At 36.0% G+C, this 120,998-nt stretch overlaps 7 protein-coding genes, 1 non-coding gene and 1 pseudogene across 10 annotated transcripts; 3 read left to right on the top strand and 6 right to left on the bottom strand.

The window, feature by feature from the left end:
* The first annotated feature begins 4,627 nt into the window (after positions 1–4,627).
* Positions 4,628–18,537, top strand: LOC109162606 (flavonol 3-sulfotransferase-like). Of its 2 annotated transcripts, none has more exons than XM_019311288.1 (3): positions 4,628–5,322; positions 8,281–8,689; positions 18,434–18,537. In XM_019311288.1, exons 1-3 carry the CDS (start codon positions 4,693–4,695, stop codon positions 18,442–18,444), a joined length of 1,050 nt encoding a protein of 349 aa, XP_019166833.1. In that variant the 5' UTR covers positions 4,628–4,692; the 3' UTR covers positions 18,445–18,537. The 2 variants fall into 2 exon arrangements, with proteins under 2 accessions (XP_019166833.1, XP_019166832.1); XM_019311287.1 differs by having other exon boundaries at positions 4,628–5,316; positions 8,275–8,689.
* A 2,131-nt stretch (positions 18,538–20,668) lies between these two features.
* LOC109162609 lies at positions 20,669–21,346 on the bottom strand (annotated as a pseudogene).
* Positions 21,347–37,590: 16,244 nt separating this feature from the next.
* Positions 37,591–37,663, bottom strand: TRNAE-CUC. The gene has a single exon. It is a non-coding gene; the product is annotated as a tRNA-Glu (tRNA).
* A 1,216-nt stretch (positions 37,664–38,879) lies between these two features.
* Positions 38,880–44,242, bottom strand: LOC109162833 (isoaspartyl peptidase/L-asparaginase 1). 2 transcript variants are annotated; one of them, XM_019311533.1, is made up of 5 exons: positions 44,191–44,242; positions 40,950–41,122; positions 40,123–40,356; positions 39,881–39,967; positions 38,880–39,544 (listed from the first exon to the last, which is right to left on the bottom strand). In XM_019311533.1, exons 2-5 carry the CDS (start codon positions 41,109–41,111, stop codon positions 39,080–39,082), a joined length of 948 nt encoding a protein of 315 aa, XP_019167078.1. In that variant the 5' UTR covers positions 41,112–41,122; positions 44,191–44,242; the 3' UTR covers positions 38,880–39,079. The 2 variants fall into 2 exon arrangements, with proteins under 2 accessions (XP_019167078.1, XP_019167077.1); XM_019311532.1 differs by lacking the exon at positions 44,191–44,242 and adding an exon at positions 41,181–41,272.
* Positions 44,243–53,248: 9,006 nt separating this feature from the next.
* Positions 53,249–53,971, top strand: LOC109162736. The gene has a single exon (XM_019311420.1). It carries the CDS (start codon positions 53,249–53,251, stop codon positions 53,969–53,971), a length of 723 nt encoding a protein of 240 aa, XP_019166965.1.
* Positions 53,972–58,568: 4,597 nt separating this feature from the next.
* Positions 58,569–73,681, bottom strand: LOC109162832 (uncharacterized ATP-dependent helicase YprA). Its single transcript, XM_019311531.1, has 27 exons — positions 73,396–73,681; positions 71,859–72,587; positions 71,547–71,643; positions 71,350–71,450; positions 69,908–70,039; positions 69,057–69,125; positions 68,737–68,859; positions 68,417–68,566; positions 68,205–68,336; positions 68,009–68,088; positions 67,716–67,810; positions 67,551–67,618; positions 67,124–67,225; positions 66,963–67,036; positions 66,122–66,229; positions 65,959–66,034; positions 62,774–62,910; positions 62,527–62,686; positions 62,237–62,416; positions 62,023–62,139; positions 61,483–61,638; positions 60,251–60,418; positions 60,033–60,145; positions 59,779–59,902; positions 59,164–59,259; positions 58,983–59,045; positions 58,569–58,904 (listed from the first exon to the last, which is right to left on the bottom strand). Exons 1-27 carry the CDS (start codon positions 73,555–73,557, stop codon positions 58,872–58,874), a joined length of 3,645 nt encoding a protein of 1,214 aa, XP_019167076.1. The 5' UTR covers positions 73,558–73,681; the 3' UTR covers positions 58,569–58,871.
* Positions 73,682–80,633: 6,952 nt separating this feature from the next.
* Positions 80,634–85,678, top strand: LOC109162829 (D-aminoacyl-tRNA deacylase-like). The gene is made up of 10 exons (XM_019311528.1): positions 80,634–80,901; positions 81,510–81,690; positions 81,807–81,949; positions 82,419–82,482; positions 82,719–82,771; positions 83,749–83,804; positions 84,222–84,296; positions 84,777–84,962; positions 85,294–85,416; positions 85,559–85,678. Exons 1-9 carry the CDS (start codon positions 80,665–80,667, stop codon positions 85,379–85,381), a joined length of 1,083 nt encoding a protein of 360 aa, XP_019167073.1. The 5' UTR covers positions 80,634–80,664; the 3' UTR covers positions 85,382–85,416; positions 85,559–85,678.
* An 11,800-nt stretch (positions 85,679–97,478) lies between these two features.
* On the bottom strand, positions 97,479–115,173 carry LOC109162830 (heavy metal-associated isoprenylated plant protein 7-like). Its single transcript, XM_019311529.1, has 6 exons — positions 115,022–115,173; positions 114,714–114,918; positions 114,377–114,591; positions 114,197–114,284; positions 113,123–113,611; positions 97,479–97,489 (listed from the first exon to the last, which is right to left on the bottom strand). Exons 1-5 carry the CDS (start codon positions 115,028–115,030, stop codon positions 113,151–113,153), a joined length of 978 nt encoding a protein of 325 aa, XP_019167074.1. The 5' UTR covers positions 115,031–115,173; the 3' UTR covers positions 97,479–97,489; positions 113,123–113,150.
* Positions 100,458–103,853, bottom strand: LOC109162831 (peptidyl-prolyl cis-trans isomerase CYP21-1). The gene is made up of 7 exons (XM_019311530.1): positions 103,541–103,853; positions 102,491–102,569; positions 101,995–102,042; positions 101,862–101,885; positions 101,579–101,761; positions 101,419–101,494; positions 100,458–100,905 (listed from the first exon to the last, which is right to left on the bottom strand). Exons 1-7 carry the CDS (start codon positions 103,664–103,666, stop codon positions 100,728–100,730), a joined length of 714 nt encoding a protein of 237 aa, XP_019167075.1. The 5' UTR covers positions 103,667–103,853; the 3' UTR covers positions 100,458–100,727.
* Positions 115,174–120,998: the final 5,825 nt, after the last annotated feature.

Raw genomic sequence — 120,998 nt, forward strand, 5'->3', positions numbered from 1 at the left:
GTAAATACTTCTTATAAAATTATTTATTTATCATAGCAAATAATTATTAAATAAAAAATTTTTATAAACAAACAAAAGCTCATATTTCTTTTTTATATGTGAAAAAAATATTTAGTCTATCGCACAGGTGGAATACTAGTTAATATATTATATACCACCACTTGACCACTATGTTTTAATTGGGACTTGGGAGCAGCGAAACACATGTTGTATCTGCTTAATAGCGACGGTTTTCCTGAACCGTGACAAATAAAACACTACAAATATTATTTAATTAAGTTTTAATTATTATACCGCGCGGGTTCGCGGCAGTCAAAGAAACCTTCGCTAAACATCGTTAAATAATTTTTATTTATTATTATTATTTTTTTGTAATGGAAGTGGATAGATTTGATTATGTTATGTGTTATGATTGTCTTCTACAACATTCTTGTTAATGGAGCCAGGGGAGGAAAGGTAACACCAACTCATGGCCAAAGACATGGAGATCCCCTCTCTCCATATTTGTTCATCTGTGCAGAAGGTTTGTCCCGTTTACTAAAGAATGCTCATGCTCAGGGATCTATTCATGGTTGTAGAGGGGCTAGAGGAGCCCCAGCTATTTCTCACCTTTTCTTTGCTGGTGATAGTCTACTGTTCTTTAAGGCGAATTTGCAGGAGGCAGGAGTTGTTAAGCAGTGCCTACAAACCTATGAACTTCTGTCTGGATAGACTGTTAATTATCATAAACCAAGTGTGTGTTTTACTAAGAATACTGTGTAGATGATAGTGAGGCTGTGATTGCTTTGTTGGGTGTTACATACCCAAGCTCCTAATTTTGGAAATTACTTGGGTCTACCCTCTTTTGTTGGGAGGAATAAAAGGTTAGTTTTCTCTTACATTGAGGGAAAAGTCAAGCAGAGGATTGGTTCATGGAATAAGAAATTGTTGACTCAGCCTAGCAGGGAGGTTCACCTTAAGAGTGTGGCACAAGCAATGCCTACGTTCTGAGTGTTTTTTAGCTAACTGATTCTTATTGTGTTGCTATAGAAAGGACCATGAATCGATGCTGGTGGAGATCGGGAGGAGATAATGGAAGAGGTATTCATTGGATGTCTTGTGACAGGTTATGTAAGCCTAAATCTGTTGGTAGTTTGGATTTTAAGGACCTTCGTGCTTTTAATTTGGCCATGTTAGGCAAACAGGCATGACCGCTTTCTCACGAAACCGCAGTCCTTGGGTGCCCCGTGTCTATAAAGCAAGGTATTTCCATAAATCATCTTTTACTGATGCAACTATAGGAAATAACCCTAGTTATTGTTTGAGGATCATTATGGCTGCACAAGATCTAATTTGTAATGGTGTGAGACGGAGAGTTGGTAATGGGAATTCAACCTTAATTTTGGGACACCCCTAGCTTTTGGATGATTGTAACCCTATGATTCATACTACTATGCCCCAACACTTGCAAGGTTCCAAAGTGGTTGACTTGATTGACCAGGACTCTCATTCTTGCCTAGTGATGTGAACCGTATCATCAGAGTCCCTATATGCCCATCCTATGAGGATTCGTGGTATTGGTATGGGGATCCGAGTGGTTGTTATTATGTGAAGAGTGACTATAGATCATTATGGGTGAAGTCAATGCCATCTCTAATGGCTTCAACAATTGGACCTCATTATGGAAAATAAAAGACACCCCCCCTCTCCCTCCCTCCATCCAAAAAAAAAAAAAAATGGAAGACTATCTTGTTGAGAGCTATCAGTGGTATTCTCCCCACCACTACTAATCTACTTATAAGGACAGTAGATGTGAGCCCATCATGTCCTTTGTGTACTTCGTTTCATGAGGATACCATGCACTCCCTCATTGAGTGTGAGTTTGCAAAACTAGTTTGGCATGAGTCCCTACTCACCATTTCTTGTGTGAATGGGAACTCTTTCCCAGCTTGGTTCCAAAATTCTATGAGTGTGTTAACAGGAGATATTCTCGTCAAGTTTGTTGTAGTCCTGTATCATATTTGGATCGCAAGGAACAGCGCAGTTTGGGAAGCTTGCATGCAACAGCCGAGACGTGTCTGGAGGAGTGCATCTGCTGCCATCACTGCATGGGAATCTGCTGTTGGAAGAGCTGTTGCGGCGCCAACTCCACCGTCGTTACCAAAACAGCAGTTGCAGACAGCAGGCGACTTTCCACATTGCTTCTTCGACGCTGGATTTTCCTCAATGGAGGCTACAACGACGTATGGTGCGGTGCTGTTTCGACCGAAGGGGATTTCATCACAGTAACAAACGAGAGCCTATCCTTTTGCTCCAATGCTCTAATGGCGGAATCTTATGCTTACAAAGAGGGCCCTCTCGTTGTTAAAAGATCGTGGAGTTGCTACAGTTGCCATACACACTGATTGCTTGGTTCTACATCGCTATATTACTACCTCTACAGTCAGGCCTAGATCTCACGTTGGAATTGTGATAGATGATTGCTCACCTTATGTCTTTGTCTTCTTATTGTTCTTTATTTTTACTCACTAGACAGTTAAATTTGATAGTTCATACTTTAGCTTTAAAGCCTCTCATCAGGCTAGCTTGATGTACTGGGACTCTGTCTCCCCCGACAACTTTGTTTCAGCTCTTTTGCAATAACCTACTTAGTTGTTTTTGCTTTAAAAAAAATTATTAATCATATTTAATTATGATAAAAAATTATCGTATTGGTCAAATTATTTAATTATGCTTATAAAATATTGTGTAATATATTATTGTATAGATTATGTAATAAATAGGAATACTGTGTAAACGACTCAGTTTTGCTTAAGAATCGACGTTGTTAATTATAAAAAATAAAAATTAAAAAAAAAAATTAAAAAAAACAAATACAATATACGCCGGTTCTACTTTAAAGTCAACGTCTATTGTATAGATTTTTTTTTTTAAAACAAAAAAAAGGAATATACATCGATTATGTGCAACAACTAATGTCTAATTCCTTTTTATTATAAAAAGTGTTAAATATTACATTTAAAAAAAAAAATAGCATGTCCAAAAATATTCTATTAAAACAATATAATTGTCAACAACAATTCATTCAAAAAGTACCTAAACAATTTCAAACAATAATACATCTCAAGCAAATAATAGATTCAAAATATGCCAAACAATTAACTAAACTAAATATAATATTATTACGAGTACTAAAACATCATCATCTAAATGTAATAATATTACCATCACCACCAAACTTTATGAAGATAATAACTGCACTATAAATCTCTTACAGAGCGTTTGGTTGGAGAGAGGGAATTACGTGATAAAGGAATTGTAATTTCATGGGAGATTAATTACTCGGAATAAAGTGATAATTTAAATTCCAGTATTTGATTTACAGGAATAGAATTATCGGGAATTTCAACTCCAATGTTTGGTATACATGGGAATTGAAAGGGAATAAGTGGTATAAAGTCAAAAATGTCTATTGTTGTTGATAGGCATTAATTTTAGGTTAAAAAGAGAAGGAGTAATTTTGACTCATCACTATCTATTTTTCTTCTTAAAACCCAGGAATTAAAATCCCAGAGGAGGGACATGAAATTTTAATTCCATGAAAATAGGGGAATTGCAATTCCTTTCAACCAAACAAGCAAATTTTGTGGCATTTGAAATTAGGTGAGAATTAAGTGAGAAGGAAATTTAAATTCCCTTCAACCAAACGCCATGTAGTGAATTTGATCTTGCATTCTTGTGTGTAGCAAGTGCCAACTGGTTCTATCACTCCCTCCAAAGAGCTGAAGAGTTATCCAATAATAATATAAAATATTAATTTAAAATTGTATTCTCTCTGTCCCATTTTATCTGTCCCTACTTACTATTCAGGGGTCAAAACCAACTCTTTCTTCTTCTTTTTTAAGTAGCTTTTTAATTATTTTTAATTTGTGTTTAATAGTACTTTTAGTGTAATTTCTAAATATATAAATTTTGTATACTAATAGTAAACTTAATATTATGAAAAATTAGATAAAAAATAACTTCAGTCAAGCCTTATTAACCAAACCAGCCACATAAAATGGGACGGAGAGAGTATTAAACATACTCATAATTGCCAACTATCATGTAGCTAGTGTGATGACTTTCCGATTACCATTTCAAATGGATGGTCATAGGTTTGAACACCGGTGGTGGAGGCTTAAATTCTTTAGGCTGAACATGTTTGAGAAAGTATAGAACAGAAACTATACTCATAATTATTACATTACTTTGTAAAGAATCATGAATATTTAATAAAAAATAAATAAATAAATAAAAAACTTACTCATAATTATTACATTACTTTGTATTTACTTATTTACATTTCCCATATCACTTTGTGCTCCTACTTCAATAATCTCTAAGATACATGAAATTAATTGGTGGTCCTCATCCATGAATTCTAGCTTGCCAGCATAGTGTCGGCAAATTATAACCTTGCAAGAGGGTGAAGTTCCCATGTGGATAGTACAGCATAGCGTTGGCAAATTATAATCTTGCAAGAGGGTGAGAGTGAAGTTTCCATGTGTATAGTTCTTATACGTATAAATGCACTGTCTGATGCATTTATGCATACTTGATAGCACTATTTGCATTTGAACCAATATTGTATCCCAGATATTCTTATATATCTCTTGTTAACATGCTTAATTTCTTCATCACTCATCATTATCTCTTTCAATTCCCATCCACATGGCAACGCCAACCCCAACCCAATCCTCCTCTACTGAAGCAAAAACAATTTCAGACGACGACATACTTATTGCTGATGATTTGCCAAGAGAAAAAAGATGGGTAGATGATAATCAAGCCATGTATTTGTACAATGGGTTTTGGCAGCTAACATGGAGCCTCCTCCATGGGCTCCTAGCCCTCCAACAACACTTCAAACCACACCCCAATGATGTTCTCTTAGCCAGCTACCCCAAATCTGGAACCACTTGGCTCAAGGCTCTTGTGTTCACCATTGTGAACCGCCCAAAGTATCCGTACAATGGAATTAACCACCCTTTGCTCACCTCAAATCCTCATCATTTGGTTCCCCATTTGGAGATGTACGCCACTGAAAACCCCACCAACCCCAGGCCTATTACAGAACCCCCCTTGTTTCACACCCACATTTCCTACCAATCATTTCCTCATCAACACATCCATAGCTCCTCTTCTTCTTCTTCTTCTTCTTCGTGTCGGATTGTTTACGTGTTTCGTGACCCAAAGGACGTTTTGGTTTCTCTCTGGCACTTCACGCGCAAGCTGACCGCCAAACACCTCACCCCCATTTCTCTCCAGGAGGCTTTCCACCGGTTCTCGCGCGGCGTCTCTGTCAACAGATAACAACAACTCATCTGCCATCTCATCATTCCTAACTGCCAATTCTGTTATGTTTAGTAGAAATTAGTTATGGTAGTTAGAAGAGAATTGTTTTCTCTAATCTTCCAAGTAGAATGTATATAGTGTTCTCTAACCCTCTGTAATAAAATGATGGTCAATGTAATAGTACTCTTTCTTCCCTGCTTGTTACTTCTCTGCTTGGCCAATTTCTTCTTTCTGCTCTCTTTCTTGATATGGTATCAGAGCCACAATGGCTTGGCGACCACCAGCCGTAAACATGAATCAGCAAGGAGCTTCTCTACCACCAACTCCCGTCCCAGCTTCAAATCAAAACCCTAACACCAGCTCAAATCAGAATCAGTCTAGCAGAAACTTCGATCCAAACGATCAGACAGATCCTCTCCATCTTCATGCCAATGAGAGTCCTACCCTGCAGTTAGTGACGGCACAGTTAGAGGGGAGGTCGAATTATCACTCTTGGGCAAGGGCCATGGAAATGGCATTGAGATCCAAGAACAAGATGATGTTTGTTGAAGGACTGGTGCCTGCACCAAGCAAACTGGATCCCAAATTTTACTATTGGGATCGTTGTAATACAATGCTGCTCTCCTGGATATTGAGAGCATTGTCTCCTACCATAGCTGGGAGTGTTCTTTAGATCAACACAGCTGAAGGAGTATGGAAAGATCTGAGGAAGAGATTCATTCAGCATGATGTGTTCAGAGTCGCTGAAATTCAATCTCAAATTCATCATGTTAGACAAGGTAATTCCACAATAACTGAATACTTTACACAATTGAAGTTATTGTGGGATGAAATGCTGGTTTTAAGACCTATTCCCAGCTGTGAATGCTCCCCTAATTGTGCATGTGGAACTCATTTGTCTGAGAAAGTGCTGGTTCACCTACAAAATGACATGCTATCTGCTTTTCTGACTGGCTTGAATGATAATTACACAAGTGCAAAAAGGCAGATCATGTTAATGAAACCCCTCCCTGATGTGAATGAGGCTTTTTCCATGGTTTCACAACAAGAAAGACAACTGGATATTGAATCCACCACTCTAGGAGACAACATGACAAGTGCAAATGCCTTTTTCACAAAAGCAGACAACAATGGCAGAAAGCCCTTTCCTAATCAGAAACAAAGACCTGTATGCAGTTATTGTGGATATACAGGACACACAATTGATAAGTGTTACAAGAAGCATGGCTACCCACCCGGTTGGAAATCAAGAAACAAAGGGTTGGGCTCAGCCAATCAAGTGCAAGGACCTGTTCAAGAAAACAGCAACTCAGAAGCAACTTCTTCTTTCACTCAGGAAGATTACAGGAGGTTTCTTGAATTCATGCAAAATGAGAAGATGAAGGCTGATATGAAGATCAACACTCCCTTTGATCTTAATCCCCAGGTGAATACCATGGCCTCCAACTATATGAAGGTCAACACTCCTCTTGATCCTAAGCCTCAGACCATGGCTGCCAACTTCATTCCAAATGCTCATCATGAAGGTAAGACTGCTAAGTCTGAATCAGAATGGATTATTGATAGTGGTGCCACACACCACATTGTATGCAATGTACATTTACTTCACACATCTAAGAAGGCACAAGGGATTCATGTGGATCTACCAAATGGACACTATGCAGAGGTGTCTCACACAGGAACTGTCCATCTATCCACTGATTTGATATTGAAGAATGTATTGTGTGTTCCCATATTTCAGTATAATCTTATATCTTTGGGAGAGCTTGTAAAGGGATCAAATTGTAGTACTCTATTCCATTCTGACCAGTGCATTATACAGGATCAACTCCATGGGAAGATGATTGGTCTAGCTAAGCTGGAGAAGGGCCTCTATCACCTCACATTTCCTGTTTTTATTCAGAATATATCTGCTGTTTTTCCAACTGTGAATTCTTGTAGTTTTTGGCATCCTAGGTTAGGGCATGTTTCTGAAGGAAAGATAAAAGCTCTTCATGCTTTAGATGATAGCATTTGTAATGATAAGCCTACTGTCTGTGAATATTGCCATATGGCTAAACAAAGAAGGTTACCTTTCCAATCTAATCCATCTGTTGCAAGTCAGTGTTTTGATCTTATTCACCTTGATATATGGGGTCCCTTTCATGTCCCTACTATCTATGGACATAAATACTTCTTAACCATAGTTGATGATCACAGCAGAGCCACTTGGACCTATCTGATGAGAAACAAAAATGAAACAAGGCAAATTATTCAAAACTTCTGTGAATTAATCAAAACACAGTTTGGAAAGGGAATTAAGTGCATGAGATCTGACAATGGAAAAGAGTTCTTCATGGAAGAATATTATCAGAAGAAAGAGTACTGTTACATTGACCATCATTTTATTACAGAGGGTTAGAGAACACTATATACATTCTACTTGGAAGATTAGAGAAGACAATTCCCTTCTAACTACCATAACTAATTTCTACTAAACATAACAGAATTGGCAGTTAGGAATGATGAGATGGCAGATGAGTTGTTGTTATCTGTTGACATAGATTGCCATCTTGTAAGGGAAAAGTTGCAGAAACAAGTGTTAAGGTTACTGCATGTTACCACCTCCAACCAGCTAGCAGATGTGTTCACAAAACCCCTTCCTGTTGGCATGTTTTGCTGTCTCATCTCCAAGCTAGGACTACAATCCTTGTACACTCCAGCTTGCGGGGGGGTGTCAACAGATAACAACAACTCATCTGCCATCTCATCATTCCTAACTGCCAATTCTGTTATGTTTAGTAGAAATTAGTTATGGTAGTTAGAAGAGAATTGTCTTCTCTAATCTTCCAAGTAGAATGTATATAGTGTTCTCTAACCCTCTGTAATAAAATGATGGTCAATGTAACAGTACTCTTTCTTCCCTGCTTGTTACTTCTCTGCTTGGCCAATTTCTTCTTTCTGCTCTCTTTCTTGATAGTCTCACCTTACGGCCCCTACTGGGATCACGTCGCTGGCTACTACAAAGCCAGTGTGCAATTCCCCGACAAAGTGTTGTTCCTGAGGTACGAGGATTTGAAGAAGACAGACAGTGTCGTCGACCACGTCAAGAAGCTGGCGGCGTTCCTGGGCCAAACTTTCTCTGAGGAGGAAGATAATGAAGGGGCGGTCCAGAAAATCATAGATTTGTGCAGCTTTCAGAAACTGAGCAATTTGGAAGTGAACAAAGATGGGTCACAGCACGTAACTATGTCGGCGGAGACGTATGTGATTAAACACAGCGCTTATTTTAGAAGAGGTGAGGTTGGGGATTGGAAGACCCATCTTACACAGGAAATGGTGGAGGTTCTAGACCAAATCACTCACGAAAAATTCAAGGAATTTGGGTTGGATGGTGAAATTGTTCCGTGATACTTGAAATATAAAAGATATGTGTTTTTATACGTTAATTGAATTAAGCCCCAATTTAGTTGATTAATTAGACTTGTTTAAGCAAGTATAAATAATAACTGCACAAAGCATAAATAAAAATAAAAAACACAAGGAAATTGTTACGTAGTTCGGAGCTCCTTCTCCTACGTCTGCGGGGCAACCCACGTCTGCCCAATCCACTATAGATGTTCACCAAAGGAGTATTACAAGAGGTAATTGAATACGGCCTCCAGCCTTTACCACTACCACTCTTTCTAACACCTATCCAGGATTGACACACGAATACCCGAACAATCTTCACAAGATGCTTCAGCAGTACCACGTACTGATCATGTAGTACAATATAAATATTCTACGAATTAAATCAAAAATTACATTGAAAATATAAATTGCTTTGCAAAATCAAGAGAACTCTGGCAGTGTATAATTATCAAAAATGGCAGATGCTTCCTTCGAACCGTGTGAATTTATAGCCCTTTCATATGTCTTGTTTGTCTTGATCCACCAATGTAGCCTTTCCCTTAGCAATTCACTGTTCGAACAAGCCTCATCCACTCAATTTGTAATTTGAAAGCTTCTTCGTGGATTTTAAGAATACAAAGCATGCTGTCCACTAATTATTTTGTTTAACCACTAATTATGTTCTCACATGGTCCATAAAGCATTAAAACTTAACAACTCTAATTTAATTTAAAACTAACACTAGTAAGACAAAAATAAAATCGCCAATATTGTGTAAAAAATATTTTACACTTACAATCTCCCCCTTTGGCATTTTATTTGGGAAAACTTGAGTATCACATACTTTGGGCAAGAATCAATTTAATTTTATTTATGGCCCTTAGTATAGACACTTAACAAGACATATAAAAAAAAAAAAGAATAAAAACAACAATTCACAATTTAATTCTTTTGGACCACATGTGAGTTGAAAACCTAATTGAATTACTCCAAACCTTGAATCATACATAGACATAAAAACCGTAGCATACCAATTCAATCAAATTTAGTTAGGAGCACCAACACTTCTATTACTCCCCCTAACTAATGTCAATCCATTATAATCACGTCCAACCATAATCAAACCAAAACCAATATTTGTAGCAGTCAAATAAACCAATATTGTAGCAGTCAACTTACTTCCAAAATAAACAACCTTCCAAAACAAAAACATTCGTAATACTCCCCCTTACTCCTAACTCCCCCTTTTGCCAAAGAAAATGACAAAGGCAGGTGAACATCAAAATAGTGGATCAGAATTACCGTGCAGACGGGGTGCCCGAGTCAGAATCATCGTCTCCCTCTTCAGAGTCAGTACCCGAGTTAGCAGCACCAGAGTGTGCAAGAATCTGAGCGTGAATAGCTTCCATACGGGTGATTTCCTTGAGCTGCACATCCCTAAGATTTTCCAGGCCAGCGATGGTGGCTTGTTGAGAGGCAACGGACTGCTGAACCTGCGCAATAGAGGCTTCAAGAGTGAGTAGAATCTGCTGACGATCAACCAAAGTAGTGAGTTCTTTGGGAATCCGTTTAGCGCCCGGACGAGAAGCCGAAGCAGTGTCAGCTGAAGAGGCCGGGGCAGAATGCAGTGGTGCCGGAGGTGGAATGTCCGGAAGGTGAGCCAGAGACGCCCGATCATCATAATGACCCCGTTGAGTGAGTCGATCATAAAAAATATAGGCATTGTCGGGAGTTGTAAGGACTTCCTCCTTATATGGTTGAAAACCGTGATCTTGAAGGACTCCGAAGATCAAACATGGAAACGGGAGATGTATTTTGGCCTCCTTTTTTCTGCAAAAAAGACATTAAATGAGAGAAAATAACCATGCCAAGGTTGAACGGAAGGCGGTTTCGGATTTTGTATAGGAGTCCAGCAAGTTGTTCAGAAATTTGGTGACGACGCACGGCCGGGACCCAATTCGCGGAAGCTAGGCGCAAAAGCACAGAATAGACCGTGGTTAGCTTCAAGCTAGAAAGACCATCCTTCGGCCATGAAACTGCCTTATTATGAGTGAGAGCAGTAGCTAACAATTGAGGGCTCGGATCCGGTGAGGCAGGATTATTCGGGGTGCCCAAATAAGCATTAATCTCCGTAGGGCCAAAGGGGTACCATTTGCCCCGAATGTAGACTTGATGAAACCTTGCGGAGCCTTCAGTAAATGTATCCAAAGTCAGATTTGTATAGAATTCGGCCGTCAACCAAGTAGAATACGGACCAACATGCCGGAGGGAAGCAAGTAGATTTTGATCTCGCAGCAATGGGATAATGTTACACTTGGCAGTCAAATCTACTTCATTGATGGTCTTTTCAATGATGAAATCTCGGTGAATATGAGTCTGCCAAACTGTCAATAACTCGGGTGAAAGCAGCTTGGGTTTGTAGACCTTGCCCGAACTTCTTGATTTGGAACCTGATGAAGGAGGAATAATTGGAGTATCAACATTTGCTCGGGAATGAGTGATCCTTGGTGGAAGAGTGGACCCCCGTCTTTGATGTTTTCGGTCAGTGGGACCATCTATAGCATCCACATCAGTAATCTTTCTCTTTTCAGTGGGACCTGCATCACACAATTTCTCATTTCCCTTACGGGAAGGCTTAGATAGAGGCACAGTAATAAGGGGAACAGAGTCTTTCATTGGTGACATACGTATAGGGACGGTCTCTGTTTTTGCAGTAGAGGTAGGTATGTGAATGGGAATGGAGAAGGCAGAACACGGCATAGGCATATTTGGAGAGGATAAATTTTGTGCTATATTTCGAATAGAGAAATTGGAGGATAAAGAGCTCACATAATCAGAATAAGAAATTAAGGGAGCAGTAAAGCGGGATACGGGATGAGAAGCCGGATCATAGGGGTCATTTGGCAATGGTAGAGAATGTACATTTATGGAACAAGTGGGCACAGAGGACACAAACTGCTCAGGTAAAGAAACATTGAAATCAATTTTACGAGAAGTGGATAAATTTCGACCAAGAGGGGAAAGGGAAGAGGGTGATACCACTGGATTGACCGGAGAGAGGAGAGCAGACACTGGTATTGGCTCCAGTATGGCAGGCATGGACAGTGTCTCAGTTGGGATGGGAAAGGGCACGGCGGAGACATGGCGGGCAAGGGTAAGCAGCTGGCGGCGTTCCTTGTCCGTGAGACCATCTAGAAGAGAAGATTGTTGCTTGATGGTGGCTAGAATCCGATCAGTAATTTCGGGAGGAAAAGGGGAATCAGCGTCTATAATTTGATGAAGCATTGTGATTCTTGCAGAGGAGGAAACATGTACGAAAAAGGGATTGTCCATTTTTGTGTCTTGGTTCTAGGATTAACAATGGTGGACTTAGATGGAGAAAACTAGATGAAGAAGAAGAAGGTCTCGGCTTTAGGTGAAGGGAATGCAAGGAAAGAGACAAAGCATTTAATGTGATGTGATGTCTTCTCAAAAGGCGTGGGATGAGATGATGGGTAGAAGACCTAGGGTATGATGAGAACTAATTAGAGGGTTTAGGATAAAAAATAGGTTTTGACTTGAATAAGTCTTCTAGTTGTTTAAGAAGACACGAATAAACAAAAAAAAATAATAATAAAAATTAGGCTCATTTAATATAATAGTATTAGATAAGGAGAAGACAACTTTGATGTGTACAAAAAAAAAAAAAAAAAAAAAAAAAAAAAAAAAAAAAAAAAACAGCACGTGATATTGCTTTTATTCCTGAAAAATTCGAAGAAAAAAAAATAATTAGATTACTAAGAGAAGTAGAATACATAAACTAATAAAAGAGTAACTTATTTACCTGTTGGAGCAATTAAACATTAATCGTACAAACTCCGAGAGCGGCACGAAGTAATTCAAACCTGGATTTATCTAACGGTTTTGTGAATAAGTCTGCAAGATTTTTTTCAGTCGGAATATATTCTAATTTGATCTCTTTTTCTTCGACTAGTTCTCGGATGAAATGATGACGGATGTCTATGTGTTTTGTCCGAGAGTGTTGAACCAGATTTTTAGATATATTGATCGCGCTCGTGTTGTCGCAGAAGAGTATCATATTTTTCTGGTCAAACCCATAGTCAGTCAGCATTTGTCGCATCCATAATAATTGAGTACAGCAACTGCCTGCAGCTATGTACTCAGCTTCTGCAGTGCTGAGTGATATTGAATTTTGCTTTTTACTCAGCCAGGCAACCAGATTTTTCCCAATAAAGAAACATCCTCCGGACGTGCTTTTCCTATCGTCGGCGTTACCCGCCCAGTCAGCATCACTGAAACCTGTAAGGCTAAGATTTGTATCAGTAGAATACCAAATACCGTAATTAATTGTACCTTTCACATATTTGATGATACGCTTGACAGCCTTCAAATGTGATTCCTTTGGATCTGCTTGATATCGTGCACACATACCAACACTTACCATGATGTCTGGTCTGCTAGCCGTTAGGTATAGCAGACTACCAATCATACTTCTGTATAAGGTGGAGTCAACTGAAGTTCCTTGATTGTCTTTAGATAATTTTGTAGTTGTAGAGACGGGTGTTCGGGCATCTTTTGCAGATTCCAGACCGAATTTGGATATGAGATTTTTCGCATATTTCATTTGAGAAATAAATATTCCTTCTTTTGACTGATTTACCTGTAATCATAGGAAATAAGTTAACTCTCCGATCATGCTCATTTCAAACTCTTGTTTTATAACTTTGACCAGTTTGTCCGTTTCACCTGTCTGTGTGGACCCAAACACAATATCATCAACGTAAACTTGTGCAATGGTTATGTGTTTACCTGATCGTTTTATGAACAAGGTTTTGTCCGAACCACCTCGTTTGTAGTTGTTTTGAAGTAAATATTGGGCGAGTCTTTCATACCAGGCTCGTGGAGCTTGTTTTAGCCTGTATAGTGCTTTTTGAAGCTTGTATACATATTCTGGATGTTGTGGATCTTCAAACCCTTTCGGTTGTGCTACATATATATCTTCTGTAAGATAGCCATTTAGAAAGGCTGTTTTAACATCCATCTGAAAGAGCTTGATCTTTAGTGCGCAAGCAATGGAGAGTAGCAACCGGATGGATTCCAGGCGAGCCACTGGAGCAAACGTTTCGTCGTAGTCGATTCCCTCAATTTGGGAATACCCTTGAGCAACTAACCTTGCTTTATTTCGTGCAATATTTCCGGTTGCGTCCGTTTTGTTTCGGAAAATCCACTTTGTACCTACAACATTTACGTTATTCGGTTTAGGAATTAGAGTTTATACCTTGTTCCTTTCGAACTGCCCCAATTCTTCTTGCATGGCCTTGATCCAGTGCTCGTCAGTTAGGGCTTCTTTGATGTTCTTTGGTTCAAATTGTGATGTATAGCACGAGTATCCTGCTAGTTCAAGATAGTCACGTTTTGGTTTGCCTCTAGTTTTCACACCTGAACTTGGATCTCCAATTACATTTTGAATTGGATGATTTTTTTGGATCCGAGTTGGAATGTCAATATCTTCATGCTCATTTTCTGATTCTGTCTCGGGTTCATATTCAGGTTGATTGCATATAGGTGATGAAGAAGGTGACTCAAAGTTTGGTTCTGGAGTATCAGCGGTAGGAGTTTTAGGTCGTTCAGTTTCAGGTTCTGTCATTGGATCAGTCTGGATAACTTCAGTAATTTCACTGGGTTGATCATCAATGACGACATTTGTGGACTCCATTATGGTTTTGGTCACTTTATTATATACCCGATAGGCTCTGCTGTTGGTGGAATATCCTAGAAACACTCCTTCGTCGCTTTTTGGTTCAAATTTAGAAGTAGGATTCCTATCTTTCAAAATAAAACAACGTGAGCCGAAAATATGAAAATAAGTAATGTTTGGTTTCTTACCTTTCCAGAGCTCGTACGGAGTTTGCGTTATACCCGGACGTAGATAAACTCTGTTGATGATGTGACACGCAGTGTTTACAGCTTCTGCCCAAAATTTTTGAGGTAGTCCTTTGGCGTTGAGCAAAACTCTACCCATCTCCTGGATAGTGCGATTTTTCCTTTCCACAACTCCGTTTTGTTGTGGAGTTTTTGGTGCTGAATACTCATGTGTAATCCCTGATTTGTTACAGAAGTCATCGAATACTTTGTTCTCGAATTCTCTGCCGTGATCGCTTCGGATTCTCCTGATGAATTCGTTTCTTTCTTTTTGAATTTTTAATCCCAGTGTTTTGAATGCCTCAAGTGCCTCGGATTTTTCCTTGAGAAACATAACCCAAGAGAAACGAGAAAAGTCATCTACACATACTAGTATATATTTCTTACCTCCAACACTTTCTGTCTGAGTTGGTCCAACGAGGTCCATGTGTATCAATTCCAGGCACCGACTTGTGTTTATGGTGTGTTGAGCTGGATGAGCTGATCTGGTTTGTTTCCCAGCTTGGCAGACACCACATATAGTTGACTCTATTTTTATCTTTGGTAGCCCACGAACACTTTCGATTTTTACAAGTTTATCGAGAAGTCTATAACTAAGATGCCCCATTTTTTGATGCCATAACTCAGCTTCATTCATACTGGACCTGCAACATAACACATTATCGGTTAGAATATAGCAATTATCAGTTGATCTTTTACCTTCCATGACACATTGATTTGTGTTGTCCATCACACTGCAGCTGTTTTTGGTGAAGCACACGTTCCAGTTTTGGTCGCACAATTGACTTATGCTAATAAGATTAGCGTGAAGTCCTCGGACAAGTAGCACTTTGTCCAATTTTGGCAGACCGGCAACATTTAAAGTGCCTACGCCAGTTACTTGACCTTTGACACCGTCACCAAAAGTAACTTCACCATTACTGGTGTTGACGTTGGTCAGGAATTTTGCATTCCCTGTCATGTGTCGGGAACACCCGCTGTCAAAATACCATTTTTCTTCTCGTCCTGCACTTTTAGTATGAAATGAAACAAAAGATACATAATCAGCCTTTTTGACCCAAATCTGTTTTGTGAACAGTTGAATGTTCTTGTGCCTGAACTTCTCAATCCTTTGATCTTTGTAGAAGTAGTAACATTCAGGTCTGGTATGTCCACGTAACCTGCAATAGTGGCAAACAGGATTATATAGCTTATATCTCATCTTATGAACGTTCACTTTACCATACGATCGTTTCACAGTGCTGCATTCGGGAATGTCGTCTGGAACAGTTCCAGATGCTTTGACAAACACAGTCTTATCTTTGGAGTTATTGCCAGTGAAGCCCAAGCCATATTTTGCAGAGGTTTGCCTGCCGGAATCAAGAATCTTATCGAGTGTTGAAGTGGTATCCATCATTTGGATTTGTCGTTTGTATGTGCTGAGCTCCTGTTTCAAATTCTGAACTTCTTGTTGGAGTTTTGCTTCTCGGGTAGCTGCTTCTTGTTGGAGTTTTGCTTCTCGGGTAGCTGCTTCTTTAAGAAGTACCTTTCCGGTTTGTACTTCGTGTTGTAGTTTTTCTTCTTGTACTGCTGCTTCTTTAAGCAAAGCATTCCTATCAGCTACTTGATTTTGATATACTTTATTTGCATTCGTTACAATCTCTATTTCACTAGACAGTTTGCAGTTCATTTTTCTTAATGCTTCTCATTTGGGATACAACTTATTGAACTCAGCTTCAAAAGATAAAGCACTTTGTTCCACATCTTCTGCAGAGACGTAGTCACCACCTTCTGAGTCTTCAACAAGTTCTGAACTGTCAGTAAATCGTGCTGTGAATGCAACAAAATTACCAGAAATTTCTTCGACATCTGACCCAGTTGGTTCAACATCGGGCTCATCATCGCTCCAGGTAATGGCTGACATAGACTTTTTGCGTCGAAGATAGGTGGCGCATTCAGCTTGTACATGTCCAAATCCTTCACACTCGTAACACTTGATGCCTTTGTTGTTGGACCTTTCTTTGGACTGTCCTGGACGTGAGACAGACTGCTTGGCGTTTGTTGTTCCTGTCCTGGGTGTAGTTTTGAACGACGTTCCTCCCTTTTGAGAATTTCTGTTGCGAGTGTTTTTGGATACCTGTTTCAAAATTTTAGAAAACTGTTTAGTTAAGAATGCAACCGTATCTTCACTAGCTTCATCTGTATCGGATACTACATTATTTTCTTCAGCGGCAAAAGCAATATTTTTTTGTTTTTTCGTATGATCAGTTAAAATCTCCATTTCATATGTTTTAAGATTTCCCATTAGCTGAGTAACAGATTTTTTTCTCCCAGCCATCATGTTCTTGGATGGCTGTGACTTTCATTCGGAACCTGGGCGGTAAAGATCTCAGTATCTTTTTAACAAGTTTTTCCTGCGGGAATGGTTCACCAAGGACCATTGCGCGATTTGCCAACTCCTGTATGCGTGTATGAAAGTCGATGACAGTCTCATCCTCGTTCATGCGCAGTTCTTCGAATTCTGACTGGACCAGTTGCAACTTTGACTGTTTTACCGAAGTAGTTCCTTCGTATGTAGACTCAAGGGCCTCCCAAGCCCCTTTAGCTGAAGGAATACCTGCAACAATTGAAAACTGGCTTTCATGCATAAGAGAATAGATTGTGTCTAAGGCTTTATCATTGTTTCCTGCATTGGTTATTTCTGTTTGAGTCCACTCAGTTTCTGGTTTAGTGACCTCTGTTCCATCTGCGCTGGAACTGGGTTTAATGGGATGTGTCCATCCTGACACCACAGATCACCATACAGCTTCACCCTGGGCTTTTAAATGTGTACGGGTGCGAGCCTTCCAATATGCGTAGTTGTCGCCAGTCAATTGGGGAAGGACTTTAGTTCGGTCCATTCTGCAAAACTCAATACCCCGTGAGATCACACAAATAAGCAATAAACAGAGAAAGAAAAAGAGCCGCTGAAGAGATGAATTCAAGATGCACGGATTCGCCAGATCGATAGACTAATAGGTTAAGTCTACAGGCTTTGATACTAATTGAAATTGTTCCGTGATACTTGAAATATAAAAGATATGTGTTTTTATACGTTAATTGAATTAAGCCCCAATTTAGTTGATTAATTAGACTTGTTTAAGCAAGTATAAATAATAACTGTAGAAAGCATAAATAAAAATAAAAAACACAAGGAAATTGTTACGCAGTTCGGAGCTCCTTCTCCTACGTCTGCGGGGCAACCCACGTCTGCCCAATCCACTATAGATGTTCACCAAAGGAGTATTACAAGAGGTAATTGAATACGGCCTCCAGCCTTTACCACTACCACTCTTTCTAACACCTATCCAGGATTGACACACGAATACCCGAATAATCTTCACAAGATGCTTCAGCAGTACCACGTACTGATCATGTAGTACAATATAAATATTCTACGAATTAAATCAGAAATTACATTCAAAATATAAATTGCTTTGCAAAATCAAGAGAACTCTGGCAGTGTATAATTCTCAAAAATGGCAGATACTTCCTTCGAACCGTGTGAATTTATAGCCCTTTCATATGTCTTGTTTGTCTTGATCCACCAATGTAGCCTTTCCCTTAGCAATTCACTGTTCGAACAAGCCTCATCCACTCAATTTGTAATTTGAAAGCTTCTTCGTGGATTTTAAGAATACAAAGCATGCTGTCCACTAATTATTTTGTTTAACCACTAATTATGTTCTCACATGGTCCATAAAGCATTAAAACTTAACAACTCTAATTTAATTTAAAACTAACACTAATAAGACAAAAATAAAATCGCCAATATTGTGTAAAAAATATTTTACACTTACAATTGGGTTAAATTGAAGGCATTTCTGCATCCCATCCGGACAAATAAAACTGCATAATAATATAATATAATGTTCAAAATAATATAATGCTATTTTCTCTTAAATGCCACTTTGAAGTAGCCCTATTGAATATGTTTCTTGATCAGTGAACAAGTGTGCTCATGAATTGGCTGGAGCAGCTAGTTTGCATCCTGATCATGTTACTTAGTTTTCGTCTATTCCGTTTTGTATTGAACATTTGATTCCTTCCGTCTTGGTGGTGAAATGGTAGACACGCGAGACTCAAAATCTCGTGCTAAAGAGCGTGGAGGTTCGAGTCCTCTTCAAGGCATAATATCGATTCTCATTGAATGAGCAATTCAATAAGAGAGCTCGGATCGATTCGGCAGGGGATCCCGGGGATCGCGAAATCTCCTCTATCTAATGTATGGGGACACAATAAGAGAGTATCTATCTCCTCTATCTAATGTGTGGGGACACAATAAGAGAGTATCTATCTCCTCTATCTAATGTATGGGGACACAATAAGAGAGTATCTATCTCCTCTATCTAATGTATGGGGACACAATAAGAGAGTATCTATCTCCTCTATCTAATGTATGGGGACACAATAAGAGAGTATCTTATCTCCATCTCCTCTATCTAATGTATGGGGACACAATAAGAGAGTATCTTATCTCCTCTACACAATAAGAGAGTATCTTATTTCCTCTATCTAATGTATGGGGACACAATAAGAGAGTATCGATCCGAGCTCTCCTCAATCTAATGTATGGGGACACAATAAGAGAGTATCGATCCGAGCTCTTGGAAGAAAATTCGGCACACAAAGAGAGTATCGATCCGAGCTCTTGGAAGAAAATTCGGCACACAATGAGTAGAGTATCGATCCGAGCTCTCCTCTATCTAATGTATGGGGACACAATAAGAGAGTATCGATCCGAGCTCTTGGAAGAAAATTCGGCACACAAAGAGAGTATCGATCCGAGCTCTTGGAAGAAAATTCGGCACACAATGAGTATCGATCCGAGCTCTTGGAAGAAAATTCGGCAGGGGATCGCGAAATCTCCTCTATCTAATGTATGGGGAGTCTACGGTAAAATGCCCGCCCGTAACCCAGTCAATTCTGTTCCACTTAATCCCTCTTTCATGGCCCCACATCTTTGCGGCTAAGGAAATAATATTGCTTGCTTTGGTTTAAAAAAAAAATCAATTACTAAGTTCATAAAAGTCATGATTGACTACATCCTAATTATCGACAATAGTTATTGTAAGACTTTCCTATACGGGCCTTAATTATGTGGTGCAAGTGGACTAGACCTATTAAGTAATTGGTTGGACTGGACATTAGGTTAAGTATGTATTCCACCAATATGCGTATATAAAGCCTGTATTGATGGGATACATGACACATTCATTATATAGCACTTAAGTTATGGTACTCATCACTACAAGAAAAATTGCGATTCGCGACAGAAAAATTCCGTCGCGAAAACGCGAAATTCCGTCGCAAATCGTGTTTTGCGACGGAATCCATTCCGTAGTGTCAAGGCTTGTCGTATTTCATTTCGTGACGGAAATAATCTGTTGCGAGCGGTGGCGACGGAAAATGGTGACGGAATTTTCCGTCGTGAAATATGCGACGGAAGTCATTCCGTTGCGAGTCCGTCGCGATTTTGGCAACGGAAATGTTTCTTTCTGTCGCCATTGCGTGAAAAAATATTTCATCGCAAAGCTCATATTCCGTTGCATATTTCTGTCATGAAATATAACGACGGAAATAATTATTGTCGCGATTCCGTTGCTAATTTTTTCATTACAAATTTCATCTTTTGTCGCACAAATTCGTCGTAAGAAAACGACAGAACAAATTTCCGTAGTAATTCCATCGCCAGATATTCTATCGTAAAAAAATTTTCCGTTACAAAATTTCGTTGTAAAAAAATAACATAACTAATCACTGTCATGATTCCGTCGCGTTTTGGGTGACAAAAATTTTTCCGTCACCAATTTTGTCGCCATAATTACAATGAATATTCCATTGCTAAAATTGTATTTCGACTCAATTCTGCTAAATTATTATTTTTAAGATTTTCGTATTTATTATTATTTTGTTAAAATTATAATATTTGTATATAAAATGTTAATATGCAAACTAAAATACAATATAATTTGTACTATAAAGTGATACGATTTTGTTTCAATCAAAATTCATATATATTCAGACATCGAACCCATCATATAGCCCCATTGTTCATCAATTTCTTATCTAGTGCTAATGATAACAAGTTCTGCTGCATCGAGTGACAGCTTTTCTACCTCTATCCTCCGCATGAATGCATAATCTTATAGGTTGAATTAATATCCTCCTTCGATTGCCTCCATTGTTTCAAGAGCTTTTCAAGCTTGTTTCTACCTAGTGAGTATCCAATTAGAACCATCGGAACATTTAAAGCACCCGAAAGAAGAGCAGGCATCAACATAATGACAATGGATCACATATGGCCAAACGGGTTGCCCATCACCGATTTTTTCACTTAAAGTCTTGGACATATTCAAGATGTGTGCTAGAGCTCCATCTACAAACTCCTGAATGTGAGGCCACAATATCTCTTTCCTTTTGTACTTATCCTGATGACGAAAGGGTATTCTAATGATATATGCCCCGCTAGTTTCACCCAAAAAAACACCATCACCATGTGTAATTTAGGACACGTATTCAACATTTCTGCAGGCTCACCATAACTCCAGTCCACTTCTGGTGAGGAAACTTGACGAGTGAAAAGATCCACCCTGTATACACCGAGCATCTTAGCAAGTGCCTTGGCAAGTTCCACAACATATTTAATATGAGAAGTTGAACAAATTAGTTGCATTGTCAGGAGATAAAGAACGACTTAGAAGAAGTTATAATTCCCTAAAGGCGTGAGTTATAGTTACCTGATCACCAGCATCAGAATCTCGGCCAAGTTCCATATTTTCACCACGAACCAAGCCATGCAATAAGCTTATTAAGGAGATAATTTCTAGTTCAATTAAGAATTTTAAATTAATATAGATCATATCTTTATATACAAACATATGGTAATACTTCCACAGATTAGCAATTCAGTAATTGAAAAATCACTGTTCATTCATTTCAGTGCAACTATTTACGTACCTAATAAGAACAATATAAAGCTTTCTTTCCTTGTTACTCTCTGACAACCATACTTTCAAATTGGATGAGTTTCTCTGGAACTTCTTCCTCAGAGCGTCAAGCGATATCGTCTCCCCCAACACATCACCCTTCTCTCCTTCGGACAAGTCTTCAAACATGCCCTCTGTCACATCTTTGCGCCCTTGCTCCCGTTCCCATCTCCTATTCGCTAACCTTTGTAAACCCTCCAATTCCAACTACAAAAGAAGAAGTATAATTGCATTATATATATATATATATATATATATATATATATATATAACAACTAATTTTTGCATAAACATTCATATGTGACTAAAACCTTAAATTTCCCCATAATATAAGTAGTTCTTAGTCTACTGTTGAAAACAAAGAATGAAACATAAGTTCAAAGAATAACAAATAAAGTTGCATTACATAGAGAGTTCCACCTAAATTTCAAAAATTAATTTCCAGAAAATCAAATAAAAGTATAAAACTCCATTTCACATTAGAATAACAGCAGCAGTAGCAGCAAATTCACTAGAAATAGAGTATCTGTGTGAAAATCATATGAAAAATTCATGTACAAATCAAAACTTTGCATTCAAATGAAAAATTCATCAAACTCTTAAAATAAATAAATAAAGCCATGAAAGAAGTCTGGAAAGTCTCTAACAGCAACTTCATAACATTTCAACTAGTTTTATAAAGAAAACACAATTTATGAAAAAAAGAATAATTGGGTAAAAACAAAAACACATACTTGTATTCCTCTACGTGTGTATTATGGGAACCTCAAAACATAGGCACGAAACGAAGAGATTTACAACTAAATACCACTATAAAATGTAAATAAACATGCTTTTATTACATCGGAAACAACGGTCACTGCCTCCTCGCGGGTCAATTGCCGCCTCGCCGCAGCCCGTCACGGTCTCGCAATTCGCAAAGTCACAACTCGCCTCGCAGTCGCAGAGTCGCATTCGCAAACCATAATTGCACAGCACAAAGCAGCCGAGAAAAATGGCGAATAAAAACAAGAAAACAGACACGGAAACGTGAAAAGGAAAAAAAAAAAAAAAAAACAAGCATACCCGTCATCATCAGAGAGAGCAGTTGCACGCGGGAAATTGGACAAAGAGTAGCCGGCGACGACAGCGTGCAAACCGTGAATGTCGGTAACGAAAGGGAATATGGAGAGGAGGAATTACACGGTTACACGCTAAAAAAACGGAAACTTACTATTGTAAAGCACTATTAACAAAGAAGTAATGAACAGAATAACCAAAATGCTCCAACATTAAAAATCTGCCAAAAAAAAATACTACAAAATAAATATCAATCATTAGATCTCATGAAATCAAATGCTTCTCAAATAAATAAATAAATAAGTATATATATATATATATATATATATATATATATATATATATATATATATATATATTGGGATTATATTATAAATATAAAAATATATTAGTTATAAAATGTAATATATAAGAATTTAATAATAAATATAGTTCCTAAATAATTAAGAAAATTATTTTTTTTTCAAAAAAAAAAAAGAAAATTAATTATTTAATTATTTTTTACATTTGTGTATGATCAAAATCTTATTATATTTAAATAGTCTCACAAATTTTAATTATTATTATTAGGAGTGTGTACAATTTGATGAAAATTTGTTAAATAATCGAACCAACAATTCAGTTAAAAAATTTGTAAAATAAATATTTCAGTTCGGTCTATAGTAAAAGATTTTTAAAAAATTTATTTATCGATAGTTTGGTTATAAAGTATTGGTTAACTAAATTAATAGATCGATTAAGTTAAAATAGGTAAATGTTTATTTTCGATATAATCAAAATGGGTATTTTAAACTTCTAGTAAATGTAATAGTAAACATCAATATTGTTGTAGACAGTTATAATTGACAATAAAAATGATGTCCTGACAATTTTTATATTAAAATAAATTAAATTAATAAGTCAATATTGATTAAACAGTAAAACTTAACTCAATTTTGTTAAAAGCGAAATTTATTATGCCCTTCACAAGTAGGCCTCATTTGTACAAAGTACAATTTTACTTATCTCATTACTTGCCTAGAAATTTGAACAAGTTAAATGGTAAATTGGAAAATGTAAAATGATAGTTATGTTCAATTTTAGAAAGAAGACACTATTTCGGGACTAACTAAAAAGGAAAGTAAGATAAGTAAAATAGGACGGGTGGAGTACTGATTAAAAAAGTTATGCAAATTAGATATAGCATATGAATTCATATGCAATTTCAATTTTACATTAAGGAGTCGACGTCGTATGTTTATTATTTTAAATTTTTTAAATAATAATAATAATACGTCAGGTTACAAAACCCGGCATATTATATGTATTTTATTTAAAATAATTTAAAAACCTCTACAACGTCGGTTCTCTTTGCACAATTATGTAGATAGTTATAATGCGTATATTGTGCGTTAAAATTAATATCCAACACACAAGTCAAAATAGGTAAATGTTTAGTATAATTTTTAAATATTAAATAATTAATATAAAATAAAAATGATTAGTTTCGATATAATCAAAATGTGTTTTTTAAACTTGTAATAAAACTAGTAGTAAAGATGAATATTATTGTACATAATTATAATCAATAATAAAAATGACGTCCTAACAATTTTTCATATTAAAATAATTTAAATCTTTTTAATGCAATATTGATTAGACAGTAAAACTTAACTTTTTTTTGAAAATCAGTAAAACTTAACTTAATTTTTATTAAAAGTGAAATTATTGTAATAAGTTTACTGATGTTGTGAAATACTACACATCTCCCTAATTCCTTGTCACAATTGCTTTTTTGCATGGTTTTTAATGCAACAAAACAAATTTTTCTAATTTTTTAATTATGTCGTTCAAAAGTATGTGTCATTTGTACAAAGTACAATTATACTTACCTCATTAATTTTCTAGAAATTTGAACAAGTCAAAAGGGCAAATTTTGGAAATAATAGTTATGCTCAATTTAGATTTGTAAAAATAATTGCATTGTAATAATGTGTGCTTAATCATATTAAACATGGTTAAATTTTAATTAAATTATGAAAAAAAATATTGTGTCATGCATGATGCATTGCTCGAGTATAATTATTTTGCGAGATCAAATTCAATTTTAGTTATATTATTATTCTATAAATTTTGACAAAAAAAGTGTCAAATTTTTAATTTGTGATGATTATACAAATTGTAATTCAAATACTAATGTTATTTACTAAGAAATTCTTAAAATTTTGTAATTTTAAACACTTTGTATTAATCATTTAATATATTTTATTATTTTTAGTAATTACCCACTTTAAATATCAATTCTTATTGTAATTTCAATCAAATATTTATGTTCATAACTTTATCTTAACAAATCAACATAATTATTAAATAAAAAATTCAATAACATTAATAATTTTTAATAATTCATATGCAATATCAATTTTACATTAATTTTTTTTAACAAAATATTCTCACTTGTAATACCAAACATAGTGCAAAATTCGACCATTAAAACGTTATAAATTTTACTTAAAATATTAAATATTCTGGTGACGGAAAAGAACGACCGTCGCAAGTTCCGTCACCAAACTCAAACGTGAAATTTATCTTTGCGCCAAATATCACAACAAAATTAATTTTCGTTGTTGATTCCATCGGCGTAGTGCAACGAACATGTGGGGCGTCACATGTTATTTCGCCAATGTGTTTACATATTTCGCGACGGAATTGATTCCGTCGTTTCATTCTGTAGCGAAAATAAACTTTACTTAAAAAATTAAATAATTTTGTGATGGAAATAACGATTGTCGTACGTTCCGTCGTCAACCTCAAACGACAAATCTAACTTTGCGCCAAACATCGCAACATTATTAATTTTCGTTGTTGATTCCATCGCCGTAGCACGACGAACATGTGAGGTGTCGCATTTTTTGTCGCAAATATGTAAACGTATTGGCGACATAATGGATTTCGTCGTCTCATTCTGTAGCGAAAAAAAACTTTACTTTAAAAAATAAATATTTTAGTGACAGAAAGAACGATCGTTGCAAGTTCCGTCGCTAACCTCAAATATCAAATCTATCTTTGCTCCAAACATCGCAACATAATTAATTTCCGTTGCAGATTCCATCGCCATAGCGCGACGGACATGTAGGGTGTCGCATTCTCTATCGCCAATGTGTTAACATATTGGCGAAAAAATTGATTTCTTCATTTCATTCTGTCCGTAAAAAAATTAAATATTTTAGTGACGGAAAGAACGATCGTCGCAAGTTCCGTCAACAACCTTAAACGTCAAATCTATCTTTGCGCCAAGCATCGCAACAGAACATTTCTGTTGCCGATTCCATCGCCATAGTACGACAAATATGTAGGGCGTAGCGTTTTCTATCGCCAATGTGTCAACATATTGGCGACGAAATTGATTCTGTCGTCCTTTTCTGTAGCAAAAATTAACTTTACTTCAAATGTTAAATATTTTCGCGACGGGAAAATACCCGTCGCAATGTCAACTTCTGTCGTTAAATCCTTGGTGCAAAGTTTACATTGAGAATATTTTCCACTTTGCGCCAAATATCACGACGGAATTTATTATCATCGTCGATTTTGTCGCAAAACCACGATGGAACTGTTAGTCGTTGCCTTTTCCGTCGCTGTTGTAGTGACAGAACTTAATTCCGTCGCAAAATCCGTCACCAAAATGTGGGCGCCAAAATTTCCCAGGTTTTTTATCACTTTGCGCCAAAAATCGCTACAGAATTGAATTCCATAACCATTTCCGACGCAAAATCGTGACGGAACACATTCCGTAGAAAAAACCATCGCTAATCGACAACGGATTACGTTCCGTCGCGATGTTTCCGTCACTATTCGTGATTTTTCTTGTAGTGCATACTGCTCAGAAAATACCAGTACACCAGGGTTCTGAGTCAAATGTGAGACAAAACGGCTAATCCTATTCTACAGATCTACCACTCAAGAGACAACACAACAAGATCAACTATGGTTGGAGATCTACAAGCTTTCGTTTCCACTAATACGAGGTTAAGTTTCTTGTAGATTATATTCTCTATAGTTAGATTAAATTTAGATGTAACTTATATCGTAAATCAAGGTACATGTTATATACATCCATAGTACAACCCTTTTTTTATTATTATTAAACCAGTACATGTACATCCCTATTGTTTCTCCTTATGAATTAAAATATCAAAGAGCGAGGTGAAGCCCAACTGTGAAGATTTCAATACGGCATTGTTTGAAGGAGGTTGTTAGTATTGTCTTCTATCTCACCCATTTATTCTTCTTCTTCTTTCAAATACTGTCTATTGAACTAAGTAAAATCCGTGCGGACATCTCACTCATTTATTCTTCGGCAAGTAGCTAGCAGAGTGACAAAAGCCTTATTTTAAGAGTTAGTTATTAATATAATTATTCTCTTAATTACTTTGTCCATGTTTGGTAAATGGCTGTTAGCTGATAACCGATAAATGTTTTAGCTGATTGAGTTAATTAGAAGGTATAACTAGTTGATAACATTAGCTAATTATATAAAAGTGTTTGGTAAATTAACTGTTAGCTAATAGCTATTTGGTCTAATTTCTTTTCTCAAAAGTTTAATTGAAAAAAACTACTTTGAGCAGCTTTTTGAATTTTAACATTTTGGAGTTACAAAAAGCTAATTAACCAAACATTTATATTGATTTTTTAACCAAGTCAAACAATTAATAGTAGTCAAATAAATTAAAATTGTCTAATAGGCTAACTATTTTATCAAACATGGCCTTTATGTTTTGTACTAGTTTTACACGCGCATTGCGCGAATGAGTTAATGCCCAATATTTATAATTAAATAAATATTTGAAAGTATATCAATGCAAAATTATATATGAGAAGTTCATACATAAGTAATTTAATGTCAAATTTGTTTATTTAAATATGAAACTTATAGTATATGAATACAATGTAATATAGGAAATTCATTATAATTGTTACTAAACTTTTTTTAAAATAGTAATCAAGTATTTTTGTTGCAAATGGTTTTAATATATTTAATGATTTAATGAATGCACATATATACAAGATCAATGAATGAATCAACAGTAACAGCCATTTAGGTGTTTTGCTCAGTGTTCATTTAGTTCAACCATTATTGTTGAATAAATTATTATGGATAAAGAAATTCCTAATTTAAGGAATTTAGATGAAGTAATAAAAATTTAAAATTTTTAATTGTAATGTAACCCAAAGATATTGGACGATTGGTAATATGATGTAACCCAAAGATCAAAATGCTAAAGAAAGTGCTTGGTTATTCAACAGTTTGAAGCAACACTTTGTTCCAAGCCACTGAAAATACAAACATTGCAATTTACAATATTTTCACTTAGCGTTTTTTAGAATGATTTCCCCAAAACACCTCTATATTAAAAAAATAATAATAATAATAATAAAACTGTGGAGTCATTTCGACTCCTTGAATAACAAGATCCAGTTTCGTAGTTCACTGCTTGACCATCAACGGAGGAGCGTTATGCTGTGGACCCGTGTTGTGCATGGTGAACACGTTGTACATTCATAATTTGTATACTGTAAATTCATAATTTGTATACTGTAAATTCATAATTTATATATTATAGATTCATAAAATTTATAATGTAGATTCATAATTTTTATACTGCACATTCATAATTTCTATACTGTATATTCATAATTTCTATATTGCACATTCATAATTTCTGTACTGTAGATTCATAATTTCTATTACTGTAAATTCATAATTTCTATACTGTATATTCATAAAATTTATAATGTAGATTCATACAGTACAGAAATTATGAATGTGTAGTATAGAAATTATGAATCTACGGTATAGATATTATAAATCTACAGTATAGAAATTATGGATTTACAATTTAGAAATTATAAATCTACAGTATACAAATTATAAATGTACAGCGTGTCCACCATGCACATGGCAGACACGGGTCCTTTTATAGGAGCCTCAAGACTCCCATGCCACTTTTCCCACATCTCTTTGGGAAAAGTGGCAAAACTAAAAGTATTTTTTTTTAATTTATATTTCTTTTATTAAATTACTATTACTTTATTTTTATTTTTTAAAAACAATTATTATTATTATCGTAGTGGATATTATCATAGTGGATATCCAGAGGGTCGGAGGTGAAGCTCTTCTTTATCGAGCAGGACAAGAACCTGCGCTCAACCGGCCCGGAGACGAAGCCCGATATGCCCAGAACCAGGCCAGACCAGACGTAGGAAATGGAACTCCGGGGAATCGGCTGCAAAGGGATGGAGGAGAAGAACGGGGAGCTCTCGAAAGCCGCAGCCTTTTTCCAAGTACGTGCCGAGGTCGACGAGGGCGGTGGAGAGCGGGGTGGAAGTATTGGCGGAGATGGAGGTGCCGGAAATGCTGAGAAACGCCGTCGTAATAGAAGAACTAGTGGTGGAAGAGCAGGAGTAATCGGACGAGAAAGGATGAGTTTTCGATGAGGGGTCGAACCTTACATAGCAGAAAGAATGGCCCAGCCCTTCATCAATAGGATAATATATATACACAGCGATCTCATGGCGTCATCGGGAAATCTCTCCGCCGTCGCTAAGAAATCCCAATGTTTTTTCCCCCTTTTTCAAACATAAATTGACAAATTTACCACCCTAATATTTAATAAACAATGGATTGCGTTTTTCCGGCCTAATTCCACCAGTGATTTGGCCGGAGGACCAAATCGGTCAAAAAAAGCATAGTTAAAGGACTAAATTGTTAATTTTAAAAGTCACGAACTGAAATTAACACGCCCCCTATAGTCATAGGACCAAAAATGTAATTTTCTCTAAATATAATCAATTGATGAATTTGAATGTAAAGAATTTTTACATTGGAGAAAAATAAAGACAATATAACTAATGAAATTATTTCTCTTAATTAATTTATTGATAATGAATAATTTTTTTTTGAATAAAGACATTGTAGGGACAATGTAGCGAATATAACCAATTGATAAATTTGAATGTAAAGAATTTTTATATTGGAGAAAAATAAAGACAATATGATGAAACAATAGAATTCAAAGTCTAATCTGTTACTGAGAGTCCTAAAGGAAAGCTACCACCTAACTCTCCTAAACTATAGACTAGGGCTGTCAAAGTGGGTCAAAATCCGCGGGCTGGCCCGCACCCGCCCCACAGTGGGGCGGGTTAGGGCCACCAAAAAATAGGCCCGTGAAAACGCGGGCCTAACGGGCTTAGCCCGCGGAGGGCCATAGCCCGCGCGGGTTGCGGGCCTACCCGCGGGCCAAGCCCTTTAAAAAAAATATCTGTATATATTATATTATATAATATATAAATTATAAAATATAATATAACAGTAAAGAAACTGCTTAAGACTAAAGAAAAGAGGTAAAACCTAAATTTCTAATCCTAATCCTAATTGACTACTGTTTACTGTCTCTCTCTATATATAATATAATATAATTGTTTAAGACTAAAGAAAAAAATCTCTAATCCACTAGGCAACTTTTATTTTTGTTTTTATTTTGTCTTAAACTTATAAAGTTTATTTATAATTAATGAAATGCATTTTGGCATGCAGGAATATGTTCCGCAATACGATGAAATAGTGTCCAAGTTGATCTGGGAGGAGGTTGGGATTGAAGACTAAATTAGGGGCCTCAATATGTTGTCCTTTCAGTCACAGAAGAACAAATCCTAGAAGAAGAAGAAGAAAAGATGCTTATTAGACATTTTTTATTTTTTTTTTAAATTTTAACACCAGCCCGCGGGGCCCGCAAGCCCGCATGGGGCGGGCTTGGGTTGTATATCTCCTAGCCCGCGGGCTTCGCGGGCCGGCCCGCAAAAATCCGCAAAAAGAAAAGCCCGCGGTGGGGCGGGCCGGCCCGTTTTGACAGCCCTACTATAGACTAGAACAACACACTACAAGAATAAAGACATTTAGTGACGAATCAGTTGTGACAATTCGTAATTTAGTCAAAAATAATACCCTTTTTGTGACCAAAAAACTAATTTGACACTATTGTGTAGTGTAATTATTATAACTTTTTTTTTTGTCACAGATAATATGGTAATTGTGACGAGTAAATATTTGTTATGAATAAGTTGTCACTATTACTAGAATAATAGTGACGTAACATGTGTTGTCGCTATATATTGTCACTACATGTATGTATATTTTGGCGGCATTATAATTATGGCGGGAACGAATGTAATTGGTGACGAAATATAATGTCGACACAAATTTTTGTACTTTTTGTGACAAATAGTTGTTGTTCACTCTTTTTTATAATATTTGTGACAATTTTTTTTGTCAATAAAAATATAATTAGTCATTACCATTAGAAATGAGATACGATTGTGACAAAAAATATTATTGTCACTTATATTGTCATTTTTGTGATGAAATTGTTATAAATATTTGTGAAGTTCTATAATTCAGTAACACATAGTACTAAATTGTAACAATAATTGTGTTGATTTCAAGTTTTGTCACTAATGCTATGATAATTGTGACGAGTAATTATTTGTTGTAATGAATTCAAGTTTTGTTTATTATTTGTTACCATACACATGCATGCACAATATCTTTTATTATATTTTTTTAATGGTAATAATGTGTGTAGAAATTATATATTGAAGTAATATAAGAAATAAGTTTTTTTTTTTTGAATACTAATATAAGAAATAAGTTTGATTTCATTTAGATTTTAATTAAATGTTACCATAATTAAATTTAGTAATTTATTATATTTAAAATTCTGACTTTAATAATATTAATCATACCATAATTATTACTCAAATTATCAACTATACTTTTAATATAATATAAATTCTACAACTATTAATTAAAAAAATCATATACTATGATTTAAAAATACTTTAATATAGTTAAGATTTTAACATGAGTATTAATATTTGACATATATTTTTTCACATAACGTATATAAAATACTAGTATGTTTTTATAAGAATCTTGTTGAATTAACTTAATATTAAACCTGATTAAATTTATTTTGTGATACAATAGGGGAATAAAAAGAACTAAAGAAATAAAAAGATAAGTAAAGAAAAGGGTAATAAGAATTAATAATCTAAAAACATAATAAGTGTCAATACAAGTTATGTCCTTGATTTTTGTCCCTTTTTATATGCTAATAAATATATACATCTTGCTTTAATTGTTGTACATTTGATTTGTATTGGACAAAATTACCCTTACACCGTTATAACACCGTTAGTATTTAATATGTCCACCAATCTTACCATACACCTACATCTATCATATCTTTTTCCTATTTTTAGTTATCATTTTATTAAAATTATCATATAACAATTAATTTAATTATAAATTATATTTTAATTAAATATTTATATAAATATTAAATTTTAATTATAAATAATATGTATATATATTATTTGTGTATACATATCAATATATCATATATGTGGGTGTTAGCTTAGTATTATTTGTAAATTATAATATATATATATATATATATATATATATATATATATATATATATATTGTTTTGATCACTTTAAGGAATTGTGAAACATAATTTTAACTAATTTTTTAAATTTTGTTACTTAACAATATTTTAATATTGGGCATAAGTTTTCGTGGATCGGGCGCGTATAAAATGCTAGTAATGAAATAAAAGGAAACATGTGGTAGGATGTTAAGGAAAGAAAGGTAATGGCGCTAGCAGAAAGATTAAAAGAGGAAAAATATAAAGGCAGAGGGGATACGGCAGAAAAAAGAATTAAGGGAAGCATATGAGCGGCAGAGATGAAGAAAAGAGGGGTGGTGGCTGCGGAAGAATGATAGGAGCGGACGACGCAACGGTTGAAATCTCTGGTATTGATCGGTTCTTTTAATTTATATTCAATTTTTGTAATCCTCATTTATTTTGCTGTCAATTTCCAAATTATAAGTAGCTAGGGTTTTAGATTTTCAACTTGAAGTTAGAACTCTACGATTTAATTTATGAGATTTTGGGTTTAATTTATATTACTTTTTGTTGTCTTTATCCTCCATTCTACAGAAAGAAAAAGATTCGAATGAATGACCAGATGCCTTGAAGTTTGGAAGGTATCAAGAAAAAAAATCTAATGGAACAAGGTCCATTTCAAATAGAGATGAAATCATCGTATGAAATTATAATCATCATATAAATGTTGTGACATTCTTAAATTAATTTACTCAATTATTAATAGGATTAATATCTATCTTAATTGCAGAATAAACTTCAAAAAGATGGAGAGAAGAATAAAGAAAAGATTTCAGTTGCATCTCTACCACTTGTTGAAAATTTTGATTTGGTATTAAAAAGAAAATCAAGCTATGCACGTGATTTAGATCTTAAAGGGATAGCTTCAAAGACCCAAGAGAAGATTCATCTTCAAACAAAAATAGAATATTCAAAGAAACGTGAAAAGAATTTAGAAGAAGATCGAAGTCGCAAAATTTAAAGTTACAAAATTTTGTCACTAATTTTCAGTATTTTAATGACAAATATGCTACTACAATTCTTAAGGATTTTTAAAGATATTAGAGATGAAGATGATTGCTATAAGAATTTCAATTGTTCCGACTTTATTTAATATTAATGATTATTTCAGAGTTAACTTTTTTTGTCACAAATAAATACAACATTTGTTACCATGATTATTGTTACAACAAAGTGACTATCTGTTACCAATTTTTAGGTCACTGATAACCATTTTTTAGTCAACAACAATTCTCACAAATAAGTACAATTATTGTGACTAAAGTGTTGTCACAAAAAAAATAATTAATTGCCACAATTTTAGTTGTCGCTAGAACAATTTTTTGTAATAACATATTTGGTCACAAATTATACATTTATTGTGACAACTATCGTTATCACTCAAATACTACTTTTAGTGTAAGTAAATATTGTCACAAAAGTAGTAGTAATTGTGACAACTTTTCAAAAGTCGTCACTATTACAATAGTGACGGAGGATATAGTGACGACAGGTGACGACTTCAAAAAATGGTCACTAATTTTAATAGTGACCAAAATTGATAATTTCGATGAAAACTTCTGTTGTCACTAAATGTGAAATTTCTTGTAGTGACAGACTTAATCTATGACCACAAATATAAACTATATGTTACAAAGGAATTATATTATTACTAACACACTCCATCGAGCACAAGGTTGGAGGGGAACAACATTGAGCTTGTCTCGCAGAGTTTGAAAGCGCGGTGCTGGTAGAGGTTTGGTGAAGATGTCTGCCAGATGATCCTTTGTAGAGACAAAGTTGACAATGAAGTCCCCGGAAGCGACCTTGTCCCGGACGAAGTGATAATCGATCTCAACATGTTTAGTGTGGGCGTGAAAAACCGGATTGGCAGCCAAGTATGTTGCCCCTAGATTAACGCACCATAGTTAGCCGGTGTGCTAGAGTGAAGGCCCAGTTCCTGAAGTAATGAAACAATCCATGTTACCTCGACAGAGACATCAGCAAGCCCTTTATACTCAGCTTTTGTTGAGGACCTGACGACTGTGCATTGCTTGCGAGAGAACCATGAGATAAGATTATCTCCAAGAAACACCGCATAGCCACTGGAGGATTTGCGGTCAACCGGACATCCGGCCCAGTCAGAATCAGCACTAATGTCGGAGGTCAGTGACGCCCTCAATCGTAACCCGTAGTCCTGTGTACCTTTCACATACCGAAGAACCCGCTTGAGTAACGCCCAATGATCTTCAGTGGGAGAGTGCATGAACTGACACAACCTCTTAACGGAGTAAGAGAGATCGGGGCGAGTGATAGTAAGATACTGAAGAGCCCATACGATGCGTCGATATTGTGTTGGGTTATCAAATGGGTCAAGTGACGATGTGGCTGGTTGTGTGACCGCAGCTGGTGTTGCCAGGCTTTGCAGTTGTTCATGCCAGCTCGAGTCAAGATATCCTTTTATTTAAATTCTTTGAAAATCCCAAAACATTAGACACACAAATTTATATGCTTTTATTTTAAAAAATAATAATAAATTTATAGGTGCATATATATCATATTTTAGTATAATATTTATGTACATTAAATTTTGTTTTCATTAACATATACAAGAAGCATTATTATGAACATACTATAGAGTAAACGAAAGTACATATGATTTTTATTTAGTTTAATGTTTATGGACATATAAAATAAATATTATGAACATAATACATGGTGAATGTTATAAAACATGATGCATCTATAGTACAATAATGCTTATATACATCAAGCTTTGTTTTTATGAACATTATAAACCTACTATAGAGTGATACATATGGGCCCTGTTTGATAAATAGTTGTTAGCTGATAGCTATTAGTTGTTAGCTAATTGGGTTAATTAGAGGGTATAACTAGTTGATAACATTAGCTCATTGTAGAAAGGTGTTTGGTAAATTAGTTGTTAGCTGATAGTTGTTTTGTATAATTTCTTTTGTCAAAAAGCTAATTGAAAAAGTTGGTTTGAACAGCTCGCTTTTTGAATTTTAGCATCTTGGAGTTACAAAAAGCTCATTAACCAAATACTTATATTGATTTTTTTAAGTCAAACAATTAATAGTGTGATCAAATAAGACAAAATTGATTGATGAGCTAACTATTTTACCAAACAGGGATGTACATGAGTTTAGTGTTTATTCACATTAAGTTTTAATCTTATGGACATGTAAAATAAAATAAATACTATAAAACACATGATGAATGTTATTAAACATGGTAATATAATGTTTATGTACATTCAGGATTATTTTTATGAGGATACAGAAAGAATATTATAAACTACCATAGAGTGAACGAAAGATACATATTATGTACATTTACCTTAGTATTTATGTACATTAAAGTTTAAATTTGTGTACATAATTAAAGAACAAATATTATAAACATAATACTAACAATCTAACATCGTTTTTGACCAAGATTCACCATGATGCACGATATAATTTGCCTCTCCCTCAAAAGATAATTATTCACAACCCGAATCTATTCTAAGCTTCTAGCATCAAGTGAATCGGACCTACTGGGTACGAATTACTGTACACTATGGTGTTCATTCAACTGCATAAAATAAGATTCCGTTGCCGGGAATCAAACCCGGGTCTTTCGGGTGAGAGCCGAATATCCTAACCAACTAGACTACAATATGTTCTTCCTACATCAAGTGAATCGGACCTACGAATTACTGTACACTATGGTGTTAGCATCAAGTGAATCGGACCTATTACTGTACACTATGGTGTTAGCATCAAGTGAATCGGACCTACGAATTACTGTACACTGTGGTGTTCATTCAACTGCACAAAATAAGATTTCATTGCCAGGAATCGAACCCAAGTCTTTCAGGTGAGAGCTAAATATCCTAACCAACTAGACTACAACGGATTTATGTTTTTTCTTCCTGCAAAGTTATATAGACTTAACATAGCTCTCGCCATGGAAAACTATCCTCACAAGATTTCAGTTGCTGTTTTCATAGCAGCATTCATGCCTGATTATGTTCATGCACCCTCCTATGTCAAACTTTCCTTTTCTTGGATGAAAATGACACTACTGTCAACTCCTTTTCAATACCCTCGTAGGCTTTAAGATCACTAAAGAGCTTGTTCGTGAAGAGTGTTCTAAGATCTCTCATTGCAGTCACTTTCATATCCCAACTTGAAGGTTGTCTCAGGGACGCTCCGACCGCGTCGGGCACGCCCACCAACGACCCCTTTGGCTGGCCAACCACCGCCATTTAAATATTGCGTAATTTAGTCACAGACTTTGTAAATTACCCAATTTAGTCATCTAAATTGTAAATTTCACTCAATTTGGCCCTCCGTTACAAAAGCAATCCAATTACCATTAGGGCATCACCAATAGGGGGTTCATCACCAACTTTTGGAATAGTAAAATCTAAGGAAGCTTTTGACAAAATTTATCTCATGCAAATGAGAAGTTCATGTGAGAATTTTAAACCCCCAAGCTTGGCAGTGTGGTCCCACTTTACACCTTCCCTTATGTTCCCTTTCCCTAGTTTTTGTGATTGAGTGAGATAGTGGATGATGAGGTAGATGTTGGGGCCCATAAAAATTTGAGAAAAAATCTCCAACTATTGAGGATGCCCTTGATGAAAGGGCAAAAATGTCATTTGACTGATCCAAAGTAATAATGAATCCTACCAAAAATGATCAGTCACATGTCAATTTTTCAACATCTCCATAAAAGATTATGAAGGTTGGAGTTGGTTAGAAGAATATACCTATTAAATCATGGTAAAAACCTGTGTGAGGCCAAAAGTCCGTGAGACGGGTCGAGTTGTAGACAACTGAGTGAAATGTTCAATGAAGGTACACTTTGTAAGTATCACAATTTCAGTTACAAGTATTACAATATCTATCATAATTAATGTTTTATTTTTAATTACTTTCTACAATAAGTATTACAATTTCTTTCAGAAGTAACATTTCGTATATAAATATTACAATACTTACATTAAAATTACATTTTACAAGTATCACAATTTCAGTAATAAGTATTATAATATTTACCATTAGTAACAATTATTTTACTCTAAATAGTATCACAATTTTATAAAATACCATAGATTGAATGAAAAATGCATATGATGTATATTTATCTTAGTGTTTATGTACATTAAAGTTTAGATTTGTGTACACAATTAAAAAACAAATATTATAAACATAGTACACACGATAATATTGTTAAATGTGATACACTAATTAATTCACACTTAATATAAACATATTAATAAAAGGGGGATTCAAGTTGAAAGATTATTATTCACAACTCGAATCTATTCTAGCATCTAGTGAATTGGACCTGTGTATTAGTGTATAATTATGGTATTCCTTCAATAGCGTAAAATAAGTGTATAGCATAAAATAAATTTCCGTTGCAGGGAATCGAACCCGGGTCTTTCGGGTGAGAGCCGAATATCCTAACCAACTAGACTACAACGGATTTGTGTTTTATTTTCCTGTAAAGTAATATTTATATATAGTATTAACATATTTCATTTTCCAAGTAATATTTACATGTAGTATTAACATAGCCCTCGCCATGGAAAACTATCCTCGCAAGATTTCAGTTGCTGTTTTCATAGCAGCATTCATGCCTGATTCTGTTCATGCACCCTCCTATAGTCCTATGTCAATCTTTCCTTTTCTTGGATGAAAATGACACTACTGTCAACTCCTTTTCAATACCCTCGTAGGCTTTAAGATCACTAAAGATCGAACTTGTCCGTGAAAAGCGTTCTAAGATATCTATGACCTCTCATTACAATCACCTTCATATCTCAACTTGAAGGTTGTCCCGGGGATGCTCCGACTGTGTCAGGCACGCAGTGGTCAGCACGCCCACCAACGACCCCTTTGGCCGGCCAACCACACCATTTAAATATTGCGTAATTTAGTCACAAACTTTGTAAATTATCCAATTTAGTCCTCTAAATTGTAAAATCGACTCAATTTGATCCTCCGTTACAAAAGCAATCCAATTACCATTAACGAAAGGGGCAAAAATGTCATTTGACTGATCCAAAGTAATAATGAATCCTACCAAAAATGACCCCTCACATGTCAATTTTTCAACATCTCCATAAAAGATTACGAAGGTTGGAGTTGGTTAAAAGAATATACCTATTAAATCATGGTAAAAACCTATGTATCGAGTTATAGACAACTGGGTGAGATGTTCAATGAAGATACACTTTTTAAGTATCACAATTTCAATTACAAGTATTACAATATCTACCATAAATAATGTTTTATTTTTAATTCAAATTGGTAGTAAACTTTCTACAATAAGTATTACAATTTCTTTCAGTAGTAACATTTCACATATAAATATTACAATACTTACATTAAAATTACATTTTGCAAGTATCACAATTTCAGTAATAAGTATTATAATATTTACCATTAGTAACAATTATTTTACTCTAAATAGTATCACAATTTTACCTATAAATATTACAATATCTATTATAAATAACCTTTTATTTATTTCAAATTTGTATTAAATTTTCTGTAATAAGTATTATGATTTTTATCATAAGTAATAAGCAACTATTTTAGATTTCACCCGTCACACGAATTAACATCCTTTTGGCATTGCCTAAAAGGAAAAAGATTACAAAATGTATAATATTTTAGTAACTGAAAGTAAAGGAAGATGACCAACAAAGATGCCTCAAATTTTGACTATCTTAACTTCTGAACTAGACTAATATCTTCTGAGCATAGAGTAAAAATGAAAATTATGAGTTATGACTCCCAGCCAAGAATAAAAGATAATGCAGAACAGATATCACAAGATGTCCCGGGGATCTAAACATAAATGAAGAAACAAAGTTCTACTAGGAATAATGCATGATTACCAAATTTCAACTTCGCGATGACCATCCTCGGTTGCACAAGCTCTAAACATTCCGGTTGTGTTAAATGGCATCGTGACCTCTCCAGTGGCAGAAACCGCGACCAGACCTGCAGTGCCCTTCGGAGCGCACTCCTGTATGACGTAATCGGCTGCCTCCTCGAGAGAAATCCCTTTGTACTCCATCAGAGCGGCTACATCTCTCGCTACAGTAGCACGGATAATTGCTTCCCCTTTACCGGTTGCAGAAACTGCACAGAATCGATTGGCATATGTCCCAGCACCGATAACGGGTGTGTCACCTATCCTTCCCACCATCTTGTTCACTAATCCACCAGTAGAAGTCGCAGTAGCCAAATTACCATTACCATCAACGGCTACACATCCAACTGTTCCAATTTGGCTATCCCCATTAGGAATCGTTTCTTCTTTCTCAACTTTAGGCATGGGTTGTGTATAATCGATCTGTTGGTTAGAAATAGAGCATTAGTATAGGAGTCGGGGTAGTTTCCTATGGATGAACTGATTTTTGGATATGGAACAGATCGAATTATCTACTTGCCCAAGAAAACAAAAAGTTTGGTATATTGTTTTTTTTAGTACTACTGACTCTGTTACAGTGTAGTATCTGTTCATAGCTACTAGCACAAAGAGTCAATATCGCCCATAATTTATAACCAAACATCTTAGATTCAAAGTGCAAGAGAAAAAGTAGAGTAAACGAAAACAACATACAAAAGAAAGTATGAATGTTAGATATTCGAAGCTAAACGAGGATAAGAAGAAGGGAAAGCAGCAGACCTGAACTCGGTTTGCTTCTTTTGCTTGCTTTAGCCTCTCAATATTCTCGGGAGTGATGAAATGGCTAGTATCCACAGTTTCAACACCCTAGACAGTGCATAAAAGTACAAAAGTAGATTTTTTAAAAGAAACCAACAAAACGATTTCAGGAATTACACTCTGAGCTAATTATTCTAAGAATATAAGTCACTAAGATTTATAGTTTCTACAACTTAAATCCAACATTACAGGATTTCACGGACCTGTTCCCTTGCAAATGCCTCGGCCCCCTCGAAAGCAAGATATATATGCGGAGTCTTCTCCATGACCAGCCTTGCTAGAGACACGGCATTGACAACTGTAGTGAGACCGGAAACAGCACCGCACCTCTTCGTATTGCCATCCATGATGGAAGCTTCCATTTCAACGGTCCCGCTGTTTGTCAAAACAGAACCTCTACCGGCATTAAAGCATGGAATATTTTCCAGTTCGCGAACCTGAAACTCAACAGTTCAATATAATTACTGCACAACCAATATTGTTCTCTTTGATATGTCTAATTTCCAATCCAATCTACCATTATATGTTCAGTTGAACTTCATTTTCACTGCATTGGATGTTCATTTCAACTGAATTGTGTGCTTAATTTAGATGAGCCTAATTCATCATCAGAGTGAAATAAACACGAATGTCAATTCAAATGATCATGAGAATAGAATATATTGCACCATAATCAGAGAGTATTGAAATGGAATCATCATAACATAACCAATAATCATTCAAAATACACAATTTATATACAAATGTTCTCAATTCGAACATTCAGTATGTAAATTGTGAAGAGTATATAAAAATTTGTGAAGATTCAGAATGTAAATTGTTAACATTCAGTATATAAATTGTGTATTTTTTTGAATTTGACATAGAATACACAGTGATTTTTTTAAAAAAAATTTCTGGAAGATGATATTTATGTATGTATAACTTGAGTTGAAATTTGGGCAAAATAAGTAAGAAAACATTGAAAAGAAAAGTGGCAATAGGAAGGAGAAGGAATAAGTTAGTATGTATGTATGTGCATAGTGCATACCACGAGTTCAACGACATCCAAGGGGGATTTGTTGGCCTTGATGGCGGCGACGCCGATCTCTAAGCAGTGGCGGAGGGCGGCCTCTCTGGGCTGGCGGCGTTGTTGAGGGAGATCCCGGGGAATGTCACCGGCGCCACCGTGCAAAGCGATAGCCCAACCCATAGTAGACACCTCTAAGGCTAGCTCCTCTGCTTTGTTGATTTATAGGAGGGAGGGAAAATGAGGGCATCAACGCCACGACTGTTGACCGCAGTTTTGGATGGTCGCCACTCGCCACACGTGAAGTTACTGCTGACTCGTTTGCCAATGTTACTCCACAATCCACATAAGATACCACTATTAAATTTAGGGAAAAGGTGCAATTACACTCATCAATAATTTATTTAAGTGTAATGAAGTCCAAAAACAAATTAATGACCTGCTATCACATGTCATTAGGGTTCAGGTCACTTACCGGCGAATTTTTTGGGCAAAAATAAAAATAAAAAAATATAGTGACCGGTGAAATTTTCGACAAAAGAAGTGATCAATGAAATTTTCGGCAAATCTGGGTCGGTTGCTGGTCACCTTTTTTATGTTGAAAAATTCGCCGGAAGGTGGCCTGAACCCTAATGACCTGTAATAGTAGGTCATTAACTTGTTTTTGGGCTTCATTGCACCTAAATGAATTGTTGATGGGTATAATTAAACCTTTAAAAAATTTAGCGGCTTAATTGACTTTTAAGTTAAAATTTGAGGGTCTATTTGACCCTTTTCCCTTAAATTTATTTTGAAGATACTATTAAATTTATTAGCTACCGCTCTATACGTGTGTGGGTATTACATGCTTTTTTTTTCCAAAAAAAAAAAAACTATGAATTAATGATTATTTTGGTCCTTTGACTATAGTGAAAGTATTAAATTGGTCATTAATTATCAATTTTGAGCAATCAAGTCCTTAAGTATTGACTTTGTGTCAGATTTGGTGTTGATTGTGTACATGCCGTCCTTTTGAGAGTAAAATGGAACTTTTACTATTTTCTCACATTCCTACACTTCACCAGCTGCGCATTGAGTAAAAAATTCTCAACCTCTTTATTCTCCCAAAATTTCCAATCTTGGTAAAACTAATTTTCTTTCACAACTTAAATTATTCCGGCAACAATCTGTGGGTGGTGGATTGTACGAAGGACTGAGCAGCACATAAGAAGGTGGGAGTCATGTATGGGACAACAGACGTAAGTTAGTTTCTTGTTATAAATTTGTGCGAAATGTGTGAGAATAGATAAGGATGAACAAAGTGAGGAGGATAAGTAACTTTTAATGATAACCATGAAGGTTGTCCTTGGATACATGATAACAAGTTTAAACTCAATTCTTTAATTATAATAGTGATCCTATTTAATCCCTTATTTGAAAAGTTGTTATGAAATTGCACAGGACATTCTACTCTCATCAATTCAAATGGTAAAAACACATGGATTCATCTTTCAATCCTTCTCTATTTCCCAGATTATCTTACCTTTAAGAATTTTCAACACAAAATTTTTTGACCAATTCGGCTATGGCCAGCTCAACAAATTCCTGAATTCGATCATTCAAAAACATCATTTTTTTTCATCCTCTTCCTTTTTCTTGTACTAAACCTTTTGAGTAGAAAAAGTTAAGAATATTTGCACCGCTCATGAAAAAAATTTATGTTAAATATTTCACATGTTGTTCTTGTGTGGATTCTCGCGTAGCTTTATTTTGGAAGAAGCAAATGTAGTGTTTCTTTTGAAAGGAGCACTTCCGACAATAATTGGTCGGAAAATTAGCCGACAGGACCGAATGTGATACAAACTACATAGTTATGCACCTAGTTAAAAAATTTTAATAGTCAAGAACCAAATGGGATTCATGTATAATAAACAAAGTACCAAAAGTGAAATTTTCTCTTTAATTTGCATTTTGCTACATAAGTAAAAATAAATAAATACATAAATATAATTATACTTTTCTCCTGATAAAATAGATAAAATATTTTAATGATTCTGAGATAATTTATTAAAATTACAAATACATATATGACACTAATGTTTAAAAAAATGATAAGTGTACTTTTACCACTAGTTCAAATTTTGTTGACAAAAAAAAATGAATAAAAACAGTACTCTGTTATATTTATTTATTTTTTTAATCAATCAAATCACGTGAGGTTAGTTAATTTCAAAAAAAAATGAAAACACAAAATTTGAATACATACAATTAATTTGCCAACTTTTAGATAGAGTAAGACAAAAAAAGATGTAGGCGTCAACATTCATGGGGAATATTCTTAGTAGCAATTTCACCAAACAACGAGATTGAGTTTGTTGGAAATGGGTTCCACCCTCACTCAAAAATGACTTGATGTTAAGATAGCTCCACCACTCTATATGTTATTCTCTTATTTATTTATTTATTTTTTTTTGGGGAGGGGGAATTATAGAACCCCTCCCATCACACTTGGGGATGAGCGGAGGGCGGCTTCTCTGGGCTGGCGGCGCTCTTGAGGGAGATCCCGCGGAATGTCACCGGCGCCACCGTGCAAAGCGATAGCCCAATCATAGTAGAACGCAAATTATGTCATGAAATCGTGTTCACCGAGAATGGTGAACACAAGGCAAAACGACGTTGTTTTTAGGTAAAAAAAAAAAAATTTCGTAGATGTGGAGTTAGCGGCGCGCGTTTGATCAAATTATGGATTTTCTGTTATGCGCGTTTGATCATAATCTCATAACAGAAAATTCATAATCGCATAACAGAAAATTCATAATCTCACAACTGAAAATTCATAATCTCATAACAGAAAATTCATAATCTTATAACAAAAAATTCATAATCTCATGGTTCCAAAGTGAATGTGTAGGCATGGTTCCAAAGTGAATGTGCAGGCATGGATTCATAATTTATGAATGTCCGTGATTTCGGACGGGAATGTGTAGGCATGGTTCCAAAGTGAATGTACAGGCATATGAATTCATAATTTATGAATGTCCGAAATCTTTGTTCACCTCAAATTAAAGTGAAACCGCAAAATGTGAAAATAAAGAAGAAAAATCACGCAATTAATTAAGGAAAAAAAAAAAGATAACGGTGTATTAACACCGTTGGAACCGTGTTCACCATGAATGGTGAATACGGTTCCATGGCATAACGTCCCTAGTAGACACCTCTAAGGCTAGCTTCTCTTCTTTGTTGATTTATAGGAGGGAGGGAAAATGACTAAATGAGGGCATCAACGCCACGACTGTTGACCGCAGTTTTGGATGGTCACCACTCGCCACACGTGAAGTTAGTGCGGACTCGTTTGCCAAGGTCTACTCCACATAAGATACCACTATTAGTATTTGTCCCGTGCGATGCACGGACTAAATATTAAAGATTTATTTGTAATGTTAGAATAAGTAAAAAAATATTTTTAATAATGGTATTTGAAGTACAGAAGAAGAAAACATGAACCACAATTTAATTGTTTAAAATTACATTTTTATTAAGTATATGACAAAATAATTATGATATTGTATTTATAATATTTAATTTAATAATGAGAAAATTACACTTTTGGTCCTATGACTATAGGTCGTGACTTTTAAAATTAACAATTTAGTCCTTTAACTATACTTTTTTTTCACACTTTTGGTCCTTCCGGCCAAATGTCGCCGGAAAAACGTAAATCTTTTTAAATTATTTATTCATGGGGGCAAAATGGTCATTTCTTCTTCTTCCTTCACTTGTTTTGACGAAAGTGGTTACATGTTGAAAGTGAAGGGATGAATGGAAGACTTCATTGATGAACACAGTGCGTACAGAATGGATGGATAACAAAACGTAAAAACTTGATAGAAGAAGGAAAATAACAAACTCTTATACTGGAAGCAAAACAGAGAAGAAAGATGCGGTTATGGGGTTATAGGAAAATGGCAACAATGCCCTTCTAGTTATACTAGCTACTAGACGTACTGTTGTCTTCTTGGAGATGGTTCCTTCATCACCCCCCCGTAAGCTGGAGCATGAAGATCTTGAAGGCCCAGCTTAGTATGACATTGATGACATTGGCTCCATAGACTACAAGCAACCGAAAGGTATCAACATGGCCTTCCCTTACAACAACGCCAAACGAAGAAGAAGAACTTTAGGAGCAATTCCCGTGGCAATGTTGAAGAGAAGATGCCCACTTGAAGCACTCCCTGGAGAAATACTTTCACTATATGAAGCTTCAGGGTCCACACACATAGGTATTCCACAGACCAAACTTGAATTAACCTTCCTCTGTGGCTTAACATTGAGAATTTCAACTTTCGATTTGGCCTGAATTTTAACTTGATTACTCTCATGAAATAGTGGAACTCCACCTCTGGATCTAAATAGTGGAACTCCACCTCTGGATCTAAATTCGGCTCGATCATTACCTAAATCCAAGCTTCGAGTTAAAAAGGTTGAACTAGGCTTTAACCTTCCAGGCCGCCACTGCTGATCACTAGGCTTGGCATTACCAATTCGATCCTTAGCAGGAGAAGACTGTACCAGCAGCCTCCTTTCCGGTGTGCCTCTCCTCACACTGCTCAGATTATTCACAGGCTTAGTATTACTAACTGGCAGCGAAAAGGATTCTCTCTGAAACGAAACTGACAAACTTTTTGTAGACGTCGTTAGCATCAGCTTCGTCGCTGAAGACATATCCACCCTCACCGGCGTGGCATCTCCTTGAATGAAACCTATATGGTCACTAACTCCGTAGATGGCTGCATTATGTTCTACATAGTCAATTTTCTTCAGATCAATATCGATGGCAATTACATGCCTACACCTTTGTGTAAATTGGACTGCATTTCCACCAACTCCAGTGAAGAAATCAACTAAAGTACCATTTGCACAACGATGTGCATGATGCTTCGCTATGGACTCAGGGGTAACAGAGAACCATCCTTCTTCATCCATTTGAATGCCTTCATACCTTTGACACCAGTATTTACTCAAACCAGAATAAAATCATTCAATTATCGACGGGAATTGAAACTCTCCCCTTCCTACGGAGAGAATCTCACTCACTAGACCTGAGATTCGGTGTGGATTTTCTACATCTTCTGGATTATATTTTCTCTGCGTGAACAGGTTCCGATGCGGAACAGCTATGGATTTCGCCATAATTGGAGATCGAGCGATCGGATGAGCTCCTTCCTTCCCCTGCAGAACGGTTGTGGAGGTCGCCTGAACAGAAGATCGACTCAGAATGAGAGACACAGCCTCTGCGGCTGAATCGGAGGACTACTCCATCTGCTTCAACCGGTGTGAGCTACGAACTCCTTCCTTCCGCTGCGGAAAGGCTGTGGAGGTTACTTGTACTGGAGATCGACTCAAAATCAACGGCGCTGTGGAGGTTACTTGTACTGAAGATCGACTCAAAATCAACGGACGCACTCCTTCCTTCCGCTGCGGAACGGCTACGGAATTTTGCTTCTCCGAACTTAGATTCCTCTGCGGAATCATTGACGATGCTGATCTAACTGGTGATCGAGCATAGGCTTTGTTGCTACACATCCTCTGCGGATGGATTGGAATTATCCTCTGCGGATTAACTAGGATTTGGATGAACTGGCTATTCAGGTGTCGGCGTTGCTTCTCTTCATTGACATCTCCGGCACCGGAAAATGCAGCAACGCGGGTGAGCTTCCGCCGCTCTGATACCATGACGAAAGTGGTTACAAGTTGAAAGTGAAGGGATGAATGGAAGACTTCATTGATGAACACAGTGCGTACAGAATGAATGGATAACAAAACGTAAAAACTTGATAGAAGAAGGAAAATAACAAACTCTTATACTGGAAGCAAAACAGAGAAGAAAGATGCGGTTATGGGGTTATAGGAAAATGGCAACAATGCCCTTCTAGTTATACTAGCTACTAGACGTACTGCTGTCTTCTTGGAGATGGTTCCTTCATCATGTTTCTGAACTGAAAGTTCCGCCACCTACAAAAATGACGATTATTTCTGAACTGAAAGCTCTGGCACCTACAAAAATGGCCATTATGGGCGAAGAAACAAACCTTCAGCTCTGAACTGAAGGGTAGCACAATCGACTTTGAAATCAGCTATGTGTTCTTCTTCCTGCTCTGTTTTCTCTTTCGGTACACGCAAATCGAGGCCGCCATTACAACCATGATAACCAGGCCGATGCTACCGCCGATACACGTAAATTTTAACTTAATTAAACCTGAAATTTGGAGTGGATAATTAGGAAAATGCTGCATCCAATTTGGAGTGGATAATTAGAAAAATCTTAGCACAGAATTCAAGAAATGCCCCCACGGGAAGATTACTTATTTCCTCCTCTTCCTATGGCTCCTGGTGGTAGTATTGAAAAGTCCGAGTGTCATGGTTTACCTATGAACACTATGGTTGCACATCTCCGTCAAGAAAACAAAAAATCTACAAATATTACTAGTTCTGCTCTTGGCAAGCCGGCAGGACATCTACACAACATGCAATTACCCAGTCAATTGTTAAGGGACCTACATCGTCTAGCAATCAAAGTTCCAGTGAGAGTAGATCTGTGTATGTTCAAGAAATAACTTCTATTGATTCTTTCAGTTCAAACATAAATTGACAATTTTACCCCCCAAATATTTAATAAACAAGGGATTGTGTTTTTCCGGCCAAAATCTACCGGTAATTTGGCCGGGAGGACCAAATGTGTGAAAAAAAGCATACTTAAATGACTAAATTGTTAGTTTTAAAAGTCAGGAACTAAAATTACCACTCCCCCTATAGTCATAGGACCAAAAGTGTAATTTTCTCTTTAATAATTGAAAATAGTATGATACAAAAAGTTACAATTATTAATCGCAGCTAGCGGTATACATATTTGATCTTAAGTATGCTACCCATCCGATGCACGGAATGAATATTGGACAATATTATAATAATATTATTTATTAAAAAATACATAACATAATATCAACATAGTTGCAATTCATATTCATATATATATATATATATATATATATATATATATATATATATATATATATATATATATATATATATATATATATATATATATATATATATATATATGGTCTTGTGAAAATTAAATGTTGTTAATACCAACATTTAACCATTAATATCGACATTTAATTTTCACAAGACCATATGACTTTATTATAATTAAGATTAGTCACCACTGTAGGGGAATATTCATCTGTCCATTTCAATTGAATCTTCTGAGCTCTACCGGCTTAATAAATTGATACTCCGTATATCTCTAGGGCTGTTAACGAATTCAATATCAACAAATGGAGATTGTTTGTGTTTGTTTATTTAGATTTTTGAAGTGTTTGTGTTCGTGTTTGTTTGTTAAGATTTTTAAAAATTATGTTGGTGTTCGTTTGTTTAATAACCAAACACATTCTCATGTTCATGATCACAATTCGTTCGTGAACAATAACATTTCACTTATTTGAGTGTATCTAAACTGACACGGCCTCACGTATTATTTTATATATTATCGAATGAAACTGCAGTTATATCAAAATGATACTGTAGTTGTGGTGAAATGAAACTGCAGTGTATATAAAATGAAACTTATGACATTTATTTAGTTTCTTAATTAGTCGTGTAGTGACCATTTTAGTTCTTACCTCAAGTATATGTTTAAATACAATGGTGATGTAAATACAAATCTGAAAATTCATTTGCAGAATAAGAGTCAAATAAGTCATCTAACTACACACAAAACTGCAATTAGGTCACTGAACTTAAAAATAATAAAAAAAATTAAATAAAAAACTACAAACAATTGGGTCCCTGACAATTGGGTAGCCATGGAGACTGTCCCCTTCGTCTCAATGGCCAGCTGGAGACGAAGGGCTCCATGGCTGGCTGCCCGGAGGCGAAGGGGACTCTTTGTCTCTTGCTGGAGTTTTTTTTTGAAAAAAAAATAAAAATTAAAACAATTATTTTATTTAAAATTATTAAAATACAATTTTAAAAATTGGTTTTAAATAAAGGAATCGTCACTTAAGAGGTGAACATGTCATTTTAGATTAAATTGTATGAATTTGTGTTGTTTAGGGACCCAATTGACCAACTGTAGTTTTTTTTTTTTTTTTTAGCTTAGTGACCTAATTACAATTACAATTTGGTGTGTAGTTGGATGACCTATTTGACACTTATTCCTTCATTTGCTCATCCCAAAATACAAGTTAAATAAATATATAATTCAATATGAAATATGTTGTGAGTATTTGTGACTTGCGCTACACAAAAATGTCAAAGGAAAATATTAAAATACTAAAGTTGGATTCTCCAATATTTAAAAAGTTCTTGTAGTAATTGCACGGGACATTCTATTCTCATCAATCCAAATGGTACACATGAATTCATCCTCCAATACTTCCTTCTCTACTATTTCCCAGATAATCTTACTTTTAAAATTTTCAACACAATTTTTCAACAAATTCAGCTATGGCCAACTCAACAAATCCCAACCTTAATCCGATCATTCAAAAACATCATTCTTTCATCCTCTTCCTTTTTCTTATCATAAATTAAGAAATGTCATAAATATTTTGAGTAGAAAAAGTAAAGAATATTTGTACTGCTCATGAAAATTTCTATTCTATTGTTAAATATTGCGCATTTTGTTCTTGTGTGGATTCTCGCATAACTTTAATTTGGAATGAATTATATTTGATCTTTGACTATTAATAATTTATAATTAAGTACATGACTATGTAATTTGTATCGCATTTGATCCTATCGTCCAGATTAATTGTATTAAGGTTGTATGTATTCAAATTTTGTGTTTTCATTTTTTTTTTTTTTAAAAAAAATTAACTAACCTCACGTGATTTGATTGACTAATAAATAAATAAATAAATAAAACAGAGTACAGTTTTTATTCATTTTTTTTTTCTCAACAAAATTTGAACTAGTGGTAAAGGTACACTTATCATTTAAAAAAAAAAAAAAAGAAGTTAGAGATTAGTGTCATAAATGTATTTATAATTTTAATAAATTATCTCAGAATCATTAAAATATTTTATCTATTTTATCAGGAGAAAAGTATAATTATATTTATGTTTTTTTTTTTTTTTTTTATGTAGCAAAATGCAAATTAAGGAGAAAATTTTACTTTTGGTCACTTGTCTATTCTACACGAATTACATTTGGTCTTTGACTATTAAAATTTTCTAATTAAGTACATGACTATAATTTGTATCGCATTTGGTCCTGTCGTCCAATTTTTCGGCCAACTATTGTCAGAAGTGCTCATTTCAGAATAAGTAAATGCATGCAGTGCTCCTTCCGAAAGAAGCGAATACAGTGCTCCTTCTGGAAGGAGCACTTCCGGCAATAGTTGGTCGGAAAATTAGACGGCAGGACCGAATGTGATACAAATTACATAGTCATACATCTAATTAAAAATTTTTAATAATCAATGATCAAATGTGATTCATGTATAATAGGCAAATGATCAAAAGTGAGAATTTCTCTTTAATTTGCATTGTGCTACATAAATAAAAAAAATACATAAATATAATTATACTTTTCTCCTGATAAAATAGATAAAATATTGTAATGATTCTGAGATAAATTTATTAAAATTATAAATACATTTATGACATGTCTATTGTCTAACTTATTTTAAAAAATTAAAATTGATAAGTGTACTTTTACCACTAGTTCAAATTTTGTTGAGAAAAAAAAAAAAAAGAATTAAAAAGATGTGTGTGTCAACATTAATGGGGAATATTCTTAGAATCTTAGTAGCAATTTCGACAAACGACGAGATTTATGGCCCGTTTGGTTCACGGAATAGGTCGAGAATGACATAGCATTCCCAGTAATAGGCCTATTCCTTTGTTTGGTAACCATTTCTATTACCAGGAATAATATTCCTGGTAATAGCCTATTACCTCAAATAAGGTAATAGCTATTACTAGGCCCCCCTGGTATTAGCCTATTACTGAACGCTCAGGAATAGATTTTAGAATCTATTTTCTTTTTTACCCCTTTCTTTAACCTAATTTTTTTATCCTATATATAAATTTATCCTATTTCACCACCGTCGTCGCCACCACCACCATCACCGCAGCCCCCCCCCCCCCACCACCGCCGCCGCCACCGCCACCGCCACCAGAACCACCACCCAGCAGCACCACCGCCCCCACCACCACCACCATCGCCACAACCGTTGCTGCCCCCACCACCACCACTGCCACAACCGTCACCGTCACCACCACCACCGTCGCCCCCACCACTGCCACCGCCACCACCACCACTACCACCCCAGCACCACCACCGCCACCACCACCATCACCACCACCGCCACCGCCACCACCATCGCCGCCACCACCACCACCGCCACCAGAACCACCACCCAGCAGCACCACCGCCACCACCACCACCACCACCACCACCGCTACAACCGTCGCCGCCCCCACTACCATTGCCACAACCATCACCGTCACCACCACCACCGTCGCCCCCACCACCACCATTACCACCCCAACACCACCACCACCATCACCACCACCGCCACCACTATCGTCACCACCACCATCACCACCGCCACCACCGCCACCGCCGCCACCATCGCCACCATCACGTATTTTTATAAGGGTACTTATGTCTTTTAAAACATATTTCATTTCTATTCCTTAAATAACCAAACACTGTAACATAATTCCTAAAGTCTATTCCTTCCGCGAACCAAACAATAGAATACAATTCCTATTTTATTCCTTCCATATTCCATTCCTTATGGAATAGCATTCCTATTATCTCAAAATTCATTCCGTGAACCAAACGTGCTGTTAGTTTGTTGGCAATGGATTCCACCCTCACTCAGAGATGACTTGACGTTAGGATAGCCCCACCACTCTTTATAGTAGATTCTCTTTTCCTTTTTTTCTTTTTTTTTTTTTTTTGGGAGGGGGAATTATAGAACACATCCATTACATTATAGCATATTAGCATCTTGAATAGTAGTAGGTTTTTGATTAGTTTTTGCAAGCACAATTAGAAAAGAGAAAATGGGAGGAAGAGAGAAAAAGAAAAAGAAAAAAAAAATAGGAAAAATATATAAATAGGCCATTGAACTATTTGGAGATAACAATTAAGTTATCTGATGGATTATACATTAGGCCTGGGCCATATGGATCGACCCAAGAAAGCAACTGGATCAAGGAAGCCCAAGAAGGATACTCAGTACGGAATAACTCAAGAGTTCGCTAAGGATTGAGCTTATTAATCCAATATAATTAGAATTGGACTCATTATTTCTTATATAATAGAATTTGGTTTTATTATTCCCAATGTAACTAAGACTCCCAATATGAGGCAGTCTAGAATTCTTTTTCCTTACAGGGTTCTAGGCCCAAAATATGTATAAATAGACCCATCAAATAGAGGAGAGGGGGGGAGGGGGGGACTTTCAGTATTCATTAGCAATACTCTTCAGTACAATATTCCTATATTTTCGCCATATATTTCTCCTATATTTTCCTATTTTCTCGTTATTCTAAACGGTAGTGTTGGCCTGCCGTTGACTGCCCAAAAAGTCATAAAACCAACATTGGCGCCGTCTGTGGGGATCGATACGAAAAGTTTTCGTTCGTTCCTCAAACCCCTGAAAGCATGGTAACCACACGACGAAATACGGGAACTGGCCGACCGGTCACTGGCAACGTCAGAAATTCGAGAGAAACCCTCAGTCGACCCCCCTCGCATATACCATTCGGTCGGCAGATTCCCCTTGAGAGGGAGGCCGAACTGGGAGATCCCCGAGAAGAGGAGGAAGTCCACTCGAACGCACGCCCACCGGCTATCGGCGTCCCACGGACCCAACTAGTGGAGCTCCCACCCGAGATAGTGGAGGCCGTTGCACGCTTCCTAGTGGCCCTACATCACGGCCAAAACACGAGGGCAGAATCCCCAGAACCATCCCGGATAAATAACACCACCCAGGTTGTCAGCGCGAATCAATCACCTAAAAGAGTACAGAGATCGGCTCCACCCCAGGGACACCATCGCGCAGTCTCCGTCCTCGACCATATAGGGCCCCTAAATCAGTGGACAACCGTCCCACAGCCTGACCTGGGAGACACCCCGATAGAAAGCCCGCAGCAAAGAGCCAAACACAACCCCCAACGACGAGTTGAGGCCACCCAGGCCACTGGTCCTCGCACAGAAAGGACGAGGGTAAGAGATCGCGACAGGGAAAGAATTGTACAAGACATGATGGAGGGTAGCGGAAAGACTCCAGAACTTAGCCTGGGGAACCGAGACAAGAGATGGCGAAACTTGCCAAGGAAGTAAGAGACCTCCAAAGGAAGGTTGAAGGTGGAAGAGACCGGCTAACCGCTGCATCTCTGTTATCTGCCAGTCCATTCTCTATGAGGATCCAAGAATATCATGCACCAAGAGACTTCAAATGCCCGACGATGCCTACTTACGATGGAATGGAGGACCCCAGCGATCACCTGGTAAGGTTCCAGGCAAAGATGATGGTAATAGGGGCAGAAGACCCCATGTACTGTCGTGCCTTCTTGTCAACCCTGGGAGGGGCAGCGCAGCGATGGTTCCTATCTCTAGCACCGCGGTCTATCGACCGCTTCGAAACCCTGGCCGAAAAATTCCTAACCTACTTTGTGAGAAGCATGAAAACAAAGAAGCACTTCATGGATTTGACCACCATTCAACAAGGAGAAACTGAGACACTAAAGGAATTCTTAAAAAGATGGCAGAAAGAGGTACAAACAGTAGAAGACTTGAACGACCGAACGACTCTCACTTTGTTCGTGGAGGCCCTAAGATCAGGTGATCTGTTCACCAGCCTACGGAGGGAGACCCCAGAAACGTATGCGCAGGCCATCCAGCGGGCCAACAAATACGCAGAAACAGAAGAGGCTTTGCGACAAAAACGAAGGCGAGAGGCAAAACGCCACCGCGATGAGGCAAAAACGCGTCCAACGGACCGATCGTCCAAATGGGAAGACAGACCCAACATCGACTGAGGGCTACCCCCCTCGACACAGAGCAGTCCCCGCCTTCGGACCCAAACCAGTGCATGAGGTTCGATCGGCCCTTCCAATGGAAAAAAAATCGAGAAGACGCATTCAAGGTAGCTCTATCAATTATTGGCAAATAATCTCGTGCAGTTAGTTACTATGTACAATAGACTATTATAGTATCGTAATAAAGACATCACTTCAATTTAAAAGGGTATCACGCTTAGTTACCTCCTCGAATGTCCTCAGAATTTTGGCAGTTAAGACTGTAGAGGTGGATTGGTCGCCCCGACTAGTCACCCAAACTGGTCACCCCGACTGATCATCCAGGCGGACTAGTCATCTAGGTTGGTCATCCCAACACTCAGTGGTCTACAGACCTTCCCACCGCTTAGCGGTCGACCCGTCTTCCCACCACATGGTGGTCGATGGAACTTCGCACCTCTTAGTTGTCAACTCGTCTTCTCACCCCTCGATGGACAGTTCACAACCAGATCACGAAGCAGTAATCAAATAATGGTAAAACAAGCAAAGATGACCATCGGAAGGATGAACCTGACAATATCAGGTGAAGGAAAGTCTAATAGATGACAGGGTGTTAGGGGTAAGGGGTCTAGTGTAGGGCCTAGGGGTTATAGGAAAGAAGTCTAGTCAGTATAAAGTTTAGTGTAGAGTCTAGGAGTCATCAGGGTACAAAGCATGATCGACAAAAAGTGGTTAAAAGGAGTATGAGATATCATAAATCTGAGAACGAGAGACGTTCTCAGATAATATTTGGCGGATGGGCATACCAGCTGCGAACGGGAGACGTTCTCAGAAAAGCCATTGGCGGAGTGGCATACTGGCAGAGAACGGGCGACGTTCTCAAAAAATCATTCGGTAGTCGAGCATACTAGCTGGGAACGGGAGACGTTCTCAAGAAAGCCATTGGTGGAGTGGCATACTGACAGAGAACGGGAGACGTTCTCAAAAGTCTTTGGTGGATGAGCACACTGACAGAGAACGGGAGACGTTCTTAAAAGTCTTTGGCGGATGAGCATACTGCTGAGAACGGGAGACGTTCTCAGAAATACTTGGGGGATGCGCACACTGAAAAAGAACGGGCGACGTTCTCAAAAGCCATTGGCGGATGGTATACTGGCAGAGAACAGGCGACGTTATCAAAAATAGCCATTGGCGGATGGGTATACTGGCAGAGAACGGGCAACGTTCTCAAAAGCCGTTGGCGAATGGGTATACTGGCAGAGAACGGGTGTCGTTCTCCATAGCCATTGGCAGATGGGCATACTAGCAGAGAATGGGTGACGTTCTCAAAAGCCATTGGCGGATGGGCATACTAACTGAGAACGGTTGACATTCTCAATAGCCATTGACGGATGGGTATACTGGCAGAGAACGGGTGACGTTCTCAAAAGCCATTGGCAGATGGGTATACTGGCGGAGAAAGAGTGACGTTCTCAAAAGCAGTTGGCGAATGGGTATACTGGCAGAGAACGGGTGACGTTCTCAAAAGACATTGGCGGATAGGTATACTGGCAGAGAACGGGTGTCGTTCTCCATAGCCAGGAAATGCTAAAAAAAACACGCAACTAGGAAATGCTAAAAAACAAGGCACAAAACGCAAAAAAGGAGTAAACACCGAACAGGAAAGCAGAATGAGCGGATCAAGAATCATCATTACAGCACCCAAGTGGTCCAAAAAAAAAAAAAAAACTGCTACATATCATCGAGAAAGAACGATCGCGGTTGGAAACATCCCCTTCCTCGGCCTCGTTCTAGTAACCAAAATCATCATCTCTTGCCTCTTGGACCTACATTGTCCAACCACCTAAAAGACATGTCAGCAGTAGAAAGATCAGCCAGCACCTGAAGGTCGACGATCGAGTCCAGAGGAATCTCCCATCACTCACTCGAACCTTACAATAGTCTAAAACCGGGGAACGAAGAGTCAAGAGCAAATTGCAATCCAAAAGACAAACAATGTATCTTGGTCGTGGCATTGACCTGAAAAAAACAACAAATAAATAGCTTGAAAAAAAAAAAAAAAAAAAAGATTTTATATATATACGTGTGTGTGTATATGTATGTACATATATATATATATTCTGGATGTATATTTGTATAACAAGCGCAAAAAAAAAAAAAAACAAAAAAAAAAAGGAAGAAAAGAAAAAAGGGTGTGGTTACGGCTGGCCAAAATGGCCAGCCGCAAAAAGCACGGTCGGTCACTGCGACCGACCGGCGTTGTTACTGTAAAACAAAGCTGGTCGGTCTCAGCGACCGACCGACACTGTTACGTCTGGCCAAATTGGCCAGCGGCAACATGAAGCCGGTCGGTCGGTGCGACCGACCGGCGTTGTTACGTAAAGTTTGGAGAAGACGAGAACGCACCGCACAATTTGGAGGAGATGACACACACCGGAAGCCTTTGCCGTCGCCGCTATCTTGAAAGCTAATGCTATGGTTTGAGATGGTCTGAGATATACAAAGAAGGCATGGCTTTGCCTTAACAGCAACTCGGAAGAGGAAGAGAAATGGCTGCAGAGAGGATGCATTTGTCTTATGAGATGAACTCAGAGAATGAGGAAATGGAAATGACTTTGATTATCTGATGAGTACAAGAGGTACAACTTCTGGTTTTTATACAAAGGATAAAGGAGAGAAAAACTGTTTTGAACTAGGCTATGACCAGCATATAAGAGATTCTAACTGTAGGGTTACATGAAAGTCAGGAGGCTGCCAAGTATTCAAGCTTTTGATGGTCTTAATCTAATAGACAAGCAAGACTTGACTATGGAGGGATCTTCTTTGCTTAGCTGTGACTTCCGTGGACACACATGAGAATAAAACAGTATATAGAGTTATAGACGCACTAATATATATGCATAACCTGCACATGCGTACATGGATAAACAACAGCTATTGACACTGGAGCCTTTTAATTGTTTCCTGTACATAATGGTGTTCTCATCATTCTATTATTATTATTATTATTATTATTATTATTATTATTATTATTATTATTAATGGATCGTAAAGTGAGATACTTTTCCGAGACATCGACTCCACGAAATCTCACGAAAGAGGGGGACTGGATGATGGATTATACACTAGGCCTGGGCCATATGGACCGGCCCAAGAAAGCAACTGGATCAAGGAAGCCCAAGAAGGATACTCAGTACGGAACAACTCAAGAGTTCGCTAAGGATTGAGCTTATTAATCCAATATAATTAGAACTGGACTCATTATTTCTTATATAATAGAATTTGGTTTTATTATTCCCAATGTAACTAAGACTCCCAATATGAGGCAGTCTAGAATTCTTATTCCTTACAGGGCTCTAGGCCCAAAATATGTATAAATAGACCCATCAAATAGATGAGAGGGGGAGGACTTTCAGTATTCATTAGCAATACTCTTCAGTACAATATTCCTATATTTTCGCCATATATTTCTCTTATATTTTCCTATTTTCTCGTTATTCTAAACGGTAGTGTTGGCCTGCCGTTGACTGCCCAAAAAGTCATAAAACCAACATTATCGAACTCGAATATACTCCAAATTGATTCATGAACTTGGAAAAAAAGTACAATTAGCATTTTTAGCAGGTTACCAACAAATTTTTACTGATTAGGATGTCATGTGTATTTTAATTTTAATTTTTTTTTATTATTACTATCCTACTAAGCATTGTTTTTAAAAAAAAAAATACTGCTTAACACGTAAGTTCTACGCAATTGCGCAGAAACAGCACTGATCAAAAAGCTGATGAGACCCACATTTCCGACCAAAAATTCCATTCCTAAATCCCCTAATGGGAGGCTCTTAAAGCATTCTCAATAATTATGATTTTTAAGTCTGGTAGCTCAACTGGTCATAGAAATAAAAAGTTAGAAGAATAACCAGGGATCGAGTCTCACCAACAAGCATAAGGTTGGGATTCAACCTCTTGAAAGAATAATTACGATTTTTAGCGCAAGTTGCGTTGAACACAAGAGTGTTGTGCAGCTTTTTTTCCATGCAGGCCCTACATTTTTAACCAAAAACTCATTCTCATGCATCTCATTTCTTCTCTCTCCTCTATATCATCCTTGTTTTCTAAAAAATCACCCCAAAAACCATTATAGGGATGGCTTTATATCAATTATAAAAATAAAACAAGTTAATTTTAATTATTATTTTTTCATTATTGCATTTTTTTCACTTTTTGTCATTGAGTTTAACATTAACCAGATTTGATCTAATTTTATGTCTAATCTCCCTGATTTCATTGTGAAAGCTATGATAGACAAACATCCTTGATTGAAATGAAATTCGAACTTATAACCTTCTGTTGGAATGATAATGCTAACTTAAAATTTTTGTCAAAACTGTTGGCAAAAAAGAATTTCAGTCCAAGTCAAAAAGGAGAGCAAGTGAAAAGTAGAAGGATAAGTCAAAATCCCAAACAAATTAGGAATCACACTCCTAGTGCTTATAGTGGATTTAGGCATTTTCTCAGCGTGAGAAGGTGCCTAACAAATTAGGTTTTCCGAATTGCGTTAACAAACTTCTTGTGTTATAACTGTTATTTTAATATTTCTGTGTGCTGCGTTTTACAAATTTCAGATAATAGTATCTCTATATTTTACAATAACATCTCTGTGATCAAACCACAAGGTATTTGACAATTTTCTCTTTAATCACCAAAATATGTATGAGAAACGTTATAACCTAGTATTTTCATTGTATGGAATAACCATGGAGAAATCATCGAAAACGGTAACTAGAATAACGATTAAGATTCGAACATACTTGGGGAATGGGGATGAGCTAACTGCATTTCAACCGCATCCAGCAAATTTGATTAGGCAGATAAACAAACTCTTTTTTGTTGATGCAGCAAAACACTTGTACAGTATATAACTAATCGCGGAGTTTTTCTGCTTCAATAACACCCTGCATAAACACAATGCCAAGCACAAACAGTTTGCAGAGACTTCAGGAAAATGTGAATGTATCGATTATCAGTCCTACCTCGATTATCATTATGGCTGCGTCCTTGTGGAGAACCTCGTTATATTCTTGACAAGCAAGATTCTGAAACACGCCATAAACACAAAAAGTTAAACAAATGTTGGACTGGGATGAAGAAATCATGCCATGGAATATGGAAGGATAGAAATTCATTCGATCTGAACTGTTGGTTAAAACTGACTTGTATACAATTAGGACAACCGGCATCACTGGAGCAATGGCATGATGTGAGAAGTTCTAAGGCAGCAGTTAAAAGCTCGGTGAATAAGGGTTGAACCTGTGTAAGACGAAAAATGTTTTTGCACAACATGTCAACAATTTACTATAAGATCACTGTACTTTTTGCAATTTAATACCACTAGTACTTCTTGCATAGTTGCATCGCACAAAATAATTTAAAACGGATGCAAGAACAGCAGTGTATTTAAAACATGTGGTTTTCTAACTTAACATGGTCGGAAGAATATGAGATGATTTGGATGTAAACTAGGCCGGGTGTTAACTCTCAAGATATCATATTTTCATACATGGTGAGCCCAACGCACAATTCCAGTATAAATTTTTGTGCCTCAGTGTTTATACCGCCATAAGGAAACCATTATAAGAACAAGTACCATAGTCATATTCATCAGTGAACCCCATGTATGAGGAATCACTGAATGTTATATTTTATTTTATTTTATTTTTTCTTGTTTCTAAACTTCCAAATTCCTTTTAACAAAGTGTTGAGTTGAAAAAGGAACAAATATGAGTGAACAGAAATATAGAATATTCATAATCTAAAAGTTTAACTGACCTGGGCCGCAATCCCAGTTCCACCAGGACGTGGATCATAAAGTAAAATTCTTTCTGGAGCATAACGTGCATCATAAGGGTTTACACACTCTGAAGCTATGTCAGATGTATTGCAAATTATATACCTACACGAGAAAAGGTCATGAAGTAATGAGAGAAATGAACCACTAAGTTATATTTGTATTAAACATCTTTAATCTCTTTACTGAACTCTATAGATTTCATCCTCGGAAATTTCAACTGTCAGAAACTCACAAAGGAACTACATTAAGAATGGCATGACACGCAGCATGTAAACCTCCTCGAAATGAGTAATTTAAGGCCTCGACTGTTTTCTTTATTGTCTCAGAGACTGGAACCCAGACAGCCTGTTTTGTGCATGAAAATGAGAATATCTATAAAAATTAACCAGAGAGTGATAACAAGGATAACACACAAAAACTAGAGCAGACCATCTGTCTATTAGCATTCACCTGGGATTCATAAGAGTAGTTTGGAAGTGACAGTTCAATGGTGTCAAAAACTTGGTTGCTTTTTTTCCATATTCGTCGAAAACCAAACCAAGTAGTGGTTACTCTGCAAAATTGTGCTTGGGCAGTTGTTCTTGCAAACTGGATATTAGAATTCCTTGCTGGATAAGCCTAATAGCAGTAAAAGAGCCAATAGGTTAGCTTCACTTCACTGACATCAGGTAATATATTGTTCAGTAGTCATCAAAGGAAAGAACAATATAAACCCCATAGTGAATTTAACAGCATAACTGAAATTCTAAAAATTCCAGTAAATAAAAGCATATTTAGCAGAAAGCAAGCACAAATAATTAGCATGAATAATTGTAAAGAATATTTCAATCAGATCTTGGAATGGGGATATGTATGTATGCATTTTTAATTTTAGTTTTTAACAAAGAAATGGTTTAACGAAACATGGAATAGTTTGAAGATATAAAACAAAGTAGAAATGGGATGATATTTTGTTTGAGGCTGTGCATAGTGCTTAAGGTTAAAGTCCACCCGTTTTTAATTTGATATTGAGTGATGAACTGACTAGATTTTGTAAGAAGAAAGTATCTATTGGACAATTTAAACCTCCAACCTAAACCTCAAAATGAAGTTCCTACCACTATCCTGTTCCCAATCTTTTCAAAGCTACAAAGAGCTTGCAAGGATCCATCATCTTGCAAGGTTTAGGGAAGGAAGGCATACACAACCTTAACTCTGTTTCAAAGCGGCTGTCATTGTAGCTTGAACCCACAGCCTCATGTTTAATGGGTGACATTTGCCCAAGACCAACACCTAACCTCTAAATCTTCCACATAGTAAACTCAAAATAATGGACCAGATCAAGAAATTATGAAATTATGCATTGATGGCAGTGGCTATTGTGATGGCAAGAATGGTGAAAATAGCTGTAAAGTTTGGTGGATATTTGCAAACAGTTGTGTCAATCTGCAATTTTCATTTTCTTTGTACTGTGATTGCAAAAAATTGAGCTGTTCAGTTTGATTTTGGTGCTAAGCATGCATTTATTTTAATGAAAGGTAATTCTCCATCTTAGAGTCTAGCACATGGAAACCAACACCAATATACACCAAATGTAGAATGAGATGAGAATTGAACTTTGCAAAAAAATAAAAATAAAAAACTTCCAAGACATATGACTAAAAAAGTAGTGCAAACGCAATTATGCCTTGATTTTTGCTTACAATGTTACCCCCAGTGATATGAATATCAGTGTAGTCACGAGTTTTTGTGTAATATTTCAAGTCTGCTTGCTGGCACCAAGCAATTTTACTTGATAAATCCAAGTCCTTTACAAGATAGGTCCTTCCTTGATTCATATAAACGGCCCCTTCATAAACCTATAAAAAACAAATACAGTGGAAATGATAATGTGAAAATAAGGGAAAGGACAAAGACCAATATTTGATGGCATTAGGTTGGAGGAATATTAACCAACTTCCTCCATATTACTAAAGAAACCATACAATTATTTCTTTCTTTTATCTTAAAAAAATTGTATGAAGTTGTCTTTAATGGGGATATATTACATATTGCATATATTTGAAGTCTTAAATGAGCTTGAACTCTTGAAAGTAGTAAATGGTCCATAAATTATCAATGGTCCAGGGCAGTTTATTAAGCATATTAGCCTGTTCAAGAGGACAAAATAATATGTCAAGGAAACAAGGGAAAAAATGTCACCACTGAAGTAAGCCCTAACTAAAAGTTTGCAACTCTTTTACCTGGAAGAATGCCCTACTCTCTTCAATTTCTTCTAGAAGTTCATTCTTTTGCTTGTCAATGACTTTGTATCGCTCAGTTTCAATTGCTCGAACACTTACAGCATTTGAAGGCATTTTCTGAAAAGAAAAATGAGAACAATAAAATGAAATAGCTTGAAATTGCGCAATAGTATCAATAATTCAACTGAGTAGCAAAAGGAGATTAAAACTATACCTCATGCCCAATATAGCTCCAAATTCTAGCACTAGAATCACGTGACACATCAGTATTCAGATATCCTTTATTTTTTAGTGTCATTACTGCAGCTTCAAATCCAGGACCAAAATACTTCTTGTCATGTTGCAAGCTCAGTGGGTGTTCAAAAGCAGCACATGTCAGATGCTGTTCAAGCACCTGTAGAGATTAAGGCATTCAAGAAATTATGTCATTTCCTAATAAGAGTATTAATCAAGTAAGGCATGAGATAAATAGAAAAGAAAACAGTAAGACCTAAGGAGAAAAACCTGTTGGTTATTAGCATCAACATGACAACACTCAATTGGACTCCTGAACAGTTTGTTTGGGAACTTCATGAAATATTGATCCAAAGGCCCTTCAAAAGCAACATATATAGCAATTGAAGGCTTCCCCCTTCTCCCTGATCTTCCAGCTTGTTGCCATAGACTAAATGCAAAAGGCAGAGAGGTAACAAGTACACTAAGATAATACAGTAATATGGACCAGAGCAAAAAAAAGAAACTGAGCTTTTACCTAGATATACTACCCGGAAAGCCTAGATGTAGAGTCACATCAATGTGTCCAACATCAATTCCCAATTCAAGAGCATTTGTGGCAGCAATACCACATATATTACCGCTAAAAAAGTCACGCTCAATCCTTCTCCTATCCTGCTCCATCAGGTAACTGATGTCAAACCATCCATTTTAAATGAAAAACTAATATGGGCATAGTAAATGTAATCAATGTTGACACAGTAGATAACTGGATATAATCAGTACACATACAAGATCTATTTTATTTATTTTTTAAATAAAATGTATAGGGGTTAAATAAGGAAAGTTTGGATTAAGTAGCGTGATTAGAATTCAAACCCCTCTTGTCTATTTTTTTAATATATGAATACGACAAACAAAAGAGTCCAAATAGTTCTTTGAACACAGGCTTGACTTTTAGGAGAAGAAAGGGGAAAAATTGTGCTCCCTCCATTACAAAAAGGTTGTCTACATTTCCTTTATGATACCTCCCAAAAAAATTCAAAAGTCATCTACTTTTTATGGGCAAAGGGGGGGAAATATGTACCTACCCCCCCCCCCCCCCCCTTTATATGTCTAAACTAAACAGGAAAACCATTTTCGCTTGGAAGGAGTAATAAATATGCCGGACAAATAAAATTGGTACTCTATAAACACTGGTTCACACAATCACACAGCTATGTGAGCCTTTGTGAATATTATTCACAAGTAATCATCAAGAAATGAACATTCACTTTTAATGCAATTAATATTCACTTAAAAGGCAATGAATATTATACTGATGAAGATGCAATCGTTATACCCTGCACCACGGCGCACATAGCACTGTGCGCCCCGCGCCTCCCAAAACGACGTCGTTTTGGTAAGTTATGTAGGGAGTTGACACGATTATGTACATTATGGTATACAATTATGTACATTTTTTTTTTACAATTATGTACATCCGAAACAGGAAATTTATGTGTATTATGTTAAGAGTTTATGTGTATTATGTATTATGTTAGATTATGTGTATTATCTTTTCAAAAAAAAATATGTGTATTTTGTTATACAATTATGTACATTCTTTTATACAATTATGTACATTCTAGTATACAATTATGTACATTTTTTAACATGAGATTTTTTTTAAAGAAAATTAAAATCCGACACAGGATAGCAAAATTTCCAAAAAAAAAAAAAAAAATTCAGAAACGACGTCGTTTTGCACCAGGGCGCACAATGCAATGCGTGCCCTGGTGCACGATATAAATTGCCATGAAGATGCATCCTAGTTATGCTAAACATTCACTGGCAAACATGAACATACACTCTGGGGGGCTCAAGCTTTTGGGTCCCCATATCATTGGAAGATCGTTCCTTAGGTTATTTATGTACATAAACATATATATGTGCACGATTCATTAATTGGGTGAAAATGATGACGCTTTTCTTATGAAATTTGCCAACAATGCAACTTTCTGAACAATAATAATACAGCAGATGAAAGGACAAAACAAAGGGCGGGGGGAGGGGACATTTCAAATTTAATTTATTGAAAGCTACTATGGTAGCTATTAGCTAATAAGAAGTGTGGAATAGAAAATGAAGCTGATAATAGAAAGTTTAATCATAATCTATTAAGGGTAAATGGCATTTTTGGTCCCTGAGATATACCCGTTGTACACACTTAATCCCTGAGTTATAGCCGTGTACATCTTTGATCCCTCAGTTATGACCGAAGTGACGTTTTTAGTCCCTAACGTTAGGTTTCCAATAAAAATGGATGCCAACTCTTAGAAACCCTAAACAAGCAAGGTTAAAAGTGTCATTTCAGCTCCTTCTTCATCTTCTAACCACCTGGACTCCAGGAATGAGCTTTCTTATTTCCTGTATCTTCTCCGTGATTAATAGCTGCGCTTATTCATCCATTAGAACACAATTAATCTACCTTCATCTAACAACCCTTCCAAGGTCGAAGAGATGAATATTAAATCCCTCTTTATGAGGGATAACAGTTCAAAAAAGGCCAACAATGGCAAGGCAGCGCAGAAGACAAGAATTCGAGCTCAAGTTCACTTGCAAAAGAGAAGAAATTTTCGAAAGAAATGATGCAAAAATACTTGAAAATGGTGAAGCCATTCTACATCCGTGTCTCGAAGTGGTATGGCGAGAAATTGAGGTTTTCGGGACAGCTGAGCTTATACGGAACTGGAACTAAGGCAGCTCTAGTAGCCTCTCTTCTGCCGCAGTTGGTGGCAGAGAAAGGAGAAGCAGAACCGGCAGAGATAGCTGAGAAAGCGGCGCTTTTGAGTAATGTCAAGAGTCTGAAGCAGGGGAACCTACTGGCGGGACTTTGAGTTGTCCAGAAACATTTAAGGAAAAGGTGATCGGCACCGTCACCGTTGGTCTTGTCTGGTCAGTTGTCATCTCGGTGGTGCGACAACTCGCTGTTACAACAACAGGATGGAATTCAAAGCGCCATTTTACACAGCAAGAGATCTTTCAATTCCACCAGAGGTAACCCACTTTAATTTAATTTAATTTAGTTCCCTAAAATTTCAATATATCCAAAAACCAAAACCTATCTGACCATTTTAATTATTAAGCCAATTATAATTACTGCTTCCGGTAAATGGTGTGCTGTTGCAGACCTGCTCATTTCTGGTCACTGCTTTCTCTGGCAGTCAACAGATGCTGCTCCACACTCCCCTGACCCTGGCTTCACTAACGACAACTTGCGCTCAGCTTCTACAGCTGCAAACTTCTTCTGCAATTTATGGGCAGATTAGAATGCTACCTCCCAACAGCTTCATGGTCAAACCTTGGGCTCAGATGAACGGGCAGAAATGGACTGGGCCCTTGTGGTGGTGGGTGTGGAACTTGAAAATTGATTTGACACCCTTATATTGAGCTTTGATGATTGGCCAACATTGACTGCAACGTTTTAGATTAATGCCCTCTAGGTTTAACATTGTTAGATGATTCAATCAATGAGGGACTAAAACTGCCACTTCGGTCATAACTGGGGAATCAAAGATGCACACGGCTATAACTCAAGATTAAGTACTGCTGGTATATCTTAGGGACCAAAAATGCCATTTTCTCATCTATTAATTAAAGACTTATTAAGTAGTTTTGATGCTTATGGTGACAAGTTTACTTTAAAAGAAAGATTAAATCATAGTAGTTAACAGTGCAAACCTCAGCTACATAGCCTGCTCGATAGGCACAGATAGCATCAACTAAGTGAGGTGCTGCTTCCTGAAGTATCTCACGTCTTATGATAGCCAGGCATCCAAAAATATGTTATGTTCCTTATATAAAAACCAAGTGAATGTAATGAATTTAAGATTATTTCACCTACGTGTAGCTTAAGACAAGCTCACAAAGTTTGCGTGTTTTGCAAAATGCAATACAACGAAGACTGTGCTGCACCATTTCAGCAAAAATGTATGATACCTCCATGATAGGACTGCACAATGACTATAAATTGTTAGAGATAAAGGGTTTCTTTAGAAGAGAAAAACAATTTAGAAGTATTTATGCATCTACCAAAGGGTTATTCATCACCAATTGCATGAGTAGACTAATGGCATGATATCATTCCAGGACTTGAAAAATATACACACACTTCTATAATTCCATGTTCTGGTATTATATTCTAATGTGACTTAAAATCACAATTTTTCCAACTGTAAAGAAATCTACCAACTACAGTGTCAAAGACTTAAAATATTTTTAAAAACAAGGTTTTTGTTAAGAACAAATTTATCTGACTTTAGTTACAAAGAGTAAAGATACTTGGTTCACTTCTAAAACAAGTTCCCTCAACTATAACATGGTTGGTCATAACTTTACTTTCCAGAAGTTGAAAACATAACAGCAACACTAATGTTTTCAGTATAGTTCTAAACTTCCACTTATACAAATTTTATATGCCAAACTACCTTATTCAAAATGAAAAACTCCAGTTACTTCATTTCCAAATTCCTTGCTCGTACTCCAACTCTTTTGATTATGATCATTAAGCATATCATCAATTCTTTTAGAAAGTTCATATTCATATACCATCTTTATTTGCATGTGGATTTTGCCTAAGCTAACATGATTTTCTTGGTCTTTTTTTTTTTTAGTATGGAAATTTAAAATGTAAAGCCATTTAAAGAAGTGTACAACAAAAGGAATTTAGTCAAGAAAGAAATTACCTCGATCTTCCTGCAACCTTACTTCTATCAGTAGATTTGTTAGCATCTGTGCCCTTCCTACTTCTCTTTGAAATCTATTAATGGGCAAGTGCCAAAAGTGAGACTACTCAATAAAATTACCAATGGAAAGTGGATTAACAGAACATTTGTAAGGGCTGCACCGTTCTCAGACACAAAGGAGGATTCCAAAGCACAAAATGTTTAGGACCAGAAGGGCTGCCATCATTCTGAATCAACTCTAGTGCCGGCAAATTTGCAAGTTCCTATACATAAATAACATTTTAAATGCTTAACAATATGAACAGTCAGCGGGAGAGTATAAAATTGTTTGCACAAATGCAACTGCCCCTGTTACAAGTTTATTTTATTCAAATACAAAAATGTAATTCACCCGTAAACACAAGTATTAGATGTATCTTCCCGTAAAATTGATTTTCCTACTTCTGGATGAATCACCCCAAAAAGTTGAAAATTCAAGATTAGAATATGAAACTGACCACTGTACCAATGAACTATGAAAATCCTAGCAATCAGTGACAATACTGAGACATTAACAAATTTATAATGAACAGTTAAATGAATTAGTACCTTAGCATGATCAACAGGGTTTGCAGAAGTGGCAGTAGAAAATACAAAAGAAGGATTGCTACCATAAACTGCATGAGAATTCATCAATGGATGGGTTTCAAATTAATTGGAAACCCATAGAATAAAAGGAACTGAAAAATTATGTAAACTAAAATGGATGATTACCATGAGAGCAGATTCGTTGAAGCCTTCTCAAAATAAGAGCAGTATGACATCCAAAAGCACCCTTATAAGCATGAGCTTCATCTATAATAATAAACCTAAATTAAAAGAGGACAAATTAAATATTAATTATTATAATAAAATAATAAGTAATTAATAATAGAAACAACTATACTTCAAAGTCTTAAACTGACCAAATATTTTTTGAAGAGTTAAAGAAGCATTCCAGGAGGAAAGGAGTCAAAACTTCATTTGCATGGAAAAGTATTAAGAGATAAATGTGCATAAAATTTCACCTTAGATTAGACAAAATCCGCCTAAACTGTCCATGAAATGGCAAGATAGACACATGTAACATATCTGGATTTGTAATCAACTGCACGTAAATGGAGGAAGAGATTTGGATGATTAGACCTAGAGACTTAAAAGAAGATGGTGAGAATAAAGAACAAAAATGTTCTGCTACCTAAAAATTAAAACTTACTGAAATACCAGTCTAGCATTTTCACGTAGCCACATCCTATCTGTCTGAGAAGTGTCTCCATCATATACACCAATGTTTAGGTTATGATCAAACTCATTCGTCATAGTTAATAAAGCTCTCAGCTGATCTTGTGCAAGAGCCTGCAACCACAAAAGTCTCAACCTTCTAATAAAGTCATGATCAGTTAACCACTTAAGAAAGACACTGCAAAGGCAATAACCTTAGTTGGAAAGAGGTAAAGTGCACATGCTGACAAATTCTGAGATAATGCTTCAAGAACAGGAAGGTTGTAGCAAAGAGATTTTCCGCTGGATGTCATGGTCGCCACAACTACATCTTTGCCAGCTAGAGATGCCTGAACTGACTCAGCCTATAAATAAATAAATAAATATATATATATATATATATATATATATATATATATATATATATATATATATATATATATTGCAGTAATTAAAAGATGCATGAAAAATAAAAATAAAAATAAAAACTATCTCTGCTGTAGGGAAAATTTATACTTTAAGGATAGTGACTTACCTGGTGACTATATAACCTGGTTACTCCAATATTTTCTAGTGCAGACTTAGTACATTCTGAAAGCACGTTTGGAATCTCAACATACTTAGCATTCCGAGCATTTATCTCTTCAACATGAACAACCTGCAATAGGAATGTATAGCACTCAGGACCATCATCCATATAAAGTAGATACTAGCTACTGATTACAAGGTCCAGAGAGATCTATAAACTATCACCCAAAGAGAAGAAAAGAAAAAAGAAATACTCTCGTCAAATAGATAATACAACATAATGCAAATAGGAAAAAGAAACAGGAAAAAGTGGAGAACAAGTAAAACCTGTCCTTTAGATCCAATGCCTCTTCTAAGATGTTCCAACATTTCGATAGGAAGCAAGGGGTTTGTGTCCTTCATGTCAAAGCAGTCATTGGCAAAATTATTATTCAGGGAATCAGAATTAGGTTAGTGACGGATCATAAAAGATCAGAATGATTATGTAACAATAGCACCAGAAATAATTCAACAAAGTGCACATAGTCAAAAGTGTTAGAGAAATAGGGTGTTAGTTGAGAGGATCTCTCTTAGCCTTAATTTTAGGTATTTGAAACCTATGGCTAGGATTAGTTCTTGTCTAATATAAATAGCTCTATACTTCCTTGTACATTGATACACAGAACATATAGAAATATACAGTTGAGTTTATTGTTTAACAAAAAGATTACTACAACTTTAAAACACAACAATAAAAAAAATATTAATAAATAAATAAAAAGTAGGTAGTAATCATTACACTCTTCACACAGATGCATCCCCAAGATCTTGGAAGGAGAAAACACATTACATAAAAGATGTGGATATGGTGTGCTAGCTTTTACTACCATCACAAGTTAAGAAAAAGGCCCTATCAGGAAGGTCAAATTTTAGAGGGAGAAAAGGTATGAGCAAGCATAATTGATACTAAGCATTTAAATCCTGTTAAACGGTAATTTAATATCCATGTGAATCTCTGAAATGCATAGAAAGTAATAGGAAAAGAAAAATCAATAGCATTGATATTTAAAATAGAACCTTTACCCAACACCAGATGCTGGAATGATGTAGGTAATAGTAATGCAGTAACAAATATGTTTTTTCCTGCACCCAGAGTCTGAGAAAGTAAAGCAAAGAAGAGAGTACAGAATGAGCCCTACATGACAAAGCGCTTCAAAGGAATGAGACCTCTCTGTTTTCAGTTTGCTCCCACTTGCAACATCATTGCACTGCTTTACATATTGAAGGAAATCTTCCAAGGAGAACTTGGAAAACTTGTTGCCATCTTCAAACTGCATGATGATAGTTTTGTTATTTATGAGGACTGAAATGTTACTAAAACTGTGGATACAAAAAGAAGATTTTTCTGCTAAGATCAAAGGCTATATCGAATAGGGCAAAGTACATCCAAAACAAACCATAAATCAGATTTCAAAAGAGTAAAATCAAAATACAGATGCCTCTTAGTAGAGAGGAAAAGCTTTTTAGTTTTTGCAGTTTTAACATGTCAAAGATGTTGTTTATCTATCGACTATGTAGAGCACCTGCAAGAGTTCCCTCTCAAAGTTCTGGAAGATTGCTTCAAATAATTTGGAAGGTTTTATGTTCCATTTGTTGCACAATAAGGGTGTGTTTGGTTGGCACATGGGAATCGGAATTGGAATGGGAATCAAATACTTGGTAATGGTAATGGGTTTTGGTGAAAGTATTTTGCATGTTTGGTAGTAGGGTGAAATTGGAATGATTACCAATATTGATGTATGGTTATGTATGACCCTATAATGGGAATAAAGGTTTTAAAAATACAAAAACAAAAAATCAAGGCAATTGATCCTAATATAATGACATCCAAAGCACCAATATGAACAAAAAAAATCAAAACAAAAATCTAAAAGCACTAATCCAAACTTAAAAACCAGATTACCAATAAGATGGAATGATACCCGTTTTTAATTAAGGAATGGGGTTTTTAATTGAAGGGGTAATCAAATCCTGTAGTTTTGTTCTAAAAAGTTGTCAATCAAACACTAACTATGATATTATTCACATTCCTAGTGTGTAGACCCATGAACCAAACACACCCTAAATTTATTTTAATACCTTTATATTTCTTTCTAAAGCATTGGCAACAATATGAGATGATAGAGAATTGGGTCTCAGAAGCCAAATAAGGAAGTGTTATAATCTAAGATTGGGTCAAGGTCACTAAACTAGGCTATAATGCACATGGCCAAACCACACTAAAAGGTTAAATCCAATCAATTAGCTAGTCTAACTCATGACCTTATAAACCCATATGTTCTCTCTTATATTTTCAATGTAGGACTCTTAATAGGAAGAAATCAGAATAAAGGAGGCAAATAAACACAAGGAAAAAGAACCCCAAAATCAACAACTAGAGACAGGAATGTTATAATGTAAGTCATGTGATAGAAAAGCCAAGAACATTACTTTCCAAGTCATTCTACAAGGAAATGCAGACAAGAAAAGACAACAGATTTTAGCAGATTATTGAGCTTCATGGTAACTGTAAATTAATAAGTAATATCCAAGGACACCAATAGTTACTTCAAATAAAAGGTTCCAGAATAAACAGACATACCATTAATGATCTTATGACCTTCAAAAGACTTGTTTTGAAGCACTCTTGCCTTTTCTTCATTGAATTGACAATCTTTGAGGGCAGGATACGTTTTTTAGCAACTGAGAAAACCAATTGGTTCATTGCCAAAGGAATCACTCAATATTGAAGCAATTTATATGGAGGTAAGATCTACATGAGGGGAGCAATAAGCTTACTCTCATGCTGATCTTTCTGTTCAGTTGAAGTTTTGACAATCATAATAGCATTGGTAGAAGTTATTGCCCCTTTAGAATTATCTACAATACATAAAACCTGTAAAGCAAATAAGAAAGTATGTACTGGAGCAATGTGAAGTTATTTTAATGAACCTACGTTGTATCTCATAGCATAACAGAAGATTAACCTAATGCTTTAAAATAACTTTTGAAATAAATAGTGAACTTAGATATATATCTACTTAAAGTAGTATAACAGCAACCAAATTGTCAAAACTCAAAATAGCCACCATAACCCAACAAAACAAGTACCTGAGGACAGAGGTCAGAGAGATGCTCAACATCTGTTATACTGGCTCGAAATCCAAATTTACCAAGTTGATCAAGTGCTTGCTTCAGAGAACACAAGGTAACTTTTCCATGCTGAAGTTGAATAACAGCAGAATATATATTTATGAAAGAAAATAATTTCATTTTACTTTTCAACCATGATGGGCACAAGCACAAATTGCTTTTTGTTGACCGCGGATTCATCTCAGTGTTCTGTCTGCGAGCTTCATTACATATGCAGTTCCCTGAACTTGGATCAAATAAGCAATTAACTGAATCTAAAACCATGACAAATTTAGATGCCTGTTCGTCTATACTACTGCTAGGTGACTGCAGTATGTCAAATATGAGCTCATCTGTAGGTTGTTCTGTCTTATTAGATACAGATTTTAACTTGCGTTTTCTCTGTGAAGTACCACTGGAAGAAACATTGACATTTTGTGCTTGTCTATTTTCAGAATTAACTGACTCTAACTCAATATCGTTTTGAGTTTTATTGCTAATTGTGCTGCGCAAAACTGATAGGTCTTCCACCACATCACGCCACGTTGACTCAGATTGTTTTGAAGTTGCAAATCTTGTCATAGCTGGGGATGTAGCAGATTGCTCAGTCTGCTGTCTATCCTTCTTTGCAAAAGGAACAAGAACCAAAAAATCACCATCACCAATTGAATAGCTGCCTAGCTTATTCTCTACTGCCATTTTCATCCCCTAATCCAAACAATGCAAGGGAGAAGAAAGTGAAATTCATAAGAATATGACTCCACAGTCCACAATGAGAATGATAATTTCCAAACAGTACCAAGACTCTCTCTCCATCCCCCACACAAAACATTAAATAAAACGAAGTAAAATAAATTAAATAATGAAGTAATCTAATTATAAATAACCATAAAACTTGCACTATACCAAATACATGAATGTGTGTGTGTGTGTGTGTAGGTTGATATGTAAAGATTCAAACTTCTTAATGTAGAGTGATAAAATTATTAAAAAAAAAAAAAAAAAAAACATGCTTTCACCTAACAAATTATAGTGAATTTTACTTTTCATCCTCATTGTTTTGGCCAGCGGTGATTCAGTCCATAATATTTGTTTTTTCAGTGGCAATTTAATTATCATTATTTCAAATAAGGTTTTCAGTGTTCTTTCCTTTGCAATCATGGAAAACTTTCCATGAAGATAGTTGGCCATCTCACATGAAAGGAACAAAAAAAAAAAAAAAACTTACATCTTATTCGAAGTGGTAGAAACGTAAGTAGATTTGAAAGGTTAATGATTGAATTTATATTGAAAAAAAATATATTAGGATGGAATCACAACCATTGAGGATTTAAACTAAAGTTTACTCTAACAAAATATATGCATTTTGTACGGAGGCTGCAAAAATATGCTTTTTCTTTTGGGTTAACTATGCCATTTTCATCCTATACACCAAGCATACGGGGAAATATTAGCATATGAATGCAGAAATGAGCATGGAAGGTGGGCAATAGGGGTGCAGGAATGATGAAATTGCCTTGAAAAAGAGATGGAAATTGGGGGAAGAAGCTGCGGGTGTAAAGTTCTGCTTGAGAATGAGCTTGAGTTGTTGAACAGTCAGGTCCGGCGAAACGGAAGCGGCGGTTGTCTCACCGGAAAGACTCCGCACTTCGATTCTTCGATTGCAGCCATCCGCCATTTCCCCACAAGGACACTCCAATCCCTTGCTGTGCAAAAATGCAAATTCCCAATCGGGGTTTGACCGTTTGTATAGAAAACCTAGGATTTGGCGCGGGATTGGGAAGTTGTTAGGCTCCGATGGCCGGTCTAAAGTCTCAACGATTCGCGGTTTATGAATCAAGTGAACCAGAATCGGTCCAATTATGAAATCTACAATTCCGAACCGGTTCAATGGTTCAATTTTTATTTTTAATTGAGACTTGATCAAACTTCATTTAAGAACAACTCTTCCAATGGTATTTTCTTCATTTCTTAATATAATGTGATAGTTTTGTCGAGACCGAGTCCACCATAAATCATAAATCAAGTATACATGTATAAAATGGGGTAAGAAAATAGTAGTATTATTGCTTGGGATACTATGCCCAAAATGGTATGTAGCCACTAGATCATGGGGGATTTAGTAAACCAAAGGATGATGTCTTAAGAGGAATTAAGAGTGCCTTATATAGTGTAGATGGTCTTTCGGATGGTTGACAAATGTACGACATCGGCTAGTCTTTATTCTTGGTCATACATGTGTCCCCCCACGGCCCCATTGCCTTGCTTTCAACGTACGCCCCATGCATAACTAGAGCTTCCTGCCTTCCAATATACAAGATAAGTAGTGGCTGGGTGGGTTGGGGCGTGGGTTGCTTTATGGAGGGTGTAGGTTCAATACCCATTAGTAGTATTTCTATTAATATTTTGCTCCATGCTTCATTCTTCACCCCCCTTGAAACCCAATCGTTATACCGTGCACCACGGCGCACATAGCACTGTGCGCCCCGCCTCCCAAAACGACGTCGTTTTGTTAAGTTGTTAAAAAAAAAAAAAAAACAAAAAAAAAACCTCTGTTTCGAATGCACATAAATTCATAACAGAATACGCATAATTTAACATAATACATAATACACATAAACTCTTAACATAATACACATAAACTATAACATAATACACATAAACTTTTAACATAATACACATAAGCTCTTAACATAATACACATAAACTTTTAACATAATACACATAAACTCTTAACTGAATACACATAAACTCAAAAGACAATACACATAAACTTTTAACTGAATACACATAATGGGGTTTGGTTAACATAATACACATAAACTCTTAACTGAATACACATAAACTCATAACACAATACACATAAACTTTTAACTGAATACACATAATGAGGTTTGGTCTGTTCGGACAGGCGGAGTGACGTCAGCAAGAAACACGCGTGTTTTGTGTCTAGGCGCACATTACTATGTGCGCTGTGGTGCACGATATAAATTTCCCTTGAAACCCACTTTAGCCCCGGGGTCTCATGGCCCCATCACGAGTCCCCCACTTTATTTGGTTGTTTTTTACGGACAAAGAAAGTATAGATACTCCCAGACACTCTCGACCTTCTACAGGGTCTGGAAGGCACTCCCAGACACTCCCGATCTTCTACATGGTCTAAAGGTGTCCCTGTCGCCTTCCCTGCATGCGGTTCGTCAGGACAACTAATCTCTCACTCATACCCCACTCCTGACCTTCTACTTGGTCTGAAAGGTGTCCTTGCTGCCTTCCCGGCATGCAGTTCGTCAAGACAACTAATCTCTCACCTATACCCTACAAGAAAAATAAAGAGATTTTTGTCGTTCTCCCTCCGGGCGGGCTTATTGAGCCGCATTCCCTACATGCGGACCCGTTGGGCCGCCTTCCCTACGTGTTGGTCGATGAGCTTCTTTCCCTACTTGCATGCTCCTTTGGGCTGCCTTCTATGCATGCAGCCATGTATGATTCTATTTTTTTTTCTTTTTTTCCCTCTCTTTTTTCTTGAGGCGTGATGCCTCACTAGCCCGCCTTCCCTACTTGCGTGCCCATAAAAGATAATTCTCGGGCTCTTTCCCTATATGCGGGCTGATGAACCGCATTCCCTACATGTAGGCCTATTGATTATGTTTTTTTTTTCTCTCGTTCTTTTTTATTGAGGCGCGTTACCTCCTTGGGCCGCCTTCCTTGCTTGTAGGCCCACCACTGGAATTGAAATGGGTGAAAAACAATGAAGAAAGATAATAAAAAGTGTTTTTATTACCTTCTCGAGCTGCTTTCAAATCTAGCAATAAATTTTCTCCAAGCTTCCTACCGTGCTTTGCGAACCCAAGGTACAAAATGAAGCTGGAAATTGTTTTATTACCTCATCGAGTTACCTACCCAGCCTGCGTGCCCATTTGGGTACTATTGTTTACTATAGTGTCTCCTGTCTAAACTACAGAGCTTCCAACTCACGTCGGGACCACTTATCTTGTTTGCGGGTCCACTATCACGTATGTTTTTATTTTTTTGGCAGCTTGCTTAGCCTGCAACCCAGTAGAAATATATGTTAATATTTTTTTCAATGTAAAAATGTTTTTTCTTACTTCTCTGAGCTGCTTGCAAGCTCACCAAGGTGTTGCTATTTGGTCCAGGACCGTTACCTAGCCTGCGAGTCCTTAATGGTCGGGATACGGTCGATACTCTCATCGATGGGCTCTTCGTGAATGGGTTCAAGCTCCCTCCATGAACGGTTACCTCATATCGGCCCTAGTTGCGGCCTTGTGTCCCTTGCATTGGGGGGCCCCTCCTTAGAGGTGCCTTCATCCAGCTTGTGGAGTGCTGAGTCAGGTAATATGATTATTTGCTTGAGTGCTCGGGTCAACGGCCTGCAATCGAGCCAGGCGGGGATGCGCCTTCCACTACTATTGGGCAGCCCACTCGTAATGACGTTAGATATATCCTTGACTAAAGATTGGGCGCTAGGTCTGACTCCCTAGAGACCTAGGTTGGTTTCGCCGACGGTAGCGTATCCTCCGACGACTATATTACCAATTGGACCTCCCACATTCTTTGGGTGGAGAACTGACCCTCGCGAACCGGACCGACCCCGTCTTGCCTGCTAAGGCGTTCTTGTAAGCCCCAGGAATGTTCATTTTGTGACTCGGCCATTTTGGTGTATCTTGGTTTTGATTGCGTAAAGGGAACAAGGGTAAGACGGGTAGAAATTATGAACGTGTGCTTTTGTAGCGTTCTCCACAAACGGCGACACAACGCCAATGATGATTTTATCGAGACCGGATCCACCATAAACCGGGGGTAGGAAATACTAGTATTATTGATCGAGGCATTAGACCTAAAATGGTATATACAAAGCCCGAGATATTGGTCCAAATAATACAAGCTATAGCTCAAATAATAGACTAATACAAGCTATAGCTCAAATAGTAGACTATAAATAATGAGTTATACTACATGGACTCCCAATTCATACTCCCTAAATTTTACTCCTTGATGTGGCAGGCACTGATAGGCTACATTTTACATGTGGGACCCAATATAAGTGTCTACATCAAAATTTTGTGTGTGAGAGTAAAAGTTGGAAGTAGAGAATGAGAGTACATAAAGTATATTTTTCATAAATAATAATGTAGCTATTGGGAATCGAACCTTGGTGTATGGTTAAAGGTTATGACCACAAGCCACTAGATCAAGTGAGGGGATTTAGTGAACCACTAGATGATATCTTAAGAGGAATTAAGGGTGCCTTATATAGAGTAGAGGGCCCGGATGATTGACAAATATACGCCATTGGCTAGTCTTCATTCTTGGCCACACATGTGTACCTCCACTACCTTGCTTCCAGCGTACTTCACATGCATAACTAGAGCTTCCTGTCCTTAAATACATGGAATAAGTAATAACTTGATGGGTTGGAGTGTGTATTGCTTTAGGGAAGTTGCAGGTTCTATACTCCTTGGTGGTACTTATGTTATTTTTTGAATATCAAACAAATTTTATATCTATTAATCAATTATAAAGAGTCTAATGCAATTTATTCAAATCTAGTCATGCAAAATACATATTTGATTGTTTATGTTATTCTTGAATTTTGTTTTTTTTTTTTTTTGTTTTTTTTTTTTGTTTTTTTTTTTTTGAGTACTATCAACTCTATTACAATGTAGTATATTTTCAATATACTTTATTGATCTGTTGTAGCTCAAAGAGTCAATTCCCCACTACCGGGGTTCGATCTTGAATTTTGTTTTAAAATTTATAATTTGCATACCTATTTTTGAATAATTGATTTTTAGGGAGTATGTACCTAATAATTTATCGTGGCATCCTTGATTGGTCACGATATTCTTTTCAAAACTCATTTAGTCAAACCCACAACACAATCTTTCTAATATGATTTACCTCTCGACTATTACACATTAGCATACGATTTACTCATTACAAGCAGGGACGGAGCCAGGAATTTTGTTGAGGGTGGGGGGGGGGGGGGGGGGGGCGAAATAGGGACGGGGGATTCACAAATTTTTTTCAAAGGCGAAGCATTAAAATAAAAGAGATATTTAAAAATAAATAAATAAATTAAATAAGAAATATAGGTGTAAATATTATTGGATATGGGCGAAAAATAAAACAAATCGAAACTTTATAAAAATATTCATAACAAAATATGAAACATAATTAATTTGATAAAATAATTCAAATATTAAAAAACTATTAAAACGTGATTGTGTTAAAGTCATAGGGAAGGAGTCAAAAAACTATATATGATTCAAATGCCTAACCTTTATTATAACCAAATGCATGCTCTACCAACTAATCTAACTCATTTCTTATGAACAATTAACAGTTTTTATATACTAATACTAAAAAATGTACTATATATACATATATACATACAAAAATTATATATGAGGTAGGGGTAGGGGTAGGGGTAGAGGTAGGGGTAGGGATAGGGATAGGGTAGGCGTGGGGGTGGGGTGAGGGGGAGCAGCTGACCCCCCTGCCCCCCTTTGCCTCCGTCTATGATTATAAGTACGATTTACCTCTTATGTGTGATTTACGAGCTATTACATGTACCCCATGCAAATAATAGGAATGATACAAGATTTTTAGCTTCAAACTAATTGTTCCGCGAGGGTTAGTCAAGTCCAAGAGGATTCTACTATATTATTGTGATGTTACATTTATATGATTGGCACTCTTAGAAGTCATGTGGCTTCTATTCATTAGAAAATGAGCCTAGTGCATGTACAATTGTTGTAATTAGTTCTATACCTATGTACAATTTAATGCCATAAATTAATTTTGAATACAAGCCACCATTAATTTTGCATGTACTTCTATGATGTGAACATAGGTTATATGGAGTAACTAATTAGGCACTAAATGTAATAATTACAAAATAATAAAAATAAAAGGTTTGGACCCAAAAAGTAAATTAAATTTTATTTACATATTGCACAAATATATGTATCTATCAAATACTACTAATTAACTAAATTGATTGGCGTGAGTGATCATACACTCTCATTTCTTAAGAGAAATTAATATGACCAACACTGACTGTTCTATGAGAGTTTTAATCAAACTTCATTTGAGATAAGGCAAAAACTTGTGTGAGACCGTATCACGGATCCTTATCCGTGAGACTAGTCGGGTCAAGATGAAATGTAATACTTATACTAGATTACTAGCAAATATAATACTAAATTGGGAATAAAATATTTATTATTTATATGAAAAAATGTAATACTTTCACATATTGATGTAAAAGTATTACATTTTTCATAATATATATATATATATATATATATATATATATATTTTATAAATAACAAGCACTTGCCAACATTACTTATAAGGAAAAATATAATATTTTTGATGAAAAAAGTAATACTTTTACATCAAAATATAAAAGTATTACATTTGTCACCAAAAGTATTACGTTTTTCCTTATAAGTAACAAATACTGTTGATGTGGTAAATTCTACTGGGTACACATATTCGTATGTCTTATGAAGTAATAAATTTGGATATAACGGCTCGGGCGTAATACGACCGAAGGTCTGAGGTTCTCGAGCCTTTCAGTAGTCTCGTGAGAGAGCCCAAAGTTCTCTTTACAAGCAATTAGTGGGGTATTTATAGGAGATAGGATGGGACATATGCCGGGAGGACGACATATGCGCCACGTGTCCTCCATGCACTCGGTGGTCTCGACGGTTATGGGGAAGGTGTCCACGTGTCTAATAACATCTGTCTAGCCAATAGCTATCGAACTTGGTTATCTATAGACATCTTTAAAGGCTTATAGTACGGGTTCGGGGCCCCGAGCGACCTTCCAGGTCGGAACTGAGCATAAAAAGCCAAGAGCAGAAGCTCACTAAGCCAATTGGTGGCCTAACTCCCAGGTCGGGTCGATCGAGTGCTCTTCTTAGGTCGGATCAGAGCAATAAGGGTCCTCTACTACTTATAGATTCGGATCCGAGCAGGCGTATAATACATACGGGGTCGGTATGCCGGGGTATATTTCCTATCAACTTTATTCTTAATTAGTATTACATTTTTCAGTATAAGTATTAAATTTGCATATTGACCAGACTCGACCCGTCTCACGAATAATGATATGTGAGACTGTCACACTTGTGTGCGACTCTTGAGATAAATATTTTAGTGCATGTTAAAAATATAAACAAAATAAATTTTAAATTGCTATGACTTATGAGCAATAACAATTTATACTTTCCCTATAGAGTTTTTTGCACTTTTGGTCCCACGACTACAGTGGCACTATTAGAATTGATCCACGACTTTCAAACCTTGTTATTTTAGTCCACGACTATTGTTTTTTTTTTTTTTTGGCAAAAATGGTCCTTCCGTTCACTTTTCCGTCAAAATTTCACTGGAGGAAAATTTCTTCAGTTTTAGGACTAAAATTGCTAAATTTTTCTAGTACGAAAAGTGCAGAATATGCTTTTATATAAAGTGTATTGCAAACCTGGAGTATTGATGTTGTTATTGCAAGCGAAATTTCAAATTTAGCCCTCTTAAAAATGAAGAAAATTTCTTTCGATGGAATTTTGACAAAAAAGTGGCCGGAAAGACCATTTTTGCCAAAAAACCAATAATCGTGAACTAAAATTGCAAGATTTGAAAGTTGTAGATCAATTGACACTATAGTCGTGGGACCAAAAGTGCAAAAAACTCTTTCCCTATAGGCAATAGTCACTAGTCAGCAATTACCAAACCCAATCCTAGAGTTGAAAAGAAAATGAGTGTGGGGGCGCTGCGAAGCCTCTTAATCCGTATCCTTAGTCCGCGCGCAGTAGCACTCTCAAGAACACGGTCGACTAGCTGTAAAGCCAGCAGAAGCATTCCTATTTCTCCGGCGCCGGCTAGTAGAGGAATGGTGACTTTGGTGGTTGCCACCACCACCGACCCGGCATCCATTGGCCCTGCCTCCGCCCTCTTGGCCATGCCCGGTTGGCACCCAGGACCGTCTATCCAGGTTTCTTTTCTCTTCTTAACCACGTTTATTTTTTCTGTATATTCACTTTTCTATTTGAAAGCATTTCATTTACTTTCATTAGAGAAGGTGAAAATAGGGAAAAGATGAAATTTTGTTAACTGGGTTGTCTCAACTCTCAATAATGACTATCTGTAAGATGGAATTCTAGTATTTTACTAATGTGGAAGTGTAATTTAATAATGGGAAAATTACACTTTTCGTTCTATATGGTAGTTGTAGAATTCGTAGCTATTTGTTGGTCGTCATCACTTTTCGTGCCTAAGCTATAATTGATGTGCTCACTTTTCGTACTTAAGCTATACTAACGTTTCAAATTTCATCCCTAATATTTTATTAGTAAAAGAACGGAATTTGCATCCTCAATTATAGCTTAGGAACGAAAACCGAGCACGATCAACAGGGACGAATTCTACAATTACCTTATAACTTAGGGACGAAATTATTCAAAAATATCTGCTTCTTTGTTAAGTTAGATTCATGTGGAGGTAAAAGGTAGAATCTTTTTATTCAGGCTGACTGAGACTCTAGGAGGGTGGGTGTTTTCAATGTTTCTTAATGCTGCTTATAGATTTTATGTATTTCTTTAGGATATGTCAAGTTTTGTGAATAAAGAAGTGAGGCTGTTGAAACATGATAAAAGCATTGTGAGGGAGGATGACTTAGATAAGCGTTGGGAGGAGGCAACAGGGGAGGAAGTTGATGAGGTTATATTTCTTAGCAAGCATACTGCAGCCTCAAACTGCCCTGCACTCACGGTCCATCCCATTGGTACAAACATCTTTCTTACATTTGGTCTGTTTGTCAATCGTGTGGAAATGAAAGAACTGGATTAGCTCATTGTTGATTTCAGAGTATTGGTGGGTTTTGTGTTCACTGAAATTTAGGTGTGCCTCACTTGAGGGAAGGGGAGAAACCACTGGCAGGTGGGAAGCCTGGATGGGCTGCACCACCTAATCCACGAATAGGGCCATGGTTGAGGCTGTTAAAGACTATTGCCGCTTCACATAATCTTACACCTGAATTTGAGGTAATATTTTTCTCTGGAGTGAGCTTTTTCTCATTTTATCTTTTCAAGAATAGCTGGTGTGTCCGCATGGGCAGCTCAAGTGGTCATAGAGGTGAAAGTTTGAAAGAATGACTAGGGATCGAGTCTCACCAGGGCAATGTGGGAGCAACCTCTCAAAGTGAGGGCGGCTCCTTGTGCGCAGTAAGCAAAGGTCTAGCCTCTGTGGTTCATGTTCAGTTGAGTTACCATGATTTACATCTTCCCAGATGCTCTGTCGGGCCGGGGTGTGGGGGGCCCTTAGGGTTGGGGTTCAACCTTTTGGAAAGAAGAATGGCTGGTGTATATTAATGACTATTCTATCCACTTTTTAAAAATAACTAAGTTTCCTTCTTGTATTGCATTATGGCATTTGTCATTTCGATTTCACTCAGCAGTTGTACTAATGGATATATGTAATGGAACCCTTCTGCGTTGCAATTTCTTGGAATAGGTCACGTTGGAAGTTACACATCATGGTCCTGTAACCAGTTCCCCGACTATGTTTGTAGAGATAGGTAATAGTTATTTTTGTCAAATGCTATCATGCAGCATTAAATCTCGGGTTTTAATACAGCATCTTAAATCTTTTATTCTTTGTCTTAATTAATATGCCGATTCTTAAGGCTGAGAGGAATGGTATTCTAAACTATTTTCTTCTTGTTTTCCTTTGATTTATAGTAATGTGTTGTTGAGAGAGCAAGAGAGAGAACCTTAAATCCGTTCGATCTGAATCTGTCTTCTATTTCTGTAGGCAGTACAGAAGAATATTGGAAGAGGCAGGATGCTGCACAAGCCATTGCTTTAGTTCGGTACCTTTTATAAGAGAATATATGTCTATGACTTGCACTTATTTTTCCATCTGTGTTTAAAATGAATCAAGTCTTCGTTACTACTTTCATTTGGTTGGGTAGAATCAACAGGACAGAGGGACTAAGCAATTCATCGTTGATTTTTTTTTTTTTTTTTTTTTTAATTTTGGTGTAAACCACGAGGTGTTCCGAGTCTTTCTCCGTCCGTCCTTTACGGTTTGGGTCCACCCAACTAATCCTCGTTCGCTCCGGGAGGCATGTGAGCAGGCCCAATTGTTGATTTGAATCAAATTGTTGCTTTATTTGTTGCTTCTTTTGGGGGGTTGTATATATACCCTTCTTTTTGTTTTAATTTCACATTGTCTTTCTTTTGGGTGGAGTATGAAGTGCATAATGACCATGCATTCTCTTTTTCTTTTCTTTTAAGCAAAAGTTATATATACCAAAACTATTTGACAGTTTCCACATTTGGTCTCTAACTATTAATTTTTTCACATTTGGTTTCACAACTTTTAAAATCTTGCCATATTTGGTCTTCTGGCCTAATTTTCGGTCACCAGTGACCAGATTTTAATTGAAAAATGTCATAAATTGACAACTTTGTCCATCAAGATAAGTCACTTGATTATTATGCACTCATGTTCAATAACATAGAGAAACAAATTTGGTCACTAGTGACCAGAAATTAGGCTGGAGGACCAAATGCAAAAAGGTTTTAAAAGTCGTGGGACTAAATGCGAAAATGGTCCAATAGTCGTAGGACCAAAAGTGAAAAACTCCTTTAACTTATGCCATCAACTAACTTCTCGGGCTTATTGGGTCAAGCAACGTCCCTTTTTTTTAACTGGTTATTTTCATAGACCATCAAGTTGGAAATAATTTCTTCAAAATGTAGAATATCAGCTGGTAGAAAGTGATGTTATTTATCTCTTCTTCTTTTTACTACCCTTTTTGTTAATTCAATTTTAACAGCTAGTTTGGCAAGGGCTGGGCCTTGGAGGTGGAGCTGCAGTGGGCAATTGGAGCAGGTCAAACTTCCTTCTAAGATTTAAGTTCTTAATCCGAAATCTAGATTGAAAAGTTGCTTAAGGTGATAGACTCACTCTTTCTATTTGGATGTGTTATACATGTCCATGAAGGGATAATTTGTCAAGGTTTAGTGTCGAGGATGAAGTTATACTTCCTCATGTATTCATGTTTGGGAGTGTTAAGAGTCCCACATTGAAAATATAAGAGAGAATATATGGGTTTATAAGATCATGGGTTAGACTAGCTAATTGGTTGAATTCAGTCTTTTAGTACCATTATAAATAAGAATAGGGTGGGGTGGGAGAGAACCAAGGAAAATTTTTAAAAATGAGTTTTTGAAAGCTAATGCAGTGTCCACATATCTCTCCTGGATTTCTTTTCCTTTTCTCATTTACTCTTTTAATCACATGATGCAGGAATAACAGCCAAAATAAAGTCCTTTTAGGAATTGGTGGTGGACATTATGCACCTCGGCATATGGATATAATTCTGTAAGTCTACAGATTCATGCTATTCTTGTACTGAAGGTTACAAATTCGACTCCCAGCGGGAGTAGCCTATTGGCCTTCTTGGTTTGAGCCCGTCAGCTATGGGCAACCTAGGCTGGTTGTCTTTTGTTGGCTAGGGTCACAAGGTGGGATTTATCCCGTGTGCACCCTCGGGTACTGGTTGTGGGTTTCCCTTGTCACCCAAAAAATTCCAAATGCTAGAGAAACTTTAGAGATTGTATATATGTTTTAGATAAAATTATAGTACTCTCATGTTAACCAACAGTCCAACATATATTGCCCGTTTGTGGCTGATCTCTTTGATAGAAAGCAAGGCATTTTACCATGAATTCCTTCTGTCATTTTAAATGTCAAGTATTATGTGAGAATATGTTGCTGTAATAGATTGGATTTTGAGTGCACTTCTATTTGTATGTGTCGATTTTAAACATAAACGAAATAAACAAGACATTAAAATTTCAGGAAAAATGATGTTTGGGTAGGGCATCTGCTCTCAGGATATTCATTGCCAATGGATGATCCAGGTCAATCTAAGGCACAGAACTCGGAGAGCGTGGGCGGGACCTGGAGACAAGCAATTAGAGTTGCATTCGAGGCTACAAAAGCGGCCTTTCCATGTGGAGAAGTGTTGGCACACCTTGACCACAAGTATGTTATTTCTCGCTATTAAGAGTCTTACATTGATAAAATAAGAGAGAACGTATGGGTTTATAAGGCCATGAGTTAGACTAGCTAATTAGTTGGACTCAAATCTTTTAGTGTGGTTTAACCCATGTGCATTATAGCCCAATTGGACATGGTATCAGAGCATATTCATTCCACTAAGAACATAAGAAAGCACTGAAAGCACGGTTTCTAGTTTGTAATTATTCTTAGTATTACGATATAGTCGTGCTTACCAAACATCAGGCACAAAGCTTTTTTTTTTTTGCATTACGGTTCATGAAATAATTTGCTTGGGTCTCTATGATTGATGCAGGAGTTTCAAAAGTTGGCAGAGAAATGCCATTTTGGGGTTCTTAACAGAGCAAAACATACAGGTTGGAAAGCCAGGCGACTTCTGCTGATCAACATTCCTGCTATGGAGTAGAGTTTATACTTAGTCTGCTTAGAGCTGTCAAAATGGGCTAGCCCGATCCATACAGGCTGGCCCGTCACGGGTTAAAAACCTCCAATCCGGCGCGTCTAAAAAACGGGTTAAACAGGCCCAATTCGGTGGGTTAAGCCCGTTTTAACAGCTCTAAGTCTGCTTAGTTGTTTCATGTAGCTGGGGAATCTAAATCAAAGAGCCTCTCTAAAAATCACATTGTATTTCACTATAGATTCTAGAGTCACACATTTAATGGAGAACATGTTTGAAATATTGATACCAAACTTGGGTATATAAATATATATGAGTGCCAATCATGTAAATGTATATTTAGATGAAATATAGTTCCCTCAATTAAAAAAATATTACATTACATACTATATTTTAATATATAATTAAGGAAAAACATATAAATTTTAATTTATATATACTATGATTCGAAGGATAATGATGTTTTAATTATAATCATAGCTTGCACTATTTTTTTTTAATAATAAAGTATTAGTTTATATTTATATTTGGAATAAGGGTTAAATAGGACACTCAACTGGTGCAATTCAACCCAAAGAAGGAGGAGCTTCCCAAATCATGCATGAAGGAGTAACTCTGCACACGGACACTTCCTTCGTTTCGGAGGAGCAACCGGCTGGATGCGGAGGTGTCATGCGTAACTAGATTGGTGATTGGATCAAAAGCTTCAGCTGCATGACAAGAGTTAGCAATGCAACAGAAGGGGAGCTATGAGCGATCTATCTCGGCCTAAAATTGGCCTGGGAGCTTGGGCAGAAAAAGATAAATGTCTTCACGGACTCACAGCAAGCGGTGCACTGGCTCACCGGGGAAACTGAACCCCTAGGTTACTGCGGGGATTTGGTCAGATGGTGCAAAGAATGGCTTAAAAAGATTGGATAGTTGTCATCTTACACACACCGCGTGAGAACAACACTGTGGCGAACGGACTCGCAAAGATGGCCTCAAGAAGCTTCCGTGACTGGATCGATTTCAATAGACCGCCCGAGTGTATTACAGAGTTCTTGAGTACGGACCGGGTGCGCTATGCTATAAACACCCAGACTTAGCAAGTGGTGCACTGGCTCACCGGCGAAACTGAACCCCTAGGTTACTGCGGGTATTTGGTCAGATGGTGCAAAGAATGGCTTAAAAAAGATTGGATAGTTGTCATCTTACACACACCGCGTGAGAACAACACTGTGGCGAACGGACTCGCAAAGATGGCCCCAAGAAGCTTCTGTGACTGGATCGATTTCAATAGACCGCCCGAGTGTATTACAGAGTTCTTGAGTACGGACCGGGTGCGCTATGCTATAGACACCCGGACTTAGCCTTGCTGGGTTTCCCCCACCCCTTTACCCCAAAAAACTGGTGCAATTCAACCCAAAAGTGACATGTTTACCTAAAAACATTCTGACATGGTGGTTACTGAATTTAAAAACATTTTTTAAATAATTTTAAATAAATATTTAAAAAAAAAAAAAACTCCTTCGTCTCTACCAGAGACAAAGGTGGCTTCGTCTTAGGCCGTCTTCATGGCCGGGGAGACGGCCCAAGACGAAGCTGCTCCTTTGTCTGATCTCCGCTGGAGACGAAGTTGCAGGCAACTAACTCTCAGGCCGTCTCCCCGGCCATGGAGACAACCTGAGACGAAGGTGGCTTCGTCTCAGGTAGGGGTGTGCAAAAACCGACCCACCCGAATTACCCGACCGACTCGAACCCGTTTAAGCTCTATTTGGGGCAATCCGAACCCGAACAGCATGAACCGAACCGATGGTACGAAAATAAGCCGGTTTGGAGGAGGCGGGTTGGGGCTTATAAATTCCCCCCCGAACCCGTCCGATTACCCGAATTAGGGTAAGGGTTCGTTTACCCTAAGGTATACGACGTCGTCCTAGCGATGTATATATGTGTTGCGTTCGATGGAAACCCTAGCCATTCCACTCATTTGCGCAGCTTTCTCTTCTTTCTTCTGACCTCTGAGAACTCTCTGGAAACCTAGCCATTCCACTCGTTCTCTCGTGAGTTTCTTCTCCAGTTCTCTGATTCTGTGAGAGTGTGAGACGCTGAGTTCTCTCGTTCTCTCTGAGTTTCTTCTAGAGACTGAGAGTGATATTGTTCAGTGGAAGTTGAGAGTGTGAGTCTCCGGTGGAAGCTAGGTAATATTGTTCGGTGGAAGCCCTATTCTGGACGACCGGTGTCCGGTGGCCGGTGCGGTGGATTGTAGAGTGCTGTCATTGTCTAACGAATTTGAAGCCCTTTGTTCTCGGGGGTTTGATTTGGAGAAACGAAGTAATCTCTAAACCCTAATCTTAGACTTACTTAGATTATACTCTTATATGTTGTGATACTTTGGTGTTAGTTGTGATTGTATGATTCTGATGACTGTGACACTGTGAATCTGTTGAGAAGTTCCGGATTCTGATGTCACTTGTCCCTTAGTTGTGAATTTTTGATCCTTTGATTAGGGTTTCTATGATTATGTCATTTATGTGGACTGTGACAATGTGAATCTGTTGAGAAGTTCTGGATTCTGATGTCACTTGTCCCTTAGTTGTGAATTTTTGATCATTTGATTAGGGTTTCTATGATTATGTCATTTATGTGGACTGTGACAATGTGAATCTGTTGAGAAGTTCTGGATTCTGATGTCACTTGTCCCTTAGTTGTGAATTTTTGATCCTTTGATTAGGGTTTCTATGATTATGTCATTTATGTGGACTGTGACAATGTGAATCTGTTGAGAAGTTCTGGATTCTGATGTCACTTGTCCCTTAGTTGTGAATTTTTGATCCTTTGATTAGGGTTTCTATGATTATGTCATTTATGTGGACTGTGACAATGTGAATCTGTTGAGAAGTTCTGGATTCTGATGTCACTTGTCCCTTAGTTGTGAATTTTTGATCCTTTGATTTGGGTTTCTATGAGTATGTGGATTGTGATTGTATGATTTGTCTGTATTGTTTGTGGAAGCCCCTAAGTCCCTAACCCAGTAACCCCTGTTGAGTGTTGGCTGTTGGATGTTGCCTGTGTTGGTGAAAATGGTGGATTGGTGGAAACCCCAATTGTAACTACCAACTCTTAAATCCAGTAAAATGATGAGAAAGTGTTCAGGCTAACAGGTTCCTGATTACTGGATTTCTTTGTCACTTTGTGTGATTTATGTGATACTGTGATTGTATCACTGTATGCCTGTATAGATTATAACTTATAAGTTATAAGTTTATGGATGTATGACCCTTAATAGTTAATTCCTTAAAGTCCCAACTATGAAATTTAGAAAAATGATGAAGTTAAGAGGTGCCTGTCTTCTGATTCTGGATTTCTCTATTTCTCTCAGTTGTATGTGACTATTTGAATATCTGTACTTGTTCAATATGTTTCCCACTGAGTAGTGACCACTATACTGATGGTATTCCATTTACTTAGATGGAAAATATCACAGAGTCTGGAAGTCAACCTTCTAAATCTTCAATTGATGGGTCTATAGTGGTGGAAGGCCAAACTGTTAACACAAATAATCAACAGAATGTGCAACCTACTACTGCAGTTCCTGAGAAGAAGAGGAAGATTGTTGAGTCCAGATCTCCAGTGTGGGATCATTATGAAAAAATTAAGGATAGTACTGGTGTTACTATCAAAGGCAAGTGTATATATTGTGCCAAAATATATCAATGTCAGTCTAAAAAGCATGGTACTACCTCCTTGAGAAACCACATGCTTAGCTGTCTGAAAAACCCTCACTCTAAAGACACTAGACAATCACTGTTAACCTTTCAAGCTATTACAAATTCTGATGCATCTCCTGCTACTGTTGGTGAGTTAGGAACTTGGGTCTTTAACCAGGAAGCTATTAGGAGGGCCTTGGTTGAAATGATTATAATTGATGAACTGCCTTTTAGATTTGTGGAGGGTCCAGGGTTTAGGAAGTTCATTCTGGTGGCTTGTCCTAGGTTTAAGATTCCATCTAGATGGACAATTAGTAGGGACATCAATCTGATTTATGAAGAGGAAAGATTGAAGTTGAAATGTGTTTTTAGGGGGAACACTCAAAGAGTCAGTATTACAACTGACACTTGGACTTCTATTCAGAGAATTAACTACATGGTAGTGACTGCCCATTTTATAGATGAAGAGTGGAAGCTTAACAAGAAGATTATCTCATTTGTCCCTATTACATCACATAAGGGTGAGGCTGTAGCAAAAGTCCTTGAAACTTGTTTGCTTGATTGGGGGATTAGGAATGTGTATAGTATAACTGTAGACAATGCTTCATCTAATGACACTGCTATAGGTTTTTTAAAAAAGAAATTGATGTCTTAGGGAACATCTACTGTGAAGGGCAAGTATATTCACATGAGATGTATTGCCCATATTCTGAACCTTGTTGTCCAAGATGGCCTGAAACAATGTGATTCTTCTGTGAAGAGGGTAAGGGAGGCTGTAAGATATGTGAGGAGTTCACCTGCTAGACTTAAGAAATTTAGGGACTTGGCTGAGTGGAATGGGATTGAACAGAAATCATCTTTGTGTCTAGATGTTCCAACCAGATGGAACTCTACATATCTTATGTTACAATCTGCAATTATTTATGAGAAAGTGTTTGAGTCACTTGAAGAAAGTGATACTGCCTACAAATCAGATCTGTCTAATGTTGTTCCTACTTTTCTTGATTGGGAGTCTGTGAAGAGTTTGGTGGAGATCTTGAAATGTTTTTATGATATGACAATAAGAATTTCTGGTTCTTTATATGTCACTTCTAACACTTTCTTTTCTGAAATTTCTGATATAATGCCTCTTGAATGGCATGGTGGAAGCTGGAGGGTCTGTGAAACTGATGGGAGAAAATATGAAGGCTAAATTTGAGAAATATTGGGGGGATATAGATAAAATGAACTTGATGATATTCTTTGCAAACATTCTAGACCCAAGAGACAAGTTAGAGTACATGGCAACACAGATGAATCACATGTATGGTGAGGAAAAAGGTAAACCATACTTTGAGAAAGTGATTGCAGCCTTGAAAGAGTTGTTTAATGATTATGCTGCCTCTACTCCTGTCTCTACTCCTGCCTCTACTCCTGTCAGTACTCCTACTGATTTTTCACAGTCTACAGTTGGGAGGCCCCAACATTTGTTAAAGTCACAGATTAAGAAACAAAGATTGGAGAGTGGGGGAATGAAAAAAACTGAGTTAGAAATTTACCTTGCTGAGGCAATACTTGAAGAAGAAACCTCTTTTGACATACTTAGATGGTGGAAGTTGAATGCTGAAAGGTTTCCTATCCTTTCTAAGATAGCTAGGGATGTTTTAGCTATACCAATATCTACTGTTGCATCAGAATCTGCCTTCAGTACATCTGGTAGGGTTTTGGATCCTTTTAGGAGTTCATTAACTCCTAAAATTGTGGAAGCTTTGGTCTGTACGCAGGATTGGCTTAGGCTATCAAATACCCCATTATCAATTGAGGAAAATCTGGAGGAATTGGAGAGATTTGAACAAGGTAACACATTCTATTCTATTTTTTTTAACAATTTGTTATTTCCTATTTTCCTTATAATTTTTTGTTGTTGCAGAAATTAGTACTGATGGTGGAAGTGGAACTGGAAGGAGTGGTGGTTCTACACTTGCTACAATTCCTGTAATGCTATGCTTTGTACTTTATACTGCTGTTTCTGTTTGAATGTATTCTGTAATACATTTATGCTGTTTGCCTGTTATTCATGACTCATGAGGCTTGCTTGCAGCTGGCTTGGTAACTAATTAAATTAGTTGCTGCCATTGTAAGTTGTTACATTGTTGGTAAGTTGGCACATTTTACAATTTGTTTATGTTTTATACTTTTATTATATTATGGCCATGATGAAAGCTTCCACCAATGATCTGAAAAATAAGGGATTAAGCTGGTATGTTGCTCCATCCTCATGGGGATGTTGTAGCAATTTCCCCTTAATCCTAACTTTGATATGGATAAAAAGCTTACTGAGCCAAGTTTATAAATTATAACTGTCTAATGATATTCTGTTGCTCAATAACTTATTTTTGCTATTTGGCATTTTGACTTATTGCTAACTTTGCTTAAGTTTTGAGTGTTTACAGGAAGATGAAGAACAATAGGAAGAGATTAGGAACTCTAGGAAGACTAGGAAGTAGGAACTTGGAATATTCAGTACTTTTTTGGCATGTAATTGCAATTTGCAAGGATAATTTTTTGACTTAAGTGCATATTCAGTAGTATTTTGGCATGTAATTGCAGTTAGAGTAAAATGTAATTGCATGTATGTTATATTAACTTTTTATATTTACACTGTTTTGTTCAATTTTGTAGTGCTTTTCCTTTATTTCATTACTATCAAACTATCCGAAATTGGTTCGGATATCCGACCGAACCGACCCCAACCGAAGTTCAGTCAAACCGAATAGATTTCTTAGATTAAAAAACGAAATAGGATTTAAATAATGATATCCGAAATCCGAAAGGGTTGCCCATCCGCCCACCCGAACCGCCCCGATCCGACCGATGCATGTTAGAAATAATTATTTCATAACAAGGATTTATATAATAAAGGTTGTAATTCCATAAGGTACTCACGTTGATGATTAGTGATGTGTAAAGGCGGAATTACTGGGTGAAATTCCCTCCCTCTCATTCTGTTAAAATTTAAGTTTATAAGGGTTAAAAGATGTATAATGGATAAGGTTATGGGTCTCACAATCCTAAAGGGATTTCTATTCCTAAAGGAGGTTCCCCATTCCTCTTGAAAGAGGGTTTCTCATCACATCTATAAATACCCAGGAAAACTCTAGGGATCTTAACGGTTTCAAATCTCTAAGTTTTCTAGTCTCCGTATCATCAGGAGGTGAATAAGGTATACGGATCAGAGAGGTGAAGCATTATATTCTTGATTCATTCAATTTAGAGATTACATCTTCAATGGAACCAAGTAAGTCATATCTTTCCTATTTAATTAAAAGTCCATGATCATGAACATTGTTTAGTTGATTGATTTGATTTACATGCGATCATTGTTAATTGTGCTTCCGCATTTAAGTTATAGCGCATAAAGGATTATTTAACATTTAGTATCAGAGCCTGCTTGTAAATTAATTAATCACTAAAATTAGGGTTCATGATATTTGGGGATTTTTTAATTATATAAGGTTTATTAATTGTGGATCTGTTATTACCACCGTATAATATATAATGAATATATATTTTATGTTCTGGACTGTTGATGTTGTTATCTATATGCTAAATATGAATTTAGTTGAATTTATGAACAGTAGTACGAATGCATACTGTAACGTCAAATTTATGCTTTCTGTATCGATCCATTCAAAATCATCAAAACATATATGTTACTATGTTAGTTGCTATGGACACGTACTGTGTATGGGATCAGGCAGTTTTGCATATGTTATTTTGGAATTGAATTGGATGGAATCTTGATTGGTATGCTTACTGTTTTTATATATAGCAGACATATATGTTGTAGTCATGCAGATATTCGTACTGTATATAATTTATATGTTATATGAGAACGACATATAAATTAATGTTTATTTTGTTTGGCCATTTAATTTGAGCCTATTTGGTTTATTTAAGGCATTAAGGACTTGCTTTAAATTATAGGCTCATTTGGGGTCAATTATGGTTGGAGGTTATATCCACTATTAGTTTATATATATGTTTATAAATGAATTATTAGCATAAAGCGAGTGCGTTAGTCGCCAAAGCGGTCCACTCAAGGTAATAGCTAATAATCATTTATGTTTATGTTTACAACATATATATAAATTAAGGTTTACTTACATAAAATGAGTTATTAGCATAAGGCGAGTGTGTTAGTCGTCAAAGCGGCCCACTCATGGTAATAGCTAAATAATCATTTATGTTTATGTTTGCAACATAAATTAAAGTTTATTCACATAAATAAATTATTAGCATAAGGCGAGTGCGTTAGTCACCAAAGTGGCCCACTCAAGGAAATAGCTAAATAATTATTTATGTTTACAAATGTTTATTGTACACAAGTATTTTGCATCGTTGAATGACACTAAAGGATTGATAAACATTTGTGATTATTAACACATGGTTCTAGCGGTTGCCCAAAGGTAGATCAGACATGTGATTAATGACAATTTAGGAGATTATGATTCTCGTTTTGTTAATATGTAGTGCATGTCCAAAGATGACCTATATATTAAATTGAAATTTGATGAATAGTCTCATTCAAGTATGTGTGAATGATGCATGTCAGTAAATTGACATTGTATTTAAATTTGACCCAAAGGCGGATTTAAATGCAAACTTAAAGTCTATAAATTATAGTCTGAATAAAGGTTTGTTACTCAAAGCAATTGATATGTGAGATAAATGTTTGCAGTGAACACTATCGTATCACGCTATAATGGTGACAGTTTATTGTCAGTGATAATAGCAGCAAGTCTAAATGTAGTAAAGAAGGTCAAGCATCCTATGAAGGTGCAAGGTAATGTTCAGAAAGTGCAGAAATGTTATTTCCGTAACAAACCTGGGCACAAGAAGGTTGAATGCCTGAAGAGGAAAGCTTGGATGGAAATAAAAGTATACATTCAATTTCAGTATGCTTTGAATCCAATCTTGTTAAGGTTCCTTCTAATACTTGGTGGTTAGACACTGGTGCTACAACACATGTTTATAACATTAAGTAAGATTTTTTACGTTTCAACCTCAAAGGGAAAATGAAAAGTTTCTTTTCATGGGAAACATGATGAAAGCTAGAATTGAAGGTATTGGAACTTACAGAATTAAGCTGGATACAGGTTTTTTTGCCTTGATCTTGAGAATTGTTTGTATGTTCCAAATTGTTCTAGAAATCTTGTTTCAATAGCTAGGTTGGAAACATTGGGTTTTTACTTTAAGATTGGAGACAAATGTTCGTATCAACAAAACCCTTTATGGTTATGGTGTTTTGTTGGATACACTATACTGTTTCAATCTTAATGTCTTTGTTAATTCCTTGTTTAATGTGATGTTTGTGTTAAAAGGAGTGCGCCAAAAGAATCTTCAGCTGACTTGTGGCATAAAAGGCTTTGTCATATATCCAAATAAAGGATATTGAGACTTATTCAGGTTGGAATTTTGTCTCAATTGGATTTTAATGACTGGAATGATGCATGTGTTGATTGCATAAAGGTAAAGCAAGTCAGACATGTATCAGTACACTCAGCCACAAGAAGCTCATGATTACTTGATTTAATACATACAGATATCTGTGGTCCTTTTAGGATGTTCCGTCTTAGGGCGGTGATAAATACTTTATTACCTTTATTGATGATCATTTTGGGTACTATTACATCTATTTACTGCGTGAAAGATCTCAGTCTGTGGATGTCCTAGAGACATTTCATATTTGAAGTTGAGAGTCAGCTAAATAGAAAGGTAAAGACAATTAGATCATATAAAGGTGATGAGTATTATGGGAAAACATCAAAAGTTGGGCAAATTCCTGACCCATTTAAAGAAATTCCTCGAATCTAAGGGCATTTTGTGCATAATACACAATGCTAGGCACACCACATCAAAATGGTGTGAAAGAAAGGTGAAATCGTACTCTAAGGGATATGGTTAGGAGTAAGGTCAATAACTGTACATTGCTTGTTTCATTGTGGATATATGCATTAAAGACAACAGCATACTTACTCAATAGGGTTCCTAGTAAGGTTGTTTTTTTTTTTTTTTTAAACACCTTATGAACTGTGGACAAGAAGGAAACCTAGTTTGAGGCATCTTCACATTTAGGGTTGTCAAGCTGGAGTGATGATATATAATCCACATGAAAATAAATTGGAATCCAGAACCATTAGTGGTTATTTCATTGGATATCCAGAAAGGTCTAAAGGGTACATGTTTATTGTCCTAATCATAAGTACGAGGATTGTTGAGTCTGGTGATACTCGCTTCATTTAAAATGGCGAAGTCAGTGGGAGTGTGGGAGCTCGTAATGTTGAGATTAAGGAGTCATTGATGGTTCCAGATTCATCAAGTGATCCTTTTTCCTATTGTTGTTCCTATTGCTGCAGTGCAGTGTAGCCTTATGGAAATACTTTGGAACAACAGCAGCTAGATGCTCAAATTCCACATGAGGAAGCTATTGTAAATGAAGATGAGGTTAAAACTCAAGATGATGATCAAGTGAAATCTCAACAGGAAGTGGCATTAAGGAGATCTACTAGATAGAAAAGATCAGTCATTCCTGATGACTATATTGTTTATGCACTTGAGCATTGATAATTATCCAGTCTCATTTAACCAAGCCATACAGGATAATAATTCTTCTTGAGAATTATTTTGGTTTTGGTGGCTCATTCTGTTCTTGAGCTCCACCAAATGGTTGTTAAAATTGCCTTTCAGAATGGTAAATTAAAAGAGGAAGTATACATGGATTAGCCGCAAGGCTTCATGGCCACAGGAAAGGAAAATCTGGTATGTAGATTGAAGATGTCGATCTATGGATTAAAACATGCTTCTAGACAATGGTACTTGAAATTGTCATTTGGTTTTGTAGAGATCACTGTTGATCGGTGTATCCACATAAAGGTTTAATAGAAACAAGTTTGTAATCCTAGTATTACATGTTGACGACATTCTTCTTGCTGCTAATAATAAAAAGGATGTTGCGTGATGTTAAGGAATATCTTTCTAAGAACTTTGAAATGAAGGATATGGGTGAGACTTCATATGTGATTGGAATAAGAAATATTCTGTGATAGATCACATGGGATTTTAGGTTTATCCTAGAAGACTCACATTAACAAAGTTTTAGAAAGATATAAACTGGAAAACTGCAAAAGAGGGTCCTGTGATACTTACAAGGCACTAAGGACCACATGCTCAACTATAAAAGGAACGAATAACCTGGAGGTTATAGGTTATTCGGATTCAGACTATGCCGGATGTTTGGATACCAGAAAACCCACATTCGAATATATTTTTTCCACTTGCTCATGGAGCAATATCTTGGATGAGTGTGAAGGAGCCTGTCATTGCTACTTCCACTATAAAGGCAAAATTTGTAGCATGCTTTGAGGCTACAATTCAATAATCATGGCTGCGTAATTTCATTTATGGTTTGGGCATTGTCGACACTATAGCCAAACCATTGAGGATTCATTATGATAATACAGCAGCTATGTTCTTCTCAAAGAACGACAGATATACTAGTGGTGCCAAGCACATGAATTTGAAATTTCTGTCTGTTAAGGAGAAGGTACAAAATCAAAAGAGTATCAATAGTGCATATTGGCACCGATCTTATGATCACGGATCCGTTGACTAAGGGATTGGCGCCCACGACCTTCATTGGCCATGTTGGAAGGATGGGCATACTGGTAAAGTCCTTGTATAACGGTTAACTCTGCCATACATGTATGGATTTATGTTTGATAGCACATCAGGTTGATGATACTCTTAGATATCTATTCAGGTTTTGATTTTGTTATGGTTGATGTTGATCACTTATTTATGCATAATTCAGAAGTGATAACAATGGTCTTGTTTAAGACATAAGGAATAAGGTACTTTCGGATTTTACCTTATTATTATGGTTCGAATTCTTATTAACTGTGATACATGGAAGGGAGCGGGACGCTATGTCAGGCCTGTAACCGCCATGATTCGGTTAATAAAGTTCGATAAGGTGGTGACTTTTACATTTTCATATTAAGTGAGCTCAAATTAAGGATTGAAAATTGTAAAGTCACGCATATATGAATCAAGTGGGAGATTGTTAGAAATAATTTATTCCTAACGTTGATTCATATAATTAAGGTGTCATGCTTATATGAATCAGTGGGAGACTGTTAGAAATAATTATTTCATAACAAGGATTTATATAATAAAGGTTGTAATTCCATAAGGTACTCATGTTGATGATTAGTGATGTGTAAAGGCGGAATTACTGGGTGAAATTCCCTCCCTCTCATTCTGTTAAAATTTAAGTTTATAAGGGTTAAAAGATGTATAATGGATAAGGTTATGGGTCTCACAATCCTAAAGGGATTTCTATTCCTAAAGGAGGTTCCCCATTCCTCTTGAAAGAGGGTTTCTCATCACATCTATAAATACCCAGGAAAACTCTAGGGATCTTAACGGTTTCAAATCTCTAAGTTTTCTAGTCTCCGTATCATCAGGAGGTGAATAAGGTATACGGATCAGAGAGGTGAAGCATTATATTCTTGATTCATTCAATTTAGAGATTACATCTTCAATGGAACCAAGTAAGTCATATCTTTCCTATTTAATTAAAAGTCCATGATCATGAACATTGTTTAGTTGATTGATTTGATTTACATGCGATCATTGTTAATTGTGCTTCCGCATTTAAGTTATAGCGCATAAAGGATTATTTAACAATGCACCCCCCTAGTCTCAGGCCATCTCCATGGCCAGGGAGATAGCCCAAGACGAAGTCGCCCCTTTGTCTTCGCCGGAGACAAAGAAGAAGACTTCTTCTTCGTCTCTGGCAAAGACGAAACAGTTTTTTTTTTTTTTTTTTTTCAATAAGCTATATTTGTATAATATCGCCTATGTTTGCATTAATAATACCATTTTATATAAATTATAAAGATCTAATATTACACTTAACAAGTGAATATTCCTTTTGAGTATATTGCATAATTAATCACAGCCTTCTTGAATTGGTTTACATCAGCATATAGTGTACTCACTTCAAGCTCACTTGACTCAACATTGATATTATAAGAAAGGTTGTTGAATCTGGTTGTTGCCTTATTGAACTACTCAAATGATACTTCTAAATTTTCATTTTTTTCGATTAATAACTCAGAAGGTCTTCAGAGTCGTAATACTCACTTGCATTTTTTCATGCTCATCCCTACCTACATCTTCATATTCAACCTCTACCCTTCCCCTTCTAGCCCTTCATTTTCCTCATCATCATTAGTTGTAGTACTATGGCACTCAACATCAACAAAGACATCTTCACCCCCTTTCAAATCATCCTCAACCACAAATTCATCATCTTCACCATCATTGTAATGGCCACCACCCCCTTAAAATCATCACCAATTAACTAATCTATACCACTTCTTTCTCTATCTTCATCACCCTCTTTTTCAAATTGAACTTGTTCACTAGCTATCTTGATTGAGCCTTCACAATATTTAATGCAAGTGCAAGTACAGGTTCTGGTAACGCAAAATCTAGAACTAGCTCAGTATCTATTCCATGCTCAACAAGTATGCCAACTTTACCCCAATTACGACCCAAGTCAACAAGCTGAAGTATACTACTATCATTATTTAACACGATAGATTTTTCATACGCTCATGGGGTAATTTAAATGAAAGAGATTGTATTTTATCATACCGGTTCTCTTTAATAAATTTCAATAGGTGGGGATCGGATATGATAAATAATCAGAGTTAATTAAACCTTTTCCACTTCACTATTTATGTATTTCATAATAGTATGTTGGACGAAACTGTCGCCATGGTGTATTCTTATTTATACTATGGAATGCATTCTACAAACAACATGGAAAAAGAGATGTTAAAATGTATAGTAGAAAAAAGAGATGTTAAACAACATGGAATGCATTCCAAGTGTAAATAAAACAACATTTTAATTGCACACCTCACAAAAGAAGTTAGTTACCTAACATTTAAAATGCATTCATAAATTTAAATCATAATTACAACACAATGTGGTAGCAAAAATGTTGCAAGTACACTGTATACTATTCTTCAAAAGTCTCAATCGTAATTAAATACAATGCCCTAATATTTTTTTTTTTTACCAATTTGTAAAATGCACTACAACAAAGTAAAATGCATTCAAGAAGACCACACCAACCCAATTTGTCTCCATTATTGACTCCATAATGGGTGACCTATATCACAAAGCTATCCAAAAGTGACATCATTCGGAAAAATCTACTGTCATCATATCAAATATACAAATACCCATATATCTACTAACAAATGTATAATACCCATATATCAATAGGTCTACTACAATATGTCAGTATGCTAATAACTATCAAAACAATATATTCCATTAAAACACTATACTTTGAGGTTTGCGAACAAGAAAGCTTCAGTCAAGAAAAAGGTATAGATTTATTACATCTCTACAACAAACTTTCGTCTACTATATCACAAAGCTATCTAAAAGTGACATTACTCGAAGAAATCTACTGCCATCATATCATATCAAATATACAAAAACCCAGATCTCTACTAACAAATGTGCAATACCTATATCTCAATAGGTCTACTACAGTATCCCAACAACTATCAAAACACTATATTCCGTTAAAACACTATACTTTGAGGTTTGCGAACAAGAAAACTTCAATCAAGAAAAATGTATAGATTTATTACCTCTCTACAACAAACTTTGGACTGCTACAAGCCTACAACTCCTCATTGTTTGTGAAAGAATGTCTTTGGTCTGCTACAATAAGCTTATGTTTGCTAGTAACAAGCTCATTTTCCACTCCCAACAACAAGAACGTCCAGCTTGTTATCATGATACAATGGTCGTCCTCAGCTTATACTCAACTTGGAAAGAAATTTATGAAATTAGGAATTTAGGGTTTGCAATTGTAGAACCCCATGAAAATTAGAGAGGAGAGAGTTAGGGTTTGCAATTGCAGAAGTCCATGGAAATTAGAGAGGAGAGAAGAGACACAACTACACAAGTGATTCATGATTTGGGAATTTAGGTTAGGGTTAAGATTTTTGAATTTTGTTTCATGTATTTTTATAGGTGGCTCATTATTTTATTCAGGTCAAAAATAGATCAATGGTCATGTAACCAAGAGTTAACTGGTTAACAAGTTCATTTGTTTAATGACAACATTTTAAAATTCATGAGACTAATTATTATTATTATTTTTTTTATTTACCCAAAGTTTAGGGTCTATTTGACTCTATTCCCTTTTTTGATATTATATCTAAAAAAATGTCACTGGAAATTTTAATTAGCCAAAATATAACACATAATGTGCACACAAATCAGTAACTTGAAAATAAAATTAAACTAGTGATTTATCATATTCTGCTGTTAATATCAAACTGTTCTCTGCTCTCAAACGAAAACATCAGTCATTCAAGTGGAATTTGAACATATCAATCCATTAAACAGAAATATACACACAATTAGTGAATAGAATTAAAAAACAATAATGGCTTCCCAAATTGATGGTTAAAGAGTCCAATACTAGACTTCATAATTAGCTTACTACTAAAGAGATGGCATCACATTCCCAAAGTGAAGCCAATCTCCGCTGGTGTATAATACTTACGTCGTTGAACTCCGATTATCCTCATCCCATTGGCTCTTAGGTATCTCTCCAGAATCAGCGATGATTACCTTCTTCCTAGGTTTTCCGCTGTAGGTTCCTGCCCCGCCCTCAACCGCATATACAGTGTCCATGCCTTCGATAACTTTCCCAAAGACAACATGCTCCCCATCCAACCTGGACAATGTCAATATAGTATCATATATGTATTGACCCATACACCCATACATAAGTTTTGGACACTTATAGTCCTTCTCATGACCTTTCCTATTTTTAGTAAGGGCATTTTTGTCTTTTCATATTTTTCTTTTGTTAATTTTCCGGTTTCAACCAGAAATCAGAGGTTACTTAAAGTCCTAAAACAATTAAACCTGTTGAAACAAGAAAAAATAACAAAAGAAAAATCTGAAAAGACAGAAATGCCCTTACTAAAAATAGGAAAAGTCATAAGGACTAAAATTGTCCAAAACATAATAATCTGCGATGTTAAATGGCAAAAATGATAGTCTGGGGCTAAATTTGGAATTGCCACCAAAGACAAAGGACATCTGGTGGAATTAACTCTATCTAAATATCCTAAAATCTTTTAAGGTTCCAGAGACTAATACGTTTTAGCCAAATGGTTATTCCCAAGTTACATTCCAATACCAATGTTAGCTTGCAATACTGCAATCACATCCAGAACCTTACCAGCTTGCCTTGACAGTTGTTATGAAAAACTGGCAGCCATTGGAATCACGTCCAAAGTTCACCATGGAAACGACACCTGTCAAGAATAAACTTCAAGAATTTAGTTTTTTGTCTTATAGACATAAAGAGAGGAGATTAGCAAATAGTGGTGGATAATGACCTGGGTGGGAATGCCTAATCTTGAGATTTTCATCAGGAAAGCTACCACCATATATGGAATCATTTCCCCTTCCATCACGATATGCAATATCTCCACCTTGAATCATGAACCCAGGTATTATGCGATGAAATGGTGTTCCTTTGTAATGAAGTGTAATACCATTAGCAGTCTTCCCCATCTCCCCTGATTGAAATAAGACAAACGGATCAGATTGGTATTAGTCTTTACAACTGAAAAGTTGAAAACTTTGAAAGATTTGAATTCATGGCAATCCAAGAAATACCTGTGCACAAAGCTCTGAAATTCTCTGCATAAAAGAAAGCGTAAGGTGTTATACAACTATACAAGAAACATATAACTAGAAAAACCAAGAAACTAACTACACTGAACAAAAAGGGTACTGCCTGAAGACATACCCGTTGTTTTTGGCACAACTTTGCCATATAATCCAATAACAATTCTTCCTGCAAGACATGAAAAAGTTCAAGGACATAATTCGATAATCCACTACCACTTACTTTTGTATAGAGAATGATTAGCCATTATTAGCAATGACTAATGATCCTTGGCATCTTGCATAACAGTTAACTAAAACACAGCTTATGAGCAACCAAAATATGTAAAAGGGGTAGACTTGAAGAGCTTGAATCGAAACAAGAACAATTAAGCACATCTTCCAACTTTACAAGGTAAGTACAAGAGAACAAACAAAAATGCAACACAAAAGTCCAAAGGCCTTGTGGTCGGGTAGCATAACTATGACCCCTCAAATGAGAGGTCTCAGGTTCGAACCCCAGTGTGGGGGCTTCGACTCTTTGTGCTTCAGTAGGTTGAGAAAGTATGTATGAACAGATACTACATTGTAATAGAGTCAATAGTATTCAAAAAAAAAAAAAAAAAAAAAGTCCATACCTACACGCTGCTTATCTATATCAACATCCAAAAATACTCTATGGGTGACTTCAAACACCTCCTCCACCTTTTCTTCCTCCTAGACAAATAAGAAATTTTGAAATATTGTGAAACACTGGGTTGAGGGAAAATATCACAAGTTGAAGAAATATTATTTTTTCTGAAAAGAATCAAAATACATCAAAGACTTAGTAATTCCTTAATGTAAAATATTTGTCAATAAATGAACATTGAACTTTACATATGTTTCAGATCACGAGAAAGTGTGACATAATTAGTCATCAATTCATCATTTCTTTATAGACCTTTACACATGATCAACTTAAAAATACAAAACATTAGAAAAATAAGACCATACAAGAACTTTTAGCATTGTTTCTGCATAATAAACTATCTACTTAAGACTCCTCCCAATCTATTTTCAAAACGAGTATCCTGCATTATATACGAAACTGAATGTCCTCAATAGCTAAATTATGTAGCATATAACTTGAAATGTTCAAAGACATAACTACCGAAAACCTACCAGTAGAATCCTTTTGTCTACTAAATGATTATTTAATCACTACTCTAGCTAAAGAGTAGCATGCTTAATTGCTCCTTAAGTTTCTCCATACACTAGTTCTTGGCTATTATCATAAGCTTCTAACCAAACAAGTGCAGAAATGACTACCTACACCTAAGTACTGCAGATTGTGGAGGAAAAAACTAAGCAATAACCTCCATAGGCTCATACCCAACTGTCAGTGGACACTGAACATTCTAAATTTACAGTTCTGGGCAACTAATAATTGAATAAAACTTCAAATTTTTAATCAGAAACAACTTAAAGATTTCAACTTTTTCAATTAACGGTTGTGGTCAAGAGCACAGAGCAGATGATAGACCCAATGTCTTTGTGTATAAATTGATTCGCAAATGTAGTCATAAAATTGGGATGAAAGTTGCAAAATTTAACAACTTGGAGAAAATCCCTTCAAATATAATCCAATCAAGCATAGCCCAGTGACAAAAAAAAAAATCAGATCCCAGGAAAAAAAACAATCGAACCTGGTGAAATGAGGAGGAAGCGAAATATATGAGAACCAAAGCGAGGAGGAAGATGAGAAGGTAGCGTGGGCGCAGTAGAGCTGAGATCCCTCGACCCATCTCTTGGTTTCTTCTCTCAACCAGCATACATCAATTTCTCCCACTCAGTTGGGTCATCAATTAGCTCAAAGAATAAAAATGACAATGAAAATGAAAACACATAATATAATGAGAACAGCGGAGAAGTGTCAGAGCAGTATCAGAGCATGAACATTTTCTTCTCCCCATCCATGGAATACTGTTCCAATCTGTCGCTTCGATTGGGTTGCTACTTGCTACCTTGTCCATACGATTTCGCGTTGGCGATGAATGCGGTGGATCAGTGGTGGGCCATTAGATTTTTTCTTTTTTTTTTTTTGAAGGAATTGAAAAGATCTGCACTTGTTTGAAAGGCCCAAGAACAAAGTTTGTTGATTCAGCCCATCATGCAGGAAAAAGAGGAAATGACAAATTATGGCAAAGAGAAAATTTCAATTTTGGTCATACGACTATAGGTAATTTCAGCATATAATTTTTAAAAGTGTTAATTTAGTACTTTAACTATGTATTTTTATCAATTTTGGTCACTCCGACGAAATTACCCGCCAAATTTCGCCAGAAATTTTAATAGTTAAAATAATGAGGATATTTTGGTCATTTCACACCTCTTTTCTTTTTCTTCGGCGAATCCATTTTTCGGCGAGAACCAGTGTTAATTTATTTTTACAGATGCGACTTCGGCGTCTTCGATACTCTCATCGTTCACTCTCGATGTCAGCTCCCAAGTAGGGTCGTCCATGCCGTTGAAGATGATGCGGGACCCTGAATCACAACCTCGAGATACGGCTGATCAAGGCCCAAAACTAGTCCGAGGATGGGGCACCATAGCGAAGATCATGACCGAGCCAAGCTCTTCGTTCAGGTACTGCGAGATCAAGCTCCCCTCTAGTGTGAAGAAGTTGATCGATGTTCGGTGTTGGGCCACTATCGGACAGGCGCCGAACCCTGAGCACGCTTCGAAGAAACTGTACAAGGATGAAGCGACGGCGGCAGCTTCAACCCTGGTTCTCGCTGAAAAATGGTGGAAAAGATGGATTCACCGAAGAAGAAGAAAAGATGTGTGAAATGACCAAAATACCCTCATTATTTTAACTATTAAAATTTTCCGGCAAAATTTGTCCGGCAATTTGGACGGAGTGACCACAATTGACAAAAATTGCATAGTTAAGGTACTAAATTGACACTTTTGAAAGTCAGGTGCTGAAATTAACAAAGCCCCTATAGTCATATGACCAAAATTGAAATTTTCCCTTATGGCAAATTATGTTGTGGACTCGGGTCTAAAACGAAGTCATTTTGCTTCAAAACAATACCGTTTGAGGTTTTTATTTTTATTTTTATTTTTATTGTTTCCTTTCTTGCTGTTAACTTACCATTTGTCTTCGAAATTTGTTCTTCTATATTCATAATTTTTGAACTCTATATTCACAATTTGAGAACTGAATATTCACAATTTTAGATCTCAATATACAAAATTACAGAACTCAATATTTACAATTGCAGAACTCTATATTCATAATTTTTGAACTCTATATTCACAATTTTAGAACTCTATATTCACAATTTTAGAACTCTATATATTCACAAATTTAGAAATGAATATTCACAATTTTAGATCTCAATATTCACAATTGCATAACTCTATATTCATAAAAAATAAAAATAAAAAATCATTGGCTGATGAGGAAACGGTGCCACTAACGACACCGCTATTCCAGACGCGCAAAGCTGTGTCGTTTTGGACCTAGGTCCACCTTGCAAGGTGGACGCGAGTCCATGGCATAACAATTGACAAATTATATTGTGCACCCGAGATCCACCAAACATTATACAGCAAATAATGATCCACACAGTGCTATATTGACCATAATGAAAAGTACATTTTTAATATACTAAAAATACATGATTTGTATATTGAATGTACATTATACAAAATATTATACTTTTAGTATTCAAATAATGTACTTTTCATAAATACAATGTAAAAATGAACATTTATCTCAACGGCAGTGTGGGAGCAACCTCTCAAAGTGAGGGAGGCTCCTTGTGCGCAATGGGCACCGGTCTAGCCTTTGTGATTAATGTCCAGTTGAGTCATCATGATTTACATCCTCCCAAATGCTCTGTCGGGCCGGGGTGTGGGGGGCCCTTAGGGTTGGGGCAAATTATTGTATGGACCATGGTCCACACAATGTTATGTGGACCATAATAAAAACTACATTTTTAATATACTAAATGTACATTATTTTTGTACTGAATGTACATTATACAATATAATGTACACTCAGAACAAAAATAATGTATATCCTCTGTATACAATATACATTATTTTTGTACTGAATATACATTATTTTTGAACTGAATGTACATTATTTTATAATAGACAAATATGGTCCACACAACTTGTGTGGTTCATGGTCCACACAATAATGATTGTAGGGTTGAGGTTCAGCCTTTTAGAAGAATGTAAAAATGAACATTTATCTATAATCTACATTGATAAGGTTGTAAGGGAAAGAGATTCGACTTGGAGTCATCCTTAGCTACTTTGCGGGGCTACCATTGTTTTTTTTTTTTTTTTTTCTTAATAAAAAAAAGGAAATTTAAAGAGGAAATAAGAAAAAGAAAATATATGGACTTGGTGTTAGTTGGAGAAACCACCCCCCCTCCCCCAAAAAAAAAAAAAAAAAAACCAAAAAACAAAAAAACAAAAAACAAGGAGTGATTGTTGAAGAATAAGGGAAATAATTAATAAGGAGAAAAAACATACTTGATAAGGCCTTGGTTAGACAACTCACTAGGTCATGTTGTGTTGGCGCTAGTTACTCATTAGGTTGTGACTTTGGCTTTGGGTGTTATACTAAATGGTATTTAAGGATGTCTTGATCTTGGTGCTTCTGGTATCCACTTTCCAAACACTTGTATCCTAGTTCATAGGATTGGAAGCAAGGGGTTAGACCATCTCCAACCAACAAGCTAAAACATCAAAATGAAAAAATAAAAAATAGCGCTGAACTCCTTCAATTGGCACGGCCATGCGGGAAAAAAATGGCGTGAAATGAACAATACAACACTAAATATGAACATATTCATGAATACAATTAATTCGTGAACTGAACAAGAAATAATCTTTGTTCACAAATAATACAATAATTATGCATACAATACATATATACATACATACTGATACTGATTATTACCTGACAGTAGATCTGATGGTCAGTTACGGGTACTCTCCTTTCAAGGGTTACGACCCGACCATGTCTATCAGTCTCCCAACCTCCCAGGTCATTCGATCTCTCTGTTAAGCAAGCCCGCAGGTCGCTTAGAGACTGGTGGGAAGACAGACCCCGTTAGGTCGGTCTGAGCTAATGAGAACAGGCGTGATTTTGTCTCGTCACAAATATCATGACACGTGCCTAGAAGCCCTTCGGCCCCGACCTAGGCCTGTGCATGAGCACCTCGTGCTCTCTATGCCAAGGGCTTGAGGCTTATCCCATTTCCCCTCCTATAAATACCGCATTTATTGCTTGGAGGGGGACTTTTTCACCTACTTCGCTACTAGTACTATATGTCCAAAGATTATCCACCCATTGTCAGAGGATCTCGAGCTCAAGTACTTAAACCAACAAGAAGACTATGTATAGAATCCAAGACCGGAACTAACCTAGGACTGTACAGTACCGTAGAGTACCCCTCCGTACATATTGTATCACATACATACATACGTACACACACACACATATAGGCTTAACCTGCTTGTTCATTAACATTTCATAAACATTATTAAACGAACACAAACGAGTTTGTTTACGAACTCTTAACAAATGAGTTTATAACTGTCCAAACTCTGTTAATTTATGAACCGAACTCTAAAATTTGTTCATTTATATTCATTTACCTTCATAAACAAACATAAATGAATGCTTAATAAACATAAACACGAGTAGTTTATGAAAAACTCTGTGTTCTCTAACCCCTAAATATGAAATTTGAGAATTAAAAGTGTCATTAATAAAAATTGTGAAAATAAAATGGAAAAAATTCAATGTTCTACATGACAATAATATATTTAATGAGTTAATACCCAAAATCGTCCTCGACTATAGTGGTTTTTCTCAATTTCGTCCTAAACGACTTTGGTGACCTAATATCGTCCCAGACTTTTGTGTTTCGCTCAATTTAGTCCTCCATTTGTTATTTCGTCAAATTGGTGTTAAATAAAGGGACAATTCAGTAATGTCAATATTGATCTCTCTTTACTTTCAACTTGTGAAGTGTGAAATTCCTCTTTCTTGTACGAATTACACCCAGAATTACTCTCGGACCTGCAAATCAAATTTTATATTCGCAGTTTTAGGAGTAATTCTGGGAGTAATTCGTAAAAAAAAAAAAAAAGGGATTTCGCAGTTCACATGTCTTTGAGTAAAGAGATGCCATTATTAAAATTACTGAATTGTCTATTTATTTAACACCAAATGGACAGAATAACAAATGAGGGACTAAATTGAGCAAAAACACAAAAGTCTGGACTAAATTGAGCGAAACACAAAAGTCTGGGACAATATTAGGTCACCAAAGTCGTTTAGGACGAAATTAAAAAAAAACCACTATAGTCGAGGACGATTTTGGGTATTAACTCTATATTTAATATAATCCTTCGTAGCCCTCCTAGAAGCTTCACGAAGGAGAAAGAAACCCGCGAAGTCGGTTATAATAATTGACATTGACCACCACAGAAATTCAAGTGAATGACAATTAAGAGGACAGGTGTCATGTAGATATGTTAAATATCTTATATTCTTATACTCGTAGTTCGAAACGATACTACTTTTATTCTAGAATGTTTTACAATTTTCACAATGGGAAAATGACATTTTTGTTCTCTTCAATTATAATTGGGAAAATGGCACTTTTTATCCCTGAGTTATATACTTATAGCACTTTTCTCCCTTCAATTATTTAGGTAAGCATATTAGCCCCCTCAATTATTCTAAAAGTGGTACTTTTTTTCCCTAATATATTAAATTGACATTTATACCCTTAAAGTAAACATTTTATTTACTTTACTACTCCAACAAATTATTGCGTATACGTAGAGATGACCACGGTTCGGTTTGAATTGAATCGGATACTAAAGCAATCGAATTAATAGTTTACGGTTATAATTCAGATCTAGAACCCAATATTTAAATGTCGATTTATTAAAATTATGTATCAAAAAAATTGAATCTTGAACCGTGAACCGGCGGTTCCGGATCTGATTCGCGATTTTGAACCGTCTTTATTTTAAAATTTTATTTTTTATTTTAAAATAGTCTAAATTCAACAATAAATGTATTTTATTTTTTCAGTTCGGAACATGAACCGTCCGTTCCAGTTCACGATTTTAATAAACTCTAAATATCAAATTTCGATTCTAAATTGTAATCGGAATATTTCGGTTTGGTTGCTATAGTGTTTGTTTAGTTTGAACCAAATTATGGTCATAATTTGTTGGAGAAAAAAATAAATTAAATATTTAGTTTAAGGGTAAATATGTCCATTTAACATTTTAGGGGGAATCAATAATTTAGGGGGAAAAAATGCTATAAGTATATAACTCAGAGGGAAAAAGTGCCATTTTCCCATTATAATTTTATATTACTTTTTTCCTAAGTTATTTATATATCTACATTTGTTCTTTCATCTATTTTAAAAGTGGCGATTTTTCTCCTTTAATATTAAATGAGCATTTTTACTCTTAAAATAATTATTTTATTTATTTTTTTCTCTCTAACAATTATTACTTATATGTAAGGATGATCATAGTTCGATTTGAACCGAACTGGATAGTATAGCAACCGAACTGAAATAGTAAGAACGGTTCTTGTTACAATTCAGAATTGAAAAAAAAAATTGTTGAATTTAAACTATTTTAAAATAGAAAATATAATTTATAAAAATAAATAAATAAATAAATAAATAAATTTTGAACCGGCAGTTCAAACCGAAACTGAAATCAGAATAAATTTGAATCGAAATTGAATAGATTTATCATTTACAAATGATGTTTATAAATCTATTCGGTTCCTGTACACATTTATTATGATTCCAGTTTCGATTTGAACTTCGATTCAAAATATATTTATTTAGTTTTGTAAATTTTATTTTTATTTTTAAAATAATCTAAATTCAACAATTATTTTATTTTATTTTCGGTTTTGACTCATAATAAGCTAGAACCATCCTACTATTTCTGTTTGGCTGCTATAGTGTTTGGTTTGGTTCAAATCGAATTATAGTCATCCCTACATATAAACAATAATTTGTTGGAGAATAAAAATAAATGAAATAATTATTTTAATGATAAAAATGTCAATTTAACATCAAATAGAGAAAAGCTTGTCACTTTTAAAATAATTGAGAAAACAAATGTGAATACATAAATAACTCAGAAAAAAGTGTAATTTTTCATTTTCCCAATCGTTTAGATAGAAATTTGTTGGCACTCGATACAAGGTCACTACCTTATAATATGGTTAATATTACTAAAAAGAAAAGGTTGTCGGAATAAAAATAGTGACAAAAACTTATGTGAGACCGTCTCACCGTGAAATAGGTCGGGTCGGGTCAATATGAAAATGTAATACTTATAGCACAAATGACATACTTATATGCTTAAATGTAATACTATCAGGAATAAACTTTTTGTTACTTTATAAGGGTAAATTTAATACTTTTACATTTCAATTTAAAATTATTATATTTTCCCTTATAAGTAAGGGGCACTTACCAACATTACTTATTATGGAAAATGCAATACTTTTTGATGAAAATAATACTTTTACATCAAAATGTAAAAATATTACATTTTTCCTCAAAAGTATTACATTTTCCTTATAACAAAATTTTTATTCCTGATTAGTATTACGTTTGATCATATAAGTATGACATTTGCGGATATAAAGTATAACATTTGCATATCGATTCGACCCGCCCCACGAATAAGGATCTGTGAGACGATCTCACACAAGTGTGACCCAAAAATAATATATTATTGCTCTCACCATAGAATTTAACAAATTGCAACCATCCACCCAGTTGAAGACTTTAAAAGTATTCTATTACTCTTTCATCTTAATTAATACAAAATGGTGCACCTAGGATGCCAATTATGTCGATTCACTTGATTCCAGACCAATTTGTTCGAACCATTAAGGTATCGGGAATATCGCTCTGAGTTAATATTTTTTATCGATCTAATTGTTTTTGTCTTAATTCGAAAATCACAGGTTATCAGACTTTACCATAAGATTTATTTATAATTTTTTATATTTTAAAATTAATATTTTCAATTTTCAATTTTAATGAATTAACACATTTACATTAACATATATACATTTAAAACATTATTTCACCGATGTAAATCTCTAATTTCAAATCTCAACTCAAAAATCTAATGTAACTATTATATACATTTGTATCAATTATATAAATAAAATTTTTATATTAAAATTTTAAACTATAAAAAATAATTTGTTGATGTTTATAATAAAATAATTATAAAAAAGTTTTTATTTTTCATTATTATTGTTCATAAATAATAATTTATTAAAATTATATTTAACAATTTATCGTACAAACTCTAAATATTTTGTTCTAAACATGAAACAAAAAGTAACATTGAGCGGTTAGGACAACAGGCCAAGTGGCCAACTCACTAATTTTTAGACTAGCCGTTTGAATCATTAGGTTAATAAGTTTTAGCAAGGGAAATTCTATTCACACCCCCCTTTTTACTATTTGCACCACCTACATAATAGGTCAAACTACTTTATAGGTGGTGCTAACTAAAAATGCTATTTACACCCCATCATTTAATGTGGTCAAAAGATTAATATTTATTTTATATATTTTTTTACAATCAAATTATTAATTAAAAAAATAAAAAAAAAAAGTCCCATCACCTTCTCCGGTGAGAAGGTAGGGACTGCCTTCTCACCTGAGAAGGCGACCCAGGCACTCCTTCTCCGGTTATTATTAAAAAAAAAAAAAAAAAAACTCGTTAACGAGTCACCTTCTCCGGTGAGAAGGAGTGCCTTCTCACCGGAGAAGGCAACTGGGCTGCTTTCTCCGGTGAGAAGGCAGCCCAGTGGGTCGCCTTCTCAGGGTGAGAAGGCGACCCAGGTAGAAACTACCTGGGTTGCCTTCTCCGGTGAGAAGGCGACCCACAGTGGGTTGCCTTCTCGCCGGAGAAGGCGACCCACTGGGTTGCCTTCTCGCCGGAGAAGGCAGCCCAGTTGCCTTCTCCGGTGAGAAGGCAGTCCCTGCCTTCTCACCGGAGAAGGTGACAGGACTTCTTCTTCTTTCTCTTTTTTTTTTTTTTTTTTTTTTAATGTATTAATTAATTAAATTTTAAATTATCAAAGTATTAATTACAAGTTTGACAAGGTGGTGCAAATAGCATTTTGACCACCCATTAGGCTATTTGCACCACCTATGTATTTATTATAAATTTTTAACTTTTTATATTTTCAATGTACTTTTTACCCTATTTTAGTCAAAGGGGGTGCAAATAGCAACACCCTTTAGCAATTCTTATACCATAGACTATGGTTTATATTCCATTGTGTACTCTATTCTAAAAATGACGTGTTTACGATTAACACCTTTTGTAGTTACAATTAATAATTTTTGTATCTATAAATAAATACTCGTGACTCAGACCTTTTAGTTCAAAAGGGAGAAGGGTGTGCGGGCAAGGAGTGCCCGTTATCCTCTGCCGCCTTCTGTTCTGTTTTAGATTTGAAGAAGAAACACGACGCACCTTAAGCACAAAAACCACGCATCTTAAAAAAGAAAACCACACACCTTAAGTTTCAACAACTACTCACATTAAGCACACAACTCAGCGTGAGTTGTGTACTTAAAGTGCATCAGCCTAAAGCTTTAGGTGCACGTAGTTTGTGTTCTTAAGATACTTTATTTTTAAGATACTTTATTTTTGTTCTTAAGGTGCGTGATTTATGTATTTAAGGTGCGCCATTTTAATGCTTAAAGTGCGTCAACCGCACAGGAAACTATCCCCATACCCGCACCCGAACCTTTCCTATATATATCAATGTGCCATAGTATAATCTTCCAATTGCCCTTGAAATCATAAAAAGTAAAAAGAAAATGGGCAAGTTGCAAGTATGGAAGTGGAGAAGATGCAAAACTGGAGGTGCATAATCTAGTATATGGCATAGTACCAAAGTACTATAAGACATTACTTCTCTGGCTATTTCTAGTATGGAACAAGCATCATAGGCAAAGGAAGGACAAAAGGTGATAATAAAAACTCACAAAAAATTCTACAGTTTCTGGTTGCAGACATTACATAAACTACTAAATGAGGCCCCAGACAAGGGCCACATGCAGAGCACAACCAGTCAAAGGAAGAAGAGATGGCCCCCACAGTTTTTGTCCATGGAGGGACCCCTCCCCCCCCCCCCCCCCACCCACTACCCCCCACCATGTGACTAACATACCCTCTCATGTTCCATTCAATTTACATAACTGAACATGCATTAGGGTTCTCATCACTGAACATCTGTGGCATCTGTGGGTACCCATAGCCATACCCACCATCTTGTGCACCAAACCTTTGATGGTGATATTGAGCTTGTATAGGGGGGTAGTAGTAGTAGAGTTCATGTTTTTTCATTTCCAGTTTTGGGTCTTCGGGCAATTCAACACCCCCCTCGCCTTCCTTCTTCTCCCCGCCACCACTTTCGCCGCCTTCCTTCTTCTCCCCGCCGCCATCACCATCCTTCCCTTCCTCCGCTTTCTTCTCCTCCTCCGCCTTCTTCTCCCCCTCCCCTGCACCCTCCTCCTTCTTCGGCTCCACCTTCACCACCACCGCCCGTTTCCCTGTCTTCTTCGCTACATAGTCCACTAGGTTCTGCGGATCAAACACCCCTTTCACCGTGACTTCTGAGCCCTTAAAGTCGGGTTCCACATTCTCCACGCCTACACGCATAAACTCAACTCTGTTAATGAAGACCAACAAGGCAACAACAACAAACAAACTTCCCTAAACCCAATCCCAATGGATTGATTTCCAGATTCCTATGACTAATTTGGGTTTGAATTCTCTGCTAGATCCCAATCAAGAGAACTCAACAGAACACCCAAGAAAGAATATACTATTCTAGTAATCTAGTCAATGTTCAGATAGTGAAAGGTTGAGGATATAGAATATCACAAGAATAATTACTGATTTTTTTAATCAAAAGGAATCATTCTTTCTTGCAAAGTATCAGCACTGGAGTTTGAACTGGATCTTAATCGATGCATATCTTATTCTAGTTAAAGATGGATCAGAGAAAATTATTACTCTGTCATAATTCATAATTTTTTTTTAAAAAAAATAAAGAAATCTTTCTTTCTTGAAATATATGCAGGTGAAAAAGTGCAATTATTATTAAATTACCAGCAGACATAATCAAAATACAATAACAAATGAAAGAGACCTGCAAATTGATAAAGACCTCAAAATAAAGCCAATTTTCATTAATTACAAAAAGGCAGAAAAAAAGAGAGAAAAGAAATCACCTTTCATTCTCAAAATCCTCCTTTTGATTGCTTCAGCACAAGCCTCACAATGCATGTGAGCTTTCAAAACCACTGTAATCACCTGAGGCTACAACCAAAATTGTTTTGTTTATATATATATATATAAATTATTATAAAATAATGTTAAAAAAAAAAATCATAAAAATCCAATGAACCAACCTCCTCTTTTTTCTCCTCCGGTTTAGCAACTTCCTCCGGCGCCGGCTTCGGGGGCTCCTCCTCCGGCGCCGGCGCCGGCGCCGGGATGGGTGATAGGAGCTCCACTTGACGGTGGCTCTTCTTCTGCACCCTCTCTAACACCTTCACTGGATCTGCCTTTTCCCCTTTCACCACAACCATGTGGGTCTTACAATCAGTCACCACATCTTCAACTCCTATAATTAAAATTAAAAAAAAAAAAAAAAAAAAAAAAAAAAAAAAAAAAAAAAAAACAGAAAAGATCTCTTCATTCTCTTGTGGTTTTGCTATAAATCTAAATTAATTTAACAAAGACTACCATCAAAGTCTTTAAGGCTCCGGCGAACTTTCCGAGCGCAGCCTTCGCAATGCATGAAAACTCTCAACACAATCTCTTGCGGCGGCGGAGGCGGCGGCGCGTCTTTGGATTCCTCCGCCGGCTTTGCCTCTCCCTCGGCCTTCTTCTCACCTCCATCGGCGGCGCTAGGTGGGTCCTCCTTCTTTTCAGCCGGTTTCTTCTCCTCCTACACACCAAAACAAACAAAAAAATTCAAAATTAAAAAATAAAAATGTAACGAAAACTTAGAAGAAGAAAGAAATGATAGAAACCATTCTTCAATCTTTTACCTCTCCCATTGGTATCTCTCTCTGCAGAAGCTAGAGTGGTGATAAGCTCAGGCTTTTCTCTCAACAGTTCAGTCACTGCTTCTCTCTCTCTCTCTCTCTCTCTCTCTTCACTTTCTCTCTCTAGAGTATATGGGTAAATGATGGCCATCAGATCTGGAGGCATCGATTTTATTATAATCGTTGGACATTCGGATTTCGGAAATGAAATTAAATTTCAAAAGATAATTTCACGTATGTCCCTTAGATTTCTAATAATATCAATTTGGTCCTCTGTTATTTTTTTTATTCAAACTTCATTTCCTTCCATTTAAATATCACTTTAAAACAGTTTAACCCATCATATAATTTTTAAAAAATTAAAAAAATTAAAAAAATTGCGCACGTTTAGTTCACTTCAACAGTTCAACGTTGTATCAATGTATTGAAATAAATTAATAAATAATTATTATTTTTTTCAAATTAGAACCTATCAAGTAGAAAACACTGTTTTTGAAAAAAAAAATCATATTTTATTGAAAGTAATTGAATTTGATTTTTTTTTGTTAAATTCTCTAACAAAAAATAATTTTTTGAAAAATTAGATGCAGAAAATGAAAAATGTCCTAAAATTCTCATTCTGTATCTTTTATATGGAGTAATAAATGTGTAACGGTTTTACACAAAATTTATCCTAAATAAAACAATATGCAAATGCAAATAGAGGTAGAATTGAAATATTAGTTTTAGTAATATTACAAGTATTTCAATAACAAATTTTTTTCTTCATAGTTACGAGAAAATGTCACAATTATTATTCAAATGTGTGTATTTGATAAACGCCGCTTTGTGCTGACAAATTAATGGATCACAACGAGATAAATAATTAAAAAGTCAATAGATCGCTTCTACGGGAAATCAAACTTGTAACATTGTGATTACTGAGACATTTACCTGTCTTGTGATTAATGTGGGGCATTGTAATTTGTTACATATTTTATTGAGGTATATGTGATTGTAACATTGTAGTTATCGAGAAATTTACATATCTTGTGATTAATGTGGGGCATTGTAATTTGTTACATATCTGATATCTCATTGAGGTGTATGTGATTGTAATATTGTAGTTATCGAGACATTTACCAGTCTTGTGATTAATGTGGTGCATTGTATTTGTTACATATTTTATTGAGGTACACACGATTGTAACATTATAGTTATCGAGACATTTACCTGTCTTGTGATTAATGTGGTGGAGCATTGTAATTTGTTACATATCTTATTGATGTACATGTGATTGTAACATTGTAGTCATCGAGACATTTACCTGTCTTGTGATTAATGTAATGCATTGTAATTTGTTACATATCTTATTGAGGTACACGTAATTGTAACATTGTAGTTATCGAGACATTTACCTGTCTTGTGATTAATATGGTGCATTGTAATTTTGTTACATATCTTATTGAGGTACACACAATTGTAATATTGTAGTTATTGAGACATTTACCTGTCATGTGATTAATGTGATGCATTGTAATTTGTTACATATTTGAGATACACGTGATTTGACAATAAAAAAAAATTGTCAAAACAACTTTTAGTAACGAGGCTCTGTTTGGCAAACCTAGCTGAAAAGCTATAAGCTATGAGCTGAAAGCTGAAAAGCTATAAGCTCGGAGCTGAAAACTGAAGAGTTGTTAAGCTAGCTGTTATGATTGAAAGTGTTTGGTAAACATAGCTTTTTGATAAGCTGATAAATGTAAAAAGACTAAAAAGGAATCTTCATAAAATTTAAATTAGTTTGTTTACATATTAAAATTTAACAATTTGTCTTAAAAAAAATTAACATTTTGAAATAAAACTATTAGTATAATCATGATCTAGCATCTCATATGAAGTAGTAATATTGTTGCAAATCTCATAATAATAATAATAATAATAATAAGAGAAAATTACACTTTTGGTCCTATGACTATAGGGGAGGTGGTAATTTCAGTTCGTGACTTTTAAAACTAACAGATTTAGTCCTTTTAGTACCATTTTTTTTACACATTAAGTCTTTCCGGCCAAATCACCGGTGGATTTTGACCGGAAAAACACAATTCCTTATTTTACTAAATATTTGGGGGGTAAAATGGTCAATTCAGATTCTACTTTCTTCTTCCTTCTTCTTCCTTCTCTTTCCTACTTCTTCGTTCTTCTTCTTCCTTCTTGATGAACATACAGCACCGGACTGGTACCAGCACCATCACCGGCCTCTCTCGATATCGTCCACCGATTGCTACTGACTTGCATCCCTTTCAATGTAAAATGTTCAAAATTTTGGTCTTTATGTTTATTTAATGCTCAATTTTACTCCATCTAATCATCTATTAAATTGAATAGTTTTGGTTTATTTGTTTTTGGTGAAAAGCTGACTTCTTTGCATAGTTGCTCTTTACTTCATTCTTTTTTGTAGAATGTTTTGAGGGAAGAAATCTGTTTGTTGGTTCTGTTATGTGGACTAGTGTAAGTAGGGTAATTAGATCAAGGGGTTGTTATGGTGCAAATAGAGCTAAAGGGGTCCACGTTTTCAGATTCTTAGCATCAATGGGGGTTCCAGGTCTGCAAGCCCTCCCAGGGGAGCTATCATGCCGTTTTTTCCGTAGATGTTCTTCAACAGAGCAGTCAAGCTCAACCAAAATCCTTGCGAAAGCCATCTTCCTCCTCTTCTTCCTGCTCTATTTTCTCTTCCGATACATGCAAATCGAAGCCACCATTACATCCCGTATACTATGTAGCCACGCATTCAGCCCCCCCCCCCCTGAAAACGTAGTAATTGGTTTTCTTGGTGCGGTTTCTGTCGGCCGGCCCATCCTCCATAATCTCCGATCGCCGTTCTTCAACCCGTCCTCTGCTCTTCAACCCGTCCGCTACAACTCTCTACAAGAAGGAAGAAGAAGAACGAAGAAGTAGGAAGGAGAAGGAAGAAGAAAGTAGAATCTGAATTGACCATTTTACCCCCCAAATATTTAATAAATTAAGGGATTGTGTTTTTCCGGCCAAAATTCACCGGTGATTTTGCCGGAAGGACTTAATGTGTAAAAAAAAGCGTACTAAAAGGACTAAATTTGTTAGTTTTAAAAGTCACGAACTGAAATTACCACCTCCTCTATAGTCATAGGACCAAAAATGTAATTTTCTCTAATAATAATAATAATAATAATAATAATAATAGTAATAATAATAATAATATTTGCAGTAAAAGTTGCGGATAAAGGAAAAGAGAAAAAGGTTTTAATTGAGAAGGATAAATTATGTCATTTCTTTAAAATAATAAGGATAAAGATGAAAAAAAAGTTAGGAAGCTAGGAGCTTATTTGGTGAACATTACCAAACAGAACTTATAGCTTATTAGGAGCTTAAAATAAGCTATAAGCTCCTAAATAAGCTCTACCAAACAAAGCCTGAAAGTAACCTTATCGTTTTTCTTAATCTAAAAATGTTATATTTTCAAATAACTATGCGAATTATTGAATTACAAAAAACTTATATAATGCTTATCTTATTTTCTTATAAAATTTACTGTTTAAAAAGTCAAATTAATGTTTTTGTTCATTTATCTTTAAAATGAAATTCATCATAAATTCTAAATTTAACATTCTGTATTCATAGCGTGTTTTATTAAATAGTTATATTCTTTTATTAAATAGTTATATAAATGCATTTATTAACACACAAGTTATTAATGTAAAAATATCAAATTATAAACAATTTAGTCAAATACCAATTAGGCATATCAAATGAAGAATCATGCTAAATTTTGATCCATTTTCATCTTTTACTTTTTTACCCCTTGACTTAAGAATACTTTCCACCAGTAAAAATAATTTGACTATTCAACTTTTAATTTAGTTGATCATTTTAATTTAGTAATATTAAGGAGAAATGTTAGACTCAAAAATGTATTTTTAAAAATAATCATTTTTCTTAAATGACATAGAGAGTGCTCATATATGTATCATGTATTATTGTATGAAGTTTAGGGACCACGATATATATGCTATAAAAATAATGAATTTTAAAAATTTTAAAATTAGGATGTTGATTTCGTGTAACTAAGAACATCTCCATCAATAAATTTTTATTGGTTTTTGGAACATGAAAAAATTGAGCAATTGATTTTTGTTTAAGGGGAGCATGGTTTTTTGCCAATTTTGTTTTTCTTGCAAAAGCATGTTTTTTGCCAGAGAAGAAAAAAAGTCGAACGCGTTTGGAGCGCACTGTGCTGTTGGTTTTTAGCTTTGTACCGTTGCTTTCTTTCTTCTTTTTTTTTTTTTTTTTTTTTTTTTTTTAAATTGTCAAATTCTTTATTTTTTTTCCTTTTCTTTTTCTCTCTCTCTCCTAGATGACTTCCTAAAATGTTGTGCAAAAACTAAGGGCAACCAAAACAATGCATTTTTTCTTGATTTTAAGAATAATAAATATTTGAGCAATTACTTTTTAACTTATGCGGGACTTGGTTTTTAGCAATATTTTTCTCTTGCAAAAACTATGTTGGAGAGAAGAAAACAAAAAGTGAAGTGCGCGTTTGTAGCGCACTCATGCACTCCAGCGGCGTGTCAGGCGGCCACTCTGACTTTTAACCGTTGAATCTTTTTTTTTTTTTTAAACTTATCAGAAACGTTTTTTTGTTTTTCTTTTCTTTTTCTCTTTATTTTTGTCTTTATCCTACATGACAATTTAAAAAATTATGCAAAAACTCTACTAGTATGAATACTCTAAACAATTGGAGATGCTCTAATACATTTTTATCGGAGGGCAAAACAGGTAAAGAACACTTGAAATAATTGAATAAACAAAACAAACAAAAAAAAAAAGAAGAAATTATTGGGGTAGTATGCGTAATATATTCAAACTATAAGGAGCAGATGTGATATTCGCATATAGTATATTCTAGAAGTAAATGTTAAGTGGAGTCAAGTCATCAGAAGGCCGGAATGACGTGGACACAGTGAGGTGGCACGTGATTGCGGCTTTGGGACAGGTGGCGATGTGGCAAAGCCAGCTAGGTTAGTTGTGAAATGGTCACGAGATTGTCGAGTGGATTTGAGGCGGGTCGAGTTATGATAATTTGGGTTCGGTCCGGGTTGGGTTGTGATAATTTGGGCTTGGATTGGGATCCACAAAGTACGATGACAAATTGCCACGTTGGGTGGGCCCTCCGAATCGGCGGATTCAATGATCATTCAATGAAGTGTTGAAACGTTATCCTTTTTTCCTGGTATAAAGATTTTGGTTATTTCAAGCTATTTCGTTGTCATGGCTTTGTTAGGCAAATTATATTATGCACCGCGGTGCATAATCGATTATGCACCGCGCGTCTTTTTTTTAAATGAAAATTAACAGTGTTTATTTCCGTCGTTTCGCACCCTTTTGCAAAAAGTAACTCTGTTATTCAGTGTCATTTTGTATACACTGCAGTTTCAGTTGAACACAACTACAGTTTTATTTCGATATAACTATAGTTTCATTAGATATTTATAGACTCAAATATGTGAAAATGTTATTTAATTTTATTTTATATACACTATAGTTTTATTAAAACACAACTACATGATCATTTTGATATAATTACAGCTTCATTGTACAATATACACTCAAATATGTGAAATGTTATTCAGTTTCAGTTTATATACACTGCAGTTTCATTTCACTATAACTACAGTATCATTTTGATATAACTGCAGTGTCGGTTTGGATATACTGTAGTGTCAGTTGGTGTTTAATATACCAAACAAACGGACTCCGTTAACTCTAACGGCGGGCCGTTTCTTTACTTAAAGAAACGGCGCCGTATATGGGCCGCGGTGCATAATCGATTATGCACCGCGGTCTATAATATAACAACTGGCTTTGTTAGGCTAATCTAAATGGAATTTTTTAAAAGTTGATAACTATTAAATTAAGAAAAATGTTTTCAAAAAGAATAATAAGAAAAATAATCAAAACGAGTCAT

Source organism: Ipomoea nil, unplaced genomic scaffold (genome assembly GCF_001879475.1).
Source record: "Ipomoea nil cultivar Tokyo-kokei standard unplaced genomic scaffold, Asagao_1.1 scaffold2957, whole genome shotgun sequence".
NCBI lineage: Eukaryota > Viridiplantae > Streptophyta > Magnoliopsida > Solanales > Convolvulaceae > Ipomoea > Ipomoea nil.

Bases quoted from the DNA above. Each gene is read 5' to 3' on its own strand.
- LOC109162606 (XM_019311288.1), top strand. From the start codon at position 4,693: ATGGCAACGCCAACCCCAACCCAATCCTCCTCTACTGAAGCAAAAACA. The intron at 5,323-8,280 runs GTCAACAGATAA...TTGATAGTCTCA, and splicing joins GGTTCTCGCGCGGCGTCTCT to CCTTACGGCCCCTACTGGGA.
- LOC109162833 (XM_019311533.1), bottom strand. From the start codon at position 41,111: ATGGGTTGGGCTATCGCTTTGCACGGTGGCGCCGGTGACATTCCCCGG. The intron at 39,968-40,122 runs GTCCGTGAAATC...TGCACTGTCTAG, and splicing joins AGGCATTTGCAAGGGAACAG to GGTGTTGAAACTGTGGATAC. The intron at 39,545-39,880 runs GTCTGCTGCTTT...TCTAACCAACAG, and splicing joins AAGAAGCAAACCGAGTTCAG to ATCGATTATACACAACCCAT.
- LOC109162736 (XM_019311420.1), top strand. From the start codon at position 53,249: ATGGCGAAACTTGCCAAGGAAGTAAGAGACCTCCAAAGGAAGGTTGAA.
- LOC109162832 (XM_019311531.1), bottom strand. From the start codon at position 73,557: ATGGCGGATGGCTGCAATCGAAGAATCGAAGTGCGGAGTCTTTCCGGT. The intron at 72,588-73,395 runs GCAATTTCATCA...TGTTTGGATTAG, and splicing joins ATTTCCATCTCTTTTTCAAG to GGGATGAAAATGGCAGTAGA. The intron at 69,126-69,907 runs GTAGGGCTCATT...TTTGACATGAAG, and splicing joins CCTTTGAAGCGCTTTGTCAT to GACACAAACCCCTTGCTTCC.
- LOC109162829 (XM_019311528.1), top strand. From the start codon at position 80,665: ATGAGTGTGGGGGCGCTGCGAAGCCTCTTAATCCGTATCCTTAGTCCG. The intron at 80,902-81,509 runs GTTTCTTTTCTC...GTATTTCTTTAG, and splicing joins ACCCAGGACCGTCTATCCAG to GATATGTCAAGTTTTGTGAA. The intron at 84,963-85,293 runs GTATGTTATTTC...TGATTGATGCAG, and splicing joins TTGGCACACCTTGACCACAA to GAGTTTCAAAAGTTGGCAGA.
- LOC109162831 (XM_019311530.1), bottom strand. From the start codon at position 103,666: ATGCTGGTTGAGAGAAGAAACCAAGAGATGGGTCGAGGGATCTCAGCT. The intron at 101,886-101,994 runs GTATGTCTTCAG...TCTTTTATGCAG, and splicing joins AGTTGTGCCAAAAACAACGG to AGAATTTCAGAGCTTTGTGC. The intron at 101,495-101,578 runs GTCATTATCCAC...TATTCTTGACAG, and splicing joins GATTAGGCATTCCCACCCAG to GTGTCGTTTCCATGGTGAAC.
- LOC109162830 (XM_019311529.1), bottom strand. The intron at 114,592-114,713 runs GTAGTCTTTGTT...TTTTAATTATAG, and splicing joins GAGCCTTAAAGACTTTGATG to GAGTTGAAGATGTGGTGACT. The intron at 113,612-114,196 runs GTGATTTCTTTT...TTATGCGTGTAG, and splicing joins GAGGATTTTGAGAATGAAAG to GCGTGGAGAATGTGGAACCC.